Source organism: Lynx canadensis, chromosome C2, assembly GCF_007474595.2.
Source record: "Lynx canadensis isolate LIC74 chromosome C2, mLynCan4.pri.v2, whole genome shotgun sequence".
Classification (NCBI taxonomy): domain Eukaryota; kingdom Metazoa; phylum Chordata; class Mammalia; order Carnivora; family Felidae; genus Lynx; species Lynx canadensis.
Window position 1 is genome coordinate 100,810,030 of NC_044311.2, and position 144,179 is coordinate 100,954,208.

The following is a 144,179-nucleotide window of genomic DNA, read 5'->3' on the forward strand; positions in this document are numbered from 1 at the left end:
TGAAGAATGACATGGATTTGTGTTGTACTGTAAGTGTCCATCCCTTTACTGAAACAATCTAACATCCTCCAACTCTGCCCCTTCCACCCTAACCCCTCTGCTTGTTTTCATGCCTTTTAATGAGACAGTAAAATAAAGCTGAACATAAATTACCGATGACTAAGTTGTATTAAATAAAAATGACTACATATGGAGCAACAGTCATACATATATGAAGTTAGTCTTATTTATTTCTTGAGAATTAATGAGGAATTGAGGGCAATTAAGGCAGGCAAACATTAGTTTATTTTCCCATTCATTGGGCTGTAGTCATCATCTATTACTGCCTAGCGTATCACACCCCAAGTCAGTGGTGTTAAAGAACCAGCATTTATTATCTCCACACCGTGTCTTCGGGTCAGGAATTCAGAAGAGGTTAGCCGGGCGGTTCTGGCTCTCACGAGGTCCCAGTCAAAGGATCAACTGAGGTTGCAGTTAACTGAAGACTTACGTGGGGGCTGGAGGAGGTGCTTCCAGGATGGCTCACTAATTGATACTTTCTGTTAGCAGGAGGCCTCAGTTCCTTGATGGGTGGCCCTCTCAACAGGGCTGCCTGAGTGTCCTCACGTCACGACAACTGGCTTCTTCCAGACACAGTGGGCAAAGAGAGATCAAGGTAGAAACCGCAACGTATTTCATGACCTAGCCTTGGAAATCGCACTCTGGTGACTTCTTATTGGTTATACTAGGCCTGGGACTGGTACTCATTTACAAGCCCGTGGAAGAGTGTGGCCCCGGATTTGAACACCTCTTTACAGTTTACACCCTAGGTGTCTTGCTTGCCTTACCCTAGCCCTGGTCAGCTACAGAAGTCAGTTGCGGTCACTATCACAGGGGGACTATATAAGAGGCAAGGATCACACAGGACACACTGGAGGCTGGTCACCACAAGAAATAAGCACTTAACCAAGGTTCTGATTTTGTTTTTAATTTTTTAATGTTTATTTATCTTTGAGAGAGACAGAGCGCGAGTGGGGAAGGGGCATAGAGAGAGGGAGACACAGAATCTGAAGCAGGCTCCATGCTCTGAGCTGTCATCACAGAGCCTCACGCAGGGCTCGAACTCACAAACTGCGAGATCATGACCTGAGCCGAAGTCAGACGCCCAGTCGACTGAGGCCACCCAGGCGCCCCACCAAGATTCTGATTAATGAGAAAGGACTTCTGCTGGTTCAGTAGTTCTCAACTCCGGCTGAACACTTGAATCCCCAGAAGTCCTGATGCCAGGACTTAATTCCACAGGGATTCTGACTGAATTGTTCCAGAGTAGGACAGCCATGATGTTCAAAAAGCATCAACACACTCTCCGAGTTATTCTCACATGTAGTCAGGAAAAGCACAAAGGAACTAAATGTTCCTTTTGAGATTAAAATCCATGCAGCATTTCCTACCAGATCTGACAGCAACATCTGTTCTTGCTTCCTAGGGCAGAGGTTCGGGGGTGGCTGAGAGGGACAAAGGGCATCAGCAGTTTATTCACTCAGGAACTATTGCTGACTACAGAACAAGTTTGGCTAACTAGGCTTCTTTTCCATCACCTTTGCATTCTGTTTGAACTATTTTGTAAAACACGGGAGAAGCAGGATTAATTCATCAATGTTAGTCTGATTTGAACCTGTATTTATTTCAAGACAGATCAAAATGTATAGATTGGATGACGGGAGAGTCCCCAGATGAAAAAGAGAACAGGAATTACAGGATTTGGTTTGGGGTTAGCTACCTGTTTACTCACACAACAGTTTTGTAATAGTCTAATAGATGCACACACACACACACACTACAGATAAAGCTAAGGATGAGACCATTGTTAGTGCAGATCATTTTAGAGGCAAGTGAAGTGCTACCTGTGTCTACTAGGCTACTTGGTCATTAGCTAATTTTCCCTTGGATCCTTCCTCATCCCATGGGGCAGAAGGCTGGGTGGAACATGGTGGGAGGAAGTGGGTTGGGACTGGTGTTCTTGTGCAAGGTATTCTGTTTTCCTCCACAAGCAAAATATTTTCAGTACAAAGACAACTTGCAATTATTTGGAACTCTTGCTAGAACTTGCACATTTTCTTCTGTTTGCAATTTTTCTTAGGAAATGCAACAAACCTCAGAGATTATCACACTTTTGGTAAATAGCTCAGCATGGTGGCAGATATCCAAAAAGAAGAGGTCTGGCATGGACATATGCTTGAAAACCATTGTCGTCACCTCAGTCAGAGAACGAAAATGAAAATAAAAACACTGCAAGTACTTTTTAACAACAGCAGTCTGATTTGCACTTCTTACATAAACAAGAAAATCTCTGCAGATTGCATTGGTATGGTGTGACATAACCTCTCACTCTAGCTCAATTTCAGGCAATGTGCTGATGAAAGAGGTGGGTTGCTGGGAAAACAGGTCTATCACTTCTGACATCCACTTCAGCTGCAGTACAGGCGTGGCTCGAGGGCAATTATATTAATAAGCACAATGTCCACCTTCTTGCAGGATTCTAGCCGAGTTCTCTATGGCAAAATCTCAAGGGACTAGAGTGTCTCCATCTCATGACAAGGCAGATCACTTCCAATGGACTCTTGAATGCAAGTGTACTTGATGGGGGGTGGAGGTGGCTTGAAAGGGCGGGGGTCTTTCCATGCTAGGAACAAAACATTGCTCCTTTCATTGCTGAGAATGTGAGGCGGTGATTCAAGGAAGTAGGGAAGTGGGAAACAGAGCAAGAGACATGCCCACCGTCCTCTCAGAAGTTTTCCTTGCATAACCTTCTGCTTGTTATCTGCATTATTTTAGTATCACTAATTAATATCTATATGGTATTTATAGTTGGCAAAGCATTTTTATCATGACATTATTTAATTCATATCTAGGGATTGGATATTGTTCTCACCATTCTACAGATAATACTGAGGCTCAGAGGTCTTCAGCAACTTGCTAAAGAGAACCAGACCAGCAATTTAAGGCTTTGAACCAGAACCTACACTCTCCATGGCAACTGCCTCTTAATAGAAGAGGTGTTTCTCTTATGTGGGTTAAAACACTCCTCCGGAGACACAATTTTTAACTTCTGGGACCAAAGACTGAAGCTGTTCAAATATCCCTTTGCCAACCTTACCCCCAGCCCTCACCCCAAACATTCGCTGTATACTGTGGGGATAGGTTTGAGGTGGGAAGAAAAGCTCTTCTGAATCCTTGAGTTGGTTGGTACTGGATGGTTAATGCCAGAATCCCTTACATCTGAATCTGTGAACATTCTTTTTTTTTTTTTTAATTTTTTTCAACGTTTTTATTTATTTTTGGGACAGAGAGAGACAGAGCATGAACAGGGGAGGGGCAGAGAGAGAGGGAGAACCAGAATCAGAAACAGGCTCCAGGCTCCGAGCCATCAGCCCAGAGCCTGACGCGGGGCTCGAACTCACGGACCGCGAGATCGTGACCTGGCTGAAGTCGAGACGCTTAACCGACTGCGCCACCCAGGCGCCCCTGTGAACATTCTTAAAGGCATCTTTATATAATGTTTCATGTTAGCACAACTCATCTCTTTGAAGTGTATCAGGACTCCATGTGAGCAGCACAAATGCTCCAGCTCTCTTGACATCAGGACACAGAAATACAACTGTGAGAACATTTATGTCTCTGACTCAAACACCTCCAACTCTTCTCAGTAAATCCATAGCACCTTAATCTCTCCAAAAATTTAGAGGGAGAGGGGGATGGAGAAAGAGAGACTCTCATCTCTATATAACACAAACATCTGAATACAGAATAATCAAAAAATCAATTCAAAATCTCAGATTCCCGTTTTCTCACTTTAATAAAAATATCTAATGCCTATTACCTGGCTTTCTGATGCTTTCACATAGACATATATATCAAAGTGGAAAAAATTCTAAGAAATCTGCATCTGTGTTTTTTCAGGGAAATTAAGAACTCCTCAGGTATATGGTAGCCAAAGTGGTAGTCCTTGGCTAAGAGTCCAGAATTCTGACTACTGGTTTAGTGTGTTTTTTTTTTTTAATTTTGTTTTATTTTTCTCACCCACGAAACACTCCTGCACATGACTATAGAGTGCTCAAGGATACTTCAGTAGAAGGTCCTGCACAGTGGCACTGGCATCTTAGATAGTAGCCGTAAGAGATGTGGAAGAGACGCTCTCTATGTTGGAGGTCCTCCTCCAATCATGGTCTAATCTGGATCCCAAATAGCCAAGTCAGAAAAGTGAGGCTTAATCTTACATGTCATTGCAGATTGCTGAGTGAAGGGAAAAGAATTTTGGAAAATATTCCATAAGACAAAAGAGGGGCAACCCACCATTTACTTTCTTTTCTCCTTGGGGAAAAGGGAAAAGGGCGGTAAAAGCCCATTCTGCCGAAAAGCAGATGGAGTTTCTTAAAATTACCTTTCTCACTCAATTTCACACTTGAGCATCTAGGCCCAGCTGGGCCCAGGCAGTTCAGAGATGCATGAAAATGAAAAAAATAATGAAGATTAAAAGAAAAATCAGTTTTAGTTTTTGAGGTGAGGCAAGGCTCAGTTCTCATTTCATGCCCACTGACTTGTCCCATCTGACGAGTGTCACGGACTGAACAGAGGGGGACCCCAAGTCACAAGTTCTGCAACTAGTCCCAGCTGTGTGTGGTGCTCAGCAAACTGGGAAGCTTCTCTGAGCTTCCCCAAGCCTCATTTCCTCAGTTACATAGGAGGGGAACTCTGGACAGGGGTGATACTTCAAGTGCTGCGTGAGTGTTTTGTACTGAGAAACCATCTCTGTTCCTGCAGATTCAGTATGATACTCACATTTCTTTCTGGTATTGACACCATTTTCTCACTCCAAGACCGAACAATGCCATGCAGAAAGAGAGCAAGGCTGCTACGATCACTGCCAGGACATTCCGTCTTTAGGTTTATTAACCACGATACCTGCAAAGGGCATAGAGAGACGGACTTTCATGTCAAACTTTGGCAACTAGAAAGCATGACTAATTGAACTCTCTCTCCTACCTGAAACATGTTTTCTGCAAGGTCCACACTGAACTACAGTCATGCTCTGGGATCATATCTATGCCTTGTTCTCACTTCTGTTTTGAGTTTCTGAAGTTACTGTTTATGTGAATGTTTTTCTTAGAATGTTAGAATGTTCCAGAATTCATCTTTTTTTTTTTCCCTTTCATTTTCCTGAGGCCCTGAACAATTCCTGGCACATGATGGCAATGAAATGTTATTTGAAAGAAGGAAGAAGTGGGGCACCTGGTGGCTCAGTCGGTTGAGCTTCCGACTTCGGCCCAGTCACGATCTCACCATCTGTGAGTTCGAGCCCCACGTCGGGCTCTGTGCTAACAGCTCGAGCCTAGAGCCTGCTTTGGATTCTGTGTCTCCTCTCTCTCTCTCTCTCTCTGCCCCTCCCCCACTCATGCTCTGTCTCTCTCTGTCTCAAGAATAAAACATTAAAAAAAAACAAAAAAAGAAAGAAGGAAGAAGTAAAAGTGATAAGCTGTAGATTTGTATCCCAAATTTACTCCAGTAAAGGGAATTTATATGTGAAATAATGCCCTACCTTTGGCTTCTCCTATTCTTTAAGGAGTCATTAAATACTTTATGGAATTTATTGAGTGTAATTAGGATGAGGAAGAAAGAGTAAAAGGCATTATAACTGTAACATTCCAATGCCTTGAAAGCCCCAAATTGAGAAGGCCTGGGTAATACCTATAGAATTGTAATGCTCAAGAGACCATCAGTAAGACTTTTATTTAGATGTCACTTGAGGCATGATATCCAGAATAGAGAGTTTTTAATCCTTTCTACCACTGTCCCTCTTTTTCCTTCTTCCTCCTTCTCTACGTTTAGGCAATAGAAAGGGGAGAAGTGACCAAAGGAGTAAAGCAAAAGCCAGATAGTGTTGCTCTTTCTGTGGTCTGCAAAGGGGGAAGTCAAAAAGTAAAGGGCAGGAGGGGCTGCTGGGTGGCTCAGTTGTTAAGCCAACTCAGGTCGTGATCTCGCAGTCTCTGAGTTCAAGCCCTGCGTTGGGCTCTGTGTTGACAGCACAGAGCCTGGAGCCTGATTCTGTGTCTCCCTCCTCTCTCTGCCCCTCCCCTGCTCTCTCTCTCTCTCTCTCTCTTCTCTCTCAAAAAATAAACATTAAAAAAAAGTAAAGGACTGGTAGAAATTATACTGGTGTGTAATGTAGACTGATTTTTCTTACCCCCTCTGATTATAGCCACACTCAATTATATTCATTACATTTCTAGCATTTGAACACTAAGTCAAGCTGGTGTGAATCAAGAGTTTCAAATAGTGTTGATTTTAGACCAGAGGCAATGTAAATATCATATTCCAGACTGTTTTACTTTTTTCTAACATGAAGGGAAGAATTAAGAAAATTAACTCTCTTAGGAAATAAGACTGTCTGATTTTACTGCAGACATAAAAGGGGATGTCTATAATTACATAGTTACTTAATATTTTCCCTTTTTGAAAAGCATTTTAAAATCATGTTAAAATTCAACAGTATAGAAATATAAAACTATAATGAAAAAAGGAAGTGTCCTTATGGCTTTAGATGCTGGTAACCCACATTAGAGGCAAAACATTTTAATAGCTAATTATGTATCCTACTGGAAATTTTCCTATGCATATCTAAGCTATATATATAATTATTATATACATATTTATATATATTATATACATATATATTTATATATAATTAGATACATTTACATATATATTATATATTATATATATATTTATATTTATTATATATATAATGAATATGTATTTCTTTTCTTACAAATGAGGGCATGCTATACAAGTTGTTTTGTGTCACTGGCTTCTTTCTCTTAAAAAAAATGCTCTTGGAATGTTTTCCATGAGATATATAGAGCTTTATCTTATTTGATTAAATGAGTGGATAGTTTCCCCAGTGTATAGACATATCATGGTTTATTTAATTAGTTTCTTAACATTCAAGGGTTAAACTTTCCCAGGCTTTTGTTATTTCTAGTACACTCCAGTGAAATTCCTTATACATTATTGATAACTCTTCAGATTATGTAGATCATTTGGGCAAAATGTCCAGTTTATGTCAGAATTATCTGGATTAATTTTTTATTGCTTCAAACTAGATTGTCAACTGTTTGTAGGTAGAGACCAGGTTTTTAATTTCTTTTATTGTCTCAGATTTATTATACTGCTTTTATAAAGCAAAGTCTCAAAATGTAATAGGCAAACTGGGTTCAAAATATTAGTTACCAAATCTTTTCTATGTATTACATAGCTTAGACTGCATTGTCTATGTTTATGACATTGTCATGTTTATGACACACACCTAGAGACTTAGGATTTCCTGAGGCTCACCCTAACCTCAGCCTTGTCCAAGCACATGCTGAGGCACTCTGGAAGCCCATGTAATCCTATAATGCATACCCATTTGCTATGTTGACTAGTGCACAATAGTTCATGGAAGTAGTGGAACTGGTAAAGACTAGACTATCACAATCATAAGGGAAACAATCATACAGATGCTAACCCAAGACTACACATAGTTCTACTTTAGTCAAGTCAAAATTTACTAGGCTCTACGCTGGTAACATGGTGGGACACAACATTTTACTCCAAAGTTTCAGATAAATAAAAGAACAAAAGGGTTTTATTTATTTTTACTTTTTAAATGTTTGTTTATTTATTTTAAGAGCTACAGAGAAGGAGAGACAGAGAGCAGAGGAGGGGCAGAGAGAGGAGAGAATCCCAGGCAGGCTCCATGCTGTCAGTGCAGAGTCCGACATGGGGCTCAATCCTATGAACCGTGAGATCATGACCTGAGCCCAAATCAAGAGTTGGACGCTTAACCAGCTGAGCCACCCAGGCACCCCAAGAACAAAAGGTTTTAAAGGGGTCTTACATCAATGCTTAAAATGTTTCTCCCTACCAAATACAGAAAATGAGACCACTGACTTCAGGGATGTCTCAATGGAGAAGCAGGGCTCCAATCTTGCCCATCTCTGAACCAGGCAGTTCTAAGCCACCAATATCTGAAAGACACTGTTGGGCCTTCAGTTTGCAGTTCTAGTGCCATGTTGTGCGCAGGATGGTACTCCAATGATCTGAGGGCTGGATGACCTTCGATGCAAAATAAGCTGAGTACCCAACTGGAGCATTCACCAGTCAAGTGACCACCTCTTGATAATGCCCCTGGGTTAGGAGGGCCTTGATCTCTTATGAGATAAAACAAGAAATCATATTTAGTATTGACAAAATGTTATTAGTTTAATTATAAATACTCTTTGTTCCAACAATCTTTCTGGTCTCAGATATATTTTCGCAGGATAAAATGCTCTCACTACTTTTCACCTGGCTAGGTTTCCTCATTTTTCACATTTTAATTTCAATATATCCTCAGAGGCTCCTTTCTTGTTCCCAGTAAGAATCAGATCTTTCTGTTATATTCTGACAACGCCTTGTACTATTTCATAGCATTTGTCACAAATTAATTATATGATTACTTGCTGTATATCATCCATAATCGATTATAATCTTCAGAAGGCCAATGTTTACACAGGTCTCTTCTACGTACAAAATGAGAAAGACCTACTTCTTTCACAGTGTATATCCAACAACCGACACCAGGTCTGGTAAATGGTAGGTACTCGACAAATTATTTGTTGAGTGAGTAAGACACACAATTTTTTAAACAGGTAAATGACTCACCAGTGATATGGATGTGACTGCTGTTAGTAGATCTGGCAGTTGTGGGAACTTCTGAAGATGTTCTGGTTGTGCTGGTGAAGACATCACCTAGAGATATACAGGACATACCCGAACCGATCCTAATAGTCACCTCAACCCCATCAAGCGGTGTAGAATCATGATTGGATTTCACTTGCTACTTGGAAGGGCTCAATTTTAATGGCCTAAATGCTCCTATGGTACTATGTATAAAGCTTTCTTAGGACCAATTTATTGCAAGGCTAGGATCTTAGGATCTAACAGCTACCAAAGGAGTGAAACCTTCTATTGGTTTAGAGGAAAAAAAGAGAGAGAGAAGAGAGAGAGAAGCTGTATAGCACATATAACAAAACAATATCTGCTAAAGAATCTCCATGAGAAATTTAAGTGGTTATGGGAAAATGTCTTATGTTGGAGCCATAGAAAAATTCGACTTAGCCCTATTCTCCCAGGGTATCAGGGGTCCAGCCACTCAAAATACCAATTCTCCCACTCGAATGTGTTTGAAAAAGTCAATAAAACTTCTTTTGCAACACTTTAGTAGAAAAATCTCTGTTGACAAATCATCTCATTTTCTAATGGAAAATTAACACTTAAAATACAATTTTAATGAATTTGCTTAGCCGAGCAATGCTATTTTGTAGATTTCATTGTGAAATAAAATAGAGGAAAAAAAAATCTAAGACTTGGTCTCTATCTTCTTTGAATGATCGTGACTGGGAAAAATTTTGGTTCTATTTATTGCTGTTTTCATCATCAAGGTACACTTTTAAATACCTGAGATTGGTTTCTTACCTGTCCTTGCTTTTCCTCCTCTGCCCAAATAAAGCAGGTCATTATACTCCTTGACCCCAAATCTCCCCCAAGTACTCACCTTGAATTGTTGAGCCTACACCTGAGGGGGATGAACTGTCTGTTTCACTGGGCATCCGTGGAGCTGCTAGGGGAAGAATATATTGGAAGAATGAAGCTGTACAAGAGTTGTATTTTATTGTCCCTTCTTGACCTTTACTTGAAGTTAGTAATTTATATAAAATAATAAACAAAAATATTATTAATGCATATGTAAAGTAAAATCATTGAACTACGCCGCAGCATACATACGAATGTCCCAAAATAAAGCGGGAGTTGAGGGAAAACTTGTGATCTAGATGTCTCCAATAGGGAAGGTTTTGATTATTGCCTCTTAGAAGCAGGAAGAAGGAATGGAAGGAAAACACTAGGAGAGGTTCCTTTAGCCACAGAGAGTGTGTTGTAACTGTTCTCTTGTCCATCCAATGCGTGGGAGAGAATGAAAGCCCGGCTGTGTTATGGTGGCCCTTTGTTGAGAAAAAGTGCCAACAGGACTTTGAAGACCTTGGTAGAACACGCATGAGGGAACAAAATAATTTGTATTTGTGCACAAGTTGACATTCTAGTTTGGCTATGAAAACTGAACTGTGTCAATAGTGAATTATCAGCCCCCTATGGTCATAGGCCACGCTAGCTGCTGTGTGAGTCGTCTTGATGGATTCAGAAGCAAACCTTCCCCTTGAGTCGATGGCAGCAAACTCAGGAAGTACCTATGGCTTTTGAAGTAGATCTATCGACTCATTTTGCTTAGTTCCCCATCTCTGGCAGCAAAGTTCCACTTGTTGGCAGGCTGTGCATTTCAGGCCTATAGTGTAGTGTAAAATAAAATAGCTATAGTCGCACATAGTTGCAATTGGTAGAAAAACACCATGCTCATTTATTTAAAACATTAGCATCTACGATTTTCCAAGTTAAGTGTCTTCTTGTGTGTCAAGACCAAAGCAAATAAGCAAAACCAAAGCAAACATTAAAAAAAAAAGTCCTTAGTCCTCCTCTTTACTGGTTCCTCCCTGGGTGCCAATGGCAGTTGAAGGTATATTATCAGGCCCTTCAAAGAGGTGTGGCTACATACTCTCCGGGGATGGCTCACAGTGCAGTCTGCCATAGCTAATTCCACTGGGGGTCACCCCAGAAATAAGGGGGTTTTGCACGCAGCTATTTTGAGTGTGACTAGGTCAGGGAGACATTCTTATCTTCAGTACAATTATCTGACCCTGCACAAGTGATCTTGATTAATTTTTATTATTGCTGTTCTAGAAAGAATACCAAGGTCAATAGGTGATGATGGACTGAGCCCTTTGTTAAAAACCCATTTTAAAAGGCTAAGCCATTAAGTTAGGGATTTGAGTAACAAATAACAACAACTAATTAAAAAGAAATTGGACCAGGACTGGATTTAGGTACAATTTTGAAGAAGGCAAATTGTTCCAGATAAGCTTACAAGATTTTTTTTGCCCAATATGGTGCCTCCTTTACTTATTTTTAGAGCTTGATACTTTATTTTTTATCTTTCAAAGTCTGTTTGTAAGAAAGGATGTGATAAATTAATTTATGCTGAGATATAAATAGTTGAACAAGTAGTAACCCTTTCAGGGAAGTGGGTATTAAGATTCTTTTTTCCATTTCATGTTTATCATCAGCAAGTACATACAGACCATCTGTAAAAACAACAGTTTTTTCACCAAATCTAGAATGCCAATCTTTTCTGGTCAATATTGATTTTCTTCAGGCAAAATAACCAAGCATAGCATGATTTCAGGAGATGGTGATACCATCGGCATGATCCATGCAAATTACAAAAACGGGAGGACTTAAAATTATGCAAATTATTTGCCATTTCATAAATCTTCCTTTTTAGACTTCTAGGAATTTTCCAAGTGTAAAAAGACTCCTCAGAAAATGTGTGATAAAATTAAACATAAGAGTCCATTTAGAAAAGCAAAAGTTATTTTTCTAATTTTGGCTTTAAGATTTGTTTTTAATCTGTTAAAAAATATAGTGGGGAGTGTGTTGAGAGAGATGAAGAAAAAGGAGCTTCCAGTTGATGGATTCAGCATGTCTGAAAACACTCAGGTAATGTAAAGAAAAAACTTTAAGAGCGAGAATGTATTATACATAAGAGTCTTTCAGCGAGACAAAGAGATGAGCAATTGTTGTATCAATTGCTCCCACAGGAAAGAGGTCTTCCTGAAGAATACTTACTTATAGAATCCTCAGTAAGAGAGAGTTGGCTACCTCTAATGATTCATCTCTCACTAACATAATACTTTTCTAAAAGCTCATCCACTTTATCATTTAGATATCCAATCTTCAGAATGTGTTCCACATTGGCTACTCCATCTGCCATCCTTAAGTTTCTTTGAGAGTCTCTCGGCAGAATTATGTTTCTACTGTCTTTTAATTGATTGAAATATTCTGTGTTCTTCAAGCCACCATGATGTGTGTTAAATACATGAGTTAATTCTCCTTTAAATCTTTTGAGACTCCATTTTAATCAAAATCCATGAATAAACACTACTTTGACATTTGATAAATACCAGCTTGATGGATAACCTTCTCAAGCACATCACCATTATCAGCCAAAAATATGAACACAGAGATGCTGTGTTTTTGGAGTTTTTCAAATAAATTTTTATATTCTTCCTTGAACATAACATTGGATTCTTCCACAATTTATTTAAATTTAGCATTGGGAAAAGCTTGTTCAACAAGGAACCTATGTGCCTTGGCATGTCTTTCTACCATAAAGGGATATTTTTTTCTGGTAAAAGCAGAATCAATTTTGACAACATAGTATTTTTCCTTAGTTGCAAAAACTTTCATTTTTGCAGCCGGTTTATGGTTGTCAATAATATTATGACATGTTGGGCACCTCTTCCCTTTGCAGGAAAATCTACTTAGTGCCATATCAAAGTCCATAGTTACCTGAAGATAAACTGCTACTTTTTTGATAGAGCTACAGATAATTTCTGTTATTTTTGTACGGTTTTTGATGTAAGTTGAACTTCTCTGAAATTTGGGCATCATTTTTGCATGTACATTTTTACATTCACATTTACCAAGACTTGTCTCAGTTATCCAATCATCCTTAAGCCATTCTGAATTCTTCTGTCCCTGATTTTGTCCTGAAACAATGGCATAGGTGGCAAGAAATATTCAGAGATGCAGGGCTTGGATACAGGGATCTCAGTGATCTTGGTTGTCTACCCCATCTTCCTCTTCAGGGTAAATATGCACTGGGACAGCACCACTCCTTATACCAGGATGCAAATGTTGGCACTAATTACCATGTTTGTTCTTGTCACGACCACTTCATCTATAGATGAGACCCTCATGCTCTTCCTGACCATGAGAAAAGATGACACTCATGATCTCTGGAAAGGCAGACTTGTGTGCTATCTGTGGAGAGACCCATGATGCCCTCAGAAATTGGCATTTTAACAGAAGATAGAACTTAAAATCAGAGAAACAAATCTTTAATTTGTAGCTGACCTAATCAGGACCTAGGTAACAGAATGGGAGGAGGACAGTGTTTTACAGAAGAGGAAAACTGAATGAGAAGTGATCCGAGACATATAAGTTTTTAGAATTTGAGGACAAGAGTGGCGAATTTAGAGAATCAGCATCATAGCCAACAGGGAACATCAAGACTGCAGGGAGTATTGTGCAGCCTGAAATAGGAGCAGGGCCCAACACTGTTGTAGATTCTGGCATTGCTATGTCCTTGCCATTGACCCTCAACCCCTCAACTCCAGCTTCTCCATCCCCTCCGCCTATGGAAAGTAGAAGGGGTTGCTATGAAATTATTCGGCACAGTTACCAAAAGCCTGAAAAGAACCAACCAGGACCAAGGACAGAGAAAACAATGCACTTGCAAGATTTGCGAAGAAAAGTACATAAATTTTGAAGAAACAGGAATGTTTGGTCAAAGAACAAATAAAGACCCTATGTGAAGTCATTAACAAGTACTCTGGGCCCAGGTGTGGTGTGTGTGGGTGTGGGTGTGGCCATGCACGTGTGTGAGGTAATGGTGAGCTTGTTGATTTGGTAATGAGGCAAATTGGAGGCATAGGGGCCCGTGGAGATGCATATCATTTTTCTGCTTGTCTAACTTAGACAGACTGACTGAGTTTCATGTGGCTTTAGGCTCCACTGGACCCGATGGATGGCAGGGAAAACAGAAATAAAAGTAATCAAGCTTCACTTTTCTGCTCCATGGCCTGATCACTTGAATGTCAAGATGCAAATGTCTCAGGATGTTATTAACCTTATATTTTGGGCATTTAGATAGTCAGATTTGGTACCCCCATTTCATAAGTGGTTCAAGTAAAATACACATTTCTGTTCCAGACTGTTGGAAACTTGGAAGCTGGACTAGGATTAGATTCTAATATTCTCAAGTGGATAAAATGACAACAAAAGAATATATGAAAACATATACTTATAAATTAGTGAAAATGCAATGCCCTCACAATCTTCTAGTGACATCCAAATATATATACTACACAAAATGCATGTATAAGCAAATCCCATTAGAATGTGTTCGGAAATAGCAAGAGCCTTAGAAACAGTGTTGGTGGGTTTATTTCACCAGAAATCCATCCATTACTATTCTTTATCTGCCTGTGAACATTTCATAAATCTACTGAAATAAACATACTAGAAGGAAAAAAATCCTATTACCAATGCCTGTCATGAATCTTGGCAAATGCATCATCTAATATTGGATGTCACTTTACGGTCCAATCCAACGAGTAGAAACACGTTTCAAAATAGTTTGGGAGTGAGCAATCAATGTTAACTTGTCGGATCCTAATGTGTTTTTGTGAATGATTATAATAGAGCAACTCACTGTAGGGAATTTCTTTCTCTAAGCTATGGATTAAAAATGGCAACTAGTAAACAAGATATTCTTATTTGCATAAGTAGGAATGTGGGTTTTCACTGCTGAGAAAATTTTGTTTGTTGGGTTTCAGAGTCCTTTCTTAGATTTCACATTTTCTAAGGCTCTATTATGGTAAGATGATAAAGAGATGTTTGAGGATAAACAAAGTTTTCAGGTGGGAAAGGACAGATGATTGAAGATTGCAATAGTTCATTTCATTACGAAATCTATTAAAAAACCAAGAATATATTTGTGTAAATTATAAAGCACTTTCCTGCACTCCCCTTTTAGTTTTCCAGTTTCTGGGGCAGAAAATACCTTGGGTAGCCTCTATGTTTCATAACGATATGATGCATGGGATGAACAGGAATTATTTTTTACTCTTGGCACACATTATTGTAATAACAATTTAATTAAAGCAAACAAAAAGTTCGAAAATCCCAATTAAGTGGATCTTTTCTTTTCTTTTCTTTTTTTTGGAGAAAGAGAGAGAGGGAGCATGAGTGGTGGAGGAGGCAGAGGGAGACAGAGAGAGAGAGAGAGAGAGAGAGAGAGAGAAAATATTAAGCAGGCTCCATGTTCAGCACAGAGCCCAATGCAGGGCTCCATCCCACAACCCTGGGATGATGACCTGAGCTGAAATCAAGAGTCGGACGTTCAACCAATTGAGCCACCCTAGATCATTTCTTTTCACCGTGTATGTATGTATTTTCTTCCTTGTCTTTACCCACATGTACACAGATTCTTTCAATTGTTCAAGAAATATTTCTGAGCACCTATTGTGTGCCTGCCGCGGCTACAGTCATTATGATACTACAGTGAACAAGGCAGGAAAAGGTTTAGGTCCCTATTCTTGGGTATCTTACATTTCAGTATAATTTCAATAAAAATCAAATAAATAAAATAAAGGAAATCATTAGACACCAAGGATTATTCTGAGAATGAAAGTATGGGATAATTTATATGTAATTATAGCATAAATTTAAGTTGGAGTTCAGCTTTTTCCTATAATATTGTCCAATAACCTTTTATCAGCATTGCTACATAATTCCCGCCATACCCAACAAGTATTAATTCATTTATCTATTCAACAATATTTGTTGAGCACCAACTATATACCTTAGGCACTGAGGATACAAGTAAGCAACAACAACAAAAAAGATCTCATGGACTTAACTTGTATTATACTATCAAGAATCAAGGATGACAAACTAGTGTAGGTAAAGGAGAGTTTCGTCAAGTTCATTAGAAACTCAAATTTATGTTACCACCATGGAAGATAAATGTTAGTCTATTAAGTATGGACTTTCATCCCCGATCTAAGATTTTTAATCTCAATTTATATCTGATGGGTAAAATTTCCAGCAAGTACCCTTGTCTATACAATAAGTACTGGCTACTAGCATAGTATGGCTATTGTTTGGATTGGCTTCATAATATTGCATTGAATTATGATCTCATCTTATTCCACATTCTCTTATTATTGGACATATTTTTCCTTAACACCCTCAGACCCCCACTCACACACAGATTTTTGGACTATTATAATAAATTATAAACATTATGCCTTCTTCTTGTCTCATTCCTTGTATGCCCTTTGCAAAGCAAATGCTGTTCTGATGCTATGTCCATTATCACTTGCTTTTACAGTTTTTAAGTATTTATCATATGCTTAAGCCACATGGTCTGGCTGTACTTGCTTTAAAATTTTATTTAAAAATATCATTCCATATATTGTCACCTGGCATTTACTTTTTGACTCATTACAATGTTCTAAGATCCATTCATGCTGTTGTATGTGGCTGTCATCTACTCATTTTCATTGCTCCCAGTATTTTATTCTAGGACTATGCAACAACTTATCGATTCTCTTGGATATGGCCATTTAGGTTATGTAGTTTTTGCTATCAGTGTTTTCCCTGACATTTGTGTACACATCTCCTGGATAGGTATACTAACGTGTGTGTTGGGGGTGAAGTATACATTCAGGAATGGAATTGTTGGCTGGTAGGGTATGAAAATGTTTGGCTTTAAAATATCATGTCAAAATGATGGGAAATGATGGTACCAGTTTATACTTTCACCAGCAATATATAAGAAATTGGCAATTTCAGACTTCTTAATTTTTGTTGATTGATTATATGTGAATGGTTATCTGATTCTAGTCTTCATTTGCATTTCCTGATTGTTAGGTTATGCACCTCTTTGGATGTTTTCTAGCCACCGTGGTATATCTTTGGTGATGTGCCTTTCTGCTCATCTTCTAATGTTTTTGCATTTTTCAAAATTGATCTGTAGCCATTCTTTATACTCTTGGTATAAAGTTCTGCTCCGTTGTCAATTATGTATTCTTGATCAGTTTTCAGTGATCAGTTATATAATGTGGCAAATATCCGCTCCCACACGATAGCTTGCCTTTTTTTTTTTTTATTTTTGCTAAGGCATCTTTTGATGAAAATAATTTTCTTAATTTTATTATATTCTAGCTTTTCTATCATTTTATGGTTCGTGCTTTATGTCTCTTTTTTAAGCCCTTCCTTACCCCAAAGCCAAAAGGAAGTTCACTTTTATTTTACTACATGCTTTAGTGTTTTGCTTTTGACATAAAGATTGTATATGCCGCGGAGCTTATTTTTCTGTCATGTGCATGGCAGACAAATATTTTAATACTTTTTTCCTTATAATCAATGTTTCCAGATCCATTTGCTAATTGCCTCTTCTTTTCACAGGAATGTGCCACGCCACCTCTGGTTACACCTATTTGTGGATCTCCGGGGGTGCTCTGTCTTCTGAGCACCTTTCACTTCTTGCGCTTGGGCACTGAATTCACAGGTGTCTATTATATAACATATATACTAAAAGAAATACACTACACTAAATTAAATCATGCACGGACTAATGGTGAAAGTGTGTCCTGAATTAAGAATTCTGCTTAATCCAAATGTGTGCACCTGAAGTCCACAAGAGAGATAAAATCAATAACTAATGCGACAAAGAGCAATATCACACATGTTCCTTTTTGCTCTTCGATTAATTTCCTAAGGACAAGTTCCCAGCTTTTCGCTCTTCGATTAATCTCCTAAGGACAAGTTCCCAGCAGTGAGAAGACTGAGCCAGTGGGTATCAAAGACTTTTAGAGGCTTTAAACGTACAACTTAAATGCTTCCCTAAAAGAGACACACACCTTCACTGTTTGTGCAAAAGGGCCTAGTAGCGAAATCCAGAGTTCTGCACCAGCGGCCCCTGGGGGCTTTGCTGCAGCCACAGCCCTTGCCACTCGCCTACCACACAGACAGATCCTCGTCTTCTACCACTAAGAGGCAGTGCACTTCCTCTTTAGATCCTGTTGCTACCTGCCAAAGCAGCATCAGCACAGGCTGCTGAGAGGCAGCCAGATTAAATGGCCAGACCCTTTCTGTGCCTCACACTGGGCCCCCTCTTCTCATTGTCGTTAGTGACATGTGTACTCTGGATATGTCACTCTTTCCTCAGATACACTCATAGCCTGCTCTTTCGTCTCCATTAGGTATGTTTTTACTCAGATGTCACCTTCCTCAGTAAAGTCTTGCAAAACCACCCTATTTAGAACAGCAACCCACCCTCACACCTGATTCTCATGGTCTCCCTCCACTGCTTTATTTATGCCCGGTCACTCATCACCGGTGCCCGTCTCTCTTCCGCTAGAATTTGGAACTTAGCTCCGTTTTGTTCACAGATGTCCCTGGCAACTAACTGCAGCAGTGCTTTAAACACAGTAGATGCTTTGTTTAGTGTTTGTTAATATGATTATGAACAGAGCACGTAGTGGTTGTCCATTATAGGTGTCGGATGAATTAATGAGTCCAGAAGACCCCAAGGGACTCACAGTCACGTGTACAGTTTTTGGTATCTTTCCCGCTCGAGGTCCAGTAGTTGAAGCCTTGGGTAGTCGCATTGGAATTGCTGGCTGAAAGACAAAATTCTCAGAATCCAACCTTTTTTGTACAGCTGTAATTTGACTTTACTTTGATGTGCTGAATTTTTAATCTATGACTTTGGGGAAATCTGAAATTGAAAATATGCTTTCCTACACGGGAACACAGCTGGCATATTAAGCAAAAGCTCCGTAGTTTATGTTTAATGCCGACTTGTCACTGATTTTCTTTTTCTGTTCCTGTCACCAACTCAGATCACTGGGAGTACTGTCAATTACTTTAATGCTATCTTAAAATTCCATGAGAAATGAGAAGTGCACTATAATAATTCACCAACCCATATTTTAAGATTACAGTGATTGTCATATCAATATATAGCCACAATTTAGATTACAATTTGCCACTGAGCAACTCAAAACCAAAATATCAAACATTAAATGAAAATTGTAGCCTTTTGCCCAAACCTCAACATTGTCATAGCTATACTAAAACTGTGTTTTGTCTCTTTTCAGTCACATAAGGAAAGCCTTGCTGTACTCACCTTGAGGGATGGTATTTGGAGTCGATGTACCCACGTCTCCAAGGGTTGTTGATGAGGTAGCTGGATACCCTATTTTGAAAACAAATTTCCCAAAGTGTTAAGGTATATACATTCCCATGTTTGATATGCCGCTGTAATTAACAAGGGTGGCACGTAGAGCATGGATATCAGAATCAGAAAGAACCTTGGTGAATACAGTGCCTACTGCCTTCATTTTATAAACGATGCAACTGAGTCCAAAAGGCATATGCTTGTGGCTACATACCCAATATTCAATATCATTTCTGTGATATTAACTCAGTTCTCCAAGTGTATCACATTCACACTTTCAAAATATGATGTTTCAGTGTCTTTTGTGTGCCAGGCTCCAGTCTACATTCAACAATGAACATGAGGTGCTTGTCCTCACGGAAATTACCTTGTACTGAGTTTTCACGATTGTACATATTTTAATATGCTCAATATGGTTACATATCTACGTTAGTTCTTAGCTTTCAAAATCATCCCCATGTTTACAGTCTATCATTTCCCATTCTTCCCCTCTCTCTTTTCCTCCCAAAGTGAAAGACAAATTCATATTCATTTGAAAATACCTCAGGGGATGAAGCAAGACAGATTGAAAGTGAAAAGTACCCAATCACACTCCATTTGAAAACATGGTTTATCTCTTGGGAAAACAAATGTTTAATGCATTTATTTTTGTGTATTTCTCCTTTGTTCAAAAATATATTTAAGGTCGCATACATAAATACTCAATTCAAGAAGACAAAAAGTAGATAGAAAGGGAAACTAAAGCCAAGGAAAATGGTTAGAAAAAGTATGTTAACCTCTGTCTAAACCTGAGTGCGAATGGTACACAAAATGCATTTCTTGATGTCATGTACTCTTAACAGATGTGGATCCCACATTGCATCAGAACTTTCTAGTAACAATGCTAAGAAATAAAGAGTATATGTTCTGCCGTTTTTGGCCATCATAACAACAGTCAATTTTCAAAAGAAACACAGCAATTCTTTTTATTATGATTAAAAAATAAATTTCTCACCTGTCTTTTAAAAAAGAATACTGTATACTGTGTATGATATTCTGAAAAATATCCTCATAGTATGGTGGTCAATATGCTCATTCACCTGTAAGCTTTAGATAGTAGTGAATGGTATCCCAGCCTCCCAGGTACCTCAGCTCTGGCAAATCACATGCTTAAATAAAAAACATGGGTGGGACGCCTGGGTGCTCAGTCGGTTAAGCGTCCAACTTCGGCTAAGGTCACAGTCTCGCAATCCGTGAGTCCGAGCCCCGTGTCGGGCTCTGTGCTGACAGCTCAGAGCCTGGAGCCTGTTTCAGATTCTGTGTCTTCCTCTCTCTCTGACCCTCCCCGTTCATGTTCTGTGTCTCTCTGTCTCAAAAATAATAAACATTAAAAATTTAAAAAAAATGGGTAATCATATCCCTAAAAAAAATACATGTAGGACACATTGATAAATTGGTCTCATGGTTTATGCATCTATAACTAATTTAGAGAAATGATCACAACAATTGGTTTACAATCCTGCTAATGAACACCAAAGACACGCTCTGCTCAAGCTCCGTGAATAGTCAGATATGGGGAGATGCGTTAGAGGCTGCTTCAGATGGTGCCATATGAGGAACTAAAATGGGCAACAAGCATCAGGGTGGCAGAAAAAATGTTTTGAATACTGAATATGCACAGCTTCATTACCCAGCAAATACTTATTGAGTGCTCAGTGTACGAGAATTGGGACATGGAGAGAGAAACACTGCCCTTGTTCCCAGAGTTTAGTGAGAATAAGGTCAGCATGGCAGACTATCCTGACCACCAAGCCCATTCTTCTCTCTGGTGTGCATGAACTGCATCTCCTAGCTTCCTCTGCGGTCGGTTAGCTATGGCCATGTGCTATGTCTTAGCCAATGGGACGTGAATAGGAGTGATGGTTGTCATTTCAAGGCCTGATGTATAAAGCCTCCCATGTAAGATCCTCCATGATCTGCCCTCATGTACTATCAGATATTATGATGCAGGGAGGCATAGAAGCCCACGAATGAAAGGTGACAGAACTGCCAGAAACCTGGGTTCTTGAATGACTGTGTCATTCCAGCTACTGGATCACAGAAAGAATTTGAATTTCATTTCTCTCACTGAGATGGCTCTACCTTTGTCCCTATCTGCAGCAATTCCTTCGGTAACCTATTTTAAAATTTTTGTATTGTGATGTACTTTTAAAGTAACCTCATCTCCTTTTTAAAACAAGGCAAGGAAAAATTGCATAGAAGGATAGAAACGACTAGTCATAAGTAATCTTTGGATACTGTGAAATACTGAGAGATAGGTGTTTCCCTAATTAATAGAGGAAGAAGAGGAAAGCAAAAGGGAGAAAGAAGGAGAAAGAGAAGAAAGACTCTATCCAGTTTTGAGAAATTCTCAGAAGGACGAAAGAAGGATCTCTTTACTCTGGGACTCCATTCCTCATGTAGGAGAGAGTGAAATTTTATTGTTGGTGGCAGTCTACTATCTCACCTCCCACAGACCAGTATCATTCATTCTTCTTCCTTCCTTCCTTCCTTCCTTCCTTCCTTCCTTCCTCCCCCCTCCCTCCCTCCTTCCTTCCTCTCTTCCTCCCTCCCTTCCTTCCTCCCTCCCTCCTCCCTCCCTCCCTCCCTTCCTTCCTCCCTCCCCCCTCCTCCCTTCCTTCCTTCCTTCCTTCCTTCCTCCCTCCTTTCCTTCTCCCTCCCCTCTCATTCTGAGACCTAACCCCCGCAGAATTCACTGAGTGATTACATAAGTGAAAGCAGAAAGGAATGGTTTTAAAGTGGTGATATGATAACAATGGTGATAATAAGGATGAAGAAAAAGAACTAAGAGGTAATCATCAGAGACCTTTGTATTTATTTGTAGGCAATATTGCTGTTACCTAGAAATCTCAGTCTAATAAGCAACTGCCAATCACATTTTAAAATACCTCTTACTTACAAGCAATGGACACTTTCCCCAGCCAGCGATTGCCCACACTGACCATTAGCTCCATGTGATTTAATTCTGTCAGGAATCAGTGGAATCCTGATGACATGGGATAACTTGACTGAGAATTTCATGTGGATTAAAATGACTGATTAAATTTCTTTCCTGGAGAATCAGAAAATAATGTGACATAAATCCTAGCTCACTGCAAGTTTACTGCAGGGAAAGGAGAATTCATTCATTCCACTGCATCTGCATGTTGTTCTTGGACCACGTGAGAGGAGGAACACTGACTGCCCCAGGCTCACATGCCACCTTGATCTTTGTGTCACTGTGTCTCTTGCCTGGCATACATATCAGTGCAGCTTTATGCTTCCTCTCACAGGCCTGCAGAGTTTGTTGAGGGCTGAATGTGTGCCAATAGCTTCTGGGAACAAAAGGATCAATGACACCCCGTCATATCGCTAAGAAGTCCAAGCTCATTTCAGTTTTATTGGTCGCCAGCTGAATTTGGCTTGAGTCTTGGCCTGAGGGTCTGTACCTGGTTGCACAGGTTTTTGAAAGAATGATCCCTTTACCAGAGACCCTGATCCTCAGGTGCAAGTCAGAGCTGAAGCCATTTAGAAAACTGTCTAGTACTTTAGGTAAATCAAATCCCTCTCACTCCCCTTGGCTTTACATTATGCTTCAAGGTCCTTTGGCATTACATGACCTGACCTCCAACAGTCTCCACGTTGTTATCTCCTGCTACCCTCTTCCTCTGTTCTGTCACTTATTGACCCAGCATTTGGGAGCCTCTATCTTCCAGGCATTGTGCTTGGGACTGGCGGCACTCCTCTGGAGTTGAAGTTCAGAGGATATGGACATCAACCAAAGAATCACAGAAACCAATCCAAATATGAGGACATGTGAAAGAGGAAACGGCTTATGCAGAGTCTCAGGAAGGCTTCCCTGGGGAATGTAGCAGACTCGAGTGGGAGCAGGGGAGGGGTGGTGGGCCTCTAGGCAGAGGACACAGACAGTGCAAAGGCCCCGTAGGCGGTCTCACGCACTGTTAGCAATAGCAACGTGTGGGGCGTGTCTATCAGGGCTGGGCCTTTGTAAGCCCTCAAGGAGGGTTTGTTCTGTGTGATGAACTGAACTGAGTATGAGATTGTGAGCCACTGCTTGTCACAGTGCACACCCGTGGCCTCAGCCGCAGAGGACAGTGATCAAACTGTGGCCCACTAGTGGCAGAAACACTGCTTGTTTCTCAGCGTTGTTTTGTTTGGCTGTTTTTGCTTTTAGAAGAAATCTCTTCCTAGGGCCTGGCCTGGAGATCCGTAACTGTAAGAGGACATAATCGGCGGTCTTTTGACATCAAATAGAGCATTTTAAAAGAATTCTATTTCTTTTTTTTTTTTTTTAATTTTTTTTTTTCAACGTTTATTATTTTTGGGACAGAGAGAGACAGAGCATGAACAGGGGAGGGGCAGAGAGAGAGAGGGAGACACAGAATCAGAAACAGGCTCCAGGCTGAGCCATCAGCCCAGAGCCTGACGCGGGGCTCGAACTCACGGACCGCGAGATCGTGACCTGGCTGAAGTCGGACGCTTAACCGACTGCGCCACCCAGGCGCCCCAAAAGAATTCTATTTCTATTCCTCTTAGCCAAGTCTTTAAGATTCATGTTGATCATATATTTCAGCATGTGAATAAAGCTTGTTTTTTTTTTTTTTTGTCTTTCTGTTTCAAGGTTATATTTATACTCATAATAGAGCAAAGCCTCTTCAGCACTCAATACTTGGTTCTATATTATGACATACTGTGTAGGCGAGTAATATGCCAAACCCAGTGACAGAGTTGTTTGCTTTGTTTGCTGGTTGCTTATATGTTCTTCAGTTTGAATGCTTATTGTTATTAAACCTTGCAAGTATCCAGAGATACATAACAATAACCCATGTTTCAGGAAAGAAGAAGGGGTTTGGGAGAAAAACACTACTTTGTACAAATGTCTTGCCTATATTAATTTGAAAACTGCCACGAGGTTAGATGAGAAGTTTCAAAACTTTCCTAGCCCATTCCTATTTCAACTTAAAAATGTTTTTCCACGGAAATTAAAAATTACCCCTTTATGTTATCACTAGAAATTCAATTAAGTTGAGACAGCTCTAGTCAGTTCTGAGTTAAATGGAGAGAGAATCATGTTCTTTAAGAGCTAATTCTGGTTGGCTCCTTGTGACATTATGAAACAGAATGGCATCTCTTCGTCTGGACTCCTACGATCTTCCTGGTGACTGTCCCTCTCACTGCCGGAGAAGGGAAACAAAGGAAATGCTGGAGGTCTCATGGGGGTTAATTTTGGGGAAATGCTGAAATATTTTCCAAACAACTTAAAATTTTAAAGATCATTTAATATGAACTTACTCTGTACCAAATGAGAGAGACAGGTGAGCAGTCACTGATGCAAGGTAAGTGGAGGATAAAAGTTAAAATGGTAATTAAAAAAAAAGAAATTGTGATTTGGTCACTGTTTCCTCCTTCAAGGAGAAAAAATACAAGTAGAGGTCTTGATTTATTTTGAGATGAATTTTCTTTGCTGGACTCTTGTTTTGATCATGGCATGCCTTCCCAGACTGGCTTGTGTGGGTCTAGCTTTATAGATGCTCTTTATGCATTTACATATTTGATACTCAGAATAACCACATGAACTAGATAATACTAACTCCTGGTTTTTAAGGTGAGGAAACAGTATTTGAGAGGTAAAATGACTGTCCAGATTACACAGCTAGTAGTCAGCAGAGATAGGAATTGAACTCAAGACTGTCTGACACCAGAGACTATATTCATTCCACTCTGGTAGACTTTAAAGTAGTTGGCCTTGCTGCAGAACCAGGGGGTAGCCCTGGAATTCAATCATGGTCCCCAGCACACAACCTCCTAGGATAATTGATAGTCTGTGTGTCTCTCCCATCATCCTCTCTCAGCCTCCCATTGTAAGACTGCCCTGTCTTCAAGCCCTGACCAGGTGCCATTTTCTTTATAGAGCCTTCTTCCGCTCTCCCTGAAGCCTTTCCTTTGTTAATCTCTTCCTCCTCTGTGCTTGAAAAAAATATCCTTAAGCTCCAGGATATTTACTGAGTTATCAATACTTACTTACAGCCAGGTGTTATCACTGTTCTAGGTGACAGAGATACCTCAGCAGACAAATCAGACTGAAAAAAAAAGGCCCTTATGGGATTCACTTTCTTGTGGGGACAAGCCAAACTAGTGAATTCTACAGGATGCTAAAAATTCTGTGGAGAAAAATAAAGCAGGGAAAGGGGACTGGAAGTGAGATAGAGGAGGCTACAGTTTCGAATTAGGTGGTCACGGAAAGCCTCATTGAGAAGATGACATTTGAACAAAGATTGGGAGAAGATGAGAGTGGGAGCCATGTAGATTTTGGGGGAAAGAATTTTCTAGGCAGAGGGAAAAAGTAAAAAGGCCTGAGGTGGAAGCAACTCTGGTATGCTGTGGGAACAGTGAGAAGGCCAATTTGGGTGAAGCAAAGTGAGCAAAAAGGAGTACTGGAAATTAATAAATTGGTATAACATGAAAACTTTCAGGCTAACTTTGTAGATATTTGCCCTTCCTTACCACCATTTTCTTCCTCCATTAATGTGACCATGATCCTGGTGGGTTTTATTTACGTAAGTATCCATCTCAAGCAGAAGGAGACACAGAATTCTAGGGCTAGATTATTTGTTTTTACTAAAACACGCACACACACACACACACACACACACACAACTTAGACAAAGATAGACTGGTTAATTAATCAACCACTCTATTTCCTACTTTAGGTTCCTACCATGTTCCAAAGGGATTTAAGGGGACAAATATACAGTGTAACATTTTGAAACTTATGAACCAGGTACTATATTAGGTGTCTGCATGACTACTACCTTCTGTTGCTTTTAATAATCCACTGAGAAAGGAACTACCCATATTAAAGTTCTTCCTTTTCTTCTTTCTCTTGTTTTCCCCTATTTTCTTCAACCACCCACAACTTTGGCCATGTTTTTAAAGCTATGTTTATTATTTACCAATCCATTACACTGTTGCCAAGAACTATAGCTTTCTGTGGATCATCTCCATGGGTAAACCATCACCTTGTCATGGTTGCTTCATTTTCACAAAATTACTTTATCTACTATTTGCTTATTTATTAATCATTTTATTTTTTTTTTTCATTGTGAGAAGTGTACTCTTTAAACCTCATCACCTATTTCACCCATCCCCCCATCCACCTCCCCTCTGGTAATCATCAATTTGTTCTCTATAGTTAAGAGTCTGTTTCTTGGTTTGCTTCTCTCTGTTTTCCCTTTGCTTATTTGTTTTGTTTCTTAATTCCACATATGAGTGAGATCATATGGTATTTGTATTTCTCTGACTGAGTCCTTTTGCTTACCATTATATTCTCTAGCTCTATCCATGTTGTTGCAAATGGCAAATTTCATTTTTTTATGGCTGAATAATATTCATTACATGTATATATCACATCTTCTTTACCCATTCATCTATTGAGGGATACTTGGGCTGCTTCCAGAGTTTGGCTATTGTAAATAACATTGTAATAAACATAGGGTTGTATGTATCCCTTTAAATTGTATTTTTTTGTTTTTTCACACACACACACACACACAACACGCACACTTAGACAAAGATAAGTTGTGTGTGTTTTTAAATACCCAGTAGTGCGATTCCTGGATGGTAGGGTAGTCCTATTTCAATTTGCAGGGGAACTTCAAGTTTTCCACAATGGCTGCACCAATTTGCATTCCCACCAATAGTGCAAGAGGGTTCCTTTTCCTCTACATCCTCATCAATACTTGTTTCTTGCGTTTTTGATTTTAGCCATTCTGACAGGTATAAGGTGATATCTCATTGTAGTTTTGCTTTATATTTCCCTCATGATGAGTCACATTGAGCATCTTTTTATGTGTCTGCTGGATATCTGAGTCTTCTTTGGATAAATGTCTATCCATGTCTTCTGCTCATTTTTTAATTGGATTATTTGTTTCTTTGGTATTGAGTTGTATCAGTTCTTTACATATTTGGATACTCTTTATAAGATATATCATTTGCAGATATCTTCTCCCATTTAGTAGGTTGCCTTTTAGTTTTATTGACTGTTTCCTTTGCTGTGCAGAAGCTTTTATTTGATGTAGTACCAATAGTTTATTTTTGCTCTTATTTTCCTTGCCTCAGGTTTTTATTTTATTTTTTAAATAAAAGTGTATATATTTAAGGTAACAACATGATTTGATATACACATACATAGTGAAATGATTAGTACAGTCAGCTAATTAACGTATCTTTCCTCACATAGTAACAATTTATTTTTTTGTATGATGAGAGCACCTGAAACTTACTCTGACCAAATTTCCAATATTCAATACAGTATTATAATTATCATGCTGTATATTAGATCTCCAGACTTATTAATCCTACATAATTCCAACTTTGTACGCTTTGACCAACATCTCCCCATTGTCTCTTCTTCTTTGCCCCAGGAATTACTGTTCTACACTTTGCTTCCATGTAGTTCACTCTTTTAGACTCTACTTATAAGTGAGATCATGCAGGGTTTTTTTCTGTCTGTCTTATTTCACTTAGTGTAATGTTGTCCAGGTTCACCCATGTTGTTACAAATGGCAGAATCTCTCTTTTTTTTTTAAGGCTGAATCACACACACACACACACACACACACACACACACACAATTTCTTTACCCATTCATTTGCCAATGGAAGCTTAGGGTGTTTCTATATCTCTTAGAGGTGACTGGTTTTCTTTTCTTTTCTTTTTTTTTTTTTTTTTCTTTTGTATATACCCAGAATAGAGATTACTGGATCACATAGTAGTTCTATTTTTTATTTTTTGAGGAACCTGAAAACTGTTTTCCATAATGTTTTTCATATTGTTTTCCATAATGGCTACACCAGTTTACATTCCCACCAGAGTGACAAGAGTTCTCTTTTCTCCGTAGCCTCACCAACACTTGTTCTCTTTTATCATCATCATCATTATTATTATTGGTAATAGTCATCCTAACAGGTGGGAGGTGATATCTCATTGTGGCTTTGAGTTGCAATTCCCTAACGACTAGGGATGTTGAGCATCTTTTCATGTACTTGATGGCTATTTGTATGTCTCCTTTGGAAAAATGTCTATTTTTAGGTCCTTTGCCTATTTTTAATGAGTTGTTTCTTGTTTTGCTATTGAGTTGAATGAGTTCCTTATATATTTCGGATATTAGTCCCTTATCATATATGTGACTTAAAAATATTTTCTCCCAATGTATAGGTTACCTTTACATTTGTTGTTTCCTTTGCTGTACAGAAGTTGTTTAGCGTGATGTAGTATACTTGCTTGTTTTTGCTTTTGTTGCCTAGGCTTTGGTGTCATATCTAAAAAATCAATGGCAAGGCCAATGTCAAGGAGGTTTTCTCCTATGTGTTCTTCTAAAAGTTTTATAGCTTCAGGTCTTAGTTTAAGTCTTTTACTTTATTTTGAGGTGATTTTTTGTGTATGCTGTAATTCCATTCTTCTGCATATAGACATCCAGTGTTCCAAACACCATTTATTGAAGAATCTATGCTTTTCTGTTGTGTATTTTTGGCACCCTTGTTAAAACAGTTGACCATATATGGTTGAGTTTATTTCTGGGCTCTCTGTTCTGTCAATCTATGTGTCTGTATTTATGCCAGCACCATACTGTTTTGATTACTAAGGTTTGTAGTATACTGAGAAATCAGGAAGTATGATGTCTCCAATACTGTCTCTCTCAAGATTCCTTTGGCTATGTGACGTCTCTTGTGAATATAAATTTTAGGATTGTTTTGCCCTTCCTGTGAAACAATACCATTGGAATTTTGATAGGGACTATACTGAATCTGTATATCACTTTGAGTAGCATGGACAATTTAACAATATTAAAATTTCCATTCCATGAACATCAGATGTCTTTCCATTTGTTTGTGTCTCCTTCAATTCCTTTCATCAGTGTTTCATAGTTTTCAGTGTACAAGTCTTTCACCTCCTTGCTTAAATTTATCTTAAGTATTTTAGTCCTTTTGATGTTATTATAAATGTGATTGCTTTCTTGACTTCCTTTTTGGATAGATCATCATTGGTCCACTGAATTTCTTTTAAAAGCTGAATTTTAAGGGGTAATACAAAGAGAATTTTCAAATGGACCTCTTTGTACCTTTGTTTTAGATGAGGTTCCAGAGGCTAAGAATGATTTTATAGGGCAAGTCATTGTCACTTCTAAAGCAGAGTTCTGGACCACCTATGAGGGGCATGGGAGTATGTTCTGTTAACTATGGTCCATCATCAATCTCAAGACTTCATAGGGGCAGAAGTGCCCCAGGTGAGAATTTTTTAAAAGGTATATTTATTTATTTTTTTGAGAGAGAGAGAGAGGAGAGAGAGAGAGAGAGAAGTGGTGGAGGGGCAGAGAGAGAGGGAAAGAGAATCCTAAGCAGCCTCTACATACTCAGCACTGAGCCCAACACAGGCAGGGCTGGATCTCAAGACCGACCAGGAGATCATAACCTGAGGTGAAATCAAGAGCCGGACCCTTAACCAACTGAGCCATCTTAGGTGCAGTGAGGATTTTTTTTAAAGAGAGTTGTCAGTGTGCTACGAGTCAGGTCCCTCTCACGTGGGTGGTGGGTAAAAGAAGAACCTGCCCCCTTACCTTAGCCCAAGTGAAGTGTGGTTTCAAGAGAACTACTCAGAGCTGTTGGCCTACGTGTCCTGGAGTTTGGGATGAAGAGGACCAGTGCCTGACTCAGGCTAAAGAGACTACACTGGGAGCCTATGCTTGACTAGTAGTGTTGAGAAGAGAGATATGGCCCTGTTGGAGAAGAGGAGCACTTCCACCAAATAGGAGGCCAAGGTGCATGTTTTCTCAGATAAAACAGAATGCCATGGAAAGAAATCTCACCCAGGAATATCTGGAGGAGCAAACAGCTCCTAAGGGGACAGACCTCCAGCAGCTCATGGGCTATAGGGGATAATAAACAGAAGCCTGGTGGAGAGGCAGGACCTGCATCCTGCATCAAGGGGACAATAGCCATGGCCAGTCCCAAATTTCTGAGAAATTTGCCAGAGCACCCCATGAGGTCAAGATGCAATTTTTATTCTCCCCACCCACAGGGCACCTACGTCAGATTGCAGTCAGCCTGACAAGGAAGGTCTTTTTCATCTACCTCTCTCTTCTCTTCTGCATGGTATGACCCCTAAAGCGAGCCCGAACCAGGAGTGGAAGACAGGATTGAGCTGGACAATCAAAGAGACATTTTCTCCACCCTCCACAGACATAAAACACAACCTCGCATCCCAGGCTTCTGCAGCTGAGGTACACCACACACAGTGGGCAGAAAGGGAAGAAAGTTCTGGATCAAATTAGTTTTTGCAAGTTTTGACACTACATTTGTCAAGGCTTTTTAATTATTGACACAAGTCTGTTCTTGAGTCTGAAAGGGACCAGACAACATTTATTATATGAAAATCACCAAAAAGCTTTCAGAGTCTAGGGAGAAATTATTCAACAGAGCTCATTTGGACAGGGAATAATGGGGAAAGGAAAATCTTTTTTTTTTTTTTTTTTTTTTGCTAATTTTACCCACTTTAGCTTATTTATTCAACAAAATATAAAAGTGAAAGTTTATTTGTAAGTTCAGGCTGCTGCTGTGATCTGGTTTGTCAAGCTCAAAGGTCCGAGACTTTGCCTTACTTTTTTTTTTTTTTTTTTTTGAGAGAAAGAGAGAGAGACACAGAGTGTGAGCAGGGGAGGGGCAGAGAGATGGAGACAGAATCTGAAGCAGGCTCCAAACTTCGAGCTGTCAGCACAGAGCCTGATGCAGGACTCAGACTCATCAACAGTGAGATCATGACCTGAGCCGAAGTGGAACGCTTACCGACTGAGCCACCCGGGCGCCCCGAGACTTTGCCTTATTTCTATGTAAAACTGAATCTGAAAATATAATTTGTTTTTTTCAGATAGTAACATTTTCACTTGACATTCTATTCTCTTGACAGTATCTAGCCACATAGCCACCTAGCCTTTCCTGCACATGCGTTACTATACTCCATCAATGCACCTGCAGCACAAAGAGCCTTTAAACTCATGATGATATTAACTGGAGAACTGCACTTAAAAGAATATAGGCCATCAACTACATCTAAACACGTGTTGGCTTCCTCAAGCCCTAATGTCAGGATTATGTGCATATTGACCTTTACACCAGCATAAAGGAATATATGGTGAAATCTTAATCTCTGCTCAAGACCCTTTGCCCATGGGAGGCAGATTGTTTGGGGAACGTGTGTTCACTGAATGGCTAAGCAGTGTGTATTACTGGATTTCTGGTCTAGGAAGGGTTTCTAGGACCCGTTGGGGAAATGACAGGAAGCAGGACGAGCTCATGACACATTGTGTGGAGTGTTAACAGACACTCAATACTTTATGAAATGAACGGAAGAATAGGTCAACTGATAGTTTTTTTCCCCCAGAGCTACCTTGCTCCCAAGGAGAAAACTGGATAAACAAATACTCAAAGTAAACTAGTCATCAAGAAGGCTACCCTTGGCTTATGGGGACAGGTATGGAAAAAAATGAGAACTCTTTAACAACTTGCAACATGAGCCCCAGGTGCAAGGTGGTTGAGAAGATGCAATGGTGAGAATTTCCCAGGATTAAAGGAGAGCGCCGGAGTTTTGTATGAATTCTGTACCTATCTCTGGGCAATGAAATTATATTATAATAATGTTGAAAAGGGAGGATAATGGATGGAAGAGGATTTTTTCTCCAATTTATTTCTGACTGAGGAAATGTTGGCCCCACTTCTGGAGGCTGCATTTCTCAGAAAAACTGATCCAGAGAAGAGAAAGATTAATATAGCATAACTGTCATGTTGACCTTTTCATATCAGCTATACCAGCTTCACACAGGAATGGATTATTCAGTGTCTAAAGATATTATTGAGCACCCATCCTGTACTGTCAGAGGCAGTAGGGCTCAGGCTCTCAACTTGTCTGGCTCCAGCACTTTTTCTGGATCTAGGGCTGTTTCTATGACTTCAGTTAAGTTATTTAAACTTTTTGTGCCTCAATAGCTTCATCTGTAAAATGGGGATAATAATAGTGCCTGTAGCATTGCGTTGTTGGGCGAATTAAAAGAGATAATACATTTACCAGTTTAAAACGCTGCCAGGCACATCAGGGGCACTCAAATACTAACAGATATTATTAATATTATTGCTTAATACTATATATAATTGGGGTAGTTGGTTAAAGATTTAGGTAATTACCAGGCAAAAAACTGGTATGATAGTCTGCTAAAAAGCTTTTATTTATCCCCCATATTTAGGCAAACCAGCCATGCTGGATCTTCTGTTGAAGTACCCTCCATTGCTGCATACGCCCACTCTAGTTCAGATCATTATCACTTTACATCGCTTAGAATCTGCATCATTTGGTCTGCATGCTCTATCCTTGCTTCTACCACTTACCATACACATCACCTCTATGTCACCCATATTTTTCACATACTCACAAGCCACGGTGGCTCTTTGTTGGCATTCTGTTCCAGTCCAAATCCTTGGCCTTAACTGAAGCTCACCGTCACCTGGCACTTCACCTAAGCAAGCTGTGCCCACCCACGAGCACCGTCAGCACTCACCCTGCTTGTCTTCTCATGCCCGACACTCACTTTTTTATTTATATCTGTGCTCAGGACGATTGTCTGAAGATCCATCTCTCATCTTTCTTCCCACCTGAGTCTATATTTCCTTCCAGCTCCCTGTGCAGACCTCCCTGATTCCACCCTCCACTGTTCCCAGCACTCCTCTACGTTGGCAGGCTAGCAAGCTTTCTCCAGAGTCCCTTCTTACTTTAACATCCAACATCTCGACCTGCGACTGATCTTGTGATCTGCTTCCCCAGTGATCTACATTTGACAATCTTGTCCGATGGCATATCTTCCGGTGTCATCCCTCAGCCATTCTGACATGCTTTCTCATAAGTCAGTAGTTTTGGTGCATCCCCTGGGAAGCTGCTTCCAACAGTCTGTACCTTTCGTGTCTGATCCCCCACCCGCTAAGGATCAGGTGTGCTTGCCTGGAGAGTTAGACAATGGTTAGAATCATCCTGGACCTGGTATTTTATTCGAAGTGTTTGGGGGTAGAAGGATCTAGACTGTGAGGACCAGCTAAAGCTTGAGAGAAGGCTTAATATCAAACCAACATCAGGTCCGAGTCATGTGCAGTCATAAAAAGAGGCAGAGCCAAAAGGCCTGTGGCTCTGTGGACAGTGAAACAGGATGCTAGGCAAGTGGGTCCTGCTAGATTGTAAGCTCTGTGCAACTGGGTCCCTGCCTGTATTGTTCATCACTGTATCTCAGCACCTCTAAAGTTCCTGGCACCTTGCAGGCACTCAATGTGTATTTGTCGAACGAATGAATGTCTTGAATGATTGCCGGAATTTCTGAGGCCTGTTCTCCTAAGTCACACAACCTGCAGCCAATTCCAAGTCAGAGCTAGAAGGCATAGAGCTCTATTCCGCAGTGGGAGCCCTTGAGTCATGTACTGCCCCACCTGAGATTGGTCAGGTGTCTCTGACTGTTCCATCCCACTGGCTTGTCTCATCTCCCCATTTAGCCTGTCAGCCTCATGTCTTTTCCTAGGACAGTGCTGCCGTTGCAGCTGGGACTCAGAAGACACCATCAGTTCAGGTTGAAATGCGCAGGCTCCCTGGGTAACTCTTACAGTTGGCTCTGAGTTATAAGGGTCTCCTTCTCTAGTAGAAGAATATTGTTTCCATTACCTTGCATTTGTTTAAACAGTACCTTTTCGATGCAGAAGAAAAAAAAGATACAAACTGGATGTTTGCAGCAAGACATGTAGCTTAATAATTATGACTGAATTATATGGTGCATTCCATCTTAGAATTTGGACTGAAACCATAGGCTTTTGAAGTTGGTTTCCATGACATGTTCCATCCTGCTTCCTTTCTTAAAGAACACAAAGGGTGGATCCTCCCAGCTTCTGAGACATTGTGTGATTTCACAATCACCCTCCAGATTTTCAAGACAAAATTTGGATTTTTCAGTAGTAATTCGGGTTTATCCTAAGAAAGTAAGTTTTATTTAGCTATAATGAGCCACTGATTTAACATTTTTTTTGACATTTCGGACTGAAAATTGTTCCAAACATAATTTATTATTATTTTTGACAGAGGTCCAGATTTTGTAAAGTGAGAGCTAGCTACTCTTATTATACCTGAGCCTTGATCTAAAATAGGGTTTCTCCGGAAACCCTCTTGCACTGTTGGTGGGAATGCAAACTGGTGCAGATGCTCTGGAAAACTGTGTGGAGGTGCCTCAAAAATTAAATATAGATCTACCCTATGACCCAGAAATAGCACTGCTAGGAATTTACCCAACGGATACAGGAGTGCTGATGCATAGGGGCACTTGTACCCCAATGTTTATAGCAGCACTTTCAATAGCCAAATTATGGAAGGAGCCTAAATGTCCATCAACTGATGAATGGATAAAGATGTGATTTATATACACAATGGAATACTACTTGGCAATGAGAAAGAGTGAAATCCTGCCATTTGTAGCAATGTGGATAGAACTGGAGGGTATTACACTAAGTGAAATAAGTCAGTCAGAGAAAGACAGCATATGTTTTCACTCAAATGTGGAGCTTGAGAATCTTAACAGAAGACCAGGGGGGAGGGGAAGGGGACAAAGATAGTTACAAACAGAGAGGTAGGGAGGCAAACCGTAAGAGACTCTTAAATACAGAGAACAAACTGCATGTGATAGGGGGTGAGGAGAGGGGAAAGTGGGCGATGGGCACTGAGAGGGTACTTGCTGGGATGAGCACTGGGTGTTGTATGGAAGCCAATTTGACAATAAATATATTAAAAAAACAAAAAATAAAACAGGTTTCTCAACCTCGGAACTATTGACATTTGAACCAGATAATTCTTTTTTGTGGTGGCTGTCATGTCCTGTGCCGTACATTATGTAGCAGCATCCTTGGCCTTGGCTAGTAGCCCCTTCCCCCAACAAGAAATGGCCCTGGCAAAATTTCCCTGGTGAGAACCATTGATCTCAAACAATCCTGAGGTTCAGTGTGGTAGGATCTTTTCTTAAAGAGCTCTTGTGACTCTCCGGAATTTTCCCAACCATATCAGCTTAGTGTGACAATAGCTCAAGTAACATATGTTCCTGCTTTTTGATAATATGTTTATTTGACTGTATTCTCCTTCCCTAATACTAGAACTATTTTATTGCAGGTTTCTTAAAGGGAACAAATGTCTTTTTCCTTTCCTGGCATTTCTTCACAGAAATAAGAATGATGTTTGGTCTGATAGAAGCATTTTAATGTATGCCAACTAACCCCATGGAAAACTCACCTAGAAGAAATGAATTTCTGCTTTTAACTGGCAGAATGTTAATGTCATGAGGGCATAGTTGTTCTCTTCTCTTTCTTTTTTTTTTAGTAGTCTTTTAAGTCACATTTTTATTTATTCATTCCTTTATTGAAGTATAACTGACAAATAAAATTTTAAGGTATTTAAAGTGTACATCATGGTGATTTGATCTACACATGCATTATGCAAGTCACGTTTTATTTTTATTTTTTAATAATTTATTGTCAAGTTAGCTAACATACAGTGTATACAGTGTGCTCCTGGCTTCAGCAGTAGATTCCCATGATTCATTGCTTCCATACAACCCCAGTGCTCATCCCAACAAGTGCCCTCCTCAGTGCCCATCACCCATTTTCCCTGCCCCCCAGCCCCTGACCACCACCAGCTCTCAGTTTGTTCTCTGTATTTGACAGTCTCTAATGGTTTGCCTCCCTCTCTGTTTGTAACTTTTTTTTCCTTCCCTTCCCCCATGGTCTTCTGTTAAGTTTCTCAAGTTCCACATATGAGTGAAAACATATCCTATCTGTCTCTCTGACTGACATTTCACTTAGCACAATACCCTCCGTTCCTTCCAAGTTGTTTGTATGTCAACTAACCCAACCCCATGGAAAACTCAGCTAAAAGAAATGAATTTCTGCTTTTAACTGGCAGAATGCTAATGTCATGAGGGCAGAGTTGTTTTCTCTTTTTGGTCCCTGTTGTATTCCTAGTACCTAGAACAGTACCTGGGACATAGTAAGTGCTTAATAAATATTTGGTAAATGAATTATATCACTTCCTTTCTAAAAAATATTAATTGAACTCCCAGCCTCATTTCCTTTGGGAGAACATTGAGAAACCTTAGGCTGGGGATTAAGGTTCTCTTTATTCTGCATTTTCTAGTCTTCTTGCTACACAATCCCACCCCTGACGCAAGCTTATCTACTAACATTTTGTCAAATTGTCACCCATCCTCACCAACGCTCACACTACTCACATTGTTCCTTGGTTTAGAATGTTTTTCTTCAAGCTCTCAACTGAGTCAAATAATACAATACATACTTAAAGGGTCATCTTATTTTTTCTTTTTAGTAACATTTCTTGACTCCATGTACCCATGGGATCTTTCCTTACTTAAAACCCGAGACTTGCTGGTCTGCACCTCTCCTGAGCATTTTAATTCTGTAAGATGTAACACCTTTCACCTCACTATTTTGAATTATCATTTTTATGTGCACATATTATCTCTTTCCAAGTACACTGCGACCTTTTTGAAGGCAGGAACAAAATATCATCTCTTTTCAAGACATCATGGAATCTATTAAATGACATTTATATAGTGAAGGAACAGTATTCTCATTAATTCTTTTATTCATCCATTTATTCTACTAGTATTTTGTGTGTCTACTCTGTGCTAAGCATATATCCCCTGTCCTCATGAAGTGTTCAGACCAGTTGGAGACAACCTGGTGTCACATGTGGATAGAACTAGATTTAGAGTCAGAAGACTTTGGTGTGAATACTAACTTTGTCATTTACTAGCTGTGATCATTTAAGCCCTCAGCATCTCAGTGTCTTCATCTGGAAAATGGGGACAATAATGCTTGCTCTGTCTACCTCTCATAATAAACATCAAACCACATTGCATTTTATGTGCAAATTTTCTAAATGACAGGACATGGTGGTTTTAATTTGTCTACAAATTCTTTGATACTCTTCCCTTCAAGAAGTGGAGCCTAAGTCTCTTCCTCTTGAGTATGAGCTGGACTTAAGACTCACTTCTAACAGATACAATAAACAAAATGATGCTGTGCATAAAAGGCAGTGTGGCTTTTGTCTTGGTTACTCTATTTCTTGAGTTAGTTGGTCTGAGGGAGGGCTGCTGCCATCATGTGAGAAACCTTTATGGAGAGAAACCATGTGGTGAGGAACGAAGGCCTTCGGACAACATGCTCAAACTTGAAAGCAGAACCCTCGGCGCCTCAGACCTTCAGATAACTAAAGACCCGGCCAACCCCACTTGATGACAACCCCACGAAGAAACCGGAGCCATATGACCCAGCTTAGCTGCTCCTGGATTTCTGACCCTAAAATCATGTAAGACAATATGTTTTAAAAGTTGCTAATTTGGGGAGTAATTTGTTATGTAGCACTGGAAAACTGGATAATACGTGGAGTACTAAAGAAATTTAAGGCATTATTTTTGAATATGCTAATATTTGTTGAAAGAGTAGCATAATCTACTATAGTTTATTGCCAAATGATGAGAAAGTGGAAGAAAAATCAGCTTCAAATAAAAATTTCAAAACATTACAACTAGGAGAAGTCAGATGGATGTAAAATTTCTGATGGGTGATTTGCAGACATTTCGCACCCTGCCACATGCTTCATTTTCCGAGATGTATCAACCTGTGACAGTGACTGCAGGCTGTATGCCAAAAGGCTACAGTCTGAAAGAATTGTTCATTTCTACCAACTGCTTTTGTTTTATTTCAATTTCAGTTCTCATTTTGAGCTAAAATTGATAGTTTTAATTAAATAAGAAATGAGAACTGTACTTCTCCTCTACACAGAATATACATTTTTTTTTTTTGTATTAAAGAAAGTAACCATGGTTCTTGTTAAACACAAAGGCCACAGACATGGGAATTTATGATTTGTTTGCATCAATACAACCTTCTGAAAGTCACTGCTATCCCTTTGCCATAGTAACACTGACCCAGCCTGGCCTCCATTATTAATAATGCCACTGGGAGGCTGAATTCATAGTCCTCACCAGTCAACTTTGTCAAAATTAATTGAACCAGAACAAATTTAAATTTAAAACTATCTAACTACATCTGATCCACAGGATGCCCATTTATAACCAATCTCTTAAACACCCCACTGAGAACACAGTTCTAGAAGAAGACTGTCAATTTATTAACCTATTTAATAATAAATACAGAATTGAAATTTCTCACTGCGTATTTATTGACCCTAATCTTGCCAGAGCTTCAAGTGAAAGGCTTTGGAAGCTATGTTAATTCTTTAAAGCCATGAGAATAGTACTGAATATGTGTACCTAAAATGGTATAGATAATAAAGAACACGAATGATACAAATTTTCTGATAATGTTTTCTCTATCATCTGTTTGGTTAAAGGATGGACAGCTCATGGGAAGTAAAACAGTATAGTCACCAGTTGCAGATGACATGCTACTAAGTAGACAAAATCCTAAAGACTCCACCCAAAGCTACTAGAAGTAATAAATGAATTTGATAAAGTTTCAGAATACAAAATTAATACCCAGAAATCAGTAGTTTTCCTATACACTAATAGAGAAGTCTCAGAAAAGGCATTAAGAAACATTCCATTTATAATTGCACCAAAAAAACCACTAAGAATAAACTTAACTAAGAAGATAAAAGACCCATACTCTGAAAACCCTAAAACATTGATGAAAAAATTGAAGATGGCACAAATGGAAAGGTATTCCATGCTCATTGATTGGAAGAATTAATACTGTTAAAATGTCCACGTTATCTGAAGCAACCTACAGATTCAATGCAATCCTCATCAAAATACCAACAGCATTTTATGCCCATACTACCCAAAGCAATTTACAAATTCAGTGCTACATGCCAAAAGGCAATCCCTAGCAAAATACCAATCATTTTTCACAGGACTAAAACAAATAATCCTAAAATTTTCATGCAATCACAAAAGACCCTGAGTAGCCAAAACAGTCTTGAGAAAGAACGAAGCTGGAAGTATCCCAATTCCAGATTTCAAGATATACTACAGAACTATAGTCATCAAACTGTATGGTACTGGCACAAAAATAGATCTGTGGAACAGAATAGAGATCTCAGAAATAAACCCATGCTCGTATGGCCAGTTAATCTATGACAAAGAAGGCAAGAATATATAATGGGAAAAAATCTCTTTAACAAATGGTGCTAGGAAAACTGGGCAGCTACACATAAAAGAATGAAACTGAACCACTTTCATACACCATACACAAAATAAATTAAAAATTGATTGAAGGCCTAAATGTGAGACCTAAAACCATAAAATCCTTGAAAAGAACACAGGAAGTAATTTATCTGACATTGGCTACAGCAACATTTTTGTAGATGCTTCCTAAGGCAAACGAAACAAAAGAAAAAATAAATTATTGGGACTACATGAAAATAAAAAGCTTTTACACAACAAATGAAACCATCAACAAAACAAAAAGTCAACCTACTGAATGGGAAAAGATATGTGCAGATGATATATCCAATAAGAGGTTAATAATCAAAATACATAAAGACTTATACACCAAAAAACAAAAATCCAATTAAAAATGGACAAAAGTGGCGCCTGGGTGGCGCAGTCGGTTAAGCGTCCGACTTCAGCCAGGTCACGATCTCGCGGTCCGTGAGTTCGAGCCCGCGTCGGGCTCTGGGCTGATGGCTCAGAGCCTGGAGCCTGTTTCCGATTCTGTGTCTCCCTCTCTCTCTGCCCCTCCCCCGTTCATGCTCTGTCTCTCTCTGTCCCAAAAATAAATAAACGTTGAAAAAAAATTTAAAAAAAAATGGACAAAAGACATGAACAGACATTTCTCCAAAGAAGGCATCCAGGTGGACAATGGGTTCAAGAAACATGCTCAACATTATTCATTATATCATTTCGGAAATGCAAATCAAAACTACAATGAGATATTACCTTATACCCGTGAGAATGGCTAAAAACAAAAACAAGAAACAACAATTGGCAAGGATGTGGAGAAAAAGGGAACCCTCATGCACTGTTAGTGGGAAGGCAAACTGGTGCGGCCACTGTGGAAAACAGCATGGAGAGTCCTCAAAAAATCAAAAATAGAACTACCCTACAATCCAGGAATCGTATTACTGGGTATTTGCCAAAAAACACAGAAACACTAATTCAAAGGGATACGTACATGTTTGCAGTCTAATTTACAATAGCCAAACTATGGAAGCAGCCCAAGTGTCCATTGATAGAAGAATGGTTAAAGAGATGTAGTGTACATATATACAATGGAATATTATTCATCCATAAAAAAGAATGAAATCTTGCCATTTGCAACAACATGGATGGAGCCAGAGGGTGCAATGATAAGTGAAATAAGTCAGTCAGAGAAGACAAATACCATATGATCTCACTCATGTGAAGAAAAAAAAAATGAGCAAAGATTAAAAAGAGAGAAAACTCCAGAAACAGACTCTTAACTATAGAGAACAAACTGATAGTACCAGAGGGGGGGGGGAATGGGTGACATAAGAGATGGGGATTAAGGAGTATACTTGTCATTATGAGTACCAGGGGATGTATGGAACAGTGGAATCACTATATTATATCTGAAATGAATACAACACTTTATGGTAACTAACTGGAATTAAAATAAAAGCTTAAAAAATAAGAACCTATATAACTCAACACTAAAAAACAAGTCTGAATTTAAAAAATGGGCAGAGGTGCTGAACAGACATTTTTTTCTACAGAAGACACAGCTGACCAACAGACACATGAAAAGACGTCCAACATCACTAACCATTAGGGAAATGTAAATCAAAACTACAATGAGATACCACCTTATTCCTGTCAGAGGAATCAAAATAAAAAAGACAAGAAATAAAAAGTGTTGGAGAAGGAACTTTCATATACTGGTGGTGAGAATGTAAATGGGTACATCCACTGTGGAAAAATAGTATGAAGAAAAAATAAAAAATAGAAATAGCATATGATCCAATAATTCTACCACTGGGTATTTATCCAAAGAAAATGAAAATACTAATTCAAAAGGATATATGCACCCCTATGTTTATTGCAGCATTATTTACAATAGCGAAGATACGAAAGCAACCCAAGGGTCTATCGATAGATGAATGGATAAGGAAGATGGAATATTATGCATCCATATGTGCTATTTGCAGCAATATGGAGAGACCTAGAGGGTATTATGCTACATGAGGTGAGTCAGACAGGAAAAGACAGATACCATATGATTTCACTTACACGTGGAATCTAAAAACAAACACAGGGGCGCCTGGGTGGCGCAGTCGGTTAAGCGTCCGACTTCAGCCAGGTCACGATCTCGCGGTCCGTGAGTTCGAGCCCCGCGTCGGGCTCTGGGCTGATGGCTCAGAGCCTGGAGCCTGTTTCCGATTCTGTGTCTCCCTCTCTCTCTGCCCCTCCCCCGTTCATGCTCTGTCTCTCTCTGTCCCAAAATAAATAAACGTTGAAAAAAAAATCTAAAAACAAACACAAATGATCAAACGAGCAGAATCAGATCTATAAATACAGAGAACAAACTGATGGTTGCCAGAGGGGAAGGGAGAGTGGGGATGGGCAAAATGGGTGAAAGGGAGTGGGAGATACAGGTTTCTAGTTATGAAAGGGGTAAGTCATGGGGATGAAAGGCATAGCAGAGAGAATATAGTCAGTGGTATTTTAACAATGTTGTATGAAAGATGGTGGCTATAGTTGTGGTGAGCACAGCACAACATAGAGGTTGAAATACTATGTTGTACACCTGAAACTAATGTAACGTTGTGTCTCGACTATACTCAAATTAAAAAAAAAAATTGAAAAAAGAGAAAGGAAGGCTGTGTGAAAACATGCTTACTTGTAGGAGATACTCTGTTGGCTGGAGAAGTTCGGGTGCCAAGGGTACGTGTGACAACATTAAGCGGAGAGTCTGTCGGAGGTTTCATGGAGCCTGAAAGGATGAAATGGATGTTAATGATGACCATAATAATGTAACAGAAGGATGATGTATTGACTTAATTTCCCCCAATTTTGTCTACTCATCTAACAATTCATTAATGAAGGCCTATTACATGCAAGGCTGTGGGATGCAGCGGTGAATGACAAAGACATCGGGCTGCGTTTAAGGACCATAAGCCTAGATAACAGGCAGGTAGCCAGGCATTGTGTTGAGTGCCACGGGGTGCCACGGGGGCAAAGAAAGGGTACCAACCAAGACTGGAAGGTCAGGGGAAGCTTCCTGGAGAAAATAACGTTTAACCAAGACCTGGTAAAATAATTATAGCAGCTAATATCGTGAAGTATTTGAAAAGTAATCATACAGTTTACAAATCCACAAGCCTGCAAAATTGTATCGGCAAGAGAAACAACGATGTAATGCTCCAACTGGATGTAACGTCAATGAACCTAAGGCTGATGGCATTATATTGCTTTTTCTCAGATGCCTTTTTTTTTGTCACAAAATTTTTATTTGGCTATAACTTTTCTCATGTGTGTGGGGGGCAGGTAGGGGTGAAAGGGAGCCTAGAATACATTGTTTTATCATATTATACACTCACGCCAACTCCTTAAGCTTCTATATTGAACTGTAAAATAGTCCTATTAGCAGTATAAAAACAATCCAAAAATGCCAGAAGGATCTATTAACTTTAGGAATGTCTGGATTAAATATGGTTAATGATTTTCAGGCTAGGGATTTTGTGATTTTCTACATATAATGACATTGGGTGTAAATGTCACACATCTGGTGTGCTGTGTCAATTATCTGGCCTTTTAAGTATAATTAGACTATTGGTTCTAGTCTGTAATTTGCTTTAAGGGAAAAGGATATATAAATTATGCCACCAGATAGCACATAGAACATTGGAAGGAATTTGTTTTGTAATCAGATGTATCCATGTTTTATTTTCAGCGTTGGCAGTATTGTTGTTGCTGTTGGCTGTGGGTAATGCTCACAGTTGGCTCTGACCCGTTATCATATTATCATGTAATGATCCCTCGCTATTAATCTCTGAGGAGGTGGTGTAGGGTGGGGAGAAAGTCCCATGGAGAGTATACAATAGGCTGGTGGAATGACCATTCTCCTCCACCCGAACCATCTGAAACATATCTGAACACTTCAGTACGACACACAATCTGATCATTTTCTTCCCCCCATTACAATCCCACTTCATTTCCCTGAAGTTGCCTATCATCTTTTACATCTCAAATCATACCCTCAACCCAACAGGTGATATTTCAATCCGATCTCTGTGGATTCTTTCTTTTTGCATATGCTGTTTCCTTATACTTACCCATCGCAGACTTCCTGGTATGCACCTTCTCAAACTTGACAGACCCTAGGGATCTTTGCGATGTGCTCATAGCCCTCAGTGTTTACCCTAGCAAAAGCCTTACTGCTCTATATCATCAGTATACCCCTCAACAGAAGTGATTGGGAAATCTCTGTATTTCTGATTCCTGGCAAATGCAGGTAGATGAATGAATGAATATAGATTCCTTTTTAACACTGGAAGAGAGAAGACCAACTTTAAGCACATTATCTGACTGCGGATGCATAATAAGCATCATCTTCCAAAGTAGTGACCTTAATAAGATGGAACACGAGCCTGGAAAAATAATGCCTAGGTGTTTTTCTCTGTAGATTGATTGGAACAGAAGTATGGTCCACAAGTCAAATCCACCCACTGCCAATGTTTGTAAATAAAGTTTTATTGGAATACAGCCACATCCATTTGTTTATGTAATGTCTATGGCTGCTTTTGTACTACAATGGCAGAGCTGAGCAATTGTGATAGAGACCATATGGTCCACAAAGCATAAAATATTTACTATCTGGCAGATAAAAACAAAAAGTTTGTTGACTCCTAGAAAAGAAGATGTGATAGGTTGTGCTCAATCCTGGATTTCTACAATAGGAAGCATTATTTTTCATTGATGGAACATTTCTATTTAAGAGGTTATGCAGCCATATTTCAACACCACATATCTTTGTAATCTGAGAAGTTTCTTGCCACACACAACCTTACAGTGTATCAGGGAGTGTTACTGCAAGATTTGTATTTTAAGATGAACTCTTTGCTCTGTAACAAAATGATGCATAGCTTTCAAGATGAAATGTGCAGCCAAACAAAACAAAACAAGACACCAAAGAAAAAGAAAAGAAAAAAAAAAAAGGTCCTTGTGGTTTCAGATTGTCCTGTAAAGTAGAAACTCCTCCTTGGTCAAAAACAAAACTCAGGGGGGTGTAGAAAAGAGTGGCTAAAACTTAACAGAAAAAAAAAAAAACCCATTTCCCAAAACTCAAATGCAGAATTTGGCAGGAAGATATCAACCAGTTTTCAGACCATTACATTTGCCATCATGCTGTAAGCGGTTAAGCTGCTGGCTGAAAGCAACTTCATCTGTTCCTGAGTGTGTCCTATCTGCAGCAGGCCTGAGGGGCCCAGGACCATCCTCATGGGCAGTAGTGGCCAGGTGTCTGTCCCCTAGGGCAGCTGGTCAGTTCTCGGGCTTCCTCAGAGCTCGAATCAGCCCTTAGCTGGTCCACCTAGAAATGAACCAGACTCCAGGCCTTGCAAAGTCTTTGCTTCTCAAAATGGGTCCATGGGTGTCTCTTAGGAGCTTGCTAGAAATGTAGGATCTCAGGCCCTGCCCCTCCACCTCAACTTAATGAATCAAGAATCTGCTTTTTAACAAATCCTGGGTATGTGCATTGCTATATAGTAAAGTATTTAACTGGAGCGCCTGGGTGGCTCAGTAGGTTGAGTATCTATCCTTTGGCTCAGGTCATGATCTCACGGTTTGTGAGTTCAAGCCCTGCATCGGGCTCTCTGCTGTCAGCACAGAGCCTGCTTCGGATCCTCTGTGCCCCTCTCTCCGCCCCTCCCCTGCTCACTCTCTGTCTCGCAAAATAAAATAAACATTAAAAAAGAGTCCCTTAATGGATATCCTAGGATCCCCAGGATCCTAAGGATCAGTCAGGGTATGAGAAAAATCATGAAATAGAAGTATTTGGTCTGGCATTCCACCTCACATTCAGTTGTTCTCTTGCCCCACTACTACATATCCCTGTTATCCTGTCTCCACATCCAAAAAATATACATACAAACTTTCTTTTCTGTCCCAAATGAAATCCTTTTAATGATGAATGGCAGCTGGTGACAGTGAGGACATTACCCACCCCAGGGGGCATTTGCACTCAACTTTTGTTTTAAAATGAAACAAAACATCCCCTCCACCTCAAAACAAAACAAACAAACAAAGTAACTCTTTCTATATACCAAAAAATTGGCCCCTGCAGCGCTACAATTTTAGGACATTCTGATAAGCTAGACTAGCAGTGAAAGCTACCTCTGCCTCTCCTGCTTAAGCAAGTATCTTTTAACTTTAGCAAATCCCTTGAGACCATGCGATTGGTTAACCTTCCTTTGTATATCTATATATTTTGGATTCTTTCCTAGAAAGAACAGAGCACTCCTGCCCTTCAGAAAACATGAAGCAGGGGCACCTGGGTGGCTCAGTCAGTTGAGCGCCCCACTCAATTTCCGCTCAGGTCAAGATCCAGGGCAGTGGGATCAAGGCCTGTGTCCTGCTAGGCGCTGAACACTGAGCTTGCTTAAGATCCTCTCTCTCCCTCTGCCCCTCTCCCTTGCTCACTCATCTCTTTCTAAAAAAAAAAAAAAAAAAAAAAAAAAAAAAAAAAATATATATATATATATATATAGATATATATATATATATATATAAAAGAAAAAGGAAACAGGTAGCAGATTCCCTCACACAACCCCCAGCACTGAGATAAGGTCTTTAGCTGGTTACCACCAAGTCTGCACCTAATCAAGAAATGTTACAGACTACTGAACCCCCCTACCAATCCTAACCCCCTTTAAAACATCCTGTAGGCTAGGCAGAAACCACAGAGTCGGCCTCTGCACAAGGTCCATCTCCTCCCCAGGTGGCCGCCTCCTGAACAAAGCTCATACTCTTTTCCAGTCAAACTCTCTTGAGTATTGATGGCCTTCGAGTGAGGAGCAGCTGAACTTGGGGTTTGGTAGCAGCAGGGTAAAGTATTTGGAAAGAATTAAAAGAAAATGTATTCACTGTTGAATCCAGGAATCTGTAGGCCCTCGTACTCAAATAGCTACCTGATGAGCCACTGACCACCCTACGCTGACCCCTTTCCCTTCTCAGTTTACTGGAATAAGAATCCCTGAGCATTTGAACTCACTGGGAGACCGGGAGATAGGTGGGGAAGGGAACAGCTCAGAGAGCTGTTAGCTTTCAGGCTTCTAACTGTTCTCTGGGAGCAAAGGGAAACCAAAACTCCTCTTACTAAACCTCTTGTCTGCTCTGTAATATTCTCAGAATTTCTCTACTTTAGATTTTCTTCTAGATTTTCATCTCCATATCTGTCACAGTAATGGCCTGATAAAGCAGTAACTCTTACACAAGGCATCAGAAGTTTCTTCAGGGTTCATAAGCTCCCAGCAGTGCCCCCACAAGCAGAAAGTGTTTGGAACTAGGTGTTTAAAAACTTACAACAAGTAAGGAAGTATGATCCAGGGATGACATTGCTTTACAGAGTCTACTGCATCTTCTAAATCATTCTTAAAGATATATGCTAGAATATGACCAGAATGTAAGGTAATACTTTGGGAAACTGAACTCTTCAAGATTTATTGTCTTTAATATTTGATCATAAAAGATAAAATTCACTTGACAATTTAAAAATAACCATCTGCTCAGAGCCTAAAATTATACTAGATCAAGGACTGTCCTATAAATTGGAATTATGGTGTGCTTTGGGTATCAGGATCAGTGCTCTCCCTTATTATCCCAAAATTATAGCACAGTTCAAGAGAATGAGAAGCCACAGACTGGGAGGAAAACATTTGCAAAAGACTCATCTGGTAAAGGACTATTATTCAAAATATATAAAGAACACTTAAAACTCAACAGTAGAAAACAACCCACCTGATTAAAAATCGGGCTGAAGACTTTAATAGACACCTCACCAAAGAAGACATATTGAGGGCAAATAAGCTTCATATAACATGTCGTCGGAGAAATGCAAATTGAAAATAACGAGATACCACTACGCACCTATTAGAATGGCCAAAACCATAACACTGACAATATGAAACGGTGATGAGGACGTGGAACAACAGGAACTCTCATTCACTGCTGGTGGGAATGCAAAATGGTGCAGCCACTTTGGAAGACAGTTTGGTGTTTTCTCACAAAACTAGACAAAGTCTTATCTACAATCCAGCAATTGTACTCCTTTGTATTCACACAAAGGAATCGAAAACTCAGGCCCACACAAAAACCTGCACATGGGTGTTCAAAGCAGCTTTCTTCCTAATTTCCCAAGTTGGAAGCAACTGAAATGTTTTTCAGTAGGTGAGTGGGTATATTAGACTATGGTACATGCATAAAATGGAATATTATTCAGTACTAAAAAAGATAAGCTATCAAGCCGTGAGGCAATATGGAGACAACATGCTAAATGCATATTACCAAATGAAAGAAGTCAATCTGAAAAGGCAACATAGTGTGTAATTCCAACTATATGGCGTTCTGAAAAGGGAAAATTGTAAAGACTAAAATATCAGTGGTTGCCAGAGGTGGGGGGTGGGGGTAAAGGATGTATAGGTAGAGCACAAAGGATTTTTAAGGCAGTGAAAATTTAGGGCCTTTTGAAGCTGTAATGATGGGTACATGTCAGTGCACATTTATCCAAACCCACAGGATGTACAACGCCAAGTGTGAAACCTAAGGTAAATTATGGACTTTGGGTGATTATGATGTGTACAGTGTAGGTTTATCAGTTGTAACAAATGAACCGTATTCTGGTAAGTGATGTTGATAACAAGGGAGGCTATGCATGTGTGTGGAAGGGGTATACAGGAAATCTCTGTACCTTCCTCTTAATTTTGCTGTAAACCTAAAACTGCTCTAAAAAATAAAATCTTTAAATCAAGACAAGCTCAATTTTAACATCAGAAAAGACTGGTTTTTCAAATATGGTTCTGTCTGTGGATGGGAATAAGGTCTCCATAGGAATTTGAGGTTGTTTGGTCTTTAGCTTATGGCCTTAAAGTCTGCCAAAGTTACTGGCAAATCTATAGGAGAACCAGCTGCCTTTACTCCGTTCCAAGACCATAGCCTTACCTGTGTCCAGCCTTCTAGAAAGGAGGTGCATTTACTTCTGAGGGAATTAGGCAAAATTGAGTATGGATGTTTTAGTGTAAACCCATGATCATTTCCGGATGATTAACTAAAAGTTCGGAGGGAGATGTGTTTGTGTGTATGTGTACATACACACACACACAGGCAGCATTACAGGCATGATGCCACTGTCCCAGATTCACAATGGCACCTACTTCTGAACAGGGGAACGGATGTGTATTGAGCCACATACCCTTCCCAACTAAGGCTCCCGGGAACCAAATGGCTGCCTGTATGAAACGGCCGGGTAGGACCCAAGATGCAGACACTGGCCTTGAAACAAAGAGGAACTTTCCCTTATAAAACTACCTTGGGTTTTATGAGTATGTTATAGACTACAATTTCTCTGAAAATAGGAAGGTGGTAAAGATGTTAACGTCCTGCAGAGTTGTGATAATGGCTAACAAATCTGTTTACGTATTACTTTGCTGTTATACATGCATGTTTGCTAGTTGTCATTACAAACTTCTATTTTTTATAGGCAATCTGTTGTCACTGCATTTGTTGAGATATTTGTTCACATCTTTTATGTAGCAAAATCTCCATTAGTTGGTCAGGTTTAGAGTAGTCAATATGCCAGTTCGTCAAATGTTGTAAATAAGTAGAATGATCCTACGTATCAATTTCAAGTCATAAAAATCTTCTATATGACCAATTCTGTGCTTCAACTTAGGGGCACTAAAATCATAGGACACAGTCTTTATCCTCAAGCTTTTTATATCTCATACATGGTTTATCCATTCCTAAGTATTAAAATTATAAATGTTATATGTAATTGAAGGTTGTTAGTGACTCAGAAGAGATTTTAGGATTTTAAGAATCACTCTTGATCATCAATGTATTAGTGTTAATTTTAATTATATGGTAGATTAACAAAAAGTTATTATTAATGAAATTTGAAAAAATTGCCATATTCACTAGAAATTCTTTAGAAACAGGAATCAGCTGCTTTTTATTTGAAGAAATTCTTTCAAGCAGAGTCCCATTTTTCATCAAAAGAGGCTTGATCCTACGAAATTTAGTAATTTTGAGTTGTGTAGAGAGTCTTCCGAGATTAAAACACCATGGAAATAATGAGCACTCTATTTGTTCTAATTAGAAATGTTCTGAGCTTACGGCAGTCCTGGCCGCCCCTTGTTGACCTTATTAAATAGACAACTCACCCAAGGAAAAAGTGATCTTTTCAGACGAGATATTCCACACTTTGTTTCCAGGGACTGGAGACATAGCCATGCACCAGATGGTCAGGTTGTTTGGTTGGGCTGGCTTATTACCATACACCCTTGTCAAAACAGACTTCAGCTCCCAAAATCCACTTTTGTCTTTTCTCTCTTCATTAGTAATGTATATTTCTAGAAGACAGATTAAGAACAAGATCGGTCAGCAACATTTTCTGCTATGAGCCATACAGTGATGGCAAGGAATGGCTGGGGATGTGCTGGAAGCCGAGCTATCCCAGCCTGATGGCAAAGCCCAGGCTGTGGACGGATTGGTGACTGCAGGGCGGCCCGCTGACAGTGAAGCTTCTGGACTCCCGCTTTTAGTAATATGGCTTTAATAAAAGTACCTGGGGTATTGTCTGTTGGGGAAGTGCCCTCGACAGGCCCCCTGGGAAAGAACTATTAGGAAAGAAAATAGGGTTCCGCAAGAAATTGTGCGGCCTTACATTTAGCCCTTGCCATCCCCTATGGAGACTCCTCTACTTACAGGAAGGATAGCCTCATGCATTTGCCAGCAAAGGAGGCCAAAAAAGGAGAGACATATGGATTTGAAAGCCCCACTCCTAAGGAGTGTATCTATAGGCACAAGTCACTCTAACCCCTAGGCTCACTTGGCCCCCAGGAGGCATTCCAGATGATGATTGAACCTAGTCGGTTAAAGTACAGAATAGTTCATTAGTTCCTAGGTGCATTGTCTGTCTGAGAATGTATAAGGCGTGGGTTTCTAAGGCCCTCTTGGCCCCCTCCTGGCACCTCAGACCCAGGGGAACACTTTTGTTCCTCAAACTACAAATGGTTTGGGGAAACAACTAAGAGGTCATGTTCCTGTAACTGTTCCACTTGAGGTGTTGAGCGATAGATGACCTTTCATGAAAACAGCAAAGCAAACGCTCTATAGATTATAGATAAACGCAGATGCATAATGGAATAATGCAAGAAACTAATCAATAATCAAAGGGTATGAGGGAACATTACGAGAAAATCGCCATGTTATTTCTTAAAGGTTGATTACACATAGGAACATTTTCAAAATTAGGTAATGTTAGAAAAACATAGATGACGTATGCTACAAGGAAATCACTAGCAAATACAATGCCATATTTGCTACAATCAATCGGCCAGTTCAACACACTGCTGTTGTCTGTGTCCATTTTTATTTTTGTTTTTTATTTTAGTTTTGTTTTATTTTCACTTTTTCACCGACGCTGTTCATCCTTCGGGAACCCCTGGTTGCTGGAGCAGGTCTCCGGCAGGGATGGTTCAGTTTACGGTAACATAGAGTCTAAAATGGTCAAACCACAGCTTCTGGGCAGTGAGGGTCTGTTCCAGCAGGCCTGGAGTTACCCTAAACTGTTTGGCTCAAGCTCTTGCATGGCACCGATCCATAGTCAAAGTACGGAATGTGTTGATTCATAGCATTGCTTTGTTGGTGACCGTGGGTCCAAGGAGCTCGGGGGCCAGTTGTCTTAGCTCATCAGCATTGTTTATTGTTGACTGATACCGGTAAGATTAATGATTTGCACCTGGCCCAGGCTAGAATCTGGAAGGCTCTGCGGTTCAGTGTGTCTACATAGCAGAATCCACCTAAGTAACATATAAAACAACCTCAGCCAAGACTCCACTTGGGGTTCCCTGCTTCTAAGGTGCTCTGTGCCATACTGGTTGTCTTCCCTTGCAAAGGAGCCCATGCCTGATTTCACTGCCCCCGTTGCTGTAAATCTGTACATGGGATGCATACCCTTACTTTAATGGTGTTGTTATATTGTATCCTTTTCCTGAAATAAGCTGTAGATTTATAGCCATTGTCATTTGGGTCCTGTGAGTCTCCTTTAGAAATAGAAACTGTTTAACTGCCACTGTTAGTACAACCTCCAAATAGCACACATGGCAGCAGGAAATCAACGTGAAACCATCTGTCACTGTAGGCCAGAACTTTCTGGACCCTTATGGCTTCTTTACACTAAAGGCTCTAAATGCTAGTTTTGAAGTTGTTACTTACCAAAGTAATAACTACATGTGGTAGAATTCTGACCACAATGTCTGGCCTCATGGTCCAGAAGAGTAATGGGCACATCAAACCAGGGCTTACTTAACAGGAGACCATACCTATAATGACCCTTAAGAAAGATTTTCAGGATTGCATCCGGTCATGATTATGGGTGAATTGTTTTTAAAGTGAATAACAAACCAGTAATAGTCTCAAAATGAATACAGTGGATCAATACGAGTATTCATCAATATAAACTTTTTATTTTTACCCATTAAAAATAACAATGTAGCAAGAGCTATGTGACTCAGTTACTGTTGAAACATATTGAGCTTTGAGAAAAAAATGACTCAGGAGGAAGAAGAAGGCTGTTGTCCCAGGCAGGGGGGCTGGCTGGGATTGTTCTGGCACAGGCAGCCATGTTTATCGCCTACGAAAAATACGGCTTTATGCATTCTCATCGGAGCTTGTCTCAGTGTGTGTCCCTGCTCCGAGAATTTTTAATCCTCCTGGTGGAGTTCCTTGTCATAAAGCCCAGTCCTTTATATGTACTTCCTCTAGTCTTCCCCACCCACTCAGATCCTTAGAAGAAAAAGTGGAAAGTATTTGTTCATTGATTTGAATCAGTGGTGCTAAGTTATTTGCATTAAATGAAATTATTAATACGTATATATTGAATTAAACTTCTTTGCCCTCATGTAAGAGATCTGCTTTTACTAACAGTTGAGAGTTAAAGAAATCAGGTGTATTTCTTAATTTTGGAAAATGTTACCCACTCCCGTCCTCTTCGAGGGCACTAGATGGGGTATCAGAAAATGGCATCTGGTAGGCAAGATGATGTTTGTCTTGGAATGAGAATTGTTCTTAAATGCCAAGATCAGCTCAGGAAATGGCAATTTCTATTCTTCTTTGTTTTCTTTCTTTCTTTCTTTGCCAAACCCATTTCCATTGACTGATTTCCTTACCTTCTTTTTCACCTTGAGGAAAGCCTCCTTCTATAAACCACGTGAGATTTGCTGTGGGAAATACATTCCTCAGGGAGCAGGTAAATGTTCTCTGGGGGTAAAAGCAGAACACAGAAAGGCTTATTTGCAAATTCAGCAGCAAATGGTACCCCTTACATCCCGGCCAACCATCACATGGGGCAAATTGGCAGAAAACAATTTTCTACACTTTCAACAAGGCTATGTTTACCTTTCAGAGCTTATGTGAAAAAGTGAGCTACAAATAGACTGTCTCCTATAGACATGTCATGAACTCATGGCTGGAAGCATAGGTCAACTTGGGAAGAATCTAGGACTAGACTAATATTGCAAGTCTGGACTCTGGGTTTTGGAAAAAGAAGATCACTGTTCTACCCAAGAAGAATAAAACAGTGCTAAATGGAAGCCAAAGACTAAAAAGGAAGAAGCTCTAACAGTCAGAGACCAGAAAAGAATATTCTGTTAGACTCTAAGCTAAAAGATATCCACATTTGGGTTGTTTCCATTCCCCAAATAATGTAAAGTACTATTTGTAGCAATAACCACAAAAACCATTATTGTGAATATCTCACTTTTGACTTGTAAAGAGTTTATGCAATTGACTTTTCATGTTATCATCTTAACAGTCCTCTAGGGTGGGGTAGGACACAACTTATCATTGCCATTTGACAGATGGGGGAACCAAGGCACAAAAATCACAGGATGGTTAAAGAGAGTGGAAGTAGTTGATGGCACAACTGGGAACTAAGTTACCCCATTTCCAGTCCAAGGTATTTTCTGGTAAAACACATTGTACTGAAATATGAGAGAAACAGAACAGGTAGCTTAGAGATAGGTTAGTTATGTTTATTTCCAACACCATATTTGCTCTTTGTGAGATGGTGTTTTTTTTCAACATCCTGGTGAAAATACCCAAAAGGAATTACTGGATCTCATTATTATTATTTTATCTGAGACACTATAAAATTGTATTTCGATCTTTTTTAAACATGCCACTGCATGAGGTTTTTTTTTTTTTAATTTATGTTATTTATTTATTTTGAGAGACAGAGAGAAAGAGAGAGAGTGTGTATGCATGTGAGCAGGGGAGGAACACAGAGAGAAAAATCCCAGGCAGGCTTTGCGCTGTCAGCACAGAGCCTGATGTGTGGCTCGATCCCACAAACCATGAGGTCATGACCTGAGCTGAAATCAAGAGTCAGATGTTTAACTGATCGAGCCACCCAAGCACCCCAACACTGTCCAATTATAATACCACATAGAGTTGTTTGTTGTCTCATCAAGAGATGTATGTATATGGAAACCAATTTGTCAATAAATTTCATAAAAAAAAAAAAAAAAAAAAAGAGATGTATGTATTTCATATATGACTGGTCTTGGTTCTTAGCTCTCAAATATTTTCCACAACTGATGAATTTACTAGTTAACTAGTAAAGAACAATTAGCCATACGTAATACATGGTGTGCCAATTTCTTCACAGACTAGTTGCACCCAAAGAATCTGGTCCTGAGCAGAGCTGAGACACCAAATTGAAGGACACTAAAGTAGAATTTTCTGGTGAGATCCTACTGAAGTGCAGTTTAGCATCCCTCCACACCACTACCAAAAGCCCAAGGCAAACATGAGACTTTCAGAAGCGACTATCTGTGGAATCCAAAATGGTGGGTAGTGAAAGCTGCAGCTCCCAGTTTTCACATTCATGCCACACTTGACAATGGGGACGGGTGACAGGAATAAAAACCCGTGACATATGTCACTTTTTGTCCTAGAAAGCCAAAAATAAAACCAGGTTTCCTAAAATATATTCTTATTTAGTGAAAGAAAGAGAGTGCAATTTATTTAATCCAATGAAATGCCAAAGATTGATGTTTACCTTCAAGTGACCCACAAAAGGATGTAAAATGTTAGGAAACAAGTTGTAAAGGTTTGTATTAATGCCAATACTTTTAACCTCTCTCATGACTCATTTTCTCCATGCTCGGTTAACCTACCATAAGATGATGATATGGTAATATCAGGAACAAGTAGGGGTTCCATTATATTATAAAAGCAACTGGCTCACTGAAGAAATCTCTTGTCAATTTAATAAAAACGTTAAAAAGCTTTAACTCTAGTGGGTTCTCTGAACTCAGATTTTACGGAGCGATTCAGATTTCAAATACTCTATACCACCTCCAGACTGTGTTCCAAGACTTTGTTTTGGAATGTGCTTGATGCCCTGAACACCTCCCAGTCTCCCTCAAATTGAAAAACCACAGACTAAACTAGTTCAAACTGAAGTAAAACCTCTTATGAAACACCAAGCTTATATGGTTTTGCTGTGCAAGCAGACATGAGTAGGACCTTCCACATGAGTAGGAAGAAAAACATGTGAAATTAAAAAAAAAAAAACTATGAAGCATATACGCACAAGAGTCCGTGCACACACCTACAAGTGCACACGCACACATTCTTCTGCTGAGGAGTCAGAATCACTCGCTCACTTACGGTGTGGCTGTCATGTCCATGAGACAAGCGAAAGAACTGGTTTCTTCAACACATTTTTTCTCGGTACACATGGAATATGTGAGCAACAGCACAAAGAATTATATAATAAGTGGCAAAAAGTATTTGGACAGTTCTATAGGAGAGCAGAAAGAGGTGAATTCTGGGAATAACTCAGAAAGCAGAGTAATAGTTTGCAGTCAGGGAAGAGATGGGTCTGGATTCTACAGGTGGTCTGTGGTTGAAAGTGGCGGGGAATTCACAAAGATTGACAGACGGAACGGGTTCGTAGGCCAATGTGTGAGTTGGGCACATTGTCCTGGAAGTAGAGGGAAGCCAGTGGAAGGTTGTAGCACGAGGAGACTGAGGAATCAGGAAAAGTAGATCCAAATCTGGCTGTAAGAATGATCATTTCCTTATTTCCACAGCTGAAATACTCAAATGCTGACCATTTGTAAGTCAGCCCAGATTCAGTTTGCCTAAGTTTGGGCAGAGCCTTTTCAAAAGGGCTTCTCATAGATTCATTTAAAAAAAATTAGCTTTTTAGTTTAGAAAGAGAAATCTTTTTTTTTTTTTTTAGTTCCCCTATTCGTTACCAACTCTTCATTTCTATTTGGAGTCTTTCCTCCCCTCAACCTTCTTTCTTCACTTGAAATTTGTCTTTTAGTCTTGGCATGTTTTCTACTTTGCCATTTCTCTTTTCTTCTATAACTCAAGGATTTTTCTGCCACAGACACCCTCTTTAAAATGTTCCTGTCTCCTCTTGGTAGGTTCTCCTTCCAAAATATACATATATAAATATAGCATATACGTAAATATAAAATTTGTGCTTAAATTGTGACTATTCATTTATTTCACTCCAACTGAGAATAGAAGCCAATAACATTTCAGCTTTTCCAATGCTAGTTACATAATATAATAAAAAGCAACCGCAAATCTGCTTCTCAACTTGTCACATTTCCTTCAACTTGGGAGGATTCCTTTCACTTCATCTTCCCTTTTGTGCAGGCTCCCTGGCTTCTCTACTGACTGTATTTACAACATCCGGAGTTTCTGAACCAAAAATTGAGACTCATGGTCTGACAACTGGACAGAACATTTGAAAGCACAGATGTTACTGGGGCGTGTGGTTTCTCTGCTGAAACCTCACCCTTTCCCTCCTTTAAATATTTTTCTTTGCTTGAGAGGCCAGATGATCTAGTTATCTGGAAACAGAACCAAGACTAGTAGGTGCTTGACTTATTGTTTTACTACACAACATTTGCCAGAACATCTATTTTCCGAGGTGGGGGGGGGTACAGAGAAATGTGTGCATCTTTGTGTGGGCAGGCAGAGACACGCCCACTTGGAAAGGCATCGTCCCTGGAAGTGGGAGGGAACAGGACCTGCGGGTGCCCTCCTCCTGGGGGCAGAAGTCAGCTAATAGCTACCCACAGCGTGTGAGAGCACTCACCCTGCACCAAAGCCATCAGAGACAAGCTCGGGGCCTTGCTTGCTTGTAAGTACCCACTTGTAGGGCTGTGGGGCCGAGGGAGGGAGGAGAGTGTTTACCAACTGTTAGGGATTGCAAAGCTTGGCGGATAAAGCTCTCAATCACTTAAGAAATGACCCAAAAAAGGAGGGAGAAAACAGGCTATTTCTAAAAATTTAGTTGTCCATTTATTTACTTAAATGGGGTGCAAAAGCCAAACATTTAGAGTAAGCTGCTGTCGAGGAGGTCTTATCAGCTATTGGCTTTGCAGGTGATGGTTCCCCTGGGAAGGCAGAGTGTAAGCTACTTGCTGAGGACTGCCGGGAGACAAGTCGGTTGAGATGTGCTCTATGTCCTTCTCCTCTGCGTGGGCCAGCTCCTCCTGCTGAAAACAGCTAAGTCTGCTGGAATTCTTGGAATCTCAGCCCCAGAGGGACCTCGCTAGGGGCAAACCGATCTCACCTTGGGAACTTTATTACCCAGCGTTTGGACTGCTTGTTCCAACAGTTCTTAGGAAGTGTGAGTGTCTTTCACACCAGCATCTCTCTGTGCTTGCTTCTGCCTACACTGAGGAAGACAAGTGCTGCCCCAGCCCTGGGGTTCCCGAGCAGCCTGAGGGTTCAGAACCTCCAAAACCCATATGTAGACCTCCGGGGGCATAGAAACATTGGAAGCAGCCAGGAGGACAATCGGGAGAAAACCTAACATTTTCAATATTCAAAAACTACTCGTGGAGGTGGTTGATGTAGAGAACCCTGAATTCACTGAAGAACTTTGTAATTTCTGGACTAATCTGTGTTGTCGTTCTGGTGTACACAAGGAGGGATCAATACATATCTGGGGCCTGGAGGGAATGTACCTGGGGGCCTCGGAGGCCATTTTGTGTGGCCCTGACTCACCCTGACTCTCCCGTGAAGCAGAAAGGAGGAAACATCACACCAGGTGTGGCCAGCCTTTGGCCATTGCTGTGAATACCCAAGAGTTACTGCAGTCCCTTCCCAATTACTCATTTTTGCCTTAGCTGTGGTTCAGCCAAGACTTCTGGCTCAAGGAAAGCTGTTAAAAGACGAGACAGGATGAGGCGGGAAGAGGAGGAAGAGGAGGGAACCAGGATGAAGGCAAAAGGAGACCTTGAGATGAAGGAGGAAGAGGCAATCAGTGAGAAGGGAGAACCGGTTGGCCCTTTCGCGAGCGCCATGCCCACCTCTCTGCCGCACAACAAGGGGTCCCGGTTTTCTGAGGTTTGGGAATATTTCCACCTGGCCCCTGTTCGTGCCGGCCACCACCCCAACCAATATGCCACCTGCCGCCTGTGTGGCAGGCAGGTGAGCCGCGGCCCGGGGGTTAACGTGGGCACCACAGCCTTGTGGAAACATCTGAAGAGCATGCATAGAGAGGAGCTGGAGAAGACTGGCCATGGTCAGGTGGGGCAGCGCAAGGACTCCAGGTCCCAGGGGCCCCAGCTCCCCATGGGTATCGAGGGCGAATGGGCCCGGCTCCTGGAGCAGCTGGGGACCCTGGCTTTGTGGGCCAGCCAAAGGGAAAAGGAGGTGCTTAGGAGGGAGAGGGCAGTGGAATGGCGGGAGAGAGCAGTGGAAAGGAGAGAGCGAGCCCTGGAGGAGGTAGAAAGGGCCATCCTGGAGATGAAGTGGAAGGTGAGAGCTGAGAAGGAAGCCTGTCGGAGGGAGCAAGAGCAGCCTACAGCAGCTCATCCTTTCCATTTTGTTTAAATCAGGCTGGGAGGTATCTTATTCTGAAGACACAGACTTCAGGCTCCCAGCAAAGAGCCACTTTAGCTTAAATATAAAGTATTTTGTCTTTAAGAGAAAGAGTGCATAATAGGAGTTAATCTCAGCAGTTCCGAACTGACCAAATACTTACCAACAGGGCCCCTGAAGGCTGTCCTGATCAAAACCTCAAAACGTATTAACTGAAGATCGCTGTTGTTTTGCCGCCATGGGTCTGAGTTTGGGTGCAGAATGGACCATACTGTCAGTGGTGATGAGTGAAAATAATGGGATTTATGCCTAGCACTTGGTTCGCGGAGCTGAGGGTTCTGATAGTTGAGGTTGGCCAGGTAGCTGGAATGTACCTATGTGACCAGCTCATTCTAAGGGACTCTGCCACGAGCAGAGCTGAGGCTTCCTGGGGCTGAGGCCTTTGCACACATACTGGTGGTGATTTGAGAACTGGGTACAGGGCTTGTTCTGTGGGGCCCAGCTGTGGAAGCACATAGAAGCTTGAGCCTGAGTTCTCGGGACCCATCCGATGTAGGTCTTTTCTGCCACTGGTGCTGTGTTGTATCATCTGCTTACATTAAAGCTGTGTCACCAGCAGAAACTGTCTGAGTCCTGTCTTTGCAACAGTGTAACACGTACGTAATTAACGGATAATCAGCACAGAGAGAATTAAAGACTTTTCAGCTCACTCGAAAGAAACGTTAAGAATAGAGGATGTAGGGGCCCCTGGGTGGCGCAGTCGGTTAAGCGTCTGACTTCAGCCAGGTCACGATCTCACGGTCCGTGAGTTCGAGCCCCGCGTCGGGCTCTGGGCTGATGGCTCAGAGCCTGGAGCCTGTTTCCGATTCTGTGTCTCCCTCTCTCTCTGCCCCTCCCCCGTTCATGCTCTGTCTCTCTCTGTCCCCAAAAAATAAATAAAAAACGTTGAAAAAAAAAAAAAAAAAGAATAGAGGATGTAAAAACTTATTCATAAATATTTAAAAATATAATCTAATTTCATAGTAAGGTCTGTTAAAGAGGGAGATCATGAGGAAGAGAGGAGAGAAACTCAGAAAGGAAAAAAGAAAGGTGGAGAGAGGCGGTGAGTAAGAAGAAATAAAAAACAAAGGCAGAAAACCAAAAAAGAAAGAAAAAGGGACAGAGAAGAAGTGTGACATGGCAGTAGAGAGACAGATCCCTCCTCAAAAATTCACCATGGAAAGATGAGAGACGTAGACTATCTGGGAGACTGAAGGGCGGAGAACATTTTCTGAGGTTCTGAGGTCAATTTTAATGAGTTAAATTGCTTTAGTTTTGTTCCCACAGACCACCCATTCATTTAAACAGTAGGTTTTGGATTTTATTCCCGCCTTTGAGATGCTGGCTACAGGCCAACTGTTCCCTGACTTTAAAAAAAAAAAAAAAACTGTGCATTTTGGGGGTGTCTGGGTGGCTTAGTCAGTTAGGTGTCCAACCTCAGTTCAGGGCATGAGCTCACAGTTTGTGAGTTCAAGCCCTGCGTTGTTCTCTGTGCTGATAGCTCAGAACCTAGAGCCTGCTTCACATTCTGTGTCTCCCTCTTTGCCCCTCCCCCACTTGTGGGAGCACGCACATGTGCTCTCTCCCAAAAATAAATAAACATAAAAAATATTAAAAAAAAAACTGTTCCTTTTTAAATACTCAGAGATGCTTTGAAAAAAGGGAACCTACCAGTCCATAAGGAAAGAACAATCTATTGAGGGTATGCCTAATATGGTTACTCAGGAATAGATTAAACCAAAGTGGCAATGACTGTGGCCTTTGGGTTGGAGCTGACTTTTATTTGGATGATTCCTCTAGAACCTTTTTTTTTTTACTGGGTTGGAGGTGGAGTGAGGGATGGTGGGAGCTGGGGAGACAAGAGCTAATAAAGACAGTTTCTCATTATCTTGTAGATAGATCCAAGCACTTAATGGGCAACGGCCTCCCAGAAAGTGGACAAGATCCTGGTGTCGTAATGGGGTCTTGTTTCCCTCTGTCCTCACCTGTGTGGCTCCCTCTTACTGCTTGCTCATTCTTAGACTGTCAGCAGCTCTAACACCCAGATCTGTTTTCCCTGTGAGCTGTTTGTGGAACAAGCACAAGTCCAAACATAGCTTGTGAAAATCCCAGACTGTACTGTAGGCTTGTAATCTCCTTATTTTTTTCTAGAAACTTGCCTGATATTAAAGGTTTCACTTCCCATATGGTTTTCCAAAGGGATGTGGTGCCATATTTAGGGCCCTCTCCAGCTAAGGTAAAAACTCAGGGACTCTCACCTTCTAAATGATGATGAGGGCCACTGAGAGTCCCATGACTGGACATTGGGAATCAGAGCCTTATTGTTCCATAAGATTCCAGGAAGGAAGGAAGGAAGGGAAGAAGGAAGGAAGGGAAGAAGGAAGGAAGAAGGAAGGAAGGAAGGAAGGAAGGAAGGAAGGAAGGAAAAGAGAGAGAAGGAAGGAAGGAAGGAAGGCAGGAAGGAAGGAAGGAAGGAAGGAAGGAAGGAAGGAAGGAAGGAAGGAAAGAAGAAGAAAGAAAGAAAGAAAGAAAGAAAGAAAGAAAGAAAGAAAGAGGAAAGAAGGGAGGGAGGTCAGAGGGAAGGAGGGAGAGGAAGAAGCTCTAATACCTAATCTTAAACACACATACACCCATACATTTGAAATGAAGCTTAAGAAGGTCAAAGAATCCACAGATTCAGGCTTTGCAAAACCACAATTAAATAAAGAGCAACAATCAAAATCTGCAAACAGACACCAGAACCATCCTGCTGAATGGTAATGTGTGTTTTTAGATTATGGTGTCTGTTTTACATGGCTCTTATGATTTTCACTTCTCTTCCTTTTCAGGCATTTTAACCCCAGCTACTTTTGTTTCCTATCTTTCATGTTAGGTAGTTCTCTTTACATATTTTTTCACTTAACTTTTGTCAAACATAATAAAGGTAGAGAGTGATGAGGACAAGACCCATGGAGATGAAGGGGTTAAAGCAGAAAGCCCGGGTATAAAAGAGAGACATATGTGGTTCATGGAAAGACCGAACTGTTGAATAAACTCTGGGGTTTTCATGTATCTCTCTTGTGCCTTCTTTTGCTACATCATCAGAGTAGGCTATTCAGGGCCAGGGTCTGTGGGCTGAGGGCTCTTTGGGCCAGCATCTTTTATTCGAATACTGTGTCTGCTACAAGAAGGGGCCCTGAGGTTTCAGCTAAAGACTCCTTTTCCATCTCAGCTGAGGAGGCGAGGCTGCATGCCATACTGGCGCCCTGGTGAAGCCTTGCCCCCAGAATGCACAAGAATATGACATCCACAGGAGTAACACTCTCTTTGGATATTGCTGGCATGTCTAAACCTGAGAAGTGTCATGGTTAGAATAATTTGGGAGCTTTTTGATTTTTCAGGAAAACCAAATTAACCATAAACTTCATTGCTTTAGTAATGCTGGAAAACATAACTCATAACTGACCAAATCCCTATTACTTTAACTCCAAGGGCTGCTGGTGGAGTGAATATGTAGTACATAGTAGCATGCAATAAATGTAGGTTGAATTGGTTAATCTCTAAGAAATGAAGGGTAGGGCTGGAAGTTACCATACCCAATACTTATGGTTGCCAGATGGTAGGTACTTTACACGTGTTCTCTCATTTGATCTTTATATCACTCTTGGGAGGTTGAGATCGTTGTCCATGTTCACTGATGAGGAAGCTAAGGAACTGAGGTCCCAGGGGTCAGAGTTAATAAGTGATAGGGGAGAATTCAGACCCAGGTCTATCAGATTCCACAATCTATGTTCTGTTTTTTCATTATCACATACTGTCTCCCAAAATCAATCACATAGGAGATTTATGAATATATCTTCAGATGAAACAGTGGATGAAAGGGAGCAGGTGAATGATAAATAATGGGAAGGAAAGAAATATTCCTGAGACATCTATTATGTTCAATATACTCCATTACTATGCATAAATTTAATTCCCCTAAGAGTCCCATGAAATATTAATCCTGATCCCAGTTTTAGATGACTTAGTTGAGACTCATGGAAGTTAACTATCGGATGAAGATATGTAGCCAAGAAATGGTTGAATTAGGATTTGATATTAGTTCTGTCTGCCACTGAATCATGGTCTCCTTTCATTATATCATCCTACCTGGTTATGGGCATGCTAAATTCTCATCCCAGCTCTGCCTTTTATTAGTGATTCAGCCAGTTGTGTAGACTCTTCAGGCCACCATTTCTCATCCGTAAAATTATGGATGCCCCACCTATTTCAGAGAATCACTCAATAAAAGCATGTGGAAGGACTTTGAAGAGTTAAGAAGCTATTAAAAATACAATGGGAACTCTAAGAATATTAGAGTAAGAAATTACTAACGTTTGGCAAAACGTTAAAAGATCCACAGACAAGCCGTGTCCTGTCGCTGGTTAAATAGAGTTGGTGAGAGATTATTTACTAATTCCCCAGGAAGGAAGGTTCTCTGACTGTCCTAGTCAGCACCTAGGTAAACATGGGTACAGAAGAAGAAATGTGATAACATGTAAGAGAAAGTCCTTTTTTTTTTTTTAAACTGGAATTCTTGGATCCAATCTTACGGTTCTGTATCTTGATTGAGTCCTTATTACCTGTAAACACTGGCATAAAGAACCAACAGGAAAACCTTATAAGAAACAAAAATACCTACCAAACGTGCCATTAGACTCTTAGTTTTATTCAAACTATTGAAATGATGTCCACTAATAAAATTGGAGTTAATTGTGGAAGAACAAAAAAATTTAAATTTTTTTTCATATACTTGGGACTATATAACAGCAATTATCTAAGAGACTAATACATAAAATCAACAAAAGACACAAATATATGCCCATCTAAAACCATCCCACAGAGTTTGAGCTATGATTTGTATATAGCTGTCAAATTAAATGACTTATATTTAGGATCATTTGTAAATGATCTTATATATAGGATCAGAAATCATAAGTTATGTAGTGTTCTCAGGATTAGAAGAAATTAGAATAGGAGTATAATTTTCTCTCATCTCATGTAGCAGAAAATGTTTGAGAGTTCACAAGAATATTTATTTTATTTGGGATTTTGAAAAGCTTGAATTAAGTCAAAATGCCCCGAGACAACTGATTAACACCCATAGTAGTAATAACAATAAAACAACAGTAATAATGTTTACTGAGCCCCTAATATATGCCATAGAGCGTACTAAGAACTTTTCATACAGTATTTCATTGAATTCTTAAGAACAACAACAATATGCAGGTGTTCTTCTTATCCTCTTCATATAGATAGAAAAAGATAGAAAAGGATGTGAAGTAATTTGCCCAAGGTCACAGCCAACAAGAAGAGCTGGCAAATGAGCCCAGATCCCAGTGACTCAAGGCTGGGAATCACCTACAAGAAACTGAAGTCAAACAGCCCTACTCTACTTTCCTTTTTCACCTGCCCTTTCTCCTACCGCCTAAGAAATAGGCAGGGTTCTGAAGGAGTATAGAAGGGCACCTCTCCTCTTGTTACTTCAAACCAAAGACTATAAGAAGGGCCGGTACAGGAAGTGGATTAGAATGAATTAAATGCCAGCTGAACAAAAGCCTCATTCTCACACTAAGATTCACACTGCTTTCTGTTCTAGTTTTCCTTCCCTAGCTTCTCCAATTTTCACTAAAGAGAAGTTTAAACTATTGAGATGATTCTTCCAGAAAATTTAAGGACTAAGGATTACAGATCGTATGTTCTGAGAGCCCTAAGTCAGAAAGTAAGGATTTACACTTGGCTCTAGAATCAGCTCAGCTTCTCTTCTTCCTCACTAGCAATTAATTGGCTGAGGGCCAAGGAATAAGGTCCTTTGAGAAGATATTCTGACAATGATGTAACCAAACACACCTTGGCATATTACACTATAGATTTTCAAAGGCTTTAATGTGACTCACCTCTCCCAAGACATCCGTAGAGTTATTTTCCATAATCATGGGGATTTCTGGCTTAGCTTAAAGGCAAATAAAACACAGTTAGTGTCACTGAATACCATCTTACCTGGCCACTAGTGTGTGTGTGTGTGTGTGTGTGTGTGTGTGTGTGTGTTCATCATTCATCAAATATTAATTCAACATCCACTATGTGCCCAGCTGTATGCTAAAGGCCTACGAAACAAAGGTGGACAAATCAACTTCACTGTCCTTAAGAAATTGACATTTTCATGGAAAATACAGATTTTAGAATACATCGGAGGATATTTCAGTGACTTTGACGTCCTGTTAGACTGTAAGTGCCCTGAACCCTATTTTCATTCATCCCTCCATCTCTAGAACTTACCAGTGACCAGCACAAAGTAGACATTGAGTACATTACGTTGAACCAAAGTGGCTTCAAGTCAGTGCTTGAGTGCAGCAGACAAGGCTGTCTGTGAACCACTGGAGAAATAGCAAGCCTGTCACAGGCTGTCAGTGTCTGTTACATCTAGACGCATTTGCCTCTACTTGCTGAAGGCCTTTTGTTGGGCATACCTGTGACCCTCTCTTAGGGATTTATTGGGCCTATGGGAGCTCACTCAGTCCACAATCAGGGCAAACTGGACGTCTAGTGAGCTAATGGCTATAACAGATAGGGAGTTGCTGGAGAATACCCCAACTTCCTTGCCTTTATCTGGGAGAACTCTGATGTGTATTCCCCCAGAGTTCCCTGGTGGGAATGAGCTCTGAGCCCACCCTGGTAACTGGCATGTTCACGTATATTTCATTATCTTCCTTCCCTTCCTTGGCTTTCTGACTCCTCTTCTGATGCTTCCCCCGATAAATTCCTTCAATAAATACCCCTCAAATAAATTAATTTAACTCAGATCCTTGTCTCAGTGTTTTCTTTTGGGGAACCCAAACCAAGATAGACCCAAAAACACTAATGCGAGGAGGGGTATTCTGGCCATTCTGACCTCATATCAGCAACAGATACCATTGTAATGAAGGACCTGAAAGAAAGAACAGTTACTGAAAGTTGCAGGGGTGCTACAGAGACATTCCTTTTGAGGCTCAGGACAATCAGGTTTAAGGGCTTAGAAGGGGGCAGGAGCGAACTTGGGATAGCAGGTGATGCCCTGCTAAGGAAAGGAAAGTCAAGAAGATCAGTGAGAGGAGAGCAAGAAGTAGCAAAGGAGCCAGGGAAGCTTCTGGCCCCTGCACTGTTAGAGAGGGAGGTGTTATTCAGGACGAAGAAATAAAGTGGATTTAGGGCAACCACGCTGCAGTGGGTCTGTGCTACACTTGGGTACTTATTTTGAAGTTTCAAGTTTTTATTTTTGGTTTGTCCTATTTGAGGAATCACCGAGGACTGCTGAGTGGTTTCTGAATAAGACATGTATTATACTTCCATGCCAGGGCCACTAGGATATATACTTCGTGGCACACACAAAGAGTCTAAGGACTGGATGAGCCAGGCCAAGCACAGCCTGGCTGGCCCGTTTGCTAAAGGGGAAAGAGAGGAAGCAGGGAAAATCGAATGAACAGGCAGGCAGAATCTCCTATTTTTAAGCATCCACTGAGAGGAGATCAAAGAAGAAACAGAGACGTAGAGACAGAGAGGTGTAGACACAGACAGGGTGATAAGAGTAAGATGTGAAAGAGGAAAAAGCATTCAAGACTAAGACGGCGGAGGTCTCTGCCACAGAGAGAGAGAGGGTGTGGTTTAAGTGTTGACAAGGCAGTTAGATCAAGTTGGGGTGCAATAACCCTTGGTCCAACCGGACATGGTTTGCCCAGCTTAGAATCGACACGTGTTTTCACATCCTGGAGAGCTGCCTTCATTGATTTGCCTAAAGTCAGGCCAGATGAGTCAGTTTTGTGTTTGTTCGAAGACAGTCACGCCCCAGTAAGTGAGCCGACAGCGATATCGATGAAAGAAATGAACAGTCTTTCCCACCTCTTCACAGAGCACTGTTCAGGCTCCATAAGCAACATGATCATTAGGGGTGATCAATTATCTCTTAGCCCATCCACAAGGAGAGATGGAAAGAGGGGGAGGGAAGGAAAGGGAGCCAGAGAGAGAGAGAGAGAGAGAGAGACATAAGAAGAACTACAAGAGACTTCCAACTACATAAATCTTGGCTGTAGCTGCCTCCATTTTTACGAACTACAGTCTTTGTATTTCCCTCAAAACACTGAATTCTCTGATCTCTATTAATAATGCCGTAAGATTCTAAGTGAAAACAAAGATTATTCATTTGTCTGGTCATTCAGAGAACTGAGGGAAAATCTAGTAGCTCGTGTGCTCAGGTTTGGTGAGGTTATTTTCTCTCCGGTTCCCTCATTTGCAAAAACAATTAATGGCTCATCCACATCACTGCTTTTCTCTTTGCCTTCACTTAAAAATGACTTGGTAGAAAACACAGTTCTTGGGGACAAAGATGAAAACGATCCAAAGCCAGGGGTTTGGATTTTATATTTACTAATATTGCCTGGCCTCACTGAGCAAAATAGAATTTTCACATTTTCTGCAAATTTGCTCCCCGCAGAGCCTGTGAAACCTGAGTGGGCCATCGTGGATATTTCCGCTCCACACTTCAGTGGATGCAGGGACAGAGGGCCATCCTGCAGGCTCCTTCACTGAGGAGCTGGCCCTGCTGGGGGTGGGGGGACTCCTGCAGTTTCTCTGGAGCTGTGTTTATCGTTTTCCTTTTCTCACACTGTCCCTATTCTGCCTCACTCCAGCAAGCAACCAAGACAATTAGACAACTCGGTAATTAGATTTTGGCAGTTATAATTAAAGAGATTCCCAGTATTCTCAGGAAACATTAAAGTTGTAAATAAGGAGTAGTCACCAGGAGCCTGGCCACTCTATGGCTTTCAGTGTGATTTTATTCTATTAACTCAATCCTCATTCTTTAACTCCCTACCCTTATCCTCACCCCTAACGTGAATGCCAGTATCAAGGGCAACAGAGCTCTAGAATAGCTATCCTGCAGGGCTGCTCTCCAGAGACCGGGGCACTTTCTCTGTAGGAGAGAACAAGGCAGGAAAAATGGACAGGAGGACGGCAGGGAGTCCGGAGAACAGAAGCTCTTACCAAAAACCTTGACTGTGGTGGAGCTCCTCAAGGTTTTACCAGGTCTGACCATAACGTGGCAGGAGAACTTCCGGCCATCATCGTGGATTTGGATTGGAGAGAGGTAGAGTTTATAGTCTGTACCTAGCTTGACTCTGTCTTTAAATAGTGTGGAATTGCTGATGGAGTGACCTTGGGTGATACATGCTTCCTGAGTTCCGTTATCTTCCTGCTGAAAGAAATATTCCCGGTTACTCAGCATTCAATCACGTCAGCTCCAGACTAGATGTTCACATGCATTAATTCATTTATATCTTGTAAAAAATACAGGTGATGGATGAAGAAGTAAAATTAAGAGATATTTGCTATGTTACTAGAGAAAAGATCATTACACTTGACTTTCAATGATTAGAGTCACCCTCTCCTAACAAGAATTGAAACTTGATGTTCCTCTGACTAGAACTTCCCCTTCATAACTTTCCATAAGGTGCGTATCAGCAGTGGGATATGGAGGGCACAGCACTGGGGGCTAATGAAAGATCATAATTCTTATTTCAAGTTCAAGAATCTATTTTTTCAAGTTTATTTATTTTGAGAGAGAAAGCACACAGGTGGGAAAGGGACAGAGACAGAGAGAGAGAGAGAAAGAGAGAGAGAGAGAGAGAGAGAGAGAGAGAGAGAATCCCAAGCAGGCTTTGCACTGCTAGTGCAGAGTCTGATGTGGGGTTTGAATCCATAAACCATGAGATCATGACCTGAGCTGAAGTCAAGAGCAGGACGATTAACTGACTGAACCACCCAGGTGCCCCAAAGTTCAAGAATGCTAATGCTAAGATGTGCTGTATCCATTTTGCTAATTAAATCTTCATCTGGACTGGATGATTATGGTTGTCCTCCCTTCCACCTTTCCTTTGGAAAAGGTCTCATTTTAGCTCGCTGTGGGGCCAGGACCAGGATGAAGTAAAGAGGCTCTTAGCACTCACTCTCAGGGCCCTATCAGTGCAGGGTGGGTATCTAAAGTAAGTGCCTTCTTAAATTTTGTGCCCTGGGCACTTTCTTGCCTCCTTCCCTCTGACTAGTCATGGTCCTTGCCCTTCTCTTTTTTATTTCTATGCTACCTTCATAGAGGACACTTAAAGGGTAGACTCTGAATATTAATCAAAATTCCACAAATCAGAGTTTATTTGAAGCACTTGGTTCTTCTATTCCATATCGGTTCTTGCATTTATGAAGGAAAGCTCCTATTCTTCTTGCCATACCCAGAATTTCCATGGACAAGATCGCTGGGCAATCATCGTGCTGGTCAGTGTCGGTAAGTTTGCTAAGGGCTGGTGACTAGAGGACTCTTGAGGGGCACAAGGGTAGAGGAAGGGTTATGATTTCATTCTTCTATAAATAACTGAATATTCTCAGTTGAGTTGCTTTGAAAACATTCTGACACACCAAGTTTCTCCTCTGCAGATTCTACCTCAGTTGTTCTGGGATGAAACTCGGCTGGAACATTTTTTAAAAGGTCCTCATGGGGCGCCTGGGTGGCTCGGTCGGTTAAGCGTCCGACTTCGGCTCAGGTCATGATCTCCCGGTCCGTGAGTTCGAGCCCCACGTCGGGCTCTGTGCTGACAGCTCAGAGCCTGGAGCCTGTTTCAGATTCTGTGTCTCCCTCTCTCTCTGCTCCTCCCCTGTTCATGCTGCTCTGTCTCTCTCTGTCTCAAAAATAAATAAATGTTAAAAAAAAAAATTTATGAAAAAAAAAAGGTCCTCAAAGGATCCAGGTCTGAGAACCACTGGTCTAACTCTAAACAACAGATTAATCAATCATTATGTGCAGAGATCAGGGGAAATGGAGAGAACTGAGATGAACAGCAATGCATTTGGTGGAGAAGTCACGAAATAATGAAAACAAATATCCGTCCCTTGGAACCTCTGGTTTAAATCTGTCAAAAAAAAACCCCACCACTATACATATTCAGAGTAGAAGAAACAGAAGCTAGGAGAGTTAGAGAATTCAAGTATGATCTGGGAGCAGAAACAGCAGAAACATGAAGGCAGACTTTATTTAGTTTATATAAATATTTCCAGAATATACTTAGTAGAAACTCTTACGTAAGACACCATTCTTTAGGTGACATGGGCTAAGATTGCTATCAGCTTTACATACAGATACACAGACAGTACTGTTTGTAAACAGTGATGCCCTGCTCGAGACTTACCCTGAAACAATGTACATACCTTTGACCCCACAATAAGAAAGGACCTAGGAGTTTGTGCTAGTATCTTCCTAGTGAAGAAGCATATAGAAAATTAAAAGGAGACAGCTTACATTCTGGAGACAGGGCCCAAAAAGGAGCCCTCTGCATTGGGTGGTGACAGAAGAAAATGGACGCGGTTCACTCAATGGCTGCAGATCTGGAGGCCAATAATTAAGGAAGCAGGCTCCCCCTGCAGGTCTGCACACTGAGCTAACTTCTATAGCTCTTGCTTCACTCACAGGTTCTCTTTTTGTGAGGATCTTCAGAGCTCAAAATGCTTTTTGGCCACTTAGTAAATGTCTCCCCATTGGAAACATTTCCATCTGTTACTTTGTAGTGGGAAGAAAGGCAGTCAGAAGCTGAGGTTGGAAACTAGGGAGACAAAAGCGGTTTTTCCATTATTGTGTTGCTGGGTGTGGCCGGCCAGGGTAGTTTAACTGCTGGAGGAGTTACAAAGGGGGCCCAAGCAAGAACCTGCAGGGAATGGCTGCCTTCACCCAGCAAATGAGAGAGGAGGTGAGGGAAAAAGGAGCCCAGGCAGACAATGAAATGTCTGGAGCTGGAAGAGGGGAAACTAATACTAATAATATGCTACAGCCACTATTAAAGTTTTATATTCTTATTAATCATAGCTTAAATTTATTTAGCACACACTATGCTTTAGACATTGTGCAAAGTTCTTTCGAGTCTTTATTTTTTTTTTTTTTTGATGTTTATTTTGGAGAGAGAGAGAGATAGAGCCCAAGCAGGGGAGGGGCAAAGAGAAAGGGAGACAAAGAATCCGAAGCAGGCTCCAGGCTCTGATCTGTCAGCACAGAGCCTGATGTGGGGCTCGAACTCGCAAACCGTGAGATCATGACCTGAGCTGAAGTCGGACGCTTAACCAACTGAGCGACCCAGGTGCCCCTTTTGAGTCTTTATTTATTCCTATGACAATCGGGAATAAACTAAGGTTGAGTAATTTGCTCAAAGGTCAAACAAAGCAAGAAGGTGCTTAAGTCAGGGCATCAAAAAGCAGAGATGCCCAGGTCCAGGGAAGTTAAACCTCAGAGACAACACGTACTAATAAAAACCAAACAACCACAAAACAATAAAAAGAACTTTTTGTTTTGTTTTGTTTTTTCGTTTCTGAGTATGTGGAATGAAAAATTTAAAAGAAATTCCAGGAAGCCAGAGGCCTTTATATACATTGTAGATTACAGAGGTGTGGACAATTTGTTGAGTGAAGAAGCTGTTTCATAATATAGTGATCTACCTTTGGTGATAGGGGTCAGAGAGTATACCTCTGATCTTACCTAATAATGATCTCAGGTAACCTTGTCTGCTGAAAACATACTGGTAAGAGGTCTTGTACAGAATCTTTATTCTTGCCTGGTTTTTTTTTTTTTTTCTTCTTTTCTTGTTTTTCAAAGAAAAAAATTGGATAATGTGTAAAGGTGTTTTTTGTTTGTTTCTTTGTTTGTTTTTTGTTCTTTGAGAGAGACAGAGACAGGGCAAGCAGGGAAGGGCCAGACAGAGAGGGAGAGAGAATCCCAAGCGCACTCTGCGCAGGCAGCTTGAACCCACAAAACCATGAGATCGTGACCTGAGCTGAAACAAGAGTTGGACGCTTAACTGTCTGAGCCACCCAGGCACCCTCCCCCCTGCCTTTTTAAAACGTTTTGTTAATTTAGATAACTTTAAAAAATATTAATAAATATTTCATTTAAAAAAATTTTTTTGACGTTTATTTTTGAGAGAGAGAGAGACACACACACACACACAGTGTGAGCATGGGAGGGGCAGAGAGAGGGGGAGACACAGAATCCGAAGCAGGCTCCAGGCTCTGAGCTGTCAGCACAGAGCCCGACACGGGGCTCGAACTCACGAACCACAAGATCATGACCTGAGCTGAAGTCGGATGCTTAACTGACTGAGCCACCCAGGTGCCCCTAAAATATTAATAAACATTTCTAAAACCCAATGGGATTCTCACATTGGAGGAGCCATATGATTTAATGAAGAGTACAGACTGAATTAGCATACATACAGTATACCATGCTTGTCCTGACCCTCAGTAGATACTCAAGTAATACAGACTATCTTCCAGCCTCACTGATGATCAGTCTGTACTTCATGAGCATCCACTATCTGCAAGGCTAAACTGAAGCATTATAGAGTCATAAAATGGATCCTTTAAAGATTATCTTGTAATACGTACTGAGTATAGGTACTATGCTAAGCTGTTTAGTTGTATTATTTACAACCTCACAATACCAGCATAAAGTCAATACTATAATCATCCCCTTTTACAGATGAAGGAAGTAAAACTTAGTTTAGGCCACATATCCAAAGTCGTACTGAATTCTGAGACAAAAGGAAAAACGTGTGCACCTGTAGGCACTTCTCAAATATTCTCCCATATTTTGACCGAGTGGAAAAATTAATTAAAAAAATCTACAATTTAAAAATATGTTTTATGACCATGTAAAGTTGTGGCCATGGGGGACATGATGCCATGAAGTCCCAGAAACCACAGGCAAATTGGAAAATACTACTCCTTGGACAGCATACCAGGGTCTCAAAACAGACAAACAATGGCTTATGCTTATTTGAAATTTTGATATTTTATTCATCATGCATTTTCTCTAAGTTTTGATTTTATTTATTTACTTAAAAATTATTTTAATGTTGGGGCGCCTGGGTGGCTCGGTCGGTTAAGCGTCCGACTTCGGCTCAGGTCATGATCTCACAGTTCGTGAGTTCGAGCCCCGCGTCGGGCTCTGTGCTGACAGCTCAGAGCCTGCAGCCTGCTTCAGATTCTGTGTCTCCCTCTCTCTCTCTGCCCCTTCCCTGCTCATGCTGTGTCTCTCTCTGTCTCAAAAATAAATAAACATTAAATTAAAAAAAATTATTTTAATGTTTATTTTTGAGAGAGAGACAGACAGAGCATGAGTGGGGAAGGAGCAGAGAGAGAAGAGGGACAGAATCTGAAGCAGGCTCCAGGCTCTGAGCTATCAGCACAGAGCCTGATGTGGGGCTCAAGCCCACGAATCATGAGATCGTGACCTGAGCCAAAGTCAGACACTTAACCAACTGAGCCACCCGGGTGCCCCTCTAAGTTTTGGTTTTAAAAAATATTTCATTAAAATATGTACCTTAATTACTGATTTGGGGGGGCAGTCCCTTAAAATTTGCATCTAAGGAGAGGACCTTGCTCACCTCACTCTAATCCTAGCTCCTACGTCACACAGCTAGTAAATGGCAAGAGCCAGGATTTTTGAAACAATTTCCTTCCAAAAGTCATGCTGTTAATGACTGCGATGTTCAGCCTCATAAGAGTAGTAGAACAAACAGTCCTTGCCTTTTCTGCTTATAGTCTATTTGAGAAGAACAAATTCACGAGAAAAAAAAAAATCAGGACCCACAGAAGAGAAATAAATGGATAATTACATTTTGGACAGGAGTTGGGCAAAATAATTAGGATGATGAGGGTTGGGCAGGGTAGTACTGAACCATGAAAAACTCTTCCTGTGTCCCTTCATGACCTTAATAACAAGCCTTAAAATAATTTGTGGGTGCTTTCCTGTTTTTGTACTATAATCAGAATTTCCAATGCAGAAAAGAGGCATTGGTACTATTTGATTTAGTGATATTACCTCATCTGTGGGCTGGCCTGAGCTCCAGGTCAGACCGATCTGTGAGGACCATACCACATGGCAGGCATTGAGCTATAGTATAGAGCTCATTCGATAAATTCTGTTAATTTTATCGATTGTTACTTCTTTATCTCCAAACTGCTTCTTATCTTCACACTTCCTCCATTTATTTTCCATCCAGTCAGTGCTGTCAAAGCAGGCTGCTTGCAAAGCTCCCCACGTCCACTTTTGTAGAGCACCAGAACAATATTTTTCCAGTCATTGCAATTGGTTGTCAGCTCTTTGTGGGTTGGCTACCACTTTATTTCTGATTATGGTGAAGACAATTGGGGTCAGCAGCTATCAGGTAGAAGGTGACAGTTTCATTTTCTGAATAGCAAGGCTTCCCACAGGCATGGAAAGCTGACATTGTTTATAATGCCAGTCCACCTTTTGTTTAAACATAAAACATTGCAAATACTAAAGAAGAGTATATTGAAAAGATGCATTTATAGAGATGTAAAGAAACATAAGCATCTAGGTTTTAGTCATGTGCTTTTATCACTAACATTGAACTATTTGAACCTGATAGAGTCCTCTCCTTTTTTTCCTGATGTTTAGGAGAAAAATCATGGGTCTCTCCTTCTTCACAAACTTTAGAAACAAACATTCCCTCAGCACCTCTCTACACCCCCACTACCAACTTGTACTCACGGGTCCCAGATCTTGGCATAGTACACATCTGAGGTTTGCTGGCCAACTGTTCTTTAATTACCCAGCTCAAATATAATCTAAGAAGTTTTCCAGGTCCATTTGCTCAGAATCAAACCATTCTCCCTCTATGTTGCCATTTTTTTTACATTTTTACTGAAGCTGTATTTCATAGCAGGAAATATATTTGATGTCGTTTTGTATCCCTGCAGGACCTAACACTCAAAACAGATTCACAGATGTTTGCAGGATTGAATTGAAATTTATACTGTAGGAAATCAGGGTGATACTTTGGAATGAAAACAGAATATTAGACTCTATTTAGAAGCTCCCGGAATAAGCCTGAAGGATTTCCCAGATGACTATACACTTGTGCCCCAGGACATAAACTGGAAAAACTGCTACTTGTCCCTTATCTACCAACTGCATTCCCTCTAAACATAAACATCCTATGACTTCTTATTCATCATCCCATCATATACGGAAACCCTCAGTGCCCGCTGACAGGTTAACCCTTTGTGTTTATTTGATGACCACTCACGCTACATCAATGTTGGATACGCTATTTGCATCTGATGCCTTTCTACTTCAGTCTACTCACCACCCTGGAATGTAACTTCTCCAAATGCTAAGAAACCACTCCACAGACACATTTAACACAGCCATTGCATGGGGTCAGGTACACAGAGAAAATCATTTTTTAAATGATAATTGAGAATCCCAATGATAACCCTTGTCATGAGGGTCCTAACAGAATTAATTAGATTTTATAAAATTCCACACAGAAGACATGACTTTTGTTTTTCAGTGACCTCGACTACAATAATCGTGGTTTATAAAATCGTTTCCAGGGCTTAGTGCAGCCTCTGAAGTGGGAGCATTTTGCAGCTTCCTGGAGCGACTGAGTTCAGTCCAGTAGGTTCCTACACTCTTTACTTTGTCTTCACCACCTGCACTCTTTAACCTTTTTCTAAATTCCACATTATAGCATGTTTTAAAAAACAATTGTCTTATTAGGACAATTATTGCTCATTTAACAAAAGATTAAGAGATGATTATTGCTCATTTAATAAGAGATTAAATACTGGGGGTGGGGGGGTGGTATTTATGTCCTCTGCAGACCTGTCACAGTCATGACTTGAAAAGCTGTCCTAATATGAGGACATTAGATGATTTCATATCAGGCTTGCTGAATCCCACAGCTGCCAACACTGGGGAGCACAGATGTAAACTAGAGGAGTAAATAGATTTTGACATTTAAAGAGGGAATGCACAGTAGGAATTTCATCAGCACATTTGCCAATACAATGTTCCCTTTGAAGAGCGATTTCTTCAAATCAAAAAGATCCCTCAAGTTGTCTGCATCCCTCAAGTGCATCCTTCCAAGTGCCAGCATGGCTTGAGGTTCTAGAAGTTTAAGATCGCCTCACTGTGTGACCTTAGGTGCCCTCTCTCTGTCCCTCATTTATCCTGAAGGTCCTGGCAGGATGCAAAGATAAGGTCTGCATAGTCTTCTTCATTTCTTTGAAGGAAACTGCTAGATAGAAGTTGTCTTCTCAGTTATCTGGTGATTGGTACGTAATGAGCTGCTCATTAACCATTTGAACAGCCAGCGTGAATTTAGTGACCATCAGTTTAATAGGAGTCCAATGAATAGGAAGGACTATGAGGGGAAGGGACAAAGAGAAACAGAGAAACAGATCCGTTCAATTATTTATTCTTTATTGAGGGCCTGTGTTCTAAGTACTAATTAGATGCTACGGAGTTTTGAAATGAGGGGCACAGCTTTTTGCTCTGGAGAAGCTCAGTTGACACTTGCTTGGAAAAACAGATGACCCACCCTTTAGATAAGATAAGAACTATAGATCAACTTACTCGCCAGCATAAATCTCTACAGTCAAGCTTTGTTAAAGTATATTATTATTGATTACGATTAAACTTGATTGTTCCCATTGATAGTGAATTTGTGATAATTACAGTGGAATTCTTGCCCACTGGCGGGAAACAGGAATAGTGCAAGCAAGGTGTAGATAGTACACTTCCATTGCTGTAACGTTTAGTATAGCCAGTTCCTGCCCTCTTGAGACCATTTCCACTTTTCAACTTTTTTCTGCGATTGTTTGTTAAGAACAATTGAATTATACTAAGATACGTGTAATGGTAGGAAGACTTGCATTTTAGAAACCAAACCTTATAAAGGGAGGAAAAAAGTGTTTTCTGATGGATGACAAAGAGGCGCCGTAGCTCTCAGAAGAGTTTGAGAAAGTTATTTCCGAACACTTTTTTCTTTTCATCCTGACTATTCAAAAAATATCTGGACAGTGAAAGCTCATCCGTAGTTTGCATTTTGAGGCCTCCTTGCAAGTCTATTATTTTGGGTTTGGCACATCCTCAGAGAAATCTTTGTATAGGAAGGGTCTAGTTTCCAAGATAGTCCATAAAAATTTAGGTAACTTATAATATGCATTATCATTTATGCAGATACAGTATTTTATAAATTGTATCAGCCATTACATCCATGGAGATCTAGGAGTTCTGCAAAAATTTTTAAAACCTGTGTTTGATGACAATCTAAAAATTAATCATATTCTGGATCATCTAAAGAAATACCCGATTAGGTGATTCTCAAAACTGTGTTTATGGTTATCTTTATTTTATTTTATTTTTTGTGTGTATTTATTTTCGAGAAAGGGTATGATTGGGGAGGGGCAGAGAGACGCATGCACATGCACATGCACACCCACACCCACACAGAGGATCCAAGCAGGCTTTCTGACAGCAGAATGCCCGATGGGAGGTTCGAACTCATGAACCATGAGATCATGACCTGAGCTGACGCTCAACCGACTGAGCCACCCAGGTACCCCTTCTGCCTATATCTTATAAGCATTAGAGTTTGTCTTTCCTGATCTAAAGAAATGCTGTCTATTCCCCAGGATGCAGCAGCAAGGGTTCTAGGAAAAGGGGTTTCTCCCTCTGTACGTGTTGTTTATAAAACAAGTATTTGTGAGAAGGGGTTTCTGCTGGATGTGGCTCCTCTCCAGGGCACCATCATACTCTTTCCTCTCTGTAATCATGGTTTGGTATATAGCTTGAAATAGAAACTAACCTTTAGGAACTAATTTTTAAATTACTGTATTCATAGACCTGGAGGCTTGCTGAGTTAGAAGGAATCTTAGTGCCCTCCCTCCCCTCCCCCGCCAGTCCCCCACCTTCCACATAATGCCTGCTTTTCCTCCTGTGTGCTTCCTTCCCTATTATTACTTGTTATTCATTTTTATTTCATTAATATTTAAAGATCATTGCAGTTATTCACTGAAAAGGGCAACACTTACCACCAACCATGCAAAGGTGAACTCAGACGAAATTTCTGAGGAGATATTTTGAAAGCATGGTATTTCCAGAGTCTGATTTATCTGTACTTCTATTAAATGGCTGCTTCTCCGTTCATCCTGTGTAGCTATAACAAAACATAGGTGGCAAACACATGAACATGCGATTGGTTTCTGAAATGCTTTCTTATGAGAGAAACAGGAACAGTTTTACTATAGAGATTTATCCACCCTCAGGGCACACCTATGACAAGGCAAAACCCCACTAAGGTCCTCATTGTCTAAAAGGCAAAATAGAACCACTGAGAGTCACTGAAAATTTGCAGGAAACTACTCTTAAGGGATCCAACTCACAATCTGAAATGTTCCTCTGCTTTAGCCCCAAAGTTTGTGCTTTAGGTTTCAGATCATACTTTCTTGATCAGTCAGAATGTAAAACTTTATAACCTAACCTCGAACTGTTCTTTTTAAAAATCCGAATAGATTTAATTTTTTTAAGAGATGTTTTCGGTCCATGGCAAAAAGGAGTGAAAAGTACAGAGAGTTCCCATTGTCCCCCATGCGTGCACAATGTTCCCAGCTATTAGCACCCTTAACCACAGTGGTACATTTGCGACAACTGATAAAACTACATTGAGATATCATGATCACCCCCAAGTCTATAGTTTACTTACATTAGAATTCACTCTTGGAGTTGTACATTCTATGGGTTTTGATGACTGTCTAATGACAAGTATTCACCATAGTAGTGTCACACAGAATAGTTTCACTGCCCTAAAATTCCTCTGTGCTCCACCTATTCGTCCTCCTTCCTGCCAAACTCTGACATCCACTGATCTTTTTACCGCCTTCATGTCTAGCTGTCCTTTTAGATCTTATAAACCTTCCTCCAAAGAGAGGATGATATAGAAAAATACACGAGGAAACTCTAAAGAAGCATTGTTAATGGATTTTCATTTTTAATGTAATTTGAGATAAATGTCAGTTTCATAACCTCTCTTTGGGAAAGTGTAGACACATTTGTAACTAAACTACAGTAATATCAAAAAACAATTGATAAATGGAAAGAACTCTATCATACTAATATCCTGAAAATCTTATTGTTTCCATGTCTATACAAATCTTGTTTATATGTATATGTTTTCTCATACTTTGCAATCCTCTTAACTAATAAACGTTACTTAAAATGTTTTGCATGATTGTATTTTTACTTCAAATGTTTTGCATGATTCTTAAACAATTTGTAGCTAAAATTTTCAGAGACTTTATGTCATTCTGTCACTTATATACATCATTTGTTTTGTCATTTCCAACACATTGGATCATGTGTTCTTTCAGTGTGGGGTTTTAGTTTAAACTATTATAATCTATATAGCAAGGATCATCCTTATACTAATAGCTTTCCCCTGACCACTCAGCTTCTTAAAATAAATTCCCAGAAGTATAATTAATGGATCATGGGGTATGAGCACTCTCATTATTATCAACAGCCTATTTTTTTTTTAAGTGGGGTATTTCTCAGTTTGGAATGTTATGTCTACCCTTAGAACTCGGTGATATTCCAATCTCTCAGCAATAGTAGCTATCCTCTTTACTGATAATTCTTTCCTCCTCCCTTCCTAAACTGAAACCTGGCCTTCCCATTAGGGCACAACTTCCTTGTATCATTCTCAAATAGTGGTTGTTTATTTTCTTGTACCCTTATTTCTTCAAGATTAGGAGATGGGATCGCTGCTGTCCTTGTTCTTCATCACTGCTTCCAAACGTTATTCCAACTCCATAATTAAAAAAAAAAAAAAAGCCTGTCCTTTATGGTGAAAACAATTTAGCTATAACACTACTTCCAAATGGATTTATTTGTATACCACCACCAAAATTGTTTGCCAGGATTGCACATCATTACTACTATTTAATTTTATTCTTAAAATTACTATAAATGTTTTTTTTCTGTAATTGTTGTACTTACATAAATTTATTTTAAACAGAGAGTGAACTAGGCACTAATATCTAATTTAGAACTAGGCACTAATACTAATGAAATTCACTTGATATGCTAGTTATATTTTAATGTGCATTACCCAAATATATAAGTATTAAACTTTTGTGAAGTTCATCCAGATTCTGGGAAGTTGGCAATGCAACTGACCTAACTTTTTTAATATTCCTGAAGCTGCCTATAAAAACAGACAAGGTAACTAGAGTAGCAAACGTAAAAACATACAGGCAGTATCTATAGGGACACCAATTAACAACATATCCCCATTAACAGGTGGGGACAAATCACTGAACCACTGTGGTATCAGCAACTGAGCAGAAAGAAACAGAGGAAAATTGACTGGGCTTCTGATGCCCCTCAGAACTAGGGAATTCCCCTCCAAAAGCAACAGATAATCACTAGAAAGACATGTGGACTAATCTCAGAATAACAGCAGAAATGGAGAAAGGGGCTTACAGGCACTAGATTACCCATGCCTTCGAGGGAAACAAGGAAAAGCTTGTCAGCACTGGGACAGGGGGTGCTTTTCAGACATATCCCTCCACTGAGAAGAATCCCCTGGGAGTAGAATCCAAATTAAACAGGACAGGTCCAATAGGAGAAAGCAAACAGGCAATTTAGATAAAAGTGAGGGATAGGAGGAGAGGAAGTATATCTCAGAAAGTACAATGGAATATTATTTCCCTTGAAAATAACAGAAGATATGGCTCTAGAGACACTAAACACCCTAGAAAAGCTAGCCTGGCCCACCCTTCCATGGAAAAAATCAGCATGCATTTACCTTAAGCGTGAGCAATAGGAAAAGGATGGGATAGAATCACAGGTAAAGATACTACAAAAAAGAGAGAAAAGGGAACAAAAGAACATCCCCACAACAATGACAGCATATAAGACAAAGATAACTTCAAAATAAATAAAAACTATACCTTAATAATTGAAAATGAGATAAAAGAGGTAATAAAAGTGATATGAGCTGTGAAAAATTTTAGCCAGACTGGTAAATGAATCAACTGGAGAGAAGGAAGCATAGCTGAGATAGGTGAGAGAATTCAGGAAAGAGCTGGAAATAACTCATTTTAGAAGTTAAGAACAAACCACAAGAAAAACAAGGACATATTAGCCCAAAAGCTAATGCAGTGAAAGAAAGTTAAAAATTGAACTAAGGGTGAGGCAACTGGGTGGCTCAGTCAGTTAAGCATCCGGCTTCGGCTCAGGTCACGATCTTGTGGTTTGTGAGTTTGACCCCTGCGTTGGGCTCTGTGCTAACAGCTCAGAGCCTGAAGCCTGCTTCGGATTCTGTGTCTCCTCTCTCTGACCCTCCCATGCTCATGCTCTTCTCTCTCTGTCTCTCAAATAAACATTAAATTAAAAAAAAAATTGAATAAAGGGCAATTTTAAAGTAAATTAATAAATAATACATTTTAAAATAAAAGAAAAAAGATAAGCAAAGAAGATTAAAAGCATGTATAATAGAAGACACTGAATGACATAAGCAGTAGGCAGACAAAAATACTAAAAAATTATAATTCAAGTATAATCTCTTAAAGCATAATGATTAGAAAATACATATTGAAAGATTATACTGCAAAAGTAGGAAAATAGGCTCATAATAGACATTAAGCACATTATTCTAATGGTATTTTTTAAAAGTCAGTTATGGGGAAAGAAAATAGGATTATTATTAGCTTCTGACAGCAACTCTTTATGCCAGAAAATAATGTAGCACCATATTCAATATACTCAAGGAAAGAAAATCTGAGCTAGGGATTTTATATTCAGCAAAATTAGCCTTTTAACATAAAGACTACATAAAACCTGTTGATGCCACGTGTAAGAACTCAGGGAATATTGCTCCCATGAGCACTTCCTGTGGATTCTCCAATAGAATACACTTCGGACTCAAGAGGCATTTACATAAAAGCTGGGGTGACTTGAATCTATGTCTACTTTTAGCACTAAAAACAAATCATTGCTATAAGGAAGAGAGCAGTAATGCATATATATATTTTAAAACAAAGAAAAGGTAAGTATCAAAAATGGGGCAAGGCTTGGATTGAGGTTCTGGTGGCTGAAAACATGTATAAGACTGAGCATATGTATTAAAACCACCATTTCAGGACCAAAGGAAAACATGCCATTGAGAAGCATTTCTTCTTGAAGAATTGCTAGAAGTTCAGTAAAAATAGCAGGAGTCTTTAACCTTCTTGCCTGGGGATCCTTCTATCCCCTTGCCCAGCATGGCCAGTGAGAAAGTAATTTTCGCATTTTGGAGTTGGCTACAACAAACAGCGGCTTTTCTTCCAGAAGGGGCAGACTTAAGTTAGGTCTGAGCGTAAAGATCGTACGCTTTGTTAGTTAACAGGCACACACCAGGTAGGAAACAGAGAAAAACTGCAGCTTGGTTAGCTTGGGTTTGCAAATTCCATTTGGGGTGGGTAGTAGCCCAGAGAGACATTTAACATGGAGATTCTGGAAATTAGGGAGTCATAGAAGAGCTGAAAGCAGTTGTCTACCCATCCTGGGCTGCCTGGGAAAATGCACAGGTGAGTGAAGAGACTTCAGAGAGCCTACTGGAAAATAAAAGCCAAAGGCTTACTATCTGCAACTTTGAATGCACCCTGTAACCACCCCTCTGCCCCTACCCAACATTTATATGTACAGGTGGAAGCCTGGTGGGCTGGGGGAATTTGAGCACAATTTTTGTCAAATTCATTGATGGACCAACCAAAGGACTTTGTCAATGCAAGGCAACTCTGTGGAAACCAAACTAAAGGCATAAGAATTATAATAAAAACTTGAGCAGGGATATCATAAGGAAACCGATTTTATAATTTAAATATGGATAGTTACCAAAATTAAAAAAAAACACTTAAAAAACTTCACCAGATACGGAGTTCTCCCATTATTATTATTATTAAGGTATAGTTTTCAACAAAAAAGAAGACACATGAAGAAAAAAGAAAAGTGTGATCTCTATTCAGGAAAAAAGCAGCTGGTTGAAACTGATTCTGAATAGGTAGTACATTGGATTTAACAGACATTAAAGCAGCTCTTATAAGTATGCTCGTAGGATTAAAACAAAATATGATGAAAATGAGTCAATAAATAGGGAATCTTAGTGGAGAAATAGAAAACTACCAAATGAACCAAATAATTATTCTAGAGTTGAAATGTCAATAACAAAAATGATGAAAATTTTACTTGGGATTCTCAACAGCCAATTTGAGATGGCAGAAGAAAGAATCCGTATATTTGAGAGGCACCTGGGTGGCTCAGTTGGTTAAGTGTCCGACTCCTGATCTCTGTTCAGGTCATGATCTCGCACTTCATGGGTTTGAGCCCCACATCTGGTTCTGCGCTGACAGCATGGAGCCTGCTTGGGATTCTGTCTCCCTCCCTCTGCCCCTCCCTCACTTGCTCTCTATCTCTCTCTCAGTATAAATAAAAATAAACATAAAAAAAATCTGTGTATTTGAATATTGATTAATATCAGTGATCTAATCTGAAGAGCAGAGAGAAGGAGGATTGAAGGAGAAGGCGCTTCAGAGCCATAGAGGACAGTATAAAGTGTCCAATATGTATGCCGCGTGAGTCATAGAGAGATGAAAGAGAGTGGGACAGGACAAATGTTTGAAGAAACAATGGCCAAAAACTTCATATTTGACTTAAAAACTTTCCTCCAAATTATCTACACTCTCAGGAACTTTAAAACTCGAAAAAGGTAAACTCAAAGAGACACCCACCTAGGCATATTATACTCAAACCGCTGGAAGCCAGAAACAAAGAGGAAATTATGCAAGCCGCAATTGAAATCACTAAGAAAAACAAAACAAAACAAAACAAAACAAAGCTATCGCACGCAGAGACCAATAAAACAATTAATGGCTCACTTCTCACCAGAAACAAAGGAGATCAGAAGACATATTCAAAATGCTGAAAGAAAAAACAGCCCACTAAGAACGCTACATTCAGTGAAATTATCCTTCGAAATTAAAATGGAAAAAAACAAACAAAAAAACACAAGATTCCTTGCAAGTAGATTGTCTTATGTGAAATTCTAAAGTAAGTTCTTTAGGCTGACAGGAAATGATACCAAACAGTAACTTCACTCCATGAGATGGAATGAAGACCATAGGAAATGGTAAGTATGTGTGTGTGTGTGTGTGTGTGTGTGTGTGTGTGTGTGGAGAGAGAGAGAGAGAGAGAAAGAGAGAACATGAGCAGCGGAGGGGCAGAGAGAGAGGGAGACACAGAATCTGAAGACAGGCTCCAGGCTCTGAGCTGTCAGCACAAAGCCCGACCTGGGGCTCAAACTCACGAACCACGAGATGGTGACCCAAACCGAAGTCAGACACTCACCTGACCAAGCCACCCAGGCGCCCCAGAACATGAAATTTTTTTTTTTTATATATATGAAATTTATTGACAAATTGGTTTCCATACAACACCCAGTGCTCATCCCAAAAGGTGCCCTCCTCAATACCCATCACCCACCCTCCCCTCCCTCCCACCCCCCATCAACCCTCAGTTTGTTCTCAGTTTTTAACAGTCTCTTATGCTTTGGCTCTCTCCCACTCTAACGTCCTTTTTTTTTTTTTTTCCTTCCCCTCCCCCATGGGTTCCTGTTAAGTTTCTCAGGATCCACATAAGAGTGAAACCATATGGTATCTGTCTTTCTCTGTATGGCTTATTTCACTTAGCATCACACTCTCCAGTTCCATCCACGTTGCTACAAATGGCCATATTTCATTTTTTCTCATTGCCACGTAGTATTCCATTGTGTATATAAACCACAATTTCTTTATCCATTCATCAGTTGATGGACATTTAGGCTCTTTCCATAATTTGGCTATTGTTGAGAGTGCTGCTATGAACATTGGGGTACAAGTGCCCCTCTGCATCAGTACTCCTGTATCCCTTGGGTAAATTCCTAGCAGCGCTATTGCTGGGTCATAGGGTAGGTCTATTTTTAATTTTCTGAGGAACCTCCACACTGCTTTCCATAGCGGCTGCACCAATTTGCATTCCCACCAACAGTGCAAGAGGGTTCCCGTTTCTCCACATCCTCTCCAGCAGAACATGAAATTTTTTAAACCATTAATTGTTGCACTGTTCTGTTGGGTTTATCTTCGACAATAATAACAAAAGGAAGAGATAATATTGGAGGAAGTTGCAAAAAGAGAGAAAGCAAGACGGAAACATAGAAACAGACACAAGAATGACCCTGACATTGAAGTTATCCAACAAGAATATTAAAATAACTCTTTAATATATTCAAGAATAAAGAAAAAGATGAAGTAAGTAAATGAAAAGATGGGCAATCTCACCAAAGAATTAAAAATCTACTCAAAACAATAACTAAAATATAGTATCAGAAATTAAGAACTAATTTGATTGGGTTGAAAACTTACTGGACATCACGAAAAATAAGATTTGTGAAATGCAATATAGGTCAATAGAAAATTTCTAAACTGCAGAAAGGAAAAACAGAGTAAATAGGAAAAAAGCATTAGAGATATATAAAAATATAAACTTGGGCACATTTTTTTAATACTAGAAACCTAGCATCACAAATTTAAATGATAGTAAAAATCCATGCAAGTGTTAGAAGTAACATGAGTGAATTTGTATGTAATAGGAGAATGGGGAAACTTTTTCCACAAAAGTAAGAATTAAGCTGATTTGGAAACAATATCACAAGCAAGGAAATATAGTTGACAAACTCAGAAAATATTTGCAACTTACATCACAAAGGATTAAATAGATTTTATATATGGGACTCTCGTAACAAAAATAAGGATAATAATGGGCTGGAATTCATCAATATGTTTAAATTCATATGAATTCGTAATACTTAACACAGAATACTTCTTGGTCACCTTGTAAGAATCCTAGTGAGCCAACTCATTTTTAAATCTGATAAATAAAAGGAAAGAATCAAGTATCCTGCATTTCTGATACAATCTGTACATCCAATAAACAGCTGATTCGTGAGCGGAAATTTCTCTATAAGAAGACTTCATCCAGGGGCACCTGGGTGGCTCAGTCGGTTAAGCGGCTGACTTCGGCTCAGGTCATGATCTCACGGTCCGTGGGTTTGAGCCCCGCGTCGGGCTCTGTGCTGACAGCCTGGAGCCTGTTTCAGATTCTGTGTCTCCCTCTCTCTCTGACCCTCCCCCGTTCATGCTCTGTCTCTCTCTGTCTCCAAAATAAATAAACGTTAAAAAAAAAAATTAAAAAAAAAAAAGAAGACTTCATCCAAAAAATGAAAGAAGGATAGGATTAGAGCATCACTATTTATCAACCCATAATGAATTAATGGATCTAGGCAATACTTATCAGTGGCTGTTAACATCATACAACTAGACATTATGTGCCTCTGATGTACTGTGCAACATCATCTATAAAGTTTTTGTGCCAAAAACAAAAAATAAAAATGCAAATAGTGTGATCAAAGCTCTATACCTAACTAGTGAAAGAGGGACATGGAGATACCATGGGACATAAGAGTAAAATCCAGGCTGTGGGTAACTTTACAGGATAAAGAGTCAAATTTACTTAACAAATATATTGGAAAAGAAAAATAATAAATATAAAATAATCTTCAGATTAAAAGATGTTTTTCAAAAGATTCCCAATACTTTATGTGATTTATGTGAATCCTAATTTAAACAACCAAAATGTAAAAATAACAACTATGAGGCCAACTGGATATTTAATGGTCTTAAGAACTTACTAGTTATTTTTAATTCTGGTAGTGGTATCATGGCTTTATTTTATATATATGTGTATATATATATATATATATATATATATATATATATATTACAACATATATATCTTTTAAAGACTCATTCTAAAATAAGATTTTGGGGCACCTGGGTGGCTCAGTTGGTTGAGCATCCGACTCTTGATTCTGGCTCAGGTCATGATCTCACAGTTCTTAGGTTCAAGCCCCACGTCAGGCTCTGCACTGAAAGCATGGAGCCTGCTTGGAATTCTCTTTCTCCCTCTTTCTGTGCCCCTCCCTCTCTCTCCCTCTCTCAAAATAAATAAATAAACATTAAAAAAATAAATAAATACTATACCTTGGATTTTCCTTAATCTGGGAGGTGGCAGTTGCTAAGGGTTTAAATGAAACAAGATTGTCTGTGAGTTAATAATTGTTGAAGTTGCATGTTCAGTACATGGGAACTCATTATACTATTCTATATAATTTTGCATGTTTGAAATTTTCCACAATTAGAAGTTTTAAAATTTTTTGATGAATCATCTGAAATCATCATGAGTACTGCCAGCTACATATAACACACTTTGAGAAAAACTAAATAATCCCTCTTTCCCCAAATTCACTGCTATTATCCTCTAATTCAGGAAATGTACAACTGTGGCCTGTGGGCTGAATCTGGTGGCTGTTTTTGTAAATAAAGTTCTACTAGAACACGGCCAGGCCCATTTACCCACGTATTATCTATAGGTGCTGTCATGCTATGGCAGAGTTGAACCATTCTGACGGGGCTATAGGGACAAAGCCTACAATATTTACTATCTGGTCCTTCAAGCTTGTCAACGCCCACTCAAATGTCCCAATCATCATCCATTATTCCTTGAAGATGCTGGTATCTGGATTGCAACACCCTTGGTCACCTATATAGGTCACAGCCTAACCCCCTATATAATCCTGAGTGGTTTCAGTTACAGTGCCGTTGTCCTATCCGTTACCTGGCCTCTCAGTCCTGCGACTGCTCCCTCCGCTGTCCCTACTCCACTTGTGCCATCCACTCCCCTGATCACATCTGGACCTTTTCTGCCATACATACTTGCTCCACCTACAAACTCACTAAGTCAAACTTGCAAACACCCCTGCTAGTCGTTTTGTGCAACTAACTTCATCTCAACTGTTCTCTCTCCTCATTGAGTCTTTTAATGAATTGATCTCTACTTTCTCCCAATCGATCAGCTTTATTTCGTTTCCCTCATTATTGAGCTAAAATTCTATAGCCCATAATTTCAGCAATATTCTTGCTAATACCCCAAATCCCTTGGTTCGTCTCCCTTCCCCACTAATATACAGGAAATCCAACAACAGTGAATTACTACTATCTACTTTTTTTTAATGTTTACTTGTTTATTTATTTTAAAAATTTTTTACGCTAACGTTTACTTATTTTTGAGACAGAGAGACAGAGTGGGGGAGGGGCAGAGAGACAGAGGGAGACACAGAATCGGAAGCAGGCTCCAGGCTCTGAGCTGTCAGCCCCGAGCCCGACACGGGGGTTCAAACTCATGAACCACGAGATCACGACCTGAGCCGAAGTCAGCCGCTTAACCGACTGAGCCACCCGGGCACCCCAGCTACTCATTTATTTTAACAGAGAGAGAGAGTGCTCACACAAGCAGGGGAGGGGCAGAGAGAGAGACAGAGAGAGAGAGAGAGAGAGAGAGAGAGAGAGAGAGAGAGAATCCTAGGTAGGCTCCATGCTGTTACGACTCAGGGGCTCAAACCCATGAACTGCAAGATCATGAGCTGAGCTGAAATCAAGAGTCAGATGCTTAACCAACTGAGGCACCCAGGTATCCCTCCCCAATGATCTACTGTTGAATGCCCAGACCCAAGCAGCCAAACACTTGTCTTCACTACAATTTGTTACCATATTCAACTGGATGTTCAACCCTGACCAAAAATCCAAATACATTTATCTTGTGAACTCATTTTCCCTCTGTTCATAGATGGTATTTCAAACTCTCTCCAATCTCTTTCTGAAGCCTCCTCCCTCTCTCTACCTGAAGGTGACTTTGTTTCCTATTTTAGAGAAAATAGACGAGGGCAACGCCCTCCTCAAATGCACTTATCCCAATTTCCTTCCCTGCTGTTACAGTTTTTAAAACTGGTCCCTTTTTCCAATTTCTGGGTAGCTGTAGTACTGCTATTATAAATCCCACTGCCCCTATATTCTCCGAAACCTTAGTTTACTTATTGTACTTTCTCTGTGGTGTATTTAACTACTCTCTTTCAACTTTGACTGGGCTTTGAAGCTTAGTCAAGCATCTTGCATTAATTAAAACCACCACCACTAACGCCACAACGCCAATGACAACCCTCATTTGGGCACGCATGCCCTTCTTCTGATCACTAACAAACTTCTTACAAGTTATGTCAACATTTGTTGTCTCCGCCTCTTTGCCTCCTACTCACTCCTCTGCTCCCCACAGCCTGACTTCCATCTCTCTTCCATGCCACAAAAACAGCTTCCGTTAAGGTGATCAATACCATCCTGTTCCTAAATACGATCCGATAACCACGCTGTCCTCTCAGAAACATCAGAATTGACAGCTACTCCTTTCATGAAATGTTATCATTCTCGGTTTTTGTGAGCCAACTCCTCTCCTGATTTTACTGCTGCCTCTTCAGCCATTCTTCCGGAACCTTTAAAGATGTATCTTTCTCCATCTCTCGCTGTGGACTCTGCTGAAGGGCCGCATTGCTTTTCTCCCTTGAATTTCTCTGCCTAAATGATTCTTTCATTCCCCAAACTTCAGTTAGCACACACTCATATGCCTCACCAATTTGTATCTTCAACTTAAACCTCTCTTCTAGAACAGGAATTCTATCTATCTATCTATCTATCTATCCTCTATCATCTATTTCCTCGAGATTTCCTGAATGTGTCAACTTCATGTCTAACTCAACATGTACAAAACCAAACTCAAAGCAATCTCTGCACAATCTGATTGTCTTCTAGTTTTTCCTAACACAGTGAGTAATTCTCCCATTTTTTCTGTTCCACATACTTGAAACAAGAAGCATCTCCTGACATTGCCTTTTATTCCTCATTCCACATGTACCATCCAACACCAAATCCTATGGGGTGAATATCCTAAACTTACTTCTTTTTTTTTTTTAAATGTGTTTTTTAAAAAAAATGTTTACTTATTTTGAGAGAGAGAGAGCAAGGGGGGCAGGGACAGAGAGGGAGGGAGAGAGAGAGTCCCAAGCAGGCTCCACACTATCAGCACAGAGTCCCACACTGGGCTCAACCTCATGAACGGGGCTCAACGATATCTGAACTGAGCAGATATCGAGCAAGAATTGGACACTTAACTGACTGAGCCATCCAGGCGCCCCTCCTAAATATACTTCTAATTGGAACATTCCTCCCCATGTACCTCACTGCCACTCTACTCAATTACTAGCATCTCTCACTTAGATTTCTGCCCTTTTAACTGATCTACATTATCCTCTGTATCTTTTTTCAATAAATTCTCTATACGTTTGCCACAATTAAAAAAACAAAATCAAAACCACCATCTGTCAGTTAGTTTCCACAGCTCTTAGGATAAAGATAAAACCTGACTGGACCTCTCAATCTCTCTAGCCTCATCTTCAACTGCTTCCCTTTCAATCCCTATGCTCAAGACATAATACCTTTTAAAATCCCCCACAATTGCACTACCTCCTTACTACCAGAGTCTTTATACCTCCCATTTTCTGTAAAGCTGTGTTCCCCACATTGACCTGGTTAACTATGGCTCAAGCATCACTTCCCCAGGAAACCCTTCTTGATTTTCCTATTATATCCTCTCAAAACACTACTTTCTTACTGCAAGAACACTTCTCACTGTTGCAATTTGACATTTTTTTGGCTTATTTGGCTATTTTTTATCTCTTCCCATTGAACTTCATGATTCCTGATGACAGTCATGTCTGTATTGTATTCCTGGTGCCTAGCACCTCAAGTACACACAATATTTGTTGGATAAAGATTGAATACAAGAATTTAAGAAGAGTCAGCATTCAAGTTCAAGAACAAACTATGCTATAAAAACAGACACACAGGGGCACCTGGGTGGCTCAGTCGGTTAAGCGTCCGACTCTTGGTTTCGGCACAGGTCACGATCTCAGAGTTTTGTGAGTTTAAGCCCTCCAGTCCAGCTTTGTGCTCACAGCATGGAGCCTGCTTGGGATTCTCTCTCCCTCTCTCCCTGCCCCTCCCCTACTTGTGCTTTCTCTCTCAGAATAAATAAGCAAATTTCAAAGAAACTTTAAGACGGACACATAGATCAATGAAACAGAGACCCTAAAATTAAACTCACATATATGATCAATTAACTTATAATAATATTATTATGAAAAGATCCAAGAATACACAATGGGGAAAGGACAGTCTCCTTAATAAATAATATTGGGAAAGCTGGATAGCTGCAGATAGAAGAAAGAAACTGCACACCTGTCTTAAACCATACATAAAGATCAAATCAAATGGACTAATTACTTGAACATAAGACCCCAAACCATAACACTCCTAGAAGAAGACATAGGGGCAATGGTTTTTTTGGCCTTGGCAATGATTTTTTAGATTGGACACCAAAAGCAAAGGCAAAAAAAGCAAAAATAAACAATGGGACTGCATCAACCTAAAAAGCTTCTTAACAGAAAAGAAAAATATCAATAAAATGAAAAGGCAATGTATGGAATGGGAGAAAATATTTATAAATCATGTTATCTGATAAGGGATTAATATCTAAAATATAAAAAAAAAAACTCACACAACTCAACAACAACTAAACAAATAATCCAATTTAAAAATGGCCAGAGAAATTGAATAGACATTTTTCCAAATAAGATATCCAAGTGTCCCAAAGGCAAGGAAAAATTGCCCAACATCACTAAGCATCAGGGAAATGCCAGTAAAAACCACAATAAGATACCATCTCACACCTGTTAAAATGGCTATTACCAAAAAGGTAACAAATATCAGAAAGGATATGCAGAAAAGGGAGCACTTGTACATTGTTGGCGGAAATGTAAAATTTTTGCAGCCACTCTGGAAAACAGTATGGAAGCTCCTCATAACACTAAAAATAGAACCACCCTATGATCCAGCATTTCTACTTCTGGGTATATTTCTAAAAGAAATAAAATCATTATCTTAAAAAGATATACACATCTTCATGTTCATTGCAGCACTATTTTCAATAGCTAATACATAGAAACAGCCCAAGTGCGTCCTGATGGTTGAATGGATTAAGAAAATATTCTAATGTACAAGGAAATATCATTCGTGCGTTAAAAAAAAAAAAAAAAAGAAGGAAATCCTGCCATCTGTGACAACATGGATGGACGTTAAGGGCATTATACTATGTGGACCAAGAAAGACAAATACTGTATAATTTCATTTATATGTGGAATCTTCAAAAACAGAACAAAATGAACTTATAGATACAGAAGACAGATTGGTGGTTGCTAAAGGCAGGGAGTGGGGGCGAAATAGGTGAAGGTGGTCAAAAGGTACAAACTTCCAGTTATAAGATAAATAAATTCTGGGGGTATAATGTACAGCATGGTGACTACAGTTAATAATAATGTACCATATGTTTGAAACTTGCTAAGAGAGTAAATCTTAAAAGTTCTCATCACGGGAAAAATACATTTGACTGTGTGAGGTGATAGATATTAACTACACTTATTGTGATGATCGTTTCACTATACAGATATATAGATAGCTGCATAGATCTATCTATCTATATATCAAATCATCATGCCGGGGCACCTGGGTGGCTCAGTCGGTTGAGCGCCTGACTTCCATTCAGGTACTGATCTCATGGTTCGTGGGTTCAAGCTCCGCGTCAGGCTCTGTGCTGACAGCTCAGAACCTGGAGCCTGCTTCAGATTCTGTGTCTCCCCCTCTGTCTGTCCCTCCCATGCTCATGCTCTGTCTCTCTCTCTCAGTAATAAATAAACGTTAAAAAAATTTTTTAAATCATGTCATACACCTGAAACCAATACAATGTCTTATGTCAATTATAGTTCAGTAAAACTGGAAAAAAAATATCAAAGAACAAATTATGCCTCTGGACAAGGTAGTTAGACTCAGAGTATCAAGATTATATTATCAAGATATTATATTCTTTTACTGACAACAGAATAGAATATTTCTCTTATTAGATTCTATGTATTTCTTTTCCCACTCCTCCTCCTCCTTCTATTACCACTACTTCTTCTCCTCCTACTGTTTTCAGTCACAACATCAACAACCCTCTAAGGCTTTTGTAGTGATCTGGAAAATTAAAATCATGTTGCACTTTGATAACAGAGCCCAGCAACTTCACATTTTATTTTTATTTATTTATTTTTTTTAAATGTTTTTCAACGTTTATTTATTTTTGGGACAGAGAGAGACAGAGCATGAACGGGGGAGGGGCAGAGAGAGAGGGAGACACAGAATCGGAAACAGGCTCCAGGCTCTGAGCCATCAGCCCAGAGCCCGACGCGGGGCTCGAACTCACGGACCGCGAGATCGTGACCTGAGCTGAAGTCGGACGCCCAACCGACTGAGCCACCCAGGCGCCCCGCAACTTCACATTTTAAAACACATCAAGCTCATACAATCTCAGGCACTGTGGGTCCAGCTGCATTCAAACTAGGAAACCTGGATTACTACAACCCAGGGCTTAACTCAGAAAACTGCATTTCTTGGAGTAACTTGAAAGCTCACCTTGAAGAAAACCCTGTCAAGTGAAAGTGAAAAAGAAGCAAATGCTGAACGGTTTATTACATTTCTATCCTTGTCCACAGCCTCGGAGCACTAACTCACACCAAGGAACAAAATCTTTTGAAAAGAGAACTGAATCCCTTCTCAGCAATCCCCACCCCCCACCCCCGTCCCGGGAACATAGGGACAGAATTTAGGCATATACTGTTTTGTGAACAGACAGGGCTCAGAACGGCTCAGAGGACAACGGAAAGGAAACAAGAGGTCCCAACTGCCTGTGGTCCCTCAGATTTTCATATTTAGATTCTTATACACCACTTCAATTCACCTTTGTTCACAAGCTTCCTAAGTGTTTTCACGTCGCGTGTGCTTTGCTTACCCAACTAGCTTGCAAACATCTCACAGGGATGTACAAGGGAAATGGCATAAATGGGAGAAGAAGTGAGTGAAGATCAAAGGAATAAAGGGGGAAAAGGTGTGCCATTGGGTGGGGACTTGACAGGGCTTTCGAAAGGCAACTGCTTCATCTGAGTTAAGTGTCTGCCCCTTTGCGCTCTACCAGGCTTACATTTTTGGTCACTCTGTAATGAAGGATGGTTTTTCCTGTTCTGTTTTGCTCTTTTGTATGTTGCCTGCTTTGTACTCAATACACAGTAGCAGAACTATTTCTCTAACATGGGGGCCATTTTTCTTTTTCATCTGGTCCAGCTGACCAACAGCAAAGTTATCATCTGGGATATTTCCAACCACAAAGCATGTAGACATGGCTTCTGCCTCTCCTGAGAGTTGCAGTTTTTAGTAGCTACAAACTTAGTTTCTTTGAATTGCCCTTTATTTCAAGGAACACACGTTCCTTAAAGGCAACACCACTCTCCTTTCTGGATAACATACTACCTCTTCTCCAGTGCTGTCCTCATGTTGAGGACATGTCCCCATATGACTTACTTCCTATAGGGTACATCAATCCATTGAGAATCAAGCCAATTCTCAATGGAGTAGACATTAGACCCACAGAGATGCAATAGTACAGTTCACAGATTTAGGCAAAAGGTACAAAATCTTAATCTAAAGCCAAGGTCAATGTGTACTTGGGCTAATGTATGTTCAATGTTCGGCTGGGTTCCAAATTAGACAAATGCAAGAAGAGAGGGAGTAGGACCCATTATAAATAATAACTGATAAATAGAGTTCACTCCTTGTCATTATTACTCTTCTTAATGAAAACTACCCTTTACCAAACTCTTCCAGTCTGGCAGGAAGTATGCTAAGTGCTTTACAGATGACCCCATTTAATCATCAAAATAATGGTACCTGTGAAGGAGGTACTATAACCATTCATGTTTCTTCTACAATAGAACAAAAGCTTAGAGACTTGAATAACTTGACAAAGATGATACTTCTAATAAATGACAGAGCCAGCATTCAAATCCAGGCTACCTGACTTCAAGGTATGGGCAGGTAGACACTGTTCTACACAGGTCTCCTTGTTTCTCCTCATTCAACTCCACCCCACCCCGTCCCCAATTGAACTCAAGTATTTCTTTTTTCCTGGACAACAGCACTAGGAACAGGGCATTGTAAAGTAGTGGCAGAGGAGCTCCACGTCTACAGGTGGATTGTTCTAATACCACCTTATCTCCTGATAAGGAAGAAGAGGAAGTGATGGGGGTAATAAATCCATCCCTGCTGCCCATCCTGGGCAGTTCCATGCCTCTTTTAGCACAGCCTTCAGGAGTTAATTTTTGTTGCTTTTTTCTTATATTATCAGGCCACTTTGCCCCTGAGTTAAAAACACTTCATTTCCAGCGCATGTTCCATTTGTTGGCTTTCATTTTCATTCTTTTCCATTAGTATAAATGGAAATCATTTACTATAGGACCAACTAATTTAGGGGTAGGCAATATTATCATCATTTTCCAGATGGGTTCAGAGAATGGACATGACAGTCCCCAGGTGAAATTTATTTCTGGCCAGAAAGGAGCTAGAACTTAAGCTTAGGATTCCTGCCTCCAAACACAGCCCCCTAAAGCAAGTATGTGTGAATGCTACATGTGCAGCCGCCGCCTTTGTGCCTTTACCTGTCCTATACTAAATATATCATACATCCAAAGCACCTTGCATAGTTTCCCCCACAAACCTCCTCTGCTCCCTTTCCCTTCAGTGAGTGGCAACCTCCCCCCCAGATGTCACCCTAAATTTTTCTCTCTCCCTCACTCATACTGCCCTCACTTTTATGCCCAAAGCACACAATTTGTTGTTTCTATGTCTGCCCAAACTATCAGTCTCCTCTGGGCCACGAGGACGGTCTCCTAGTTCACTCCCACCTTTCCCTTCTGGCCCACCTTCACCCCATTCTTATACTGAAGCCAGCAAAATCTTTTATGACCCAAGTATAGCCAGGCTATAAATGTCATGCCATCCTTTTGTTGTGAATACTTCACAACAATGTCTTCCTATGGTTCTTAGATAAAAATCAAACCTTTGAAACATTGCTGACAACATCTGACACCATCCGGTCCTTGCCATATCTCCCACCTCATCTCTTAACCTCTGCACTGCAGTCCTGCTGGCATTTTCCCATTTCTTTAAACACTATAAAGTCCCTTACACAAGCTGTAAGGGATCACTCAAAAACCTCCACATCCTAAATGGTGTTAATGTCCACTCCTTCCTCAGACTTCAGAGCTCAGGTGTTGCTTTCTGAGGGTCAGTTTCCCTGCCGCTATTACATGCTCTTTCACAAGACCATTGTAGTCCTTATCACTTATCACTGTTGCAATTTTACTTTTGTTTGTGGAATTATTTGGTTAATTCCTGTCTTCCTTTCCAAGCAATACCTCTTTCTGCTCAACTTCTGTGAACTTAGCACCACGTTTAGCATGTGGTTGGCTCAGAATACATACCTGTTGAATGAATGAGAGCTGAGTGAAAGCATGGGATTCTTTCCCTCCCAGTTATGCTTACCATTTGTCTGAATGAGCAGGTTGTAGATTTTAGTCCGAACACCCTCTGGAAACAGAGTAAAGCTACACTCATACTTCCCGGTGAATGAAGAGGACACGTTCTTTAAGTGCAGGGTCCATTTTGACACATTTCTGGGAGTTTTTGTGAAAGTCACCAGTGATTCACAGGGACTGTCATTGGCACAGTGCAAGCCATATTGGGGATGATAAAGAGCAATCAGGTCCAACTTGTCAGTGACCTTGGACCATTGCATCTGTACCAACAAGTCTTTCTTCCATGTTTGGCAGGTCAAGTTGACATCAGAGCCAGGGAAAGCATAGATGTCTTCTTCATTGGATGCTTTTCCCCATACTCCTGAAAAGGGAACATGAGCCATCAGTTTGCGTGATTCATGTGGAATGACTCTTACTTAAAAAGCTTGGTCACTTCGGTGAGGTGAGCAACTGAGGAATTTTTTTCTCTGGTTGCCTTAGGTAGAGGAGAGAGCTTGTGCGTGACCCTGACAGTAAAGCAGAGACTCAATGCAAATGAGGAGGCATTTGATCAAAGACGCTAGGGGAATATTGATCTCTTTGTCTGTTGGTCTGTCCAAAGAATAATTTAAGTTCTCTGCCTGCGAATAAAATTAAGCCTATTTAGAACCTGAAGCCCACCAGCAAACATTATGACAGCTATCTTTGCAATGACTCTAATGGGCTGGTTTTGTTTTGTTTTGGTTTTGTTTGGTTTGATGAATCAACAGCTGCATATAACACACAAATAATATTTTCTGAAACTGAAAACATAACTGATACGTGTGTAGCTGTTTTAAAAATGTATGTTCTCCAGGGGCGCCTGGGTGGCTCAGTCGGTTAAGCGTCGGACTTCGGCTCAGGTCATGATCTCACGGTCCGTGAGTTCGAGCCCCGCGTCGGGCTCTCTGCTGACAGCTCAGAGCCTGGAGCCTGTTTCCGATTCTGTGTCTCCCTCTCTCTCTGACCCTCCCCCGTTCATGCTCTGTCTCTCTCTGTCTCAAAAATAAATAAACATTTAAAAAATAAAATAAAATAAAAATAAAAAAATAAAAATAAAAATGTATGTTCTCAAGAGGCTTTTAAATAGACTATTTAATCCTTCTCACATACCAAAGAATGATGTTGTTAACCCTCTACCAAAGACGAAACTGAGGCACAAGATGAGTAAGTGCTTTGCTTAAAGTCACACCTCACAGTAAAAGACCCTGAATTTGGTTGCCTAGAGTCTGTGCTCTTTCTGTAACCTTCATAACCTCCAAACTGCCTCCCAAATTGGTTGAGAAGACTAAGAAATTTGACATTCAATATATGAAGATCAAAAGGACCTTTATTTTCCTGCAGTTGGGGCTCCTGAGGGGAGAAGGAGAGAAAATACCTCAGGGTGTCCACTAAAGATAAACTATGGTCAGGATCATCAATAATCAACACTTTGAAATACTAGACATAAAAGAAGAAGATTCTGTCCCATCAGCTCTCTGACCACATGGTATAAGGCACTTAAAATATGTTAAGCATTGAGCCTTTGACATGCCTTCAATAGTGGAGGCCTCCGTTTTAGCGTTAATGGAACACTGTTACAGGAATGATATACTATTATGACAAGTCCCACTGAAGCTCACAAAGGAAAAAGATAAAAAGATGACAAGCAACGGAGAAGAAACAAGGCTCTCTAAGGTACTTGACAAATGGGAATTATTACACTTTTATGGATTCAAAAGTTTGGGTAGGACAGAGGTTAGTACAGTTTAATGTCGTTCCCTGTAAGCTCTCTTTTGCCTGATAATACGACTCTGATCCTATCCACAGCACTGTATTCCAAAGTCTCCTTTGATTTAGAAATTCTTCTTAGGATCTTCATTGCGATATCTGTAAAGCACAGTTAATTCTTAAGACACTCAAGCTCACTATAATACTCCCATGCTATGGAATGCAGAACTAATCTTTCCTCATGGTTTTTTTTTTTTTTAAATAGGCCCTGAAGACACGGGTTCCCACTGTCATAAGGACCCTCCTTTGTCTTCTGGGTCCTTACCTACACATGCTGCATTAAAATTCAACATATGTTCAACTCCCAAAGACGTTAGCTATTTGGAGGAGTAATGCTTGTTCCATACAAAAGAAACAGGATCCTTGAGAGAGAGAAAGATGAGCGAGGATCTCAGAGCACTGATGGCTTTGTGATTTTTTTTAGTATTCTGGAGTTGTTCTCACTACCATTTGGAGAGCATTTCATTTCTGAGAAGCACAATTTCCCAGTTACTCCAGAGGTCCTCTTCGGAAGGAAATGGGTGAAAATGTCTCAGAGCAGTGACACAAACTACTCATTCCCTTCTCGTTTTTAGTGTTCGTTAGTAATCATTTCTGGACTCTTAACATCTCTGCGAAAGCTGCCACTTAAATATGTAACTGAAAACCTTAGCAACGATCTGCCTTCAGTGATCAATGTCAGCCGCAGTCGCACGCATTTTAAATGAACAGAGGCCCCACTCACCCCGAAAGCAGCCGATCTGACAAGAAAGGACAAGTGGAAGCCTTACCCCTGACAAAATGTATCTGGATGATGGAACAGACAGCACAATATGTCCATTTTTTCTCCATCGTCTCCTGAAGGCCTCACGCCAGCATCTCCACGATCACAGAAGTCAATTGATGCCTTGAAGCAAACTCCAGCTACCCTGTTTGTGCAGAAAAACCCCAAACCTGCTGCACGCCTGGGTCTGTTTATCACTTGGCAAGACCCCAGGAAATGAAACGTAGACAGGAAAGTAATGTGGTTCAGAGCTAAGTATAACCTTCAACAGAACAATGTTGAAATTGTTCTCTAAAATTTTGTGTATCACCTTCCTTAAAAGACTTCTCAGGATCCAAAGATTCTCTCCTTCAGGATCTCTGCGTCAGTCAAGCTGCTTCTAAAATCCAAACAAAGGAAATCATGCAGAGCGACTCATAATGTGCTTTTTATACATTTCTTTTCAAGAGCACAAAGTCATTTAACAAATGTGAGCTTAGTGTCTTTCATATCCATTTTTCTGCTCAATTGTAAATTGTCACCCCTATTTCATGAAAACCTTCATTTCCTGGGGGGGGGGGGTGTAGAGGAGGGAGGGTTCCTTTTCTACCCCCATCTGGGCGAGGCTGGAGGTCAGGCAGAGAAGCCTCCCACCCAGCTGGCTGGAGGGATTTTTTGCTGAGAGCAGAAGAACTTGCCCGTGCCTCAGCCAAAAACCAGAGAGAGCAAGGCGGAAACAATCTGAATCCAATGGCAAAGAATCTCCTATCTCAGCCAGCAACCACGCCTGTGATATCTGCCCAGCTGCCTCCATTTACAGAAGACAGACTGGGGTTCAGGGAAGGGTCCTAGTATATGATGACTTCCCTGCCGGATATGATGCCAGATATTGGTTTTCCAGCTGGAGATAAAATAGGCCTTCCAGACTCAAGAAAACATGCATCAGGCTGAGGACTACAGCATAAGGTTGATGAACGAAGAGTAAAAATGAATAAATATATGTGTTTACATATAACCATATGAACAACTGGTGAAGTATTCTGTGACTCTAATTTTACTAACACAATAAAGGCATCAGCCAGCAAGCCTGAAGGCAAACAAGAAGGCTGAGCTGTGTTCCTGAGGTGGTTACTCTTTACAGGGAGAGGATACTGGCCAGGTTGTCATCATGTATATTGCCATCATGTACCGTGACATCATGGTGTACTGATCTACCTTGTATATACCGATCTGTCCCTCTGCAAGGACTTGGGAGTAATATGGATGATGCTAAGATATAAGGCATCACCTCTGCCATTGAGGAGACCAGAATGTAACCGGGGGAACAGAGATGTGCATGTGGTTAAACAAGGGCTACTGTCCCCCCGGATGTCCAGGCTCCCCTCTACACCACCACTGCAAACAGTTGCCATGACGACTGTCATCCGAATTCATCACTACAAAGCTAATGATGTTTCTTGTAAAGGCCAGAGGATGGAGTTACTTATTTCCTAGCCCAGTGCTCCCCAGACTTTATTCCCACCCCCATCCCCATCTCCACACTTAGTTTCAGGGGTGTGACCTGGAGGGGCGAGGTCAGGTGGTGCTGACAGGGATGTTTTCAGGGAGGCTGCAGACTGCAGAGACTTTGACCGAAAGTCAGGAGGTATCGCTGCTCTCAGTGCCTTCATGTCCCCCCCTTTACCCCTGCCTTCCTATCTTCCCCTTTACCCCTGGACATTCTTGTAAATAACAGCGATGGACTACAGTGGCAAACATGGGCTAAGAAGATCTAGACCTGCAGGTGGTGTTCCCATTACAAGCCTGGGGAGGGATTTAGGTTATCTCACTCCACCTGTCATATTATCAGGAATGTACCTACATGAAATCAATAAAAATCTAAACTTACTGAATTCTCTAAAAACAATCTGTCCTCTCGAAGCATTTAGTGGTCTCCTGTCTCCTATTGCTTTAAACTAAAACACCTTTTCAGGGAAAAAAAAATCCCTCAAATTCAGAAAAAAGGGAAAAGATCACTTATTTTCCAGAGCTACAGATGGAGTCCTTGCCTCTCACTGGGGTTGGGCTGCCCAAGGCACCCGTGCAGAGGCCGCTGGGCAGACTGGCCCTCTCTGGGTGTCGTTCAGGGCTAGAAACCTCGGTGGCCCAGAGTCTTCTGATTTGACTAGTTTCCTTTGGGATTCACTCAGGCTCTAAGAGAAGAAAAATTTCAGATGCCCACAGAATGTTGATTGAACGGACGTGGTGTCCTAGGGCCGTGAGACCCAAGCAGCAGCCCCTCCATGACAGTGTGCATGCAGCAGGTGGCAGCAGCGCCCCGCACACGGGCGCCTCTCTCCCAGGTGATGGGAACTGCCCCCACTGCGTTTCAATCCCAGTAATATTTTCTAAAGGCCCATGCAGCATGGGGATAGGCGTTCTCTACACTTAAAAATAACTCTTCAGTGGAAGTCATGAAAATCTCTATTATCCTCCCTGCTCGACCAAATCCCAATTGCACAGCGTTTCTCCTGCCTTAGATGATAGTCCGCTGCTTGTGAAGAGAAAACAGAGGCAGTCAGTTCCACATACAAAAAGAAATCTTGAACTTCTTGAACTTCAGAGGCAAATTCAATTATTTACAAAGAGAAGCAGGGGCACGTATTATTTCTGCTAGAGGCAAGCTGTCATTGTGTGTTTTGAGCAAACTTTTTAAATGCTCCATTTAAACGCCCTCAATGAGAAAAGGACATTTTCAGAAATAGGAAGTTGAGCAAAAGGCACACTTACCTCTGTGGTTTGCTCAAATATTACTGATGTGTCTTAGATTTTATTCTTAATTATTCTATATAAAAATTAAAATGTAGACTGTTCTATCTTTGCACATGTTTCTCTCCCAAAATGCTTAGAAAACATGCTGTTTAATGTTTCAAATAATTGAGAAATACTCATTCATTGAGTGCCAACTCTTAAGAGATTACTGAAGAGGCACAGTTTTAAGTGATTTTAAAATGCAAATGATAAAACACAGCTCTTGCTCTTAAGGCATTTGCTATTTTGCTGGAGAGAAACATCCGTGCACACCACAAAGGAGTCAAGAAACATAAGACATAGAACTGAATGAGTAAGTAGCCCAGGATTTTAGGAAAGGAAGAGGAGGGATCAAGTAAGCTAGTAACATTTTAAGAGTGGAAATCTAAAGCTGGCTTCACATTGTAAGGGCGAGTCTGGTGGAAACCACAAGGTAAGTCATTCCAAGCAGAGCAAACAGTAGAGCCAACAGTTGGAATTGTTGAAGTTCAAGGCCAACTCTGAGTCAGTTGTGATCATGGAACAGAGGCTTTATTGAGGGGCTTTGGGTCAGACAAAGCTGTCCAAAGAGTGAGATTAGATTATGGAGGGCTTTGAATTCTGAGCTATAGATTTTGTTCTTCCTGTTAGAGAGAGTTACAGATTTTTCAAGAGAAGAGTGACATATATAAAGTAACATTTTAGAAAGATGAATCAGGTGGGCTTGTGAATAACAGTAAGGGGGGGAAAGAGGGTTAAGAGCTGTTAGGGGTCTTATATTTCCCTAAGCAGTGGAGGGCAAGAGGCTGCTGATTGGTTATGGCAGTGTGACGGGTGGTGGGGGGGTGGAGAGGCGGTGGACATTACAAAGAAAGAGGAAGTAAGGCTTGGTGTCCCATTGAACATGCAATCAAAATCTGCTCTCAAGTTTCATGCATCAGAATGAGGAGAAAAAAACAACTCTAATAGATTTAAGGGCTGTAAAACGATGTGAAAGTGTAATGGATTAATTCAATATCCCTGCTAGAAGAGCCACCCTACCCTCGGGGCAGTGGGCAAGGGGTCACTGAACTTTGGACAGAAAGTGAGGGATAGCCTATTAGGGTACAGGTAGAGAGGCCTCGCCTTCACGAGAATCAAGTTCCCCCTTTTGGTTTTCACTTGGATTTTATGAGTTTTAAGAATTACCATCTAAAGGGAGAGAAAGAATATCATGGCACTTTCATAACATATAGCAATCTATTTTATCATTGTCCTCTCCACCATGCTCAACTCTCTCCATTAAAGACATTGTAATGTAATGCATTTTGCCAATGACAACATCAATATCTGCTCACTGCCAGAAAACATTTTAAAAGGTTAACAAAGAAAATAAAAATCAGCTGGAATCCTAACCACCCACAGGCAATCAGTACTTACATTTTGTCTTATATCTTTCTGGATTTTTACATAAATATGTATATAGGAAGAAAATGAATTTTTACTATTTTTACTATATGCACTCTATCCTGTCCCTTTTGTTTTACTTCATAATATAATGTAGACACACATGGTAATGAAACAAAGATAAACTTCCTTCCTTTAAAATAGTTGCATGGTATTTTATTGTATAGACATACAAAAAAAATCTTTAAGTAAGATAAGTATAAAATTTCTACTAATGTTTTACTTTAAGAAATAGAATTTAAATTCAGTTGAATAATTATAGTTAGTGATCTCTGAATATTTTTCAATGGTAAGCTAAAATAAACAATGAGAGAAAGAGCAACAGACAGAAGGGAGAGAGAGCTTGATTTTGCCAAAGCCCTGGGAAGCTAATGCTGGCTCACTAATCACGCAATAAAGTTGACTTTTGCAGCAATGCATTTTAAAAACTATTAATATTTCTAGGATTAACATAGAATAGAAGAAATCTTTTAGATGATGTTCTACCCAGATTCAAAACATTGAAATGTCTCTTCACACGCAATGGAGAAAAAAGTACCACCTGAAAAACTGAGAAGTTTTGCAATTGATTTTAGAACTTAAAAAAGATAGTATGGAACTAAATCACTTACTGTGATTCTTTTGTAGACTTCTACAAATATATTTTTGACCACATTGTATTTTTAAAACTGTACACCACATACAGATATTGTTTCCTTTTTTTTAATTTATTTATTTTGAGAGAGAGAGAGCATAAGTGGAGGAGGGGAAGACAGAGAGAGGGAGAGAGAGAATCCCAAGCAGGCTCTGCACTACCAGCACAGAGCACGGGGCTTGAACTCACGAAACCAAGAGATCACAACCTGAGTGGAAAATGAGAGTCCGACGCTAAACTGATTGAGCTACCCAGGTGCTCCTGTGTTTCTGTACTTGGTAAAAAGAATAGACTAAGTAAAACTAGATATGACCATTAGCCAGTAATCCCCCCCACCAATCAGAGCCAGCAAGTGAGAGAGGAAGGGATACAGAGGCCACATTGATATTTGCTGCTTTATGTAATGGTGTGGCTCAATACAACCTCAATTAGGTAGTGTTACCAGGAAATAGCAGATTGTGATTAATAGCATTTCCTGGGTAATTGAGAGTTAAATCACATTCTTTTCTTGGGGGAAGAAGAACTATAATGGGAAGGCTCGTTGAGTGGGATAGAAAGTCCTCATTGCTGAACATCTTTTAAAAAGGTATTATTTCGCATTTCTAGCTCAATGATAACCTTGGAATGAACGTTATTTCACTTTATTTGGTGATTGAGGATCTTTTTTTTTTACTTAAAAAAAATTAATGTTTATTTATTCTTGAGAGACAGAGAGAGACAGAGAGAACGAGCAGGGGAGGGGCAGACAGAGACAGAGACACAGAATCTGAAGTAGGCTCCAGGCTCTGAGCTGTCAGTACACAGCCTGATGTGGGGCTCGAACCCATGAACCATGAGATCATGACCAGAGCCAAAGTCATATGCTTAAGCAACTGAGCCACTCAGGTACCCCAGTGATTGAGGATCTTACAGAGACCACAAATATTGTTCTGAACCTGCGACCCTATCTAAGAATATAGAGGGCAGTTATAAATAAAAACATACTCCCTTTCTCCAAAAAAGAAGTCTAACTTATTAAAAATTTGTCTGCTTTGTGGAAGAATCAAAAACAGAGACACGCGCATACCCCAACACGAAGATTGTCTATTTTCTGCCAAAATCTATAGAATGTTGGAGCTACAAGGGACTGTAGCCATTATCTAGTATAGGTAGAGTCCTTCATATTAAAGATGAAGAAACTGAGGCTCCAGAGGTAAGTGTCTTGGCCAAGGTCAAAGAGTTTGTTGTAAAGAACCCTGTACTACTTGTTACACTGAGGTAATGAGTCATACCTCACACTATTAAACTATTCAGTTTAGTATGCTTAACAGTTAAAACCAACCATTCTTCAAATTAAAATGCAAATTGCCTCCAATATCTTTACATGTAAGAAACAATCTAGAAATCATTTGCTTTTTTTTTAATTTCCTTGACATTTCTCTCGACTCACCTGCTCCTGTATATCCCAGAGGAAACAACAGTGAGCAATTTATATGTCTGAATGTACACACACACACACACACACACACACACGCACACATTTGTTTGAGAAGTTTCTGTTTGTGTATTTATTTGTTTGCTTGCTTGCTTTTCAGTTTAATTTCCTGGAGGAATTCTGACCAACTCTCTGGGCAATGCCAAACAGGCAATTTTTAAATCGAAGACAGTGAATTAACTTCACCTGGTATTATGTAACTCAGCATCGATTTCATTTTATTGCCACTGTTCTTTCACCATTTATTATGTATTTTCCTCTTTCATTTTGCTCAGAGAGGGCACAATAGGTCTCCTATTTACTTCTCCAAACACTTCTTTTTCTTGGGGGCCTCTCTGTCCTCCACCCACACAGTTTGGTAGACGAGGAAGCTGCTCTAATTACCCAGCACCCAGACGGGAAGACCACACTTCTAGAACTAGATGATCATGCAAACAAATGAACAACAGAAAACAGTGTGTGTGGAGAGTCCTCTGAAGCAAACAGAAGATCCTCAAAGCTTTATTTTTTCTAAAACAGTCATGCCTTGTCACTTTTGAGAAGGTAGAAAAGCTTTTCTTCTCTTTTCCCCTAAAACTTAATCATGCCTTTTTGCTTTTGAGAATGTTAGAATCTACTTGGAATTACCAGCATTTGTATAATTTTCACACTCTAACAATTGTTATAGGGCCCTGGAACTTCAGAATAATCAACCCCTTACTTTATAAATAAGGAATCTGGGGCCCAGTGAAGGGAAATGATGAACCTAAAGGCACAGAGTTATGTCTTCCATAAATACTGAACTCAAAGGCATGGTTTAACTTGGGCCACTTCCCCCACCCCCATACAGATTATATCGTGAATATTGCTATTTACCTGACCCTATTTACACGGTTCTGTGGTTTAAAGCACCACACAACCAGGCTGAGTTGTCAACTAGGCCTCCCCAGCAAAGAGATTCACCCCCACATACCAGTCTCTCAACACAGGTAACTCAAATATGTGTCTTTGTGACATATAATTGCACAGAACAATATATCAGAGACCTGATAAGAGGTGCAAACCTCACATGCCAGCTCTGTAAATGTCTAAGCTCCTCTTTCCATACATCTCTAAGGCATAGTCAGTGGTGCTTGAGAGGAACTCAACACCTCATTGTGGCTGGCCAGGCTCTGCACAACCAATCGCTGGGCCCCTGGATCCCTCTCCTCCCTCCCAGCCCCACAGGCCCTCACTCACCACAATCCTGCTCTCTTTCCTTTCTGTCCCTCAGGCCCTCTGTATTCATTAAACACAGACACAGAGGGTGTCTGTATATGCCATTTTCTCTGTTCGGTACTCTTCCCCAGCCTTGTTACATTACTGGATTCTGTCATTCTGGGGTTATTGAAATGCCCCCTTCCTCTTCAAGGGCTTTCTGACCCCTGTGATTATATAAGGGAGCACCCCCACCCCCTCACCACGGGTCTGTTTCACAACAGCCGTATTTCCTCTATGGGGCTTATGAACTAAGAGAAGTTAGGTTGCTTACATTCTTGTTGGTGTATTGTTATTTTCCATTAGAATGTAAGCTCTGCAAGGAGAGGGATTTTGTGTAGTAATCACCTCTTACGCCTCACCAAACATCCCCTTGACTCACCTTTTCGTTCCAGCTGGTTTTTGAAGGAACCAGGGGCTTACATGTGCAACATGAAAGCACCCCCTCTTGGCCGCCCTGAATGTCCCTCTCTTTCTGACCTGGGGTCTCTGGAGCAGAGACGCCGTGCCTCATCTATTCTGATACATGAACAACCCTGAAAATTCAAGGTAGTTAGCGCACCACGGGGCAACACGTGACCAACGAGGAGCAGGATCCTGCTGGTGCCTAAATCCCTCCTCTTCTCATGTTCAGGTGAGTGATTCTAGGGTGTGTTAGGCATGGCCCCTCAGAGGGTGCCCAGAGGGACCCAGACACATCTGTCCACAATATAAGGTGCTTAATAATGTGCTCTTGGACTGGCTTGCCTTCGTTTCCTGCTTTACTCATTCCAGTCCCTCATTTCTGTTCCAGAGAACAATACCCCAAAGTAGCTGTAAACAGGCTCTTACCTCAGGCTGTGCCCTTGAGGGGGAATGCATGCGAAGGCTCTCTCCTTATTCACTGCTCTATCTCCAAGCCCCCAGAATGGTTCTGGCCACAAAATAGATACTATCTGAGTATTTTTTGGTCAGATTGTCTTTACTGAGTAATACCATTTCCCATCAATGGGAACAATATAGCATACTTATCTCACAGTGTCCATGAAATTGAAATAAGCTAGTCAGATAGTCTTAAAAATAATATATATCCTTTATTCTGATGCGTTTCTCAACAAATATTGGGCTCCAACTACATGTTAGGCACTAGGACTGATCTACAGAGGTAAAGATGAAGAACCTTTCCTCTTCTCTGACATCATTTCAGCACTATCAAGGAGAGGGGTGACCACTGTAAGGGCGAACAGTTAAGGGACTCCCATTGGGTCCCCCACAAATTATGACCTTTAGGTCCACTGTAAAGAATACAAGACTAGGGAAATTAGCACCTCATAAAAGAGCAGACAGTATATACCCTGACAAAGTCAATATACATTTAAAGACACTTGGTGGCTGACTTGCCAAATGCTCAAATGAACTATAGAAAATAGAGAAAGCCTTGTCCCACGAGCCATGGAATCCGGTGGCAGTACTTCAGACAGAAGTGACAAACTTACCTCTACCCATGGCAAGATTCTTTTCTCTGATACCCACACAGCCAAAAGGTGTAACCATAACCATGAGGAGATGAATATGATAAAATCTAGGCCTCTTATACAAAGGGAGGTAATCTTTAAAAATATCAGAAAAGACACAATGCAACTTCTGTCGGCACTAGAGGCCTAGCACTCGCTGAAGTTAGTGCTCTCTGGGAGCTGCATTCCTCCAGAGCTGGTAAGCCAGTCTCATCCCAGCAGAAGACAAAAGGCATACCCAAAAGTGATAATTGAGTTGAGTTTAATATAGGGTTTATACATAAGGCATGGTAGGGTGTAGGGGAAACAAGAAGCGATGGCATAGTTCTCAGGGCTAGCAACCCTGGGGATCCATTTCCTTTCCCAAGACTGAGGAGGATTGGAGAGGGGCACCAGAGAGAGTAACTGTAGGGAGAGGGCCTCTTGACAGGAATCGTGGCCTTCAATATAGAAGTGCAAGCAAGCCAGGGACACCCTTCAGATAGGGAGCTGGGGACATAAACATCCCAAGCTCACCTCCCACAGAGGGAGGAAGGAGAGTGGGGTGGAGACATTCGTGTGTACTCATTTGCAGAACCAAAGGTCAAGAGAACTCATCTACACAGTCCACACAGCCTAGCCTCCTGGACTGGTAAACATGGTGGATCTGGAGGGACAAAAAGGTAATATCCAGCATACCAGCTATGTGGTCCTCAGTTATTGTAACAGAAAAGGCTGCAGGCTTTCTTTGCTGGTTCACCTGCACCATGGTCGAGTCCACTGTTGAGTACCCAGCCTCACAGGAGTCACCAATCAGAGAATTTGCAGCAGGGTGATAGAGGAGAGCCAGTTGGAGGATCCCTTTCCTTCTGTAAGAAGGGCTTAAAAAGATGTCACTTCCTTCAGTCCTGTGCAATAGGAGGTAAGTCCTATCATGAGAAAGAGCTCCCCTATTGGCAATGCCTGCAAGAGGATCTCAGATCTCCTGGAAGGAAAACGGTTGAAATCAGAAGGATGTGCCATTATGTTCAACTTCAGTTCCATCACCTCTTGTCACTTCCTTGTATGTTAAAAGCATTCCAGGAGACCAAGTGTTACTATAACAGACCTCCTCTTTTCATTTGGTCCCAACATTCCAGGTAAGACCAAGGTTCCCTGACAGGAAGAGCATGGGCACAGGTGTCAACTTGAAATCTTTATCTAGGAAAACTCTTGGATGTTTCCAATGAATCTTCTACTTTTATAATGTGGAAAAGAAGCTTGATATAGGGCATGAAATACTGCAGATCAGGAAAATACCCCATGGCCTATTAGAAGGGGGAAATGAAGACCTGAGAATAAGCAAACCAGAAATGTAGAGTTCAAAGTGGGTAGCAGGACCCAGCCACAGACTATGAACTAACAAACCCCTTTTTCGTGAATATCTATCAAGACACTGTGCACCACCACCATGTGATGCCCATGGAGTCCTGGATCCTGACACGTTGTTGTCACGGTTTGCACTAAATCCACTGGACAGAGATATTAGAGATTATGGATTTTAAACATATAATTTCCTATGTAGGGATTAAATGGTGTAATATACCATATTTGTTCTCTAAGGGCTACTGTAACAAATTACCACAAACTTAGTGGTCAAAAACAACTCTAGGAACTCTAGGAACAGGAAGTCCAGAATCAGGTGTCAGTAGGGTTGCTCTCCCTTTGAAAGCGCTAGAAGACAATCTGTTCATTCCTTCTTCCGCTTCCAGGGACTGTTAGCATCACTCCAGTCTGTTTCAGTCTTCACATGGCCTTCTCCCCCTCACCCTGTGTCATCTCCTCTTCTGTTTCTTATAAAGACATTAGTCATTGGATTTGGGGCCCACCCTGTTAATCCAGGATGATCTCATCTTGAGATTTTTAACTTAATTACATCTGCCAGAGACTCTTTTTTTTTCAAATTAGGTCACATTTATAGGTTTAGAACCTGCACATTTCTTTTGGGAGGCCACCTTTCAAACCACTAAAGATACTGTGAAGCAAAATCATCTCAGATAATCAAGCATGCTCTGAGCACTGAGAAAACTGGCATCTTATAGATACTGTGGTGTACTGACAAACTCCCCCATTCAGGACTGAATCGCGCATTTCCCCTGCCTGCTCATGGCTCATAGCTGAGTCACTTTCCAAGAATTTTCATCATCTGAAGAGGGCTGCCTCTGCCAAGTGTATGCTTCCTTCCTGGGAAAAACCCAGACGTAATGACAGGATAATGAGGGGCAGGTACAAAGGCCTGGTCTTTGCCTCAATTTTGGACACCTTAACAGGGCCCCCTGTAGGATGGGCTGAGTTCTCTGCTACAACTTTATCACAAACCAACTTCTCCTTCTGCCCCATCTTGCTTCCTCACTCCCTGGTAGATGTTGTTCCCAAGAGCAGCCCCCATTACACCCCCTGTGGGCAAAATCTCACCACAACATGTTTCCCAAAGACCTTGACCTAAGACGCACCCTGACATGAGATAAACCATAGATACTCTAAGTAGCTTAGAAGGAGTCTTTTTGGAGAACCATCTGCTTACTGGGCTGGGAGAGCCATTTGGATTATCAAAGGAGAGCCCGGGTAAAAGAAGTCCTTACCCTCCATTGTGTGAGCTCCCTGCTGTATTATCCCTGTGATTAGAAACATGAAGAAGTTAAACACACGAAGACAAGGACACACTTTTTTTTTTTTTTTTTAAATATAAGGAGCATTCTTCAAAAATTATAGGGCTAAGATGATTAGCAGGTACTGAATATTAGTAAGAGAAATCAAACCAAAAATCTTAACATATTAATAAAGATAATGTGTTATCTTGGCTAGATGGATAAAGACATCCAGGCATGGCCTCCAGAAACTTAATGTCTACACTCCCAGTGGAAGTATTTGGTAGAAATGTATCAGGAACCTTTCAACTGCAGATTGCTTCACCATGTTAGAGTCCCACGCCATGTGTGAAAACCACACCCAAACCTGTACACAAATATAAAGAAAAAGATCTGTATTCATTTGGAGCATGAGCTGCATGGTTAGATCGGCTTCAGTTTTTGGCTTTGCCATTTACTGTCATTACCACCTTAAACAAATGCTTAACGTTTCTGAGCCGCTGTGTCCTGCCATCAGTAAAATAGGGTGAGTGTGAATATTTATGTAAAGCACCAGACACCAAAGGAAACCCACTGCAAAATTAGCTATTATTAATATGAAATGCTGAGTACTATTTTATTTTTATAATGACAATAACTTTTCCCAAAATGTTAGTTTGCATTTATTGACTAATTCTTTCCTTGATGAAAACAATTTGAAATTATTTTTCTCAATGTGTGCCAGCTACAATTTCAAAGGAGCTAAAGAGGTACACCTGGGAGGCTCAGTTGGTTGAGTATCTGACTTCATCTCGGGTCATGATTTCATGGTTTGTGGGTTCAAGCCCTGGGTCAGGCTCCGTGCTGACAGCTCAGAGACTAAAGTCTGCTTTGGATTCTGTGTCTCCCTCTCTCTCTGCCCTTTCCCCAGTCATGCTCTCTCTGTCTCAAAAATAAATAAACATTAAAAAGGTTTTTTGGTTTTTTTCAAAGGAGCTAGAGAAAATGATCTGTGCCCTGGTTAGTGCAATTCTTCATTAACTAAAGTTTCCAGCTATGTTTTGAATCCTTAACACAGACAGTAACATGTGAAGCAAAGATTGGGTCAAAAGGAATGATTTTCAGACAAGGATTTGAGCTCAGGGGATGAGAAAATTAGAAAATCACATTTTGCCTTAAGAGAGGCAGTATAGGGTATGGTGGGGAATTTAGGGTTTGCATTAAAATGAACTTTGGTTTTAAAATATTGGATTCACTAGCTATTAGTTCAATGACCTTGGTCAAGTAACAACTTCTTTGAGCCTTAGTTTTCTTACATAGGAGGATAGTGACAATACCTAGCCACCAGAGTTGCTGTGAAAAAGCAGTCAGTGAGACTGCATATGTCAAAGTACTTGGAACAGAGTCTGGCCAATAGTGTAGCTAATGAGGCCACAGTAATGATAATAAAAATAAGATGCAAAGGAAGGGAGTCAAGGAAGGCTTTCTAACTATAGGTCTTCCTCAACTCAGTGATGTTAGACAGATAAGTCATTTAACTTTTCTGGGTTTGCGTTTCCTCATTAGTAAAACAGTAAACTGCTAAAGATTATAGAAATGGAAATGGCCTTCTAGTTCACTGACTCAAGACGAGTCTAATGGTCATCATTAAACGACTTTTAGAGATCTCAACATTATAGCAGTCTGCTAGGCCTGCTATTAAGCTACAAAACATAAGATGTCCATGAAATATACAAAAGATGATAGACCATATAAAACATAGAAAATTAAGGTAAATTATATGGATGAATATCTTAGTTCTGGCAGATGCAGCCTATAATCTCTTAATGTTTTTTCCCCTCTGAGTAAGGGGCTTTTTCTCTAATCCTTAAAAATCAATGCTATACTAAATTAATCATAACCTGCTGTAGTAATTGGATTAACGGAAAGATCTTGCTAGGGTTTGCATGAAAGCCTAAAGTAAACAGCCACCCAATATACAGATATACTGGTTAGGGTATAGAGACACTATAAAATCCAGTTAAAATTGAATTAATAAACCTATCTACTTAGAAAAAAAAAAAACACCTTCGGGGAGCCTGGGTGGTTCACTTGGTTAAATGTCCGACTGTCGATTTCAGCACAGGTCATGATCTCACAGTTTGTGAGTTGGAGCCCTGTGTCTGGCCCTGCACTGACAGTGTGGAGCCTGCTTGGTATTCTCTCTTTCCCCCTCTCTCTGCCCCTCCCCCCACTTTCTCTCTCCCTCTCTCTCTCTCTCTCAAAATAAATACGTAAACATTTAAAAAAAAGAAAACTTCTAAAGTGGAAGGGATTGGGACCTCAGATTCTTAATCTTTTTGCCTCTCTAGCTATTTTGCTCAAATAAAATTTAAGTTTTATTAAAATCATAGATTCCATGAAAGTCTCAGGCAAGTTAGTCAACACATCTGCCCCAGGTGCTTCCTGGAGTGGTCCTGGTTCTAGGCTATTTAATCTAGACCGGATGAGTATCTTCATCTCCATCAAATTCATTTGTGAATTTAAGTCAGCCCCAGATCATTCAACAACTGAGTGTTTTTAAGCTGACCCTGAGAAAGTCTTTTAAGCTTCTTCAGCAGAAGACAGCTGTAACACTATGGTAGGAGAAGATAGCTAGGAAGTTCAGTCTCCACAAATCCACATGGCTCAAAATGTTTGGCATAAAGGTTCAGGGCATGCATGATGAGTCGATATGTACTCAGAAGTGGCCATAATGTTCTGATTTATCATGTTTCACTTTTCCCACAAAGCAGGTGACAAAATGGGAATAAAACAAAATGAATCTATTCTTATTAGATTGGGGCCACAATCTCATATTGAGTTTAGATATTGGATTTCCTGACAGCTTCCTGTGTTGTCGGCTTATTGCTTTCAAGGGAGCCAGCAATGGCCTGGGATAACAGAGTGTCTAGGATGTGAGACATCTTAAATGGATGACACATTTCCCTGGGCTCTGCTGCCAGCGGAGTTCCCTAAGCAAGTTAGAGTTTATGTGTCGGTGATGTTTGGGGGCTCAGTGGAAACCAGACAGGAACGATCCTTGTCTAGAGTAATGATACCATAAAAGAAAGTGGGAACACAAAGATGAATACTCTTACTGATGGTATTTACTCAGGTGCAGTATTGTCTGCGTGAGGAGTTTTGTTTCTTTGGGCCGACGAAGACTCGAGGGTTCTTTCTGCACTGGTCTCCGCTCCTTTCAGGGTGTTTCTGAGTACCCTTGCCTCTGACCCAGTCATGGCTGTTCCTCTCTTTCTCGTATCAAATGTGACACATGCCCCCAACTCCATATGTTGTCGAGTTGGTCCTTTAATATTTTCTGACATAAACTCGATCTTTCTGGCTCGGGGCCTCAGTGTGACAAAACAATAAAGCACTCTCTTCTCTTTGAGTTATACGGGAGCTTTAGCCTGGCTTTGCTTCTTATAAGTGTAAGTTTGATGATAGGTCCTGGTGTTTGCTGATAGGTCAAAGATCAAGAATATTTTCCATTAATTCAAAGAAAAAAAAAGACATCACCTGAAATAAGCACTGAGAAAAGAGCAGACAAATTTAAATGAAAACGAAACTGGGAAATTTAGAATGCTTTGTCAAAGCTGAAGTACTTGGGGCTAGAAGCTGCGGCTGGATGGGTGGGTGGGGAGAGATGAGGGGAGACCGCACCACCCAACTAGAAGATTCCTTCAGTCTCTAGCAGCTCCATCTTGGATTGCGGGACTCCCTGGTATCAGCAGCTGACTGATCCCTCTGCCTAGCAGTGCATGGCAGGAGGGCCAAGGTCAGCCCCATACCTGCTGCATTAGGACTCCACTGCTCTGTCCCAGCAACTTGCCCATGAACTGACCGTGTTACGAGTCCACCTGGATGGAATGGGACACTGGTTCTCTCCTATCATGATTCCCCTCGCTCAGAGAGTGGGACTGCTGGGAAACTTGTCTGGTTTCCGTAGGCAAGACCAGGGCAGTGCTCTTCCACTCCTACCCACCCCCCACCCTATGCACTCTTCCGTGGCCAACCCTCCTCCATCTTTTTGAAGCCATTCAAACTTCCACTCCATAAGATGAGTCCTCCTATAATACGAGTCTGTTTTCTTCCTTCTTTTCTTCTCTGTCTACCCTCTCTTCTGTGTTTCTCACCAGGAGTTCAAGTAGGCGGTGGCAGAGTAATAGTGTATGCAGACGCTGAGCTTCGTGTTGGGAAAGCAGAAAGAATAGAGGATTCTTTTAGGGGAAAAAAAGGTGAGTGTGAAGTAGCAGGAGTGGGGAGTGGTTAAGTTAGCAGGAATTATCCTATTTTTAGGATAGGATTTTTGGGAGTACAACATTGATTTTAGGCTGAGGGAAAGTAGACAGTAAAGAGACTAATAATTTAAGAAAAAGGGGGAAAGTCACAGGAAAGTGTCTGGGAAAGGATGAGGAGGGCTGAGATCACAACACAGTTGGAGTGACCACACTGCAAAGGGAGAGCAAAGTGTTTCCATTCTTCTGGGGAGAAGGAAAAGTATAGTGGACTCGGTATGTAGAGAGCAAGAAAATTGGACGAGTTCAGATCTGAGCCCTCAGCCTTGGATGTAAATAGAAGAGCAGGTGGACAGCTTGCAGAAAATCGGTGATCGGGGAGCCCTGAGGAAAGTGGAGTAGGGAGTTTTGGACTACAGACCTGGAGGATGGTGACAGGAGGGCAAGAGATATGAAGAAAAGGGTTTCTGAGCAGAGGTGAGACTGCGCTTGAGGATGATGGGCCGACTTTGGACTGAAATCAAACAATGCTTGATGTCAGGGAGCAGGACAGACAGTTGCGGCTCAGCAAGGCGGTAATGCCAGGAGGCTGAGAGGCCCAGGTGCAAAGATAAGACAGAGGACAACTAAATCTGCTGGCTATGGGGTATCTGAGGAGAGATGGAAACTGAAAAGGTGGCTGAAGAATGGGGAGAAGAGGAGCGTTGGAGGGGATAAAGGAGGTAAAGAAGAGAGAGATCAACTCTCCCTCCATGCTTACAGATTGTTCTCTGTTCCTGCTGGTTTATCATTTTGACCCAATTTCACTAGTAAATGTTTTAAAGAAGGACTTGTGTGGCTAATATCCAATTTAAAATGTAACTACTCCTTATCCCAACAGCTCATTGTTGTACCAGCTCACACCAATATATGTGGAAAAACGGCCTTTGTTACAAGGAGACTATAGGCTATACCCTTTCTGAGTGAGCTAAAGAGAAAAAGGCTAGTGTCTGCAGCTGAAGATCAGCAAATTGGGAACCACAGACCTTGGACTTGGGATTGGGGCAAGGGCGTGAGGCGTGATCCTTAGCACAATGCTGAAGAATAAGCTTTGCTTCCTCCATTCTTGCTGTGCTGTGTCTCAGGCATATCTGGCATTAAATGAGAGGAAGAAATGGTTATGAAATTCTGTCCAACTCTGACCCAGGATCATGCTAGTGCTCAATTAGGAACCAAACACCCGGATTGTGTGGAGATGTGGGAGGGAAATCACCTGATTAGATCAAGACAGTTCTCCACATCCAAATACAAATGGTGCCAGCCCTCGACTGTCTGATTATCTTTGGGCAGTTGCCAACTTTCATCCCAGGAGGTCTTTATTTTCTTTCAAGAGACCCAAAATCAATCACTTAATTCTTGGTGAGGTTAAGGTGGAAGATTAGAGTGGATTAGAGTCAATTATAAATACAGTCCCTTCTGCCATGCTTCCTGGGGACCAACAGAAGCTCGCCAGACCACTCATTAAAGCAATTACTCTCACAAGCCAGTGATACTGTATCTCTTTTACCTATTGGCTATACCTGGGTCTATATTGAAACCAGACGAGAAAAATTAAGGGAATTAATAGGAAATAAGTAGGAATAAAATAGGAAACAAGAAATAAAATACCTGAAAAACTGCACAGCCTCAGACTGGAAAGACCTGCCTTACAATCTAGATAGATAGATAGATAGATAGATAGATAGATAGATAGATGTTTATCTTAGATCAAGACTGGTGAGGACCATTCGCTTCTGAAATTGACCAATGTAGATATTATTATTAGTGCAACATTTTCTAAGCTAGAAGAAATTGAAATGGTGGTAGCGGTGGGAGATGAGAGGAAATTGAACACTAAGTAAATGAGAGAATGTTAGGGGCCAAGGAGACAGCTGAGCCCAGAAAACACTCCTGGTGCTCCCCCATACCACTTGGACTTGTTGTGGTAAAAGGCATGTCTGCTCAGCTGGCTTCTCTGCCAGAGTAGATTCCATATGAAGCATTTCTATTACGCAGAAGAATGGCTAAATGGCTCACAGATGTGCTGTTTAAAAATCTGCCAGCTGCCAAGTACGAACTGGGGTTTGACAACATAAAGTCTCTACTATGTGACCTCAGAGTCATTTCAAGCTGTTTCCTCATTTTTTAGGAATATTAATTGAGGCAATAACACCTTTATGTATTTCTTTTTAATATTTCACGTCTCTATAATAGCGCTTCATTTTTCAAGAATGTTTACAAAATGGGAAAGAATTCTGGTTAAAATTAATGCAGTCTCAAAATCAGCACTTTAACCATACAGAAAGGCAGAAAATGTAAAGTTGCGACTCTCGGTTCTACTACAATCCAGTGTCCTAGCAGTACTTAAAACTTCTCATTAGCAGGTATGGTATTAATTCCTTCTTCTGCTAGTACAATGGGTTCAGCTATGTCTGCCTTGGGATTTTAAACTTGAGGTTTTTACTGGAATTTGCATGATTAAAAACACAGCATTAATTTTGCCGTAATACTTAACTATGCTTTATTTTTAGTTCTCCTTTTTAAGGAAGGAGAGTGAGTGAGAACAGAAAGGGGACAGAGACATTTATTCGGTTAGCCCAGAGACTGAGTATACTGTAAGCCTTATGGGGGACCTTGAAGGGAAGCATGAAGTGAAGGCAAATAGCAGTGCTCTCACAGGTTATTATCCACAGTCATTCCCTACCCAAGTGAACCAGCCAGTTAATTGATACACAAGGACCTCTTCCACCTGCAGGATTATAACAGAATTTGAGCCATCAACAGCACTGGATTTAGGATCACAAAACCTTAACTTGAGCCCTGCTTCTGTCATTCACTAGCTCTGTGAACTTAGACAAGTTATTTTACCCTGTGAGTCTGCTTTGTTTTCTAAAATGAGAATTTTCCAGGATCTTCCAACTAGAATAGGAATTCTCCTAGATTTTTAAAGGGATTAGATGAACTCACAAAAGAAGCACCCCGGACAATGCCTGGTGCATGATAGTTACCGGATAAATCCTAGGTTATTTTCTTCTTTCCCATTTTAATGAATAAAGGATGGGTTTTGAGAAATTGTTTCTAGGAATCACATTTCTACCTACTTAGAGCATTAGCAGAGACAACATCTGTGTAAGTCATTTCATAGCCATTTTCAAAGGTTGTCAAACGTATACTACCCCAGTCAAAAGGGTCTGACCTTAACAATCTTCTAGTCCAATTCTCTCATTTTATAGACAAGGAAATTGACCCAGAGACCTTAAATGAAACACCCAAGGTCACACAGGTACATAGTGGCACAGTCGAGACTTGCAGCCGGCTCTTTTGCCTGGACTCCTGAGCTACCCATTACCATGTGGATACCACTGGAGCTGGGAAAAAGAAGTGCATGTGTCCATGAAGTCTGAAGGTTCAGGGATGCTTGCAAGTTTTCAGTCAACTCACTGGTCTCAGAAAGTGGCTGAACCTGGCACATACTCAAATCACAACAGAAAAAGGAACATTCAATCTGGCTGACAGGTAAGTACTTCCAGAAATTTATGTAAGGGCTAAGACTAACCTTGAAAGTAACCACCTACAGCTGGCCTCATACACATATCATCATAGCCCACAGTGGTCTGGCTATGTTCTAAGGAGCTCTACCCAGTGGTGGCAAATGAGAGTCTAGACATAACGAATGGCATTGAAAAATACTTGGGGGACTTCCACATTTAACATATACCATATTTCCCCCAGGTACCTCTTCCGCAGATTGGGTTTATAGCTGAATCTTTCAAAGGAGGTAACGTCATGTGGCACACTTCAGGGAATACTCACCCAGCCCCACCACTAGACTGGGATTTTGGTTGAGGCCATTTGGGGAGAACTTTTAGAGCAATGGTTTTCAAGAACTGGTGTGAAAACTTGGGCCAAGCTGGCTAGCTCTACCACTAGGGAATCTTCTGGAGAGAAAGCTTGAAGAAATAGAGATCCTCCCCTGGAGATCCTCTTTCAGGTCAGTCTGTGGTGGGGCTTGGACATCTGTGTTTTTCAGAAGTTCCAGAAGTGTTTTGATATGCAGCCATCACACTAACTCAGGGTGGGGGCATTTGGGGAAAGATAGTAGGAACTTTTACAAATGACCGATATGACAGCTTCTAAGCCAAGTGTCTCCCCTCATGGCACAGGGGAGACTAAGTGGCTAAGTGTTTCTCACTCTATTCTGCACTACCATTAGCTGTTCCTCTCTCCATAGTCAAACTTGCCCATCTACCAGAATCCAGGCATATACTTTGAATATATCTTTCTGCCCTGTCTTAGTAATTCTCTCTGCCCTGTCTGCTCCCCCAGGAGTCAGTGACCTCCTTGAGATAAGAATGGAGACTACGTGTATCTTTCAATGATCTCTGTACCAAGTGCTGGGGCTGGCACATGATAGGAACACAATAAACATTGGAAACAAGAATTAAATACAGCCTCCTTGTTATCAGAGGATGTCATCATTTCTGCCGTGGCTTTAGAGGAAAAGCATATTGACATCCTTGGGAAAAATCTTATGTCATTCAGAATTCTGAGATTTACTTTTCCAGAGAACTGATAGACACAATCTTTGAGCTCAATTTCCATGAGAGAAATCCTAACCTGACAAATGATATAAACACCCATAGTGTCACTTCAAGAGATGAGCCATGTGGTCCCTGGGCCTTCCACATGGCTTCCGTGATTCTCAGAGTGATTCAGCCAATGGCTGTTAAACAAACACAGATGCTGATCTGGGAAGCAAAATGAGGTTAAAAGCTGGTGAGCCCACAAGTCTACAATAAATCAGCCCTTGAATCAACTGGGATACTTTGGGAAGCATGTAGTCTTCTGAAGCAGATTCATCTTCTGCTGCACTGAATTAATTTTGGGGTTATAAAACTGGAGTATAAGAATGAGGAAACAATGAAAGTGTCAGTTTGTGCTGGCACTCAAAGAGCTCAACCGCATGAGCAAAGTTACTTATCATGACCCAAGGAGCAATTCTGTTTCTCATTTGAAAGAGAGGATAGTGGGGGTCCCAGCTGAGCCTAAACTCTTTTTAGTTGTGGTCAAGCCAAGGCTGGCCAACTCTGGCTAAGTCAAGAGTAAATCTACCAGAAGTTTATAGGACTAAGAGTGACCCTGATGAGAATTCATCTCATCAAGGGGAGGAGAGAGACAGGCTTCACTTTCTAGTAAAGCCTCAGCTTCAAGAGGCAGCAGGAACTCGGTATACATCTTGGTGTCTCTCCTTTGCATTTGTCTCCTGACCTAGTCCTTAAGAACTCATATCTTAGTCTATGGAGGGGAGAGGCATAGGGAGTGGATAGGGAGGTGGGCAGCACATAACTACAGAAATAACTGCAATTTAAGACTTCTTTATCTTTCCAGGATCATGTGAGCAGAGAAACTTAGTCCACAGACACTCTCATGAAAACCTCCTGTCCCCTCCAAATTCTTGAGCATCTCCGGATTCCTGGAAGCCTCTCATCGTTGCTTCCTAACAGAATTCTCCCATCTGCATAGTCTTGTCCTCACCATCCTGATCTATCAAGCTCCCCATCCTTTGTACAGAGCATTCACAACACGCATCTGAGCTGGGCTCTCCCTCTACCGTATGCTCCCCTTCACTGGGCTTTTACTTCTTTTTCCTTGATTGCTTTTCTCAGACTTTGATTTTGTCCTTTCTCTATTCAGAAAGGAGGGAAGCAAAGAAGCTGTGAACATCTATGTGTTAGGTTCATCTCCTCACAGCTGTTTCGATAAAAACTCTGTAAAGTTTGGAACCGAACAGCCCTTTTTAATATGCCATTAAGAGAAACAACACAAGTAGAGAGAAGAGATCTTTACAGTTCTCCCCAGAGCCCCATATAGCCTTGGCCAGGGTTCCCTGAGGGTTCATATGCAAGAACAGCCCCGACGCAGGCAATGGTAGTCAGAGTAAGTGGCAGAGGTGCATCAAGACATTAGTGGTATAGAGGTACAGGGAGAGGCAGTGGCAATGCCCAGTGGCAACATCAGGGCCCTGTGGAGGTGATGGGGAGACCCATGAGAGCAGCTATACCCTGTAAGAGAGAACCACTATGGCTTCTACCAGCTGATGCAGGGCACCTTCACATGGGTCCCCATGCACTGGAGGCCTTGGAAGCAGGCATCCCTGAATGAGTCTGGAGCAGAAGAATAAGAAAAGGGCTCATGACTTTTGGTCACGAAAAGAATTATTTGAAGTGTATGTGGGGTACCATTTAAAAACTAAGGGGTTGATATGGGAGCTAGTGATACTATAATAGCAGGTGGCAGAAAGAGCCAGTGAAAAGTTAGCTAATGTCACTCTAATTCCTGTGTTTTATGCTCTTCTAGAGAGTATCACAAGTCCAGGAGTGAGGATGTTTGCCTTGAAGACACATAGATCACTTACGACAAAAATGATATCAGTATGTAATTCAACTTTGATATACTGATATCCGGGTTTTCATAGCAAAATATAAGTACAAAATTCCTCTATTTAATATCAATTGTTTGGTGAAGTCCCCAGGAATCATTGATCAGAAGTCTTATATGTACGCCCACTATCTGATTCAGTGTTCTCTTAAATGTAGGGTCTGGAATATATGACCTTCATATACATCTTAAAGACATGCTTCTGGTCTTCAGACTTTGAGTGCTTGAGAATTGGGTGAACTTATTACACAATTGCTACCATAAAAAATATAATCAGAAATAGGCTTCTAGGGGCACCTGGGTGGCTGAATTGGTTGAGCGTCTGACATTGGCTCAGGTCATGATCTCACAGTGTGTGGGTTTGAGCCCCACATCAGGTTCTGTACTGACAGCTGAGAGCCTGGATTCTGCTTCAGATTCTGTGTCTCCCGCTCTCTCTGCCCCTCCCCTGCTAGCACTCTGTGTCTCTCCATCAAAAATAAACAAACATTAAAAAAAAAGAAAGAAAAAAGAAATAGGCTTCTACTATTAACCTACATTTCATTGGCTAAGGATGGGTAGATGGATGAAGAGCTGGATGGAAGGACGACTGAATGGGGACGAACCTGTTTTAATACTCCATAGGATATTTAAAGTAGTTAACAACATCATCCAGTTTAGTTAGCCATTAGAAATATTTTTCCACACTCATCATTCTTTAAACATCACTGACATTATCAAACAAAAAAAGTTAGAATACTGGATTAGAAATCAATAGATCTATGTCTGCCAATCACCATGAGCCCTCAGACATGTTTCTTTACTTCTCCCCAACTCAGTTTTCTCATCCATATCATCAGAGAATTGAACTAAATTGTCTCTGAGATCTCTTTTTGCTCTATATTTCTATGATTCTGCTTTTCTTTGGTTGTTCTAAATTGGGTAATGATTTTCCAACTTTTTAAACCAGTGGTGTCCTTAATCCATACGGTATATAAATTAGTCTTAACACATAAAACAAATAAAGGCAGAAGTTTTGTAGATGAATTATAGGTGGGAGGTAGATTTTACAATTTCTTTGTACTCCTCTCAAACCTCCTCTGGCCCCGAGTGTTCCATAGACACCAAATTATAAACCACTACGCTGTGGAGGCAGGGGCTAAAGCACTAGAAACTAAGTAGGTACATTTGAAGTGATGAAGTAGAAGCTAAATCTTGGAAACAGCTAGAAATTGGGTTGCCAGTGGTTCTAGTTAGTTCTGGAGTCAACTAGGAAAAGCATCAAAGTTTCAGAGAGATGCCTCATAAAACAGAGGACTGATTCCACAAAACACCAATTTTCTTTCCTCTATGACTTCAAGACCAAACTCTAGAAGTTTTGTGTCAACTTCACATTCCTTGAAAAATGAAGACACAAAGAGGGGGAGCATCCCTGGAGGAGTTTTGGGCAGACAACCTTAAATCAAGTTCAAGGAAAGAAAAATGCATTTTGAATTGTATCAAGTAGCATGATGCAATGACATATCAGTAACAAGTGCCTGTGGCCACATTTTTAAATGATGGCTTGAAATTTATCCCCATTGCCCTCCTACCTCCCTTTTAAACTAAATGGCAAATAAGGTTGAGTGAGAAATGTCATCTATGCTTTTCCCATTCTTCTTCCATCCAATTCAGAAATGAAAATGATGTTGATGGTTTATTTTGGTCATCTTTTGTTAGAATTCTCACTGCAATCCATCATGTTCTCTAAAAATATTAGCAATTCCTTTTGACCTAGTAGAAGACAGTGAGCTTCAAATTGACTTGTTGACAGGGGTAAGTGATAGACAATGGTACCTTTCAGCTATTTTAGGTAAAGCCCGTTCTTGCCATAACTCTGATGGATGGTAGTAAAACACACAATGGGCAAGAAGAAAAAGGAGGCAATGAAAAAAAGTGGCCATGATATTTCCCCCACCTTTCTCTCTCATCTACCTCTCCCCAAGAGAATGGTATATCAGAGAGACCTTCACTATGAAATTTATAATTGTTCCTTTATTTAGCACAGCTCAGGGCTGTAACTTACTGTATCATTGGGGACTCTGCGGGAAAACTTGAAATAGTCATTGAAGGTGAAGGATAAAGAGTAGAAAAAAACAAAACTCCTGAGTGATGCCATTTCCTCAAACAAGAATTATCTTGCCTTTATTCCTTATCTACTCTTAATTTATCCCATCTCATCTTTGGCTTTGTTCAAATAGAATAAGACTGTACTGGTTTAGGTTTTAGGCATAAATTTCTTCTTAGTGAAAAATAAAAATCAAATATTTCCTTGTATAATTTGTCACAGTATTTTTTTCTTCCATTTACTTATCTAAACATTAAGAATTTATGGGGTTCCTATATGCTAACTGCTATTAATTGCTGGAAAGAAAAAAAAAATGAATAAGACATGATTCTTCCCCTCAGGAAATTCACGGTTTGATTTTTCCACATTGAGATCATAGCCTTAATAGAGAAGTCTCTAAGCAGAATGTATTGCCCTTAATAGGAAGCTTAAAATGAGACCAGAATAAATTGGGATTACTAACAGGAATATAGGGAGAGAAAGATCGGTTAATTCTTCATTTTCTACTATAGCTTAGTTATTTATGATGATATTCTCTCCTTCTCTCCTATCTTATCCAGTTGGAGGTACAATGCTATTGTACGAGGCCATAGCCTCCCATCTCATACAAAGGACAGACATAAGCAGCAACTTGAGTAGAAGCAGCCCTTTGGTCTTTCCTCTTTCAACCTAAAGGTGTGTAAGATCTAACTATTAAATTTGAAGGGAAAACAAATTCTAAAAAGAAAACAGGGACTTTTAAGTCCCTTAAGGGGCGCCTGGGTGGCTCAGTCGGTTGGGCGGCTGACTTCAGCTCAGGTCATGCTCGTGCTCCATGGGTTCGAGCCCTACGTCGGGCCCTGTGCTGACTGCTCAGAGCCTGGAGCCTGCTTCAGATTCTATCTCTCCCTCTCTCTGCCCCTCCCATGCTCATGCTCTATCTCTGTCTGTCTCTCAATAATAAAAAAAAAATGTTAAGTACCTTGCAAATTTTCTCTCTATTCCACTTTTACATAAGATTAGGTAGGGGGAATCATTTTTACATCTATCTCATTTAATCCTGTCAAGGTTACTGTTGAGGGAGACATTATTAATATGGAAATTCAAAAATTTGGGTACTTAAACAATATTTGTAACTCTGAAAAATCCTTTTGTTTTGAACAGTGCTTTGAACTTTGTTTTATTTTACTGTGTCAAGAAGACATAACATGAGAGCTACCTTCTTCACAAATTTTTAACTGTACAATACAGTAGAGTTGACTACAGGTACCATGTTGTATGGGTAGATCTCTAGAAGTTGCTGCCTAATTGAACTTTTACATCTGTTGGTTAATAATTCCCTTTTCTCCTCTCCCCTTAGCCCTTGGCAATCACCATTCTACTCTTGATTCTATGAATTGGATCATTTTAGACACCTCAAATAAATTGAATCATGTAGTATTTTCTTTCTGTGACTGGCTTATTTCACCTAGCAAAATGTCCTCAAGATTCTACCATGTTGTCACACCTTGCAGAATCTTCTTCTTTTTCTAAGACTGAATAATATGCCATTGTATATATAGGCCACATTTTTATCCATTCATTTGTGAATGGACAATTAGGTTGTTTCCACACATTAGCTATTACTAATAAGTGCTGAAATGAACATAGGAATGCTAATACCACTTGGAGATAATGACTTCAATTCTTTTGGATAAACATCCAGAAGTGGGATAGCTGGATAATATGGTAGTCTATTTTTTATTTTTTGAGTAACCCTCATACTGTTTTCCATAGCAGCCGCACCATTTTGCATTCCCACCAACGGTGCACAAAGATTCTCTTTTTTCCACATCCTCACCAACACTCTATCTCTTATCTTTGTGAGGACAGCCATCCTAACAGATACAAGAGGGTATCTCATTGTAATTTTGATTTGCATTTTCCTGATGACTAGTCACACTGAATATTTTTCACATGTCTATTTGCCATTAATATGTGTTCTTTGGAAAAATGCCTATTCAAGTCTTTAGCACATTTTAGTTTTCTTCTTTGGCCCTCTTAACTAATTTCTTTCATCCCCCACACCTCTCCTCTGGCAACTACCAATCTGTTTTCTGAAACTATGAACTTGTTTTTGTTTTTATTGTTGTTAGTTTTGTTTTATTTTAGATCCCACACATAAGAGAGATCATACGGTGTTTTTCTCTTTCTGACTTATTTCACTTGGAAAAATGCCCCCAAGTCCCCTCCATTTGTTGCAAATGGCTACATTTCATTCTTTTTTATGGCTGAGCAGTATTCCATTGTGTATACATATCACAACACATGTCTATAATATTCATCTGTTGATGGACACTTAAGTTGTTTCCATATCTTAATTGTAAATAATTCCGCAATGAACATGGGAGTACAAATATCTTTTCAAGTTAGTGTTTTCATTTTTATTTAGACAAATACCCAGAAGTGGAATTGCTAGATCATATGGTAGTTACATTTTTTAATCTTCTGAGGATCTCCATACTGTTTTCCATAGCAGCCACACCAGTTTACATTCCCACAAACGGTGTGCAAGGGTTTTCTTTTCTTTTCTTTCTTTCTTTTCTTTTCTTTCTTTTCTTTACACCCTTACCAACACTTATTATTTTTTGTCTTTTTGTTAATAGCTATTCTAACAGGTGTGAAGTGACATCTCATTGTGGCTCTGATTTGCATATCTCTGATGATTAATGCTACTGAGAACCTTTTCATGTACCTGTTGGTCACCTGTACATATTCTTTGGAAAATGTGTACTTGGATCTTCTGTCCATGGTTTAATTGGACTTGTGGGTTTTTTGTTTTGTTTTGTTTTGTTCCTGTTTTGTTTTTGGTTTTGTTTTTGTTTTTGTCATTGGGTTGTACAAGTTCTTTATATATTTTGAATATTAGTTCTTTACCAGGTATATGATTTGTAAATGCTTTCTTCCATCTAATAAGTTGCCTTTTCATTTGTTTTCATTTCAAGCAAATTTCATTTGTTTTGATGGTTTCCTTTGCTGTGAAGAAGCTTTTTGGTATGATGTAATCCCATTTATTCATTTTTGCTCTGGTTGCTTTTGCTTTTGGTGTCATATTTTAAAAATTATCACCAAGACCTATGTTAAGGCATTTACCACCTGTGTTCTCTTCTAGAAGTTTTATGGTTTCAAGTCTTAAGTCTTCATGTTAACTTAACTTTTGTGTATGGTGTAAGATAGCTGCCTAGTTTCATTCTTTTGCATGTGGCTATCCAGTTTTTCCAACACCATTTATTGAAGAGACTGTCCTTTCCCCTATTGTATCCTCTGGGCACCTTTGTCATAAATTAATTGAACATATATGCATTGGTTTGTTTCTGGGCTCTCTTATCTATTCCATTGACCTATGTGTCTATTTTTATGTCAATACTGTAGTGTTTTAATTAATATAGTTCTGTAGTTTGGCTTGAAATCAGGAAGTCACAAAGAAAATCACAAAGAAAAAGTCACAAAGAAAATCTACACTTTTACTGCAAAAAGACATGATCCAGCTTTGTTATTCTTTTTCAAAATTGCTTTGGCTATTCGAGGTTTTTTTGGTTCCATACAAATTTTAGGGTTATTTGTTCCATTTCTTTGAAAACAGCCATTGTAATTTTGATAGGGCTTGCACTGAATATGTAGATTTATCTGGGTAGTATTGATATTTTAACAACATTGGCTGGTCCAATCCATGAGCATGGAATATCTTTCTATTTATGTGTCTTCTTCAATATCAAAATTTCTTCAGTTAATCAAGTTATTAGTTTTTATGCTATTGAGTTGTAGGAGTCCCTCTTATACTTTGGAGATTAACTCCTTATCAGATACATGCTTTGTGAATATTTTCTCCCATTCTCTAGGTTGCCTTTCGCTCTATTAATTTTTTCCTTTGCTATGCAGAATCTTTTCAGCTTGATGTAGTCCCATTTGTTTATTTTTTGTTTCATTGCCTATGCTTTTGGTTGTCATATCTATGAAATCACTGCCATAACTAATAACCAATGTCAAAAAGTTTTTCCCTTGTTTTCTTCAAGGGGTTTTGCAGTTTCAAGTTTAATGTTTAAGTATTTAATCCATATTGAGTTGATTTTATGTATGGTGTAAGATAAGATTTCACTTTCGATCTTTTGCATGTAGATAATCAGTTTTCACAGAACCTTTTGGAAGAAACCATCCTTTCTCTATTGTGTATTCTTAACACCCTTATTGAAGGTTGATTTCCTGCATATTCTAGCGTTCATTTCTGGGCTTTCTATTATGTTCCATTGGTTTGTATGTTAGTCTTTATGCCAGTACCATTGTGCTTTCATTATTGTAGTTTTGAAATATATGTTGAAACCAGAAAGTTTAATGCTTCCAACTTCATTATTCTTCTCAAGACTTATTTGGCTATTCATGGTTCCATATGAATTTTGGAATTTTTTCCCCCATTTCTGTAAAAAGTGGCATTGGAATTTTTATAGGAATTGGAATTAATCTGTAGATAGCTTTGGGTAGTAGGAACATTTTACAATATTAACTCTTCCAATCCATGAACACTGGAAATCTTTCCATTTGCTTGTGTCTTCTTCAATTTCTTCATCAGTGTTTTTGTAGTTTTCAGTATACAAGTATTTCATCTTCTTTGATAAGCTGATTCCCAAGCATTTTATTCTTTTTGATGCTATGGTAAGTGAGATTATTTTCCTAATTTCATTTTCAGGTAGTTTATTTTTAGTGTATAGAAATGTGACTGATTTTTGTATGTTAAAAGGATCATACACCATCACCAAACGGGATTTATCCCTGGGATGCACAGATGATTCAACATATAAAAATCAATTAATGTGATGTACCACATTAACAAAATAAATGATAAAAAAAATATGATCATCTCAATAGATACATAAAAAGACTTTGACAAGATTCCATACCTTTTAATGATAAAAACCCTCAACAAATTAAGAATAAAAGGAAAGTATCTCAACATAATAAAGAAGGCCATATATGAAAAGCCCACAGCTAGCATACTCAATGATGAAAAAATGAAAGCCTTTCCTCTAAGATTAGGAACAAGGCAAGAATGCTAACTTCTATTTAACTGAGAGTGTTAGCCAGAGCAATTAGGAAGGAAAAAAAAAAAAAAAAAAAAAACAAAACTAAAAAACATCTAAACTGGAAGGGAAATAAAATTAGCCCTGTTTTCAGATGAAAAAAATCTTACATATAGAAAACTTTAAAGACTCCATAAAAAAAAAACCCAAAAAACAAACAAAACAAAACAAAACACCCAAAACCAAATCTGTTAGAACTAACAAGCTAAGAGTTTAAGGTATAATTGGGTAATTTACCCAAACATATAGTTGAATGGGTGCCAATTATAACAGGAAATCCAAAGTTTTGTTTTTTGATAATCTTATCTGTGTTCATTTGTTAGAAATGTTTTAATCTTAAGATGTTTAAGAAAGGAATTTCCATCATATCAGTGTACCTCACAAAATATACTGTCCTGATCTATAGTCACAAATAACTATATATATTTAATTGTACAGGATGAGTGTTTAAGAGAGTCAAGAATGAATGGTAGGGTTAGTGGAGATGGAACAGAATAAATTATTACAGAATTACTATAATTCATCCATATGACATCATGCAGATTAGAAACTGTTGATCATATTCCTCAGCAATATCTGAGGTGGATGATTGCAGAGAATCTTCCTCCTCTATTCAAGGAAGCTCAAATGTATCAATTATTTATCATGGCTATATTCATCATATAGAATCCATTGCAACATCTGAATTAAAATAATTAGTGTTCATTACAGATGAACACAAACACAGTAGAAACACAAGGTCCCCTTTGCAATAACTATACTACTTCATGGGTAATGCAGTTACCTTATAACAGAATATTCCTGATTTCTCCCTCCTGTCCCCTGTTACATTACTGCCACTTATTTCATTTATCAATAAGTTCTACTCAGCCAGTATACTGTTGTTATTATATTTTTGACAAAACCGTTATTTGGTAAATCAATTACGACTAATAGAAATATAATAGTTTATTTTACCTTAATTTATTCTTTCTCTAAAGTCCTTTTGTTTATGCAGATCTGGGTTTCTGACCTATTTCATTTTCCTTCCCTCTGAAGAATTTCTTTTAACATTTCCTCTAAGGCAGGTCTACTAATGACAAGTTCTCTCAGTTTTCAGTTGCCTGACAAAGTCTTCATGTATCCTTAAATTTTGAAAGACGTATTCATTGAATATGAGATCACTGATTGTTACTGCAGCCTTGTCTGGTCTACTGATAAGGCCATCAAAGGTATTCTTCATTTCTGTAACAGTATGATTCTAGCATTTCCTTTTGATTCTTTCTTAGTCCTTTCCCCAGATTAGTTAGACTCCGGTAGAACCCAAGTAAACTAAGCTCCAGTAAAATAGTTTCCCTTGAGGGCAGGCCATTGTTAAGGAGAACAGAGAACCCTGGACTTATTCCAAAATGGCTGCTTACTCCATCCTCCTGCCAAAAACATGTGGGGATTTTTCTCTGATCTTCAACCTGAGAACCTAGTGGTTCTCGGCGTCCAGAAGTTTTTATTTCTCATGTTAGTCCATGCTCAGTCTCCAGCTATTAGTCAATTATCCTTTGATTGTTCTTAACAAGCTCCAGCCGTGGCTGCTGATGCCCCTAAGCTGTGATTTCCTGTATTCTGACTCCAGTTTTCAGGGCAGTAGTTTGCCTTGTGAAGTCAGTTCTGATGAATCTAAGAAGAGTAATTGTTTTTCAGTTTGTTTAGCTTTTTTCCTTATTGTAGCACAGGATGACAACTTCAAACTCTGTACACGTCAGACCAGAGATCGGAAGTCTACAAATTTTCAATCCATATAGTTGGTACTTTTTTTTCTGGTATGACTTCTGTCACATAATTTTGAGATTCACCCATGTTGTTGCATGTATCAATAGTCTTGTTATTTTTTATTACAGGGCAGCAGTCCATTGTTTAGATATACCATAATTTGTTTACTCATCTGCTGATCAAAATTTGGGTTGTTTACAGTTATTGACTATTGCAAATAAAGCTGCTATAAACAAAAGCATGTAAGACTTTGAATGAACAGATTTTTTTTTTTCCTTTGAGCCAATTCCTAGGAGAGGAATGGCCAGGTATTTTGCTACGTGTGTATTTAATTCTTCTTAAACTGCCAAAAAAATTCCCTAAATTGTTTTACTATTTTACACTGTCACCAGCAGTGTATGAGAGTTCTACTTTCTTCACATCCTCACCAACTCTTGATCTGGTTAAGTTTTGTTAATTTTAGTCATTCTAAAGGGTGTTTAGTAGAATCTCATGCTTTTAATTTACATTTTCATGACTAATGATGATCATCTTTTCATGTCCTTATCTACTTTTGGTATATCATTTGTGGTGTTCATCCAAATCTTTTGCCCATTTGGTTCTGGTGGTAGGGGGTGATGATGAAGGTCTTTTTTGTTTCTGTTATTAACTTGTATGTTTTTTTTTTATGTATTTTAGATACAAGTCCTTTGTCTGATATATGTATTCTAAGTATGTCTTCTCATAATATGGCTTGTCTTTTTCCCCCCTCTTAATTATAATTTTCAAAGTGCAAAGGCTTTTAACCGTGGAGCTGTCCCAATTATTTTTTTATGGTTTTGCTGAATTGTAAGCAATTTCTCTTGTGTTTTCTTATAAAGCTTTTTTGTTTGTTGTTTTCTATTTTTTAAAATTTTTTAAATATTTATTTTGAGAGAGAGAGAGAGTGCACGCAAGTAGGGGAGGGGCAGAGAGACAGAGGGAGACAGAGAATCCCAAGAAGGCTCTGCACTGTCAGTAGAGAGTCCAATGAAGGGCTCGAACTCATGAACCACAGGATCATGATATGAACTGAGATCAAGAGTCAGATGCCTAACTGACTGATCCCCCCAGGTGCCCCTCTTCTAAAGTTTTACAATTTTAATTTTTATGTTTAGGTCTATAATCCCTTTTTAGTTATTTTTACATGTGGCAAGAAGTAAAAGTCAATAGAATGCATCATTTTTTAGCTGCTTTCAAAACTGCTTATATGTCTTTATATTCCTTGTTTTTTTCAGTACTTTGATTATGCTGTGTCTAGGCATGCTATTTTTCCTTTTGTTTTTATATCCCATTGGGGGTTAAATGAGCTTCTTTCCATTGCTTTCAAGTGCATTTTCCATGGTCTTATGGAGAAGAGTTATAATAGCTGCTTTAAAATCTTTTTTTCATATTTTAAACTCCAAGTCACTTTATGATTAGCATTTGTTGTCTTCTCTCCCGAAAATTGCTCACATTTACTAGGCAATTTATGATTGTATTTTATAAATTATGGCATGTTACTTGTGTAGACCCTGAAACATGTTATAATCTTCGGGCGAATGTAATGATTTTTATCCATATATGTACAGACCCAAGTACTGTTTCACTTTCCCAAGGTTATGGCTCACATGTAAGTTGGGTTCTTTAAGGCACTGCTATGTTGGTTTGGGTTTGTCCCACACATGCATAATTCAGGAGTGAGCCTAAGATCTGCAGCTTTTTATGCATAATTTGGGATTCCTTTCTGATCTGGGATTTTCCTTCCTCATACTCCAGCTTCCAGGGTGTCTTTTCCCTGTTTCCTCTGGCCAGAAAAATAGGGCTACTATTGGTGGTTTGGTGCTCTGCCCTCATCACCCCACAGCTCTGCAACAGAGGTCTGCACTCAGAGCAAAGCCCATTAGGAGACAGAAAGCAAACTGAGAAACTCACATATGTGGTCCCTTAAATTTTGATTTTCCCCCACAATCAGCTTCCTGTTGTTTAATTTTAGAGGCCAGACGTGGTGTGTTTTTGTGTTTTATCTAGGGGTTTTAATTGTAATTAGCTGGAAAGGTAGACCCAGTGAACTTAGGCCACCATGATAGATCTGGAACCAAGTTGCATATTTCTTTTAAAGGTTACTCTTAAGTATTTCATCTTTTAATAGTGAATACAAAATGTCTTCTCTTCCATTATAAAATTATATCTTTTAACTGGTTATTGCTTATATACGTGAAGGCCATGTATTTGCATATATTAACTTTTTATCTTTCTACATTATTGTTATTATTTGTGTTTTATCATTTATTCCTTTGAGTTATTTAATCATAGTCTCTCAAAAAAAGATATAGATTTGCTTCTTTTTCCAATTTCATGTTGGTAATCATTTTCTCTTCTCTAAATATATAGGCTAATACCTGGAATATGTTGTTAGTGAAAGAGAGTGGACATCTTTAACTCTATTCTGACCCTAGTGGAACTACCTCTAAAGTTGTACTGTTAAGTCAAATATGGCTTTAGAAATGAGTTCTACATATTTAGTGTTAAAGCAGAAGCAATACTTTTTCATTGAGTTTATTATTTTTTTTTAATCAGCAATGGGTGCTGAATTTTGTCAAAGGTCTTTTTAGGATCTATAAGAAATCAGCATTTATTATTTCTCCTTAGCTAGTAAAGGTAATGAACTGTCTTAACAGATTTCCTCATATTAAATCACTTGGGAATAAATCACCTGATCATGGGTATTTTTATAAATATACCATTGGAATTTGTTTGCTGGTGTTTAACTTTGAATTTTGGCATTATTATTAAAAAATGAGACTGGTTCTTAAGTTTTCTTTTTATATTTTATTGATTTGGCCATCAATGTCATACTTGCTTCATTAAAGAAATTTGGAAGTTTCCCTTCTTTTTCTATGCTCAGGAGCAAGGATGATGGAGTATCTTTGAGAAAAATATCTGAATCTGGTGCTTCTTGTGGGATAATTCTTTCATATCTCACTGGTTTTTCCTGTCAAAAATTATTTGCTTGAAACTTTTATCTCTGTTGAGGTCAATTTTGGCACATTGTATTTTTGTAGGAAGCTATCCGTTTCATTTTAATTTTCATATATTTGCATTGGGCTGTGCAAAACAATCTGTTATGACTTTTATAATTTTCTCTTTTTCAAAAGTTATTTCCCTCACACCATTTATTTTATGAATATACCCTTTCTCCTCTTTTTCTGGGTTCAATTAGCTAGTAGTTTGTCTATTTTGGTGATTTTTCACCAAAATTCAATGTTTTGATTTATTTAGTTAGTTTTACCATTTTTCTACTTCCTATTCCATTGATTTGTACTTCTTTATTTTAAAATTTTCTTTTAAGAGAAACCCTTTTGCACTGCTAGTGGGAATATAAACTGGTATAGCCACTCTTGAAAACAGTATGAAGGGTACTCAAAAAATTAAAAATAGAATTACCCTATGACCCAACAATTGTACTACTAGGTATTTATCCAAAGGATACAAAAATGCTGGTTCGAAGGGGCTCACCCCCAGTGTTTTTAACAGCACTATCAACAATAGCCAAAGTATGGAAAGAGTCTAAATGTCCATTGACTGATGAATGGATAAAGATGTGGTGTGTATACACACACACACACACACACACACACACACACACAATAGAACATTACTTGGCAATCAAAAAGAATGAAATCTCACCATTTGCAACAACTTGGATGGAACTAGAGTATATTATGTGAATAACTGAAATAAGTGAAATAAGTCCGTCAGAGGAAGACAAATATATGATTTAACTCATATGTGTAAGTTAAGAACCAAAACAGATGAACATAGGGGAAAGGAAGCAAAAATAAGATAAAAACAGAGAGGGAGGCAAACCATAAGAGACTCTTAAATACACAGAACGAACTGAGGGTTGCTGGTGAGGTGTTGGGTGGAGGGATGGGCTAAATGGGTGATGGGCATTAAGGAGGGCACTTGTTGGGATGAGAACTGGGTGTTAAAATGATGAATCACTCAGTTCTACTCCTGAAATCATTATTACACTATATGTTAACTAACTTGGATATACATTTTTTAAAAATTAAAAAAAAATAAAATAAAATTTTTTCTTCTTTTTCCCTCCTATCCTTCTGAGTTGGGGATTTAATTGGTTTCTGTTTTTAATTTTTATCTACCTAAGTATCACAAGTGTGTAGTTTTATGCATTTTCCTCTAATCACAACTTTAATTGTATCTCACAAATTTTTTAGGAAGGGTTCATGTGTAGAGTATTTACTGAGTTTTTGTCTGCATCAGACTTTTTCTATAGGACTTATATTTAAAAGACAGCTTGCCTACATATAAAATCATTGGTTTACAGTTTCTTCAGTTTTTGAAAGTTGTTATTCCATTATTTTCTTAATTTATGATCTTATTTTCTTTGTGACTTGGCTTTTTCGTGTGGATGCACAGAAGATTGCTTTTATATATTTGATGTCTAATAGGTTTATTAGATTATGTTGTAGAGTTGACCATTCTAGGCCATTTTTTCCCATGTACACAATGGGTTCTTTCAATTCATGGACCTGAGTTTTCTCTTATTTATGAAATTTTTCTTGGATTACAGTTTAAATATTAGTTCTCTTGTCCACGGTTCTGTTTTTCTTTTTTAGAAATTTGATTATGTATACAGTTGACCCTTGGACCACATGAGGGTTAGGGGTACTGACCCTCCTTGCAGCTGAAAATCCATGTATAAGCTTAGACTGCCCCAAATTTCACTATTAATAGCCTACTATTGACTGAAAGCCTTTCTGGGAACATAAATAGTCCATTATCACATATTTTGTATGTTATATGAATTATATACTATATTCTTACAATAAAGTAGGCTAGAAAAAAAGTTAAAAAAATCAAAAGGAAGAGAATATACATTTATAGAACTGTACTGTATGTATAAAAAAAAATCTGTGTATAAGCGTCTTCTTTCTTTCCTTTTATCTTCAAGCATCCAAAGAATGCCTCTCCTTTCCAAGTTGGCTCTTCTCCCATAGAAATTATATCTCTCCAAGACTGCCAAAATTTCTTCTTCATCCTTCAAGCTATTTCCTTTTGATCCTTTAGTAGTTATGTTCTGATCCATTTGGCCTTAGACCTGTTCTAAGTATTGTCCACATTTGGAATGGACTCTCTTTTATGGGAGTGATTTTATCTGTGTACTGCCATGTTGGTTTCTCACTTGGATAATGGTTTCCTATGTACTGTCTGTTATGGCATGGCTCTAGAGCTGGCTTTGGAATATTTTGGAATATTTGTTCCTCATATACACATGTAATTTCACATATTACATCCTGCCTTCTAGTTTTGCTATAAAAACCAGTGGTGAATCATTCTTGTTTAGTTTTCTTTCACGTTTATTTTATTTTTGAGAGACAGAAGGAATGGGGTAGGGTCAGAGAGAGAAGGAGACACAGAATCCGAAGCAGGCTCCAGGTTCCACAGTCAGCACAGAGCCCGACATGGGGCTTGAACTCACGAACTGTGAGATCGTGACTGAGCTGAAGTCAGATACTTAACTGACTGAGCCACCCAGGAGCCCTAAGTGGTGAGTAGTTTTATTTACTCTTCATATGGATCTGCATGCTTTTTTTGACAATGTATGGGGAGATTTGAATTAGAAAACTGCAATTGACCTACAGGAACCCAAAAATCTATAATTGTACTCTTGGTGTCCTCTTCAATCCAGTGGTTTTACAGATTTTTTTTTTCCATTTCCACTTGGAAGGAAGTGTCTCTTTAAATTTTTATTTCTTGTCATAAGATATTTATTAAATAAATTAATAGATGAACATTTGGTATCAAATTTACATATATATACACACATTTATACATATTTTATATATTTATATACATTTTATATATAAAATTGTATATATGTATATTTTACACACACACACACACACACACACATATACATATATATTTATAAATTGGTTTCAGTGTTAATGACAATCTTCTTATATGATTTTTTTCCCTATTCCTTAATTCTTTATTTCATTTACCTCAGTTGGCTAAAATATCTTGAAACAGATTGTTCAAATGTAATAGGTAGATGGTATACTTTCTGAGCCACTGAATATCTAAAAGATTGTTTTTCTCTTGCCTTCACACCTAAGTGACCACATTTTGTGACTCACATTCTTGGGTCATGACATTTTCCACTATTTTGTGGTTGCCTGGTGTTCAATGTCAAAAAAGTTTAAGGTTCATCTGGTTTTCTTCCTTTATAAATAACTTTCTTGTTTTCATTTCGTTGCCTGGGGTTTAGCTATCAATGTTATACTCACTTGGTAAAAGAATTTAGTAGATGTCTATTTTATTCTACCTCAGTGAACATTTTAAACAATTCTGAAGTTATCCTCTCCTTAGTAGAATTCCCTTGTGATACCATTTGGGGACTGATGCTTTTTTATTTATTTATTTATTTATTTATTTATTTATTTATTTATTTAATCTCTTTGACATCTTTCTCTGTTTCCTGCATGGTATTTGATCTGTTCATATTTTGTCTTTGGTCAATGTTGGTCAATGCTTGGTATTTATAATTTCCTAGAAAATCAACCATTTCATCTAAATCCTAGAACATATTCTCTTAAGCTGATAAAATCATCCTTGTAATTATTATAATTAGTTTGTAAATTTGTGCTATCCTCATTTCTCCTAATTTAGTTTTTTATCAATTTATCTGTCTCTATTTTGTTATCATTGTTTTCATTTTTATCAAAGAATCACCTCTCAGATTTATGATATCCATTTGTGATTTTTAACTAATTAATTCCTACTCATTTACTTAGGGTTATTATTATTTGCAATTACCTTTTTCTGATTTATTAATTAGGTTCTTAATTTCTACATAATCTGGGCTTGTAAACTCCATCTTCTGCTCTGTGATTGTTATCCTCATATTTGCGTTAGTTTCAGATTTATAGCTAAATGAATCAAATGTTCATGCCAGACCTTTTTCTATAAGGTCTGCATTTAAATCTCAGTTGAGTAAAGTTTTCTTTAGTGTCTTCAAGTGTCTTTAAGACAAGCTCAAGGAAACTTAGACTTGGCATGTTTCACACTATTTATCTGTCAGCTCTATACCTTAATCGTGGATTAGCTAGGTATAAAATATTTGGATCACATTTTCTTCCCTTGAGAATTTTATAACACTTTTAGATTGGAAGTTGCTATGGAAAAGTCTGAAATGAATCTTATTTTTTTTTCCCCATAACAGATGACTAGCTTTCACTGGTCAGTCTTATTTTCTTATCTTTGAAACTGATCATTTTGCCAGAATATTATTTCTTTTTTTTCCCTACAGTTTTTTTATTTTTAGACAGGCAGAGAGGGTGCCAGCTGGGAGGGGCAGAGACAGAGGGAAAATCTCAAGCAGGCTCCCTGCTGTCAGCACAGAGCCCAAGTGGGGCTTGAACTCACAAAACCGTGAGAGATCATGACCTGAACAGAATCAAGAGTCCGATGCTTAACAGACTGAGCCATGCAGGAGCCCCCAGGATATTCTTTTTTAGTGCTGATGATTATGTAAACATTTTTCCATGGCATGGTGTGCCCTTACAGTCTACAGATGAAAGGGTTTTTTAAAAACATTTTTGGCAACATTACAAATATCTTTATATGTTTTCTGTCTCATTATGTCAGATCTCTTTTTTATGGTAGGTACAGAGGGAGATACATATTATACTTATGCTGCATTTCCCATATCTGTTTTCCACATGGATAATCTTCTTTCTAGTACCTTTCATTTTACTAATTTTAATTTCATTTTGATCCTTTTCCTCAAGCCTATCATTTGCCTCATTTATTTGAAAATGTTTTGTGCAGTTTTCTGCTTTTGATGTATCTTTTACTTCTGTTATGGTTTTAAACATTTTTTTTGTTTACTTCTTACCTGGTAAAAGATCAAATTTTATCTCCTTCTGTTGCCTTGTCATATCTTCCCTCTTATTTTATTTATTTGTTTTATTTTATAGAGTGAGAGAGAGAGAGACCATGAGTGGGAAGAGGGGCAGAGGAAGAGAGAGAGAGAGAGAGAGTGAGAGAGAATAAGAGAGAGAGAATCTTAAGCAGGCTACATGCTCAGGGAGGAGCCCAATGTGGGGCTTGATCCCAAGACCCTGAGATCACGACTTGGACTGAAATCAAGAGCCTGCCACTAGGGGCGCCTGGGTGGCGCAGTCGGTTAAGCGTCCGACTTCAGCCAGGTCACGATCTCGCAGTCGTGAGTTCGAGCCCCGCGTCAGGCTCTGGGCTGATGGCGGAGCCTGGAGCCTGTTTCCGATTCTGTGTCTTCCCTCTCTCTCTGCCCCTCCCCTGTTCATGCTCTGTCTCTCTCTGTCCCAAAAATAAATAAAAAAACGTTGAAAAAAAAAAAAAAAGAGCCTGCCACTCAACCTACTCAGCCACCCAGGCACCCCTCTTTCCTTTTATTTTAGAGACAACTTCTTTAAAAGCAATTTAGAGACAATTAAGCTTCTGATTTTTAATTTTTATGGGGGTCCACTTGCCCACAATTGGTATTTGCTCCAACAAAACTTTTTAGAATGAGTGTATTTTATCTGTAAGTTCTTTCCAAATTCCTCTCCTCTGTTTATCTGTAATATCTTTATAACGATCTTGTGTTACTTCTTTTGATTTTATTACTTCTTTTGAATTCATATAATTCATATTATAAATTCCTAGACTTTGAAGTTTCCTATGGATTAAGGACTAAGACTATGTTTCAAGTTTGTAGAAATTCTCTTTATGACATGTGTGTGTGTAACTTCTTTTTGCCTCTACTTTCCTTAACCTACTGGAATCAACCTGGTTGGGTAACTTACCATATGCAAATTCTCTCATCCCCTGCCTTACCAGTAGCCATCTTCCAGCAAATATGGTTTTTCTGTGTGATCTCTTACTTACCCTTGATTTCCTTGCTGCTTAAAATACTGTGGTGAAATAATCCAGAGAAGTGATGGCTACTAGACAACATTCTCATCCTCCTTATTCCAAATGAGAGCTCATTGGTTAGGGTGCCAATTACTTTGGAGATTTGTGCTTTGACAGCTTTGTGTGATATTTACAGATATGAGTACACGTCCTCAGTTTCTTCCATAATGCTATTAGACCTTGACTATGTTCTTTCTTAGAAATTTGTTGAAAATGAAGATGAGTACTTTTGTTTCTCATTCTCTGAGTTTTGTGTGATATCTAAAAGTGGAAAGGAGAAACCACTTTTTTTTACAGCCATTTTAAAACTGAAAATACTCTTCTATCACAGCATTCTGAGAATACAAAGTAGAGGCTTCTGAAACTTTCATTGGCTTATTATAGAAAATCATATCAAGAGTTTTCTCCTTGTGAATCTTCACAACAATGTTCTCTTTAGTGTGACTTTTTTTTTATGGGCTCAGTGTGGGTCTTTATAAGCTTTTCTGTCAGGGGAGACACAAATGAAGTGTTAGGATTTGCTATCAGAAAGGATTGGTAGTATGTTCTAGGTCCATCACTATCTCCTGGGGGTCTGGATAATTGTTTCCTTAAAATATAACCGTTAAAGGGCACGTGGATGGCTCAGTCACTTAAGCGCCCAACTTCAGTTCAGGTCATGATCTCGCGGTTTGTGGATTCGAGCCCCACATCGGGGTCTGTACTGACAGCTTGCTCAGAGCCCGGAGCCTGCTTCAGATTCTGTGTCTCCCTCTCTCTCTGTCCCTCCCCCATTCATGCTCTGTCTCTGTCTCTCTCAAAAATAAATAAACATTAAAAATTTTAAACATAAACGTTAAGTTTTGTTCTTACTCATTTTATCATTGTTAGAAGGCAGGAATCCAGTGCAAGTTTCCCGGATCTTCTCTTGCTCTGTCAGATTCTCTCACTAAACTAGGGGGTATGATGTAATCTGTATTTTGAAGAGTGGAATTACATGAAAGACCGTCGCTCCCAGCCTGCACTTCTAACATTCTTCTCATCTCTGCCCAGGTTCAGGGGACAGACCATATTCTGTTTTATCAAGTTTCTTCTCATCCCTATGTCCTTCCTTCTGTGCTGTGTTCTGGGAATTGCCATTTTGAAATGATGGCAATAAAAAGAATTTCATAGGGAATACATGTGGAGGGGATAAGACCTTGGCTCTATGTGGCTACAAAATTAACTCCTCTGGAGTTGGAGAATGGCCACCTGTTTTTCTGAGTCAGTCCATCTTCACTGTTGCAGAATTAACTTCTTACAGAGAAGGTGAATCAAAGCCTTTTCTAACCTTACTAGGTCCATCTGGCCTGTTTTGGTTCAGAGATTAAAGCATGTGTTGTGCAGTTCAAAAATGTACTTCTTGAATTTATCCCCACGGCTGATGCAATTAGTTGAAATTCCACCCGGATCTGGCATATGGTCTTCTCTTGTCTTGAGTTTACAGTGACTTTTCCAGCTTTTAAAAAAACTTTTCATATTTTCATGGATATTTTAATGGTAAGTGGGAGAGCTGACATAAACAGCTCAAGCCTGCCACCATCTTAACTTCCATATTTTCACAATGAAGCCACACCTTAAATGCCTCGAGAGCAGGGACTCCTATGTCATCTGCAGGGCTCTTTATTTAATTAGTGCCCAGTAAACATGATTGATTTAGAACTGAATAAAATAAAAGTTAAGTTGTCCTTGGTTCTTACTTTACTATGCTAATTTTGAACTTTATATTATCCTAGTTCTGAATATTATGAGTACATTAAAGTGATAAAATTCGCATGTAAAAAATACATCTAAACTTCAGATTTTTGTTTACCTGTACAAATCTTACTCTAGTTGAAATTCTCTATTACTTTTTAAAAAAAAAAATTTTAACGTTTATTTATTGTTGAGAGACAGAGAGACACAGAGCATGAGCAGGGGAGGGGCTGAGAGATGGAGAGACACAGAATCTCTCCACAGAGAGCCGAAGTCGGTCGCTCAACCGACTGAGCCACTCAGGCGCCCCTCTATTATTTTTTTTAAAGAAAGCTCAACTTGTAAATAAATGGAATTTTGAAAAGTCTTGGAAATTGTGCACTTGTAAAGTACAAATCATTATTTTCTTTAGTTCACTCTACCAAATTGCTCACAATATATAGTGAAGCATTCAGCTTGGTCATATTAGAGGCAGCAATTTACAAAATTTCCATTATTGTCAAGAGACATATGGGAGTTAATGAGCTCTCAAATCATGGTTTACTCCAGGTGTTATTTACTTTACCCATCAGTATCTTTTCTTTTTAGAGTCACAAAGACAACTAGTATCAGAAGATCTCTTTTAGACCATCACACACATTCTGCCATATCATGAAAGATGCCATAGCTACTGACCGAGATTGTAAGTCCCCCTTCACTTGTATCATAACCACCTAAGGCAATGGCTGTCTTTTAATTTTTCCTTTTGCAATGACCTCTAGACACGGAGAACGGTTGTAAGGCCCAATCTAGAACCATACTTTAAAGGATAAATTATAGAATTTAGAGTCAAAGGACTTGAGTTTCTAGCTCTGCCATTTATGATCTATATGACTTCGGACATGCCATTTATTCTCTCTCAAATGTTCAGAGGGCTGTGTAAATAAATATATTTGAATAAGCTTGATAAACTATAAATATGCTATAGAACACTGCACTTACTGTGGATTGCTCTTCAGATGGATGATATTCAGTGGTGATCAGAGCCAGGTCAACTGGCAACCGACTAGAGCAGTAACATGTTACATAGAATGTAAAGAATGTAAAAGGAGGAAGAAAACCTTATTTATCAGAACACTTAAATGGGATGAAATGCGGAATGGGTGTGCATGTGTTTGGGAGGACGATTTTGATAACTTAGGCTGAAGGAGAAGACCCTCAAGGGATATGTATCAACAGATGATGCCTAAACTGCTTTCCAGGAAGGACCAGACAAATTAACTACAGCCTTCTGTTTTGATGAGCAAAATACAGAATCTGGGTTTACCAATGGGACCCTCTTCCCCTTTCCTTCCCTCACAAACCTGATCAATCGTTCTCAATAAGTTCTAAACCACGAGTTAGAAAAATATCTGTTGTAACAGCTACCACCTTAACAGCCTGTTTGGGACATGCATGGGAAGCAATTGAGTCTTCAATTGTATACTTAATTGAATATTCAAATTGTACTATAAATTGTACTATAATGGATATTCAAATTGTACTATATAGTAATATGCAATTGTACAGTAACATCGATGCGGTGTTAAACAAGAGGCATGTCTTTTCAGGATTAAGTTCTCTAAATTCTCCGACTCTTGGCATTATTTGTTCTGACTTAGGTCTTTGTGGTTCAGCTTTTAACATACTGATTAAACTCTGCTTTTCGGGTTTCTTATGAAGTTATAGCTCTTGAAATGACCGATGGTGGCTTCCTGCTTTATTCATGATTAATGAGGTTTTTCACAACCTCTCTGTGTCTATGCTTGTTGTCCTGGCTAATCTCCTAGAAATTAGCCATCTTTCTGCTTTTCAGGGATTGGTTGCCTGGGATGTTGATTATTTTGCCTTATGGGTCACCCCTGGTACTTGTAAGTAGAAGCGAAGGACACAGTAGATGCCACTGTTTGGGTCTAAGCATTGCTTTTTTATTATTACAATCCAAGAGATAATTTATAAAGGCTGACAGCCTTATTTTAGTTTCCCTGAAAGTTGTTTTGATTCTCTGGGCCCCAGAGCAAGCCCTTTTTAGAACAGAAACTATTTGTTTATACAGTCAGACTTTGAGGATGATTTATTATATATTCATATGAGAAAACTACAACTCAGGCAATTCAGGACTTTCAACTTATTTAAAAAAAAAAACTTTCAACAGCAATGGGATGTTTCCAGATAAAAGCAATGTCACTTGATGAACAGCCTATTTGTTATCTATCTTTCTGTTTTTGGGAAACCAAGAGAGGTCAGCCAAGGACATCTCCAAAAAGGTACTATTATTAATGGAAATTAAATTCATTAAATGGTATACAATACACAATATGTTTTCTGCAATTGTATTCTAAAATGAAATGGAAAATAGTTCCATAACTCTGGAGCTGATATCTGATTTAAAATATGTTTTTGCACATAATTTAATTTAATCTTTGTTTCGTATGAAATTTATAAATCATCAAGAAGATATAAACAGGGGTGCTGGAATTAATTTGCTTGATGAAAGATGATCCTGTTGGCTGTGCTTATGGTTTGAGAATCCCCTCAGGACTTTGACCATTTTGTTTATGTCTTTAAGTCTGTTGGGAGTATATACATGGTACATACAAGTGCGAAGGCATAAAATGTAATATAAACACCATAAATGTGATTCTATTACTCTTTTGCTGAAAATCACTTTAAGTCTCATTCAAGTCTTCACGTCTTTAAGATGTAAATTTCTTAATATTACATACAGACCCTCCATGACGAGACCCTCGGCCATGTTCTTCACTGGATCCCTGACCACTGCTTCTGAACTTCCCCTCCAGGCTACACATACATGCACACATGTGAGCATACAAACCTCCCTAACTGTGGCTGTAGGTTTACTGCATAATTCTGTCTGGATTTTTCTGATGTTATCCCTATCTGATATAACTTACACTAAGCCAAAGCAACCCAGCCCGTGCATGGTCCTGCCACTAAACTTGCAAAATTAAGAGATACGAAGCAGCCCCTGTCTTGACATTTTTAGAGGAAAGACAGTTAATTTACATTGAAAAAGCATTTGCTGTTGAGTGATATATGACTGGAGAGTATAAAAAGGGTGGCTAATGTATAGCCTATTGATAATTAGAGGTAGCTTGAATTTGGGTTATAATTCAAGCATTTATGAGACATGTGATCTTCTTAGTCAATGAAACTTCTCTCAGCTTCAGTTTCCTTGTCTAAAAAGTGGGCCCAGCTAGAATACTAGGCAATCAGGAAATCGGGTTTATTTCTCACCCACTGGATGGGTAAAGAAGAGAATTACCTGGGTGAGGGATAGGGAGAATGGGGGGCTTGGCTGGTGGTAAAAAGTGGAAAGTACTGAATGAGTCGCCTCAAGTATTTGGAGGACTTGGAGTCCGGCTGTGCACCCATGAGCATTTTGAAAAGTTCAAAGAGCAAAGGCAGACCAGAAAATGGGAGTCAGAGGCAAGGGTCAGAGACAAGTCAGGCCTTAATGGAGGGAACAATAGGGTCAGGATCACACGAAGTGGTGATGGCTAGGAACAAAGTGGAGGGGACTGTGACTTGTCCCAGATCAGCCCAGACAATAAAAATGCATTAACTCCCAGGGTGATTGTGAGCATAGGCTATTAAAAGTCATGTAATTTGAAGCATTTAAAAAACCGTAAAGCTCTAACAGAGATTACTATTTTTATCTTATGGTATCATAAAGATGAAACAACTGCCAAAAAGCTAGTCAAGATTAACTCCATCAGGGAGCAACCTAACAGCTGTCCTCCCTTCTACCCAGGGGAACGTACACTTGGCATTCACAGAAAACTTGCCTTTGCTTCTCCTCATGCGTCCGATGCTCTCTCAGACTCGGGGCATTCACCTTCTGCTTTGATCCCTCGCTGCTTCTGGTGAATCGTCCAATTCCCAACCATAAAGGCTAATGCAATAGCACGACTTCAGGCATTTTGCATCAAGAAATCTCTCCACTCTTGCTACCTAAAGTTAAAAAATGTATTTCTGAAGGGCAAAGTTATTTTTTCCCCTACTTTATTATTTGTTGAGTCCTCTG

The 144,179-nt window shown here is 39.7% G+C and overlaps 2 protein-coding genes and 1 pseudogene across 2 annotated transcripts; 1 reads left to right on the plus strand and 2 right to left on the minus strand.

Moving 5' to 3' along the window:
- Window positions 1-1,642: 1,642 nt before the first annotated feature.
- Window positions 1,643-98,357, minus strand: CD96 (CD96 molecule). Its single transcript, XM_030329266.1, is given in 16 exon segments — window positions 1,643-2,645; window positions 2,647-2,662; window positions 4,819-4,903; window positions 4,906-4,941; window positions 8,722-8,808; window positions 9,614-9,679; window positions 18,342-18,422; window positions 18,932-19,000; window positions 41,983-42,075; window positions 49,520-49,708; window positions 52,529-52,619; window positions 64,175-64,230; window positions 67,296-67,503; window positions 77,187-77,311; window positions 95,637-95,990; window positions 98,188-98,357. Coding segments are annotated over 16 exon segments (1,710 nt in total). The 5' UTR covers window positions 98,249-98,357; the 3' UTR covers window positions 1,643-2,552.
- On the minus strand, window positions 10,657-14,933 carry LOC115523331 (annotated as a pseudogene).
- On the plus strand, window positions 57,357-58,525 carry ZBED2 (zinc finger BED-type containing 2). Its single transcript, XM_030329267.1, has one exon. The coding sequence runs from the start codon at window positions 57,579-57,581 to the stop codon at window positions 58,230-58,232; it is 654 nt and encodes a 217-aa protein (XP_030185127.1). The 5' UTR covers window positions 57,357-57,578; the 3' UTR covers window positions 58,233-58,525.
- Window positions 98,358-144,179: the final 45,822 nt, after the last annotated feature.

Excerpts from the sequence above, each read along its gene's own strand:
- ZBED2 (XM_030329267.1), top strand. The coding sequence starts at position 57,579 with ATGAGGCGGGAAGAGGAGGAAGAGGAGGGAACCAGGATGAAGGCAAAA.